This window comes from Tamandua tetradactyla, chromosome 24 (genome assembly GCF_023851605.1).
Source record: "Tamandua tetradactyla isolate mTamTet1 chromosome 24, mTamTet1.pri, whole genome shotgun sequence".
Classification (NCBI taxonomy): Eukaryota; Metazoa; Chordata; class Mammalia; order Pilosa; family Myrmecophagidae; genus Tamandua; species Tamandua tetradactyla.
Genome location: NC_135350.1, coordinates 824,373 through 968,551, shown reverse-complemented (window position 1 = coordinate 968,551; position 144,179 = coordinate 824,373). Strand labels below are relative to the sequence as shown.

The following is a 144,179-nucleotide window of genomic DNA, read 5'->3' as shown; positions in this document are numbered from 1 at the left end:
AAAACGGTTCACTTTGGCCTGTTCTTGGGGCTTTCCGACAAGGGGACGGGTGCAGCGCTGAACCCCAGGGGCTTGCCCGCAGCTGGGAACGCTGGAGCAGACAGACCAAGCTCAGGTCCCACCGCCCCTTGGTCACCTAACAGGGGCCGCCCAGCTCCTCTCCAGCAGCCGGCGGGGGGGCAGGCGGGACAGGCTGTGGGTTTCCTAGGGGAGGCGGAACCTGTGCTCCGTTCCCTTCTGGGTGGCAGGAGGCCTGGGTGCTGATCGAGACTCAGTCCCGAAGCCACCACAGTGTGGGGAACTCGGCTGCCACCCCGAGTTCAGGACTCACCCACTGGCCGAGCACTAAGACAGGGAGCAGAGCAGGCCGGAGCAGGGAGGATGGCCGGACGCTTTCCAGGGGCTTCCCACCAGGGCCACCACCACAACGACTGGGCAGTGACCCCTCTGCTGGCCTGGGGATGTGCCAGGACACTGATTCTGAGGATGCCCGGTGGCCTTGGGAATTTGCACTCAGAGCAGCATCTGCCAGGGGTGGGAAAGCTGTTGCCGGCCTCACCACAGCCTGGACCCCGATGACAGCCAGGGTGCGAGGGGCAGTGGGGACCTACCCGGCCTCAGCCCACTGCATCCCACAGTGCCTGCGCTTGTGGTCTCTGCTTCTGTTATGGTCTTTGCCTGCAGCTATTGCTCGAGGCTGGTGGGACGGGCAGATCTGCCAGGAAGCGGGGTTCCCGGGGCCCGGAGGGCTGGTTTCACGCCCCCATCCCATGCAGGTGGTCTGGGGTAGAAGTCGCATCCCTAGCAAGTGCCCCGTGTTTCCCAGCCCACTGCAAGGAATCTACAAGGACACTAAAGCAGCAGCTTGATTGGACGTTCGGCTGGGGTAGCCCAGGAAGTCCGTACAGCCTGGGGGTTGAGCTGTTTGCCTGTGGTCCCCAGACCCCTTTCTCAGCTGCAGCTGGTTGGGGTGTTGTGGGTTCACCCCGATTTCCACCTACATCAGCATTGGCCCTACAGCAGGGCACCAGGGCGGGTGAGGGACACTCGTGGGAGGGGGCAGCAGTCAGCGCTCTCTGCGGGGGCAGTTGGGGTCAGTGTCCAGAGGGAAGGGTGAGGGCGTGTCTCTCCCCAGCGAGTGGGTGACCAGCTGTCCCCACCCGCAGGATGTCCCAGCTGGACGTTGATGGCCACCTTGCTCAGTGCTTGGCTGAAAGCGCCGAGGACGTGGCATGGTGAAGTGGAGCCCGTGGACACTGCCTGCCTGGCCCTCATCTCTCCCCTCGTCTGTCCCTGTGCCCACGTGGCCTGGTTCTCTGTGCACCATGGCTGTTGCGTGGAGACGTGTCCATTAAAGGTGCCTGTCGGACACAGAGGTCGTCTGTCTTACATTGGGTCCTTTCTCACGTCTGCTCGAGGGCACAGGAGCCCCCGGCTGCGAGCAGACGCACTGGTCAGTGACTTGCTGGGCAGTGAGTTGCTGGGCAGGTCGGGGTGGCCCCCGCGTCGTGGCCGCATATCCCCCATGTGCCCTGAGGCTGGCCTGCGGCTCAGGTGTTTGGCACGGAGGCACTTTCCTGTCCTCGACTGGCAGTTCTACGGCAGCGTGTCCTGGAACAGGGACTTACCCAAGGAAAGCCCTTGGGGGCTGGGGGGCAGCCATTGGCTGGCTGGGGTGATGCGGGCAGTCTTCAGACCTGGTAGGGGCGGGGAGACCAGGCATAATGTGGAAAGCCAAGGTTAACGCGTCCTTCCAAAACAGCTTCCAAACCTTTGCCTTACGGAGAGGCCTCCCGTTGTGCCCGTGGCGGCAGCACAGGCGTTGCAGGGAGCTTTAGTAGAGGCGCCCCTCGTCCCCTCACCCACTGACCTCGGCGCCCTCCCCACGGAGGGGACCCCTCGCCCCAGCCTTCGAGGACTGCAGAGACAGACTGGTCAGCAGCTAGTTGCCAGTGTGAGGATTTCTTATTTTCAAACCATGTATAATTACATCGTTCAGTTACTTTGATTTATAAAACAAATGTCTTCATGTAAAAATCCCCCCACGGTGAAGAGAGCGTGAGTCCCACGTGTGTACACGAGCAGCTTGTAGGTAAGCGCCTTCTGTTTGCACGTGTTCCCCGAGCAGACGCCCCGGGCTCTGCGCCCTTTTCCGGCCACCAGCCCAAGGGACTGCACTCTGGGGCCTCGGGTCCCCCAGACGCCCCCAGGCTGGGCTTTGACACCCTCGTGAGAGCCAGTCACCTCTCAGTGCCAATGTGGGGTCCTTTGGGCGTGGTGACAAGCATGCTGGTTAAGATGAGGAGGGCTGGTAAACACGCCTGGCTTGGGGGGGTCTCTCGGCTGGCACCTGGGCACTACGACCTGGCATGGGTGGCCCCGTCTGTGGCACGGTGGTGCGGTGCCCACGTCCTCACCGCATCTCCCGCCTCCACTGGCTGCCAGTGGGGCCAGGCCCAGAAGCTGAGCATGGGCGGTGTGTGGGGCGGCCCCTCCCAGGTGAGCCCCTCCCACCTGCACTGAAGGGACCTCCATCTGGAACCCCACGGGCTGGCCACGCCAAGCCGTCCCTGACCTAAGTGGCCTGCGGCCCCACGCGGGTGCCAGAGGCAGGGAGTGAGCTCCCTCAGGACACGCAGCCGCGATGGGGAGTCACCTCTGCATGGAGGCCAGGCCTGTCACGGCCCCTCCCGAGCCCAGATTCTGGTGCTGCACCACTCGCGACAACATCCGACAGGTTCTGGTATGTAACATAAGATATCATGTAGGCACTGCTTAATGTTTTCAGAAATATATTTTGTGCAGCTTTAGCATAAGTTTTCTCTTTATGGTCTCCGGTGCTTTGGTGAAGCAACGCGTCAACGTCCCCGCGCCAACTCCTGGTGCAGCCCCAGCCGGCGGCGAGGGAGGCGCTTGGCGAGGAGCCACCACGGGGTCTTACCGGGCCTGGGAAGCACCCCGCATCTGCAAGACTCCTTCGCTGCACGTGTCCCCTCAGGCACTTAGGCTCCTGTCCCCCAGCCTACATCCCGACTGCTCGTTCATCGGACCCAGCCAGTGCGGGCTCGTCAGCAGGGACACTTGTGGAAAAAAGGCATCGAAAGGAAGCTTCGACATAGGTACACTTTATTCCTTAGGACATTACACGGTAGCCCTGGTGTGCGCCGGCACCGCGAATCCTGCCTCCGGGCCGCGGGCGTCCTCTCCCCGACGCAGGGCGGCTTCCTGGGCGTGCAGCCCGCCCGGGCCCGGTGGGGCCTCCTCCCCGTGGCAGCGAGCGTCCGGCCGGCCCGCCTGCCTAGTGCCTGGCCTGGCATGCACACACCACGGTGAAGGGTAAAGCTGCAGAGCTGCCCGTGTGTCTGTCCCGCCGGACCTCACGCGGACTCCTCCGTGGACAGCAGCAGCAGGTTGATGTAGTCGAAACCCTCGAACTCAGACTGGTTTATCCGCTTGATGATGTTCCTAAGGGGGGAGGGGGAGGCACCGTGGGCTCTCAGCTCACTGGCACGCTGCACACTATACCCACGCGAGGGACCCGGCGGGTGGCGCGGGCCAGGAGGGGCTGCGGCCGTGTGGCCGGACTCACTCGTCGTCCGGGGTCAGCTGCACAGGCTCGCTGGTGAACTGCGTGTCGAAGTTGTCCAAGCCATAGTCGTTCGTTATCTGCGGCTGGAAGGGGGGGAGGGCCTGCTTCTTCTCCAACTGGGAATGGACACGAGAGAGAGCAGGTCAGAACTGCGGCTGCAAGTCACGTGAGACACAGCAAGCCGGTGTTCAACCGTGCGTGGTGCTGGAATTCCTACGTGTCTCCCAAAAGACCAGTAAAAGCCGGGAAGAAGGTATTCAGGGTCTGAAAATTCTATCAGAGCTAAAAATGTCCAGAAGTCCCGCACGCGGTCATGCTGGCGACAGGCTGCCCAAACTTCTTCCAGGAGGACTGGACGGAGCAGGGGCTGCTGCCCGCAGGGGCTGCCTGGGATCCGCCGCCTTCCTGGGGTGGTGCTGGCTGCTGTCCCCGCCCAGCCCGAGGCCATGCGGGGACACTTGGGAGGCCTGCCCGCAGCGTGAGGACGTGCTGCTAATAACAAGGTCCCACCAGGGCACCGGGAGCAACTGTAGCACCAGCGCAGCGGGCCTGGGGCACTGAAGGAGACCCTTGCGCAGCTTTGAGGCCAGGGGAAGCGGCGCATTTTTCCACGGGAAGTGAGGTGGAGGAAGCTGGGGTGTCGCAGAGATGGATATGTCCATCTACATGACACCAGGGGCAGCTGATCACCAGGGGCATCTGTTCCAGGTCATGGGCAGAGACGTTTGTCTCCTGTGGTTGAGCCAGTGTCCAGAGGGGAGTGAGGGTGAGGGATGAAGGATCCCTGCTGTCACGTGTGGGTGGGGGGCAATCAGGACTGCCCTTGTTGGGGGTGTGGGCAGCTGAGAGCAAGGTAACAGAGGGGTGAGAAAAGCCACACCTCGACCAGCCTTGATGGCAGTGAAGAGAGGGGCTCCGGCTTCCAAGCCCTGTGGGGCCCACGTGGCGCTTAGACAGCGTTCCTTTTCCTTGGCCAGGTTGGTTTCGGACACAAAGGCTGTGGTGCTTATTTATTTTCCACACTGAGGCTCCTCTGGAGGCACTAGGGCCATTCCAGTGACCTTTGGGGTGGGGGTGGGGCACGCCTCAAAGCTGGTTCCAGTTTGTCTTCCAAACTTGAAGACAAGACCATGGAAACTATTCAGTGTGAGGAGCATCATGACAAGAAACAAACCAAGACTGAGGGGCCCGTGGGTCACCGTCGGGCATGGCCATGTACACTTCCTAGGAGTTGCGGGGGCAGAGAGAGAGAAAGGGGCAGAGAAGGGGTTTGGAGACATGATGGCCCACAGTCCAATCTGATGAAAGACATGACCACCACAAGGAGGAAGCTCAGTGACCTCCAAGCAGGACAGACGCTCAGGTCCTCACCAGACACGGTAATAGTGAAACACAAAAATCCAGAGACAAGGGGAGGAGGCTGGAAGTAGCCAGAGATAATGACATACAAGGGATCCCCAAAAGATTAAGAGTAGAATTTTCATCAGAATCCATGCAGGCCAGAAAACAGTAGGATGGTATATTTCACCTCCTTAAAGAAAAAACCATCAACCAGGAATTCTGTATCTGGCAAGATTACCTTTCAAAAATAAAGGAGAAATTAAGACATTTACAGATGAACAGAAGCTGAAAGTTCATTAGCAGAAGACCTGCTCTACAAGAAATGCTAAGGGAGTCCTTCAGGCTGAAACAAAGGACACAGCAACTCAAAGCCACCTGAAGAAATAAAAAATGTTGGTGTCATGGTCAGGTTCATGTGTCACCTTGGCCAGGTGGTAGTGCCTGTTTGTCTGGTTGGGCAAGTGCTGGCCTGTCTGTTGCGATGAGGACATTTCATAGACTAAATCATGATCACGTCAACTGCATCCACAGCTGATTCCATTTGTAATCGGCCAAGGGGCGTGTCTTCTTCAATGAGTGATGCTTAATCTAATCACTGAAGCCTTTTAAGGAGGATTTAGAGAAGACAGGCTCTTCCTGCTTCAGCCAGCGAGCCTCTCCTGTGGAGTTCATCCAGACCCTCCATCAGAATCGTCGGCTTCAGTCTGCCCTGTGGATTTTGGACTCTGTGTTCCCGTGGTCATGTGAGACACTTTTATAAATTTTATATTTGCGAGCATTCCCTGTTGATTCTGTTTCTCTAGAGAACCCTAATTAATAGGGTTTAAAAGTAATTTCATAGGCAAATACAAAATCCTGTTATCATTGTACTTTTGGAATTGTAATTGTCTTTTTCCTCCTTATAGAAAATGTATAAAATAACACTTAGAACCTATGTTAATTGGCAGACTACAAAGATATGGTCTTAGACAATACAGATGTAAAGGGGGAGGGAGGGCAGTAAGTAGGAGTGGAGAGCTGGTGTAGTCTGAAACCAGGCTGGCACTAGTGGAAGGAGGGTGTTACTAGTTCAAGATGCTCACTGTAATTACTGAGTAACCACTAAGAAAATGAATAAAAATAGAAAAGGAGAGAAAACGGAAATCAAATTGGGGCACCAGAAAAGAGCAAATAAATACAAAAAAAAAAAGCAGTAATTCAGTCTAAAAAGATTAGAGAAGACAAAGGATATTAAATATTGAGAAAAGAGTCAGTCCAGCAAGAAGATATCACAATTATTAACAAACACACACTTCACAAGAGAGCCCCAAAAACACATGAAGCAAATCGGACAGAACTGAAGGGAGAAGTAGACAGTTCTGCAATAGCAGAGACTTCAACACCTACTTCCGATAGTTGATGGAACATATAAGCAGGAGATGAAGAAGGAATAGAGAGCTTGAATAACACTATTACCCAGTTGGATCTAATGGTCATAGACAGAACATGTCATCGTACAACAGAATACATTTCTCAAGTACCTTGGAACATCCAGGATAAACCACACATTAGGCCACAAATCAAGTCTTAGTAAATTTAAAAATACCGAAATCATGCAAAATATATTTTTGGACCATGTGTTGGTTTGAAATTGTTTTGCATCCCCAGAAAAGCCATGTTCTTTTAATCCAATCTTGTGGGGGCAGATTTGGGTGGGACCTTTTGATTGGGTTGTTTCTGTGGAGATGTGGCCCCACCCATTCGAGGTGGGTGTTAATCTGTTTACTAGAGTCCTTTCAGAGGAGGACATTTTGGAGAAAGCACGGAAGCTTGAAGACAGAAGTGATGTCCCAGGAAATGCTAAACTAAGAGATGAAATCCAGAGTTTGCCCCAGTAGACGTTAGGGGAGGACCCTGGAATCAGAAGCTGAAAGCAACAAACCGGGATCAAGGACCAGCAGACGCCAGCCATGTGCCTTCCCAACTGACAGGGGGTTCTAGATGCTAGCAGCCTTTCTTCAGAGGTTGGGCATCATCTTGTTGATGCCTTAATTTCGACATTTTCATGGCCTTAGGACTATAAATATGTAACCAAATAAATTCCCTTTGTAAAAGCCAGTTCACTTCTGATCTGCACTCTGGCAGCACTAGGACCACAGTGGAGTGAAGCTAGAAATCAATAACAGAAGGAAAATTGGAAAATTTAGAAGTATGTCAGAATTAAACAATATGCTGTTTAACAACCAGTGGGTCAAAGAAGAATTCAAAAGGGAAATTAGGAAACATCTTGAAATTAGTGAAAAGAAAAACACTACATATTAAAACAAGTTATGCAGCAAAGGCAGTACTCAAGGGAAATTTATAGCTCTAAATGTCTATATTTAAAAAAAAATAAAAAGAAAGATCACAAATCAATGGCCTAATTTCACATCTAAAGGTACTAGCACAAGAAGAGCAAACTAAACCCAAAGTTAGTAGGAGAAATAAATAGTAAATAAAATGATATACAGAACCAAGAAACAGTATATAGAATCAACAAAACCAAAAGTTGGTTTTTGAAAATATCAACAAAATTGACATCCTTTTAGCCAGAATGACAAAGAAAGAGGATATAAATAACAAATCAGGAATGAGAGTGGGGACATTACTATCGACCTTACGGAATTAAAAAGGATTATAAGAGGGTACTGTGAACAATTATATGCCAGCGAGTTAGAAAAGCTAGATGAAAATGGGCAATTCCCAGAAACATGCAAATTGTCTAAGCTGGTGCAAGAGTAAATAAAAAATCTCAACAGACCTGTAACAACAAGTACAGAGATTGAATCAGTAACCAGAAGCCTCCCAACAAAGAAAAGTCCAGGACTAGATGGTTTGACTGCTGAATTCTACTGAACATTTAAAGCAGATTTAGGGGTGTGTGTGGCCAGTATGGCGGCTTAGCAATGTGCGCGTTTTAGTTCGTCCTCCAGAACAACTACTAAATATCCAGAAACAGTACAGAACAGCTCCCGGAGCCACATCAGTGACCAGACACACAGCATACCCCAGTCTGGACCAGCTGAACCGGCTGTGAGCTCCCCCAGTACCATGAGTTCCCCAAGCTGCCGCGGCCGGCGCCCTTCCCCCACAGGCTGCTTCCCAGAGGGGAAAGGAAAGGAAATTTACCAGCAGCAGGGACTGAGCACAATTAAACGCCAATTGTAGAATTAATTAACAAATTCTGACTACTAAAAATAGGCCCCCAGCTCAGGTGAACCTAGTCAAGGTGGAGGTCGCTCATTGGGCAGGCTGCAACTGCCCCAGGTATAGGCAGAAACGGGCTGCTTTCAGGGCTTGTCTCCAGCCTGCGCCTTCCCCAGGGGAGGGGTGAAGCCCAACTCAGGTGGAATCCCTCTCTCAAGGAATTCAGACACCAGGGCTTCGCAATTTGAAGCCATTGAAACCAGCCTACAACCTCTCCTCTGTCTCCACCACGCCCCCAGCCAAAGCTAAAGGTGCTGCAACATCTTTTGCTGGTGGGACCTGCAGTCAGACAAGCACCACATACTGGGCAGGATAAGAAAAACAGAGCCCAGAGACTTCACAGGAAAGTCTTTCAACCTGCTGGGTCTCACCCTCAGGGAAGACTGATGCAGGTGACTCCTTCCTCCTGATAGGAGGCCAGTTTAGTCTGGGAAAACCCAGTTGGAGTCTATAATACCTACGTAGACCCTCCTAAGGGTGGGGAGGGAAAAGGCACCATACAAGCAGGACGAGAAACAAGAAAACAAGAACTGAAAAATTAGCCTCTGTTAAACAAAACCTAAGCTAGAGGTCCAGAAAAAGCTGAACTGAAGGTCAAAGAACAGATAGACAACAAATTCGTTTAGCAAGAAAACCCTAGGTAAGAGAAGTGAAAGCAATCTCCAGAATAAACTGATAAAGGTAATTAAATATCTAGACACCAGCAAAAAATAACAAATCACACCAGGAAAACTGAAGATATGGCCCAGTCAAAGGAACAAACCAATAGTTCAAATGAGATACAGGAGCTGAAACAATTAATTCAGAATATACGAACAGACATGGAAAACCTCATCAAAAACCAAATCAATGAATTGAGGGAGGATATGAAGAAGGCAAGGAATGACCAAAAAGAAGAAATGGAAAGTCTGAAAAAAATTGCAGAACTTATGGGAATGAAAGGTACAGTAGAAGAGATGAAAAAAAAATGGAAATCTACAATGGTAGATTTCAAGAGACAGAGGTTAGGATTAGTGAACTGGAGGATGGAACATCTGAAATCCGACAAGAAACAGAAACTATAGGGAAAAAAATGGAAAAATATGAGCAGGGACTCGGAATTGAATGATAATATGAAGCACACAAATATATGGGTTGTGGGTGTCCCGGAAGGAGAAGAGAAGGGAAAAGAAGGAGAAAAACTAATGGAAGAAATTATCACTGAAAAGTTCCCAACTCTTATGAAAGACCTAAAATTACAGATCCAAGAAGTGCAGCGCACCCCAAAGAGAATAGACCCAAATAGGCGTTCTCCAAGACACTTACTAGTTAGAGTGTCAGAGGTCAAAGAGAAAGAGAGGATCTTGAAAGCAGCAAGAGAAAAGCAATCCACCAGATTCATGGAAAGCCCAATAAGCAGAAACTATGGAGGTGAGAAGACAGTGGTATGATTTATCTAAGATTGTAAAAGAGAAAAACTTCAAAGCAAGAATTCTATATCCAGCAAAATTGTCCTGCAACAATGAGGGGGAAATTTTAAAATTTTCTGACAAAATCACTGAGGAAATTCATGATCAAGACTGGCTCTGCAAGAAATACTAAAGGGAGCACTAGAGACAGATAGGAAAAGACAGGAGAGAGAGGTGTGGTGAAGAGTGTGGAAATGAAGACTATCAGTAAAGGTAAAAAGAGAAAAAATTTAGATATGACATATAAAATCCTAAAGGCAAAATGATGGAAGTACTGCCTTTACAGTAATAAGGACAGCAGTCATATTGGATTGGGGCCCACCCTAATCCAGTTCGGCCTCATATTAAGTACAGTGATCATATTTTCAAAGACCCTATTTCCAAATAAAGTCACATTCATGGGGTCAGGGGACACAATTCACCACCACCCCCAAACCTCTTTTTTTTTTGCATGAATGGGCACCGGGAATCGAACCCAAATCTTCTGGCATGGCAGGCAAGCATTCTTGCCTGCTGAGCCACCGTGGCCCGCCCCACCCCCAACCTCTTAATGAATTAAATTGGCAATGTGAGACCAATGACCCCTTAATGATTTAAAGCACACCTCCAGGCTCCAATGAACACCCTTCAACACCTCAGTGATCTTAAACTGGACTCCACTGACACACCCTACAATGACACTGCCCTCCGAAATTCCTTTCTTGACCCTGGTGAGGAGCAGGTTCGTCCACCTATCTGGGTTCCATCCTTGGCAGCCTCCCGGAGCGGGTCCACTCTCTCCAGCCTCCCCTTAGTGACCCTGGGGCCAGGAAACAGCATCTCTTCTGGCCTGGTTCTGGATGCTCCCTGAAGATAAGGTGTACGGGTGGGAGGAGGGGTGTTGTGGAGCAGAAGAAAAGAGAATTTCCTTAAACTCTTTCAATTCCAATGCCTCGATTCTTAGTTTCCCAGGAGGTTTACTTAGGTTCAGATCCTCAAATAGGACTGGACTCTGGTGCCCAGAGCCCTTCCCAACCAGTACCAGGGCTTTTCCAGGAACACACAGGAAATAACAGATGAAGAAGCACTGCTTTAATTGTTCTTTTCTACAGTATGGGTAATCAGGTGTCTTTTCTTCCCGGCCGAGGTTGCCGCGCCGCCCTCGAAAGTTATATGTAGTGGGCCCGGTGTCCAGGGTGCCTCCTCTGGAGCGCAAATAGCTAGACCCCCATTTCTCCCGCGGGTTACAGGGCCGAATCCCCTGTCTGTCTCCACACCCTGCCGCGCCATGAGGTTCGCCGAAGCGCATCTGTGCCCACCTGGGCGGAGGCGCTACAGCGCGGGACTCCCACGCCAAGCCCCGGGAGACCATCCAACTCAGGAGATTAGCCCTATTCAGCCGCGAGCCCGGGGGCATGGAGCCTAGAGCGGAGCCCGGACCTCGCGGAGAAAGCGGCCGTGGGGCTGTGCGGATTTGTCCCGGGAAAGGGGAAGCAGCAGCGGTGGACTCATCCCCTAGTTCCAGACTGCGGGGCCCCGGGGCTCCAGCCGCGCCGTCCCGCGGGGAGCTGTGGGCGGGTCTGTGGGCAGGCTCCGAATGTCATTGGCTGAGGGGCGCGCCCTGCGGGTCTCTGTGCGCTTCCATTGGCTGGATAGAAAGGGGGCGAGGAGGCCCGCACCAGGCCCGGCCTCCTGCGTTCTCCGTACTCTGCAATCGCCAGCACCTGGCCAGACTTGGACGTTACTGGCTCGCAGCACCATGAGCCGCAGCCTGGACGTTGCGCGGAGCTTCCTGCAGCAGCCGGAGGCGCGAGGCGGCCGGGAGGCAGCGGTCCTCGCCGGCGAGTTCAGCGGGAGTGGTTGACGAGGTCTGCCGCGCGGCGCGCTCGGGCTTTGTACCTGGACGTTCCGGACACCTGTCCCTTCGGCGCGCTCAATTCGGTCTTCTTTCTCTTGGTGACTGGGGGTTGTCTCTCCGACTCTGGGTCTCTGAGTTTTTCTACCCAGCATCTTTCTGTCTCTATCTTCATTCCTTGCTCGCAAGACCCCAAGGGGCGAAGTCCCCTCGTCCGGCCGCGCGCACCCCGCACGCCCTCGGGATTTCCGCGCTCTCCAGACCCTCCCAGAGCAATCCATCTGGACTGATGGGGTGCGCGGGGCTGGGTGGGAAGGGCTGATGGGTGCACACCTGGCTGCCCCTTCCCCCGCGTTCCTTGGCCGTTCAGGTGACTCGGCGGTCACCTCTGTGGTAATGAAGAGGAAGGAGGTGTGAGCAGGAGAAAGAGGAACCAGCACGAGGTAGGGCCATGGGGACGGTGTAAACAGCCACCAGGCTGGAATCTGCGTGGGTTTCTCCTTTGGCGACAAGGGATCTTAATGACCAAACTGCTTTGAGGATTAAATGACTGCTATTAGTAAAATCACTTAGTACAGTTTGAGCGCTCACTTTGAAGAAGTCTTTGTCACTAGTTATAAAAGATTCTAAACATTGCAAACCGGTTCAAGCCATGCGAACTGATGCTATTGCGGTGCCCTAGGCATGACGTACTATATATGTAATGAACTGAGTAAAATATAATTTACTTAACAAATGTAGAAACATAATATACAAAAATGTAAACACAACATGATTTAGATATCAAGTTTAGATATATGTCAATATAATAGCTGCAAAAATGCATGTAAAATAGATATATGTGCAAGATATTAGCTACAAATAATGCATATAAAATATATAATAAACTTGTAATCAAATAGAAGTATGGATATAATTTATATAAACGCGTGTAGCAACTTTATAAAATAAAAATATTTAAAAATTGACAAATACAAATACATGTATAAAATAATACTTTATATAGTAAACAACTATATCATCAAGTACAGTAAAAATAGGTAGCAACCAAATTTAGAAAATAATTTTATTAATGAATATGAAAAATATAGTGAATACATAAAGATAAATATGCTATAATAATTTATATAATGCATTATATAACTTCATAAACAAAACAAAAATTATAATAAAAAGGAGGAAAATTATTAATCAATTCATAAGTAAATATGAAACAGATAAAGGTATAAAATAAATCCGTAATTTATACAAATAAAAAATAGAGGGAATACATAATAAATCAAATAAACTATAATATATGAGAAACATAATAACTTTTGCAATATGAAAATGTACACAATATATGTGAACATATACTCGTGGTATATGATGTCATGCCCGTATGTGAGGAAGCAGAGCCTTACGCTCTTAGTCGCTTTTTTTTTGTATGCTGTATGGCGGGGTCACATTTCATTATTTCTCCATGTGAGTATCCTGTTATTGCAGCACCATTTGTTGAATTGTTTTATTTATTTATTTTTTGCTTGTTTGTTTTTTGAGAAGTGCATGGACCAGGAATCCAACCCAGGTCTCCTGTATGGCAGGTGAGAATTACTCCACTGAACTATCCTTGCACCCCCTGGGTCCTTTTTACATAGCATCATTATTATTAGCCAGGCCCTCTGCTGACCTGGGGCCTGCACTTACCTGCCCAGGCCACTTGCCTTCTTTTCCCTGTGACTGCCTCCGTGTCCCCAGGATTCTGACCTGGATCGTCTCTTTCTCCTTCCTTCTCCCTGTTTGGCTCACTGTGCCTCCTGCCAGGATATCTGGGCCCTCTAAGCCGCCTGGAAGACTGAGGGTATCTTCTCCACCGAAGCTGGCAGCCAGCCAGGGAACGTGAGGAAGAACCGCTACAAAGATGTGCTACCCTATAAGTCGCGGATGGTGGTGGGGTGCTACCAGAGGGGGTGGGTGCCCTAGAGAGCTCGGCCCCGGGCAGCAGTTCAGGAGTCAGCGTGCCCCCCCTGCTGCTGTGCTCCCTGGCACCCTCTCCCAGTGCCAGACTTGAAGTGCCTGCGCTTCTCCTAAGCGCCTACGAAGGCACCTCCACAGGATAGCTGGCCTTTGCCATGCCCCTGCTGGGTGCTCCATCCCCCGACTGTGCTTTGCCCAGGGTGTTGCAGGGCCTTAATGCCCTTGTGACCCCCAGACTCCATGTTTCTCACCTGTCCTGCTGACAGATGACCACACAAGGGTGATCCTCTCCCTACTCCAGGAGGAGGGACACGGCGACCTCATCAATGGCAACTCCATTCGGGTCAGGCTGGGGGCCAGGGACGGGGCCAGGGAGGCTGGTGGGCAGTGGAATCCCGGTAGTGAACCACCAGGTCTTTGCCAGGGCGTGGACGGAAGCCTGTCCTACATTGCCACACAAGGACCACTGCCTCACACCCTGCTAGACTTCTGGCGCCTGGTCTGGGAGTTCCGGGTCAAGGTCAGCTCTGGGGGACGGGAGGGTGCGACCAAAGCTGGGAGTGCTCCCTGTTTCCCACGCTGCGAGTGCACCCCTCAGGGCAGATAAAAGCCCTTCTTCGGGTCCTTTCTTGGTTCCATTCCTGACTGGGAGTCTTCCCTCATCAGTGATCTTGTCAGAACCCCCTTGTTCCTGTTACTACAAACCCCTAATCCAAATCACCTCCCTTTCCTCTTATCTCTCTGTTCTAGTTTGCTAGCTGCTGGAACGCAATATACCAGAAATGGAATGGCTTTTTAAAAAGGGGAATTTAATGAGTTGCTAGTTTACAGTTCTAAGGCTGAGAAAATGTCCCAATTACAACAAGTCTATAGAAATGTCCAATCAAAGGCATCCAGGGAAAGATACCTTTGTTCAAGAAGGCCGATAAAGTTCAGGGCTTCTCTCTCGGCTGGAAGGGCACATGGCGAATACAGCGTCATCTGCTAGCGCCTTCTCCTGGCTTCCTGTTTCATGAAGTTCCCCAGGAGGCATTTTCCTTCATCTCCAAAGGTTGCTGGCTCGTGGACTCTCTTCATCTCATGGCTACATTGTTCTGCTCTCTGAATCTCTTTGAATCCTTTATTCTCCAAAATGTTTCCTCTTTTATAGGACTTCAGAAACTAATCAAGACCCACCAAATGAGTGGAGACATGTCATCCCCTAATCCAGTTTAACAACCATTCTTAACTAAATCACATCAACCAGGCAGATGATCTCATTACAGTTTCAAATACACAGTATTGAATAGGGATGATTCTGCCTTTATGAAATGGGACTTGTATTAAAACATGGCTTTTCTTAGGGGACATGCTTCCTTTCAAACCGGCACATTCCACCCTCTGGCCCCTAAAAAAGACATATTTTTCCTATATACAAAATAATTTAATAATATCAGAAACCTTAAACCTTTCAGTAGCAATACAAATGAAGTACAAAATTAAAGAGTATAAAATCTCATCAAGTCAGTTACAGACATTGTCTGTCCTAAGGCAAAATTCTCTCCATTTGCTCTGGACCTTTGAAAACTGATAACAAAGTTATTTGCTGCCAACATACAAAGGAGGAACATTCATAGGATACATATGCACATTTCCAGAGGGAGGAAGGAACACAGGGGTCACTGGACCCATACAGTTTCGAAAACCTGCAGGGCGAAGTCTATTAGATTTCAAAGTCTGAGAGTCATTTATCCTCAGGGCTTTAGAAAGTGTCAGTCCCACCCTTTCCAAATGCCTGCGCCTGCTTCTCTCTGAATGCAACCTTGGGGGATATTGGGGAGACCACCTTTTTCTTGGCTCCACCCTCTCCAAGCATTGGGACCGCACCCGGACTCTGCCATCTCCGGGGCACACACTCAACCCCTCCATTTGGTGGCAGCCAGGCTCTCCCCAAACTCCAAGGAATGTGCTTCACCTTCTCCAAGGCCTGAGGCGGCATGACTCTTCCACTGCAATGAGGTGGAAGGCCCATTCTCTGCCTTTGGGGCAAACTCACCCTCTCCACGGGTTTGGATGGGTCCGCTCTCCTGGCCTGAGGCTTCCTGACTTCAGACCTCAGCCTCCATGGCTTTGCCTCTGAAGTTATTTTTCTTCCAATGTGTCCCTTCTCTAAATCTCCCAGTCCAGACTGGCAGCGGCTCTGTTTATACAGGTCCCACAGCACTCTCGTTGGCTTTCTATGCAGTAGCCTCGGATCATGCCCATCAGACATAAGGAATTTCCACAAATCCTTCCTGGATAACTCCATGTCCAATCCTGACTTTCTCTGAAATGGCTGACTGGTTCCACATTTGGTTAAATCCACCCTATACTCTGTGGTCTCCCTTTCTGTAGGCCCAGAATTTTCCAGGACCTCAATTTCTGGTTTCTTTTTACTCACGAGTTCAGTTTTCAGCTTATCTCTTTCCTTTCGCATTTCAGTATAAGCTGTGAGGAGAAACCAGGCTGCACTTTCAACACTTAATTTGGAGATCTCTTCTGCTAAATATCCAAGTTCATGGCTTTTAAAATCTACCTTCCAGCCAAAGCCACTAGTCAATTTTGCCAGATTATCTGCCATTTTAAAACAAGGCTCGCTTTCCTTCCAGTTTTCAATAGCACATGCCTCATTTCTGTCTAAGGCCTCATCAGAGGTATCTTTAGAGTCCACTTTCTACCAACAGTCTCTCCAAAGCATTCTAGGCCTTCTCTATCAAGCTTTCCACAACTCTTCCAGAATCTTCCCCTTATCCGTTTAAAAAGCCTTTCCAACATCTTTGTATTTGCAAACTGCAGCAGCAGCACCCCACTCCTGGTACCAAAATCTGTTCTAGTTTGCTAGCTGCTGGAATGCAATATACCAGAAAAGGAATGGCTTTTTAAAAAGGGGAATTTAATGAGTTGCTAGTTTACAGTTCTAAGGCTGAGAAAATGTCCCAATTACAACAAGTCTATAGAAATGTCCAATCAAAGGCATCCAGGGAAAGATACCTTTGTTCAAGAAGGCTGATAAAGTTCAGGGCTTCTCTCTCGGCTGGAAGGGCACATGGCGAATACAGCATCATCTGCTAGCATCTTCTGGCTTCCTGTTTCATGAAGCTCCCCGGGAGGCATTTTCCTTCTTCATCTCCAAAGGTTGCTGGCTTGTGGACTCTCTTCATCTCATGGCTACATCGTTCTGCTCTCTGAATCTCTCTGAATCCCTCATTCTCCAAAATGTTTCCTCTTTTATAGGACTTCAGAAACTAATCAAGACCCACTCAAATGGGTGGAGACATGTCATCCCCTAATCCAGTTTAACAACCATTCTTAACTAAATCACATCAACCAGGGAGATGATTTCATTACAGTTTCAAATACACAGTATTGAATAGGGATGATTCTGCCTTTATGAAATGGGACTTGTATTAAAACATGGCTTTTCTTAGGGGACATGCTTCCTTTCAAACCAGCACACTCTCTTATCTAGGTGATCGTGATGGCATGTCGAGAAGTGGAGCTTGGCCGGGTAGGTGTCCTCAGTGCCCCAGAATACCTGTGTATCCTTGTGCAGGGAGGAAGGAGGAGGAATCTTACTCACTCCTCTTGGATCCCAGGACCTCACAGTGGCTCTGTGGAAGGCCCACTATTACTTTTTAAAATTTTTGTTGATTTTCTTCCCTTTTATTTCTGTTCCTTGGACTCATCCTCCAATGTTGGCAGCTCTCCTCCTGCTGGACTTTCCACTAGCACCTGGTAGACCAGAGGCCCCATACCATCTGGTGCTACTTCCAGCTCTGATTTCTTTCCCATCACAGTTCCCTATGGACTCGACTCTACCCATGCTGGCCTCTGCTGTTCCTCACACAGTGGCTCTGCCTGGAACACCAGATGTCCCCAGGGTTGCCTTGTTTACCTCATTCAGGACTCTGCTCAAATGTTAAAACCTCAACAAAACCTTCCCAGAGCCTCACGCAAGTTAAAATTCCCAGCACTCCCAGTCTCTTTCCCCTGTCCTTTTCTGTTTTTCCACAGTTCTTACCAACTTCTAACATGTTAGATAATCCACAAATGTACTATGCTCATTGTCCTCTCTTTCCCCATTAGAAGGTAAGCTCCACCAAGACAAGGATCTTGTTTTGCCAGTTGGCTTAAAGTAGTTGCTAAAAAAAAAAAACAAAAAAAAACATGCATGTCAACATTGAAGGCATCCATCTTGATACTACAAAGACATTAAGTTTGTGGTTTCTGCCTCCTCACCTGTTCCATGGTGGGATGGGAGATTAGAATTCCCCTGGGTAAATGGCTGATGGCAAAGTCTGTACTGTCTGTAGTAATGTCCCCTCTTTCAGTCCTGATTTTGGTAATCTCTCTCCCCCTCTCTCTCTCACTTAATTGCTCTCTCTCTCTTGTCTTCTCCCCTCACCCCACTCCCATCAGTCTGGCTACAGGAAAGATAGATAAACTTCAACCCATGGGCCAAATCCATCCTGCTGCTGGAATGCAATATACCGGAACTGGAACAGCTTAAATCCCCTTTCAATAAAAGGGGAGTTTAATAAGTTACGAGTTTACAGTTCTAAGCCCATGAAAATGTCCAAATTAAGGCATCCAGGGAAAGATACCTTGGTTCAAGAAGGCCAATGATGTTTGGGATTTCTCTCTCAGCTGGAAAGGTACGTGGCAACATCTGCTAGCTTTCTTTCCAGATTCTTCAGTGGCTTCCCCAGGGTTCTGTTGGTTCTGGTGGCTCTAAAGCTTTTTCCAAAATGGTTCCCTCTTAAAGTGCCCCAGTAAGCAACCCCATCTTGAATAGGTCAAGATACATCTCCATGGAAACCATCTAATCAAAAGTTACCATCCACAATTGGGTGGGTCATATCTCCATGGAAACAGTAAAAATGATTCTAACCAGCAGTACTGAATAAGGATTAAAGGACATGGCTTTTCTGGGGTATATAACAGCTTCAAACTGGCACTCTGTGTGTGTGTGTGTGTGTGTGTGTGTGTGTGTGTGTGTGTGTTTTAGGGTTTTTCTATCCACAAGAGCATGTCATCTGCAAATAGAGATGATTTTACTTCTTTCCTTGCAATCTGGTTGCTTTTCCTCCCTTTCTTGTTCCCTCCTGCCCTTCCCTCCTCCCTTCGTTCTTCCCTCCCTCCTATCTCCTGACTCCCTCCTTCCTTCTTTCCCTCATTCTTTCTTTTTATGACCCTTTTTATATCTTCCTTCCTCTTGCTCTCCTTCCCTCCATTACCTGTTCTCCCTCCGCCCTTTTTCTTTCTCTTTCTTTCTCCGTCCCTTCCTTCCTACCTTCCTTCCTTCCTCCCTCCCTCTTTCTCCAATTGCCTAGAACCTCCAGTACAATGTTGAATAAAAGTGGCAAGTGTGAACTTATTCATCATTAAGTATGGTATTAGCTTTGGGTTTTTCATAGAAGTTCTTTATCATGTTGAGGAAGTTCCTTTCCAGTCCCAGTTCCTTTAGTGTTTTTATCAGGAAAGCGTGTTGGATTTTTGTCAGATGAATTTTTTGCATCTATTCAAATGATCATGTGTTTTTTGTTTTGTATTCTATTAGCATGGTGTATTACATTGATTGAGTTTCATATGCCAAACCAACCTTGAATTCCTGGCATAAATTCCACTTAGTCATGGTGTATCATTCTTTTTATATGCTTCTGGGTTTTGTTAGTTAGTATTTTGTAGAGGAGTTTTGTGTCTGTATTCACAAGAGACACTGGTCTGTGGTTCTCTTGTGATGTCTTTGTCTGGTTTCAGAATTAGCATGATACATGCCTCATAGAATGTTTTTGGGGTCCCTTTTGAAAAGTTTATAAATAATTCTTCTTTAATATTTTGTACAATTCATTGCATTGTATTTTAATGATGTTAAAAATTAGAAAAGAATCTTTTTTTTTAGCCTCATATTCCCCTTTCCCTTTAATCTTTATTCCTTTGTGCACAATCGTACTTACATCTGGTATCATGTTCCTTTTGTGTAAAGAAGTTCTTTATTATTTTTCATAGTGAAGGTTTGCTTATGATGAATTCTCTCAGCTTTTGTTTGTTTGAGAAACTTGTTTTAATTCAGCATTTTAAAGATGTCATAACATTGTCTTTTTGTTTAATTGTATAATTTCTGACAAAAAGTTTGTTGTAGTTCTTATTTTTGTTCCTCAGTATGTAATGTGTCTTTTTCATGTGCGTGATACTTTTTAAATGCTCTCCTTGTCACCATTTTTCATCAGTTGGATCATGATATGCCTTGGTGTGGTTTATTTTATGTGGTTTATTGACCTTCTTGGTTCTGTGTGTTCATAGTTTCATCACATTTGGAAAATTTTTCAATTATTGTTTCTTCAAATGTATTTGTTTTCATCCTCCTCTCTTCTTCTCTTGTAGATTCGTTACACATATACTGCCCATTTAATATTGTTCCACAGGTCACTGATGAGCTTTTCCTTTTTTCTGTGTTTCATTCTGAATAGTTTTTATTGCTTTATCTTCATGCTCACTGACCTTTATATTTCTTGGTGCATAATCTATTTTATATATTTTACTTTTCCTCTCTAGAGGCTCCATTTGGTCTTTTTTGCATCTTCCATTTTGTTTTTCATTTTCACAATTTCCTATTTATTTCTGAGTATGTTTATAATATCATATTATATATATATATATATTTATTTAATTATATATATGTATAATTTTTTTTTCTTACATGGGCAGGCACCAGGAATCGAAGCTGGGTCTTCAGCATGACAGACAAGACCTCTGCCTGCTGATCCACTGTGGCCTGCCCCATATTATATATTATAACATGTGCTTCTTTCTTCATCTCTGTTATTTCTGAGTCTTTCTCTGTTGGCTGATATTTTTCTTGAATATAAGTCACATTTTCCTGCTTCTTTTTATGTCTAGTAAATTTTTAATGGATGCTTGATATTTTGAATTTTGTATAGGTAAATGTTGAATTTGGTTGTCTTCCTTTAAAGATGTGGGACTCTTTATGGGAAATGGTTATGTTACTTTTGGATGCTTAATTATTTTGATGTTTATTTTCAGGCTGTTTTAGGGTAGATTTTATTCTGGAGCTCATTTTGCTAATGTGTGGCCCTTTTGGGCTCCCTACGGATCATGTTTTCCCTTGTACAGTGAGTGCAGTCCTACAAAGCTGGTTATTCAATGTCTGAAAATATATTTTGTCTGGTTTCTTAGTTGCTTATAGTGGGAGGGTAACCCTTCCGCATGGTCACAAGCTCAGGTCTCCACTGAGTCTGCGTGTGTTGAGTCTGACCAGGCTCTGGCAGCTACCTTCTGTTACAGCTGCAGCTTCCTATGTTTCCACCAGCAATGCCTGGGGGTGTCTTATGGGGTATGGACATCTTGGACTGGGGCTGTGAATCACACTGCTCCCTCCTTGCCCTTTCTCTCTGGACTTTTGTAGAAAAAGTGTGAGTGTTACTGGGCCCAAGAACAGGAGCTACTGACAATCGGATACTTCTATATCACCTTGGTGAGCTGAAAGAATGGAAATGGGGTTCTCAAGGTGCTGGATGTTGAGGGAGATTTCAAGGAAGACCCAGAGGGTGGGTGGCAAGCCTTTTAGGGGCTGGGCCTGAAGGAATGGAGAGTTTCCCACAGTTCCCTCTGAGAGTACTGCAGGCAACTCTGTGCTGTTAGTGTACACAGAGAGAGTACTCAACGTATGCACTGCTTTTTTTCTTTTTTAACTTTTATTTGAGTATCTCTATAATATAAATGTGCCTTGTTGGATTCTTAAAATTCACTTATTCCTCTTATCATTTCAAAAGAACCTAAGGGAATTTTTCAGTTCAAGTCATGTATAAAGTTGAAGCTTAATAAACACAATAAAACTGTTTTGTTTTGGAACAAAAGAGTCTTTTTTTGCCCCCACTGTAAATGGGCTTGTTTGGTCCTTTATAATAGTTCATCTTTCTCTCCTCTATCTGTTTTCTTCATGAAAGCTGTAGGATGTTTAGGCTAAATTTATTTTTTTAATGTTTATTTTTCTAATTTAAGTTTTAATCAGGAATACTTTGCTTTTTATAAACATGTGTTCTTTGGCCCCTTGGTCCTCCTCCCTCTCCCCACTTGTCCCTGTACAGACAAGGGAGATATGGCTGAATCCTGATACTGTGCTCAGAACCCTCCAGGTCACATTCCGGAAGGTACTGAAAGGGGAGGAAAGGGGCATCCACACAGGAAAGCTCTTTCCTGCCTTTGTTTCCTCATTTGTATACTGAGCATTTACAAAAGTACCTACCCCTCAGTTATTTGAAAGGTTTAAATGGAAGGTGCTTAGAACTGAGCCTAGCATGTAATAGGTGCTCAATAAAAGCTTTTCTGCTTTCTTCTTTTCCTGCGTTCCAGGAATCTCGTTGTGTACACCAGCTACAGTATGTCTCCTGGCCAGACCGGGGGGTCCCCAGCAACCCTGACCATGTGCTTGCTTTGGTGGAGGAAGCCTGGCACCTTCAGGGATCTGGCTCTGGGCCCCTCTGTATCCACTGCAGGTTTAGAGAATGGGCATTATGGGGCTATGATGAGGCAGAGGGGGGTGCACAAGGAGGACAGGTTGGGAGAGGCACGCAGGGTTTGGAGGCAGGGCTGCAGTTTGAGTGCCTGTTTCAAGAAACCTGAGCCTATCCTTGTTCAACCTCTATGGATTGAAATTATTAGCATTCATTGAGCACTGCCTGCCTGCTGATGAATAAAAATACAGTTGATGCTCAATAAATGTAGGCAATTAGAATGTTTTCCTTTAAATTATACCCTGGGTATTCTAGGAATCAAGAAACCCTTCAGAAGATCCCCCATTAGGGTCCTCACCCCCAATCCCAAATGCTGAATATAAAAGGGATTGCATGCAGGCCCTGACCAAACTCCTTCTGATTCTGGCTTGCTAGTGCGGGCTGCAGGCGGACAGGCGTCCTGTGCATTGTGGATTACGTGAGGCAGTTGCTCCTGACCCAGGTATGATGAGGTCACGCACATGTGTCCTGGTACGCAGGCCGTATCCCATGTCCCCGCTCATGCATGCCCCATCTCTCTGCCCCAGACCATTCCGCCTAACTTCAGCCTCTTCAATGTGGTCCTTGAGATGCAGAAGCAGCGACCTGCAGCTGTGCAGACTGAGGTGCGAGCCAGGGTCTCCTCATTCCCCAGGACACGGGCTGGGCTTAGGCCCTCTCCGCTCTGTCTTTCTTCTTGGTGACCGTTCGCCCTCATGCCCACCAGGAGCAGTACAGATTCGTATACCACACGGTGGCTCAGATGTTCTGCTCGGCACTCTAGAAGGCCAGGCCCCACTTCGAGAACCTCAAGGAGGTAGAGGCTCCCTCCTGGCTGTCTTCCTGTCCCACTTCAATACCCTCAGAGACCAGCACCTGGGCCAGCACTGTTATAGCACCCAAACCCTCAACCCATTGTGGAAGCAGGGACAGAGCCATTGCCACGTCCTCTTGCCCTCTGCCTATTTCCTCATCAAACTGTCCCCTCTTATGCTTACAACCTAAGTGGCCACAGTGACTCCATCCGTGGGTTCCCAATTTCCTGGGAAGTCTCAGTCTCTTCCCCTCCTGTCTTTTCCCAGAGTCATGCCTCACTCTACGATGATGCCCCCTCCTTCAGGACTTCCCTGGCCCTACCTGCCACAACTCACCCACTTGGTGGGGTCCTCAGGTACACAGTTTATTCCCCCGTTCTTCCTCCTTTTCCAGTTTCTCTAGAGTTAGTCTTCTGCCCACTTGAGAGATACAAGCCCCTTCTTGCTGTTCAGTTTTAAAAAATTTGCTGATCCTTTCTTTGAATTGAGCTCTGGGGATCCCTCCTCTTCACCCAGATGACCTCTCTTATCCTAGAGATTATACTGCCTCTGCCCCTAAAGCTAGCCAACACTCTGAGGTTAGCCCTTACCTGGCCCTCGCTCCCAGCGCCCCTCTCCCACTCTCAGCCTCCCCATGTTTCTTGACGCTGCCCACTTCTCAGCTGGGTACTGCATATATGGAGTTGCTACTCCTTCACACCGGAAATTTCAGCAACTCACCCTTGTGTCTACCCCTTCCTCCACTTTAGAAGCCATTTCTTCATTTTTCAGTCCAACAACCATTTACATAGAAATGTCCAAACCCAATACCAATATCCTGCCCCATTTACCTTCAAGGGCGTCCCGTTCCCTCCAAGGCTAGCCCCTTTTTACTATCCCTTCATCCACCTAGCTTTGTGGGGCGCTAAGGACAGAGCACCGAGGGAGCCCCTAGCCCCAATCCCCTCCCTCTCTCCTGCGAGAGCCCCATCTCGACTTTCAGGCCCGGGGTGGGAAGGAAGCCTGTGGTTTGCGCGCTGATCACGCTCCCACTCCGCCCCGCGGTTTCACTTCCTCCCGCCGGGGCCTCTGCGCCCTCCCGCCCGCAGGAGCATCTCGGTCCCCGGGGCCCCCGGGCGCCGGACCCGGGCCGAGCACGCTCAGCACGGAGGAGGCACCGCTCTACAGCCAAGTGACACCGCGCGCCCTGCGACCCGGAGTTCAGTCGGAGGATGCGGGGACCCGACCAGAGGACGCACGGGGAACGCCGCCGGACCGTGGTGCGTCGGGGTGGAAGGGAAGGGGCCGCGGGGCTACCGAAACCCTGAGCTCCGGGGTCCGCCAGCCCCTGCACAAATTGGACCCCAGCCGGAGGTTGGGCCGGGTCACGCCTTCCGGAGGCGTGCCCGTGGTTTGGCCACGCCTCTGAGCCGTCCCGGAGCCGAGGCCGTGCTGGGAGACCGTCCCGGTTTCTCCCGCGAAGTGGCCCTGGCTTGGCCAGGTCGTGGAGGCGGACGTCCCCATTTTGACCACGCCTCCAACGCACCCTCCTCCTCACAGGGCCTTGTTCTCATTCTCTTCCCCGTCCCTGCGGTTCCCAAACCGCGTTTTCTCTCAAGTCTCCTCTGGGCCTCTGGAGGGTGCGCCACCGTCTAGTGGGGCGCGGAGGTGGGGGGGCGGCCTGAGCTGACCGATGCGGGGGATCTTCTGCCCACAGTTCCTGCCGATCAACGCCCTGAAGGGCCGGATGCCTACGAGGACGTGGCGGATGGAGTTCAAGCCGGTGGACTAGGTAAGCCAGACAGAGCTTGGGGGTGTGGAACCTTAGGGACTCACGCTCTGAGTCTCGCGGATGTGCTGGAGCCCATCAAGAGGGCTTGGAAATGCGGGGTGACCCTCCTCAAGTTGCTTATGTGTCTGTGTCTTAGCTTCCCCATGAGTTCTAGGGCGTCACTAACCTACCACGCCCTTCTTCTTCCAGGCTTCAACCTGCGCATCGGAAGGCCCAAAGGCCGAGGGACCCTCCTGCTGAGTGGGCTCGGGTGTGATTGGAGTGGCAGCGCCTGCCTGCTGCTTTGCATCGCAGACTGGACAGCGATGGCTATTGTTCTGTGGTGGGAGGTGTTGGGAATTTAGATGCTGGGCTTGGATCAAAATAAAAGTTTCTCAGAATGGAAAATGTGGGGACTTTGCTTCATTGATTATGGAGGCTTGGGAGGTATGGAAGTAATGGGAGAGAGAATGGCTGACGGCGCTGCACTGAGCAGCCTGAAGAACAAACATCAGGAATGGGCCCAAAGCCAAGCAGCTGGGCAAGTGGGCCTCCCATTTGGGGAGGGTGTATGAACAGATTGGGCTCCCAGTGGCTGCCCCCACCACTGCATAATGGACTGCACCACACCAAGCCTCAACTATGAGCCTCCTCTCTCAGACACGCAGCTGACCACAGAGAGATAGATGGACGCTGAGAAAGACAGATGGACCTTCAGCTATCCAGATGGATCCAAGCCAGGCATACCAGAGACAGGTAAACAGATCACTGGCTGAGAGACAGACCACCTAAATGGACAGAGACATATAGACTTGGGCCTGGATTGACAAACAGATCCCCAGACAGCCAGACTTTTAGAGGGATAGTACCTAGCTTGATGGATAGACCCTTCCCTGGAGAGATAGACTAACAAACAGCCTAATAGGCCAACTAACAGCTAACCATTCAGATCAACCCCAGCCAGAGAGACCACCGGACCTACAGAATTCCCAAGAGGCACCCCTCTCCAGTTAGACAGCGAGACAGCACCATTGAGATGGATCCCTATTGGACAGACTTCCATACAGATAAAAATAGATCTAAAGCTGGACAGACCCACAGACATCCTCTCAGCTAGATAGACCTCCAACCACATAGTCCCCTAGCCTCAGGTGGGCAGGCAGACAGACCTCCTAGTCAGACTCCCCATTAACTAAACAGATGGACTCACAGACAGACATCACCACACAGACAGACTCCAGATTATACAGGTACCCTAGACAGCCAGATAGATTCCCAACGAGCTAGACAGATGGACTCCTAAACAGGCGGACAGAGCCTACACTTTGGCAGACAAATCAATGCACCTCCTGCTGGGTGAACAGCCAGATGGGCCCTCAGGCAGCCAACTTACGAGCCAGACAGATAGAGCCTCAGATAGACAAAAATGCTGAGCCAGACACATCCCCCACTATCCAGACCATCTCCCAGCTAAGCATAAAGATCCTTCAGATGGACAGACTCCCTGCTACAAGACAGAAGACCCCCAGTCCCTTAGATTGTTGAGTTTCCCCTTGGATGGATACCTTGCTGGACAGATGTACACCCAACCAGACAGTGAGACATGGCTCACAATCAGAGAGATGGATGAACTCCAAGCTGACAGGCTGACCAGATCCCAAGCTGGACAGTCAGATCCCCAGATGGACAGATTCTAGCTGTACAAACTACTAGCCAGATGGGTGGGTGACCTCCTTCCAGACTTAGATCAACCTCCAACTAGTCAAATAGATGGACAGGTCCCTGAATGGACAGATAGGCCCCCAAATGGATAGATACATACATCTCCAGCTATAGAGACAGATGTATCTCCAACTAGTTAAACTTTATCTTGATCATCAGACAGACCCCACACAGACAACCTCCTGCCCCCAGCCAGCCAGAAAGACCCCCAATTATACCAGTCCCCAGCTGCTCACTCAGATCTCTAGCCAGACAGATCCTCTAGCCCTTAAGATTAAGAGCTTTTGGAATTGGCTCACATGACTATGGGGACTGGCAAGTCTGAATTCCACAGGGCAGCTGCAAGTTGGGAACTCGGATGAAGGCTTCAGTTAATTCCCAAGAAGAAACTGGTTGGCTGAAGGAGAGTTAGAAATTCTTCTTTTTTTTTTTTTTTAATATTTTTATTGCCAAATCTTTAACACATAGAGTCCATACATGGTATTGCAATCAGTGACTTACAATATCATCACATAGTTCATCTATGAAATGATTCATCACCAAGATCATTTTTTAGAATTACTGCATTACTCCAGAAAAAGAAATAAAAAGAAAAAACTCATATATTGACCACTGTCATTGACCACTAGTATTTCCATCTACCCAGTTTATTTCCCCTTGTGATAGTTAGGTTCTGGTGTCAACTTGGCCAAATGATGATGCCCAGTTGTCTGGTCAGGCAAGCCCTGGCCTGACCATTGCTGCAAGGATATTTCATGGCTGGTGTATTAAATCATCAGTTAGTTGCATCTGTGGCTGATTACATCTGCTATAAACTAAGGGTATCTCCAACAATAAGATAATCCGATTAGTTGAAGGCTCTTAAGGAAGATGAGACGCTTTCACTGCTTCTTCAGCCAGTGAGGCTCTCCTGCAGAGTTCATCCAGACCTTTCATTGGAGTTCTGTTCCCAGGAAGTTCTTCAAAGCCTGCCCTATGGATTTTGGACTCTTCCATTCCCACAGCTATGTGAGACACCTTTATAAATCACATATTTACAGATCTCTCCTGTTGGTTCTGTTTCTTTAAAGAATCCTAACACACCCATTATCTGCCCTATTATTTATTTATTTTTAATCTATTTTTTTTTTACTCATCTGTCCATACAGATAAACTCATCTGTCCTAGATAAAAGGGGCATCAGACGCTAGGTTTTCATAATCTCACAGTCACACTGTAGAAGTTATATCTTCATACAATCGTCTTCAAGAATCAAGGCTATTGGAACACAGCTCAACTGTTTCAGATGCATCCTTCTAGCCACTCCAATACACCATAAACTAAAAAGGGGGTATCTATATAATGGTAAGAATAATCTCCAGGATAACCTCTTGGCTCTGTTTGAAATCTCAGCCACTGACACTTTATTTTGTCTCATTTCTCTTTCCCCACTTTTGGTCAAGAAGGTTTTCTCTATCCCTTGATGCCAGGTCCCATCTTATCCTGGGATTTCTGTCCCACATTGCCAGGGAGGTTTACACTCCTGAGGGTCATGTCCCACATAAAGGGGGAGGGCAGTGAGTTCACTTGCCATGTTGGTTGAGAGTGAGAGGCCACATCTGAACAACAAAGAAGTTCTCTGGGTCTAATTTTAAGTAGGCTTAGCCTATCTTTTGCAGGAGTAAGTTTCATAGGTGCAACCCCCAAGATCGAGAGCTCATCTTAGGTCTAATCTTAAGTTGGCTTAGCCTATCATTTTCAGGAATATGTTTCTGATCAAGGGCTCAGTCTATTGATTTGATTGTTCCCAGTGCTTGCGAGACTATCAGAAATTCTCCAAATGGGGAGGTTGGATATTTCCTCCTTTATCCCCAGTCCCCCTAAGCGGACTTTGCAAATTACTTTATTCACTGCCCAAATTACTCTGGGTTATGTCAGGGCATCACACTAACCTGGACAAACTAACAAAATTTCATACCCTATTCAAGATTCCATGTACTTATGGTGTTGAACTAAACTGACCATACAAGTTAAATTAGATAATTTGTTACTTAAAATATAAATTTTGCACCAAATAAACATCTCTCCCCTTGGTCTCACACAGAAGTTGAAGTTTTAAAATACGGAAAGTATCATACTTTATCCTGTATTCTGATCTATCTTAGTCTGATGCAGCTCAGCTTCCTTCATATCTCTGGTCAAAGTCTGATGCCTTTTTCAACTTTAAAAAAATTCTTCTTTTTGACTGCTGACATCATCTGTTCTCTCTTTCAGGAGATCTGATCGGATGAGCCTTCTCTCATTATTGAAGGCAATCTCCTTTGTTGATTATAGATGCAGTAAGCCATAGATGCAATCAACTCACTAATTATTTAAATCCATGAATTACCTTCACAGTAACAATCAGGCCAGTGCTTGCTGCAGCAAATAACTGGACCCCATAATCTAGCTAAATTGACACACGAACTTTACCATCACACCCCTTGCAATGTTGTTTTTTTCCCAAACAGGTCAGTATCTATCTGACAATGTTAGGTACTTCCAAGACTTCCAAGCTATGCCTTTCCCATACAATGCCCTCCTCAGGTTGTGGAAAATTCTTCTATATCCACGATGTGAATAGGTCATACCAAACCTCTCCAGGCACCTACCAGCTAGGCCCTCATACCTCATCCAGTTGCTGTAAGAATTCAGTGAAATAGTGCATGGAATGGACACTATGTTCAGTGAACTTTAGACGATGGTCAGCTTGGGGTCCTGGGTTCAACATAGGTCCTCAGACAAATCATCTGCTTTTTTGGTTTTGTTAAATGAGCATGAAACATGCCTTCATTGATCTCAGCGATGTTTGCTGGCAATGATGTAGTTAAGTGCTATAAGGTCTTTGAATGAGAAGCAACACAGCCAATAGAAAACAGGAATTGCAAAGAAGCCTAGGGATTCTCCAGCTTAACAAGGAAGCTGGAGAACAAGGAAGGTCAAGTTCCAGCCTCACCAGAAACCCAAACCCTCAGCTAAAGTTGAAGCTGACCTTGTTGGAGAGAGACTGGAAAGTGGACCTTTAAGAAGTTATAGAACAGATTTTAAAGTTTGGTATGGGTTACAGTCCCACGATTTTTCATTTTTTCTTCAGATGCTACAAGATATTGGAGACCAAAAGAAATATCAATATAATTATTCAGCTGTCATACACATTTATTAAGTTTTATCTTCTCTGTATACTCCTCTTTTTCCTTTTCTGTGAAAAAAATAATATACATACAAAAAAGCAATAAATTTCAAAATACATCACAACAATTAGTTGTAGAACAGATTTCAGAGTTTGGTATGGGTTATAATTCCACAATTTTAGGTTTTTACTTCAAGCTGCTTTAAGGTACTGGAGACTAAAAGAAATATCAATATAATAATTCAGCAGTCATACTCATTTGTTAAATCCTACTTTTCTGTATAACTCCACCATCACCTTTAATCTTTTTCTTACTCTTTAGGGATATTTGGGCTATGCTCATTCTAACTTTTTCATGTTAGAAGGAGCTGTCGATAATATTGGATAGGGGGATGGAACTAGTTGACGTTCTGGGAAGGCTGGGCCCTCTGCATTTCAGGACTTATCTGGTCCAGGGACCCATCTGAAGGTTGTAAGTTTCTGGAAAGTCGCCCATTGTTTCATTTTAAATCAGTGAACAAAAAATGGCTTCTTCAATATAGATTATTGAGATAATTATGTAGTCATTTGGGAAAAAAATTTGTGCTTTACATACAAGTTTATGTATATTGGGAAAATACCCAATGCATCAAACATTTAAATGTAAAATATGAAGCCATACAAGTTTGAAAAGAAGTCATGGAAAAATTTCTTTATAATCTTGGAGTTCAGAAATCTTCTCTGCTATCTAGGAATAAAAAATAGAAGACTAAAAGAAATATCAAAACTTTTAAATACATAACACTCCAAAATTTCAGCCTCACAAAAATCACCAAAGTCAAAGTCAGAAAATTAATGACAAATTTGGAAAAAATACTTATATCTGAGATCAAATGGAAGGTTAATTTTCTAAGATATTGTTTCAATTTACTAAAGCTGCCAGAATGCAATATACCAGAAATGGCTTGGCTTTTTCAACAGGGATTTATTAGGTTACAAAGTTACAGTTCTAAGCCATGAAAATATCCCATAAGGCATCCAAAGGAAGAAACCTTCTCTGAGGGAAGACTACAGGCATCCAGAGTTCCTCTATCACATGGGAAGGCACATGGCAATGCCTGCTGGTCCTTCTCTTCTGGTTCTGGTTTCAAAATTGGCTCTCTCAACTCCTGTGGGTCCTTCTTCCTTCTCCTGGTGCATTTTTCTCTTAGCTTCTCTCTCTCTCTCCAAGAGTCCTCTCTTAAGAGACTTCGACAAAGGATTAAGACCTACCTTGAATTGTGTGGGTCACATCACCACTGAAATAGCCTACTCCCGCGGTTCCATCCAACAACAGGTCTGTCCCCACAGGGATGGGTTTTGAGAACGAGTACATAACAGCTTCAAACCAGCACAGGTATCAAGAGTTCCTACGAAACAACAGACACAAGTTAAAACCCAACAACAAAAACGTGCAACGGTGCTTTATCTCACACATAATAAGAAGAGTGAAAATTAGAATTATATTGAGATAACAATTTATCATATTATTAAAGATAATAAAGTTTAATAATGCAGTGTGTTGGCTCAGATGTGAAAAAAACAGATGTTCTCATATATGGTCAATGGGTGTATAAATTCATACAACCTCTGTGGAGAATATTTTAATGATATCTATTAAAATTAAAAATGCCTATAGCCTTTGACCAGAAATTTCATTTGTTTTGGTTTGCTAAAGCTAACGAAATGCAATATACAAAAAATGGGTTGGCTTTTCAATGGGATTTAATAGTTTACAAATTTACAGATAAGACTCTGACAATGTCCCAGTTAAGACATCAACAGGACCATACTGTCTCTGAAGAAAGGCTGCTAGCATCTGGGACACCTCTGTCACATGGGAAGGCACATGGTGGTGTCTGCTGATCCTTCACTCCTGGGTTTCATTGCTTTCACCTTCTGGCTTCGGTGGCTTCCTCTCTCAACTTCTCCTGGACTTTGACTGGTGTCTTCGCTCTGTCTGTTATCTTCTTATAAGAGGTCAAGAGCCATCCTGAATGAGGTGGGCCACATCTCAACTTAAGTTAAGATCCTAAACACCAGAAGATCCTGCTTACAATAAATAGGTCCACCCCCATTACAATGTATTATCTTTTAGAACATGATCTTTTCTGGGGGTACATATGGCTTCAAACCATCACAGCTACAATCACATCACTTGTGGGGAATAAGGTGTGAGAAGCTGATGCAACATGCTTCTTGGGCTGCTATGTTTACTGTGAGTAATAAACTGCCCATTTCTCTAATTCTGAGCATTGGTGTTTTTTGTCAGTATATGTGATTATGTATGGAACTGTGGCAGGCTAGCCTTTTTGCTGACAAGTGAAAAGCTTAATGATTTCTGACAACATCCATTGGCCTCCTTTCTGTTCTCATCACCATGAACCCACTCTGTCTTGGGAATTTGCTCATTGGTTATTTATATATTTTTGGTCTGGGATGCTTTCCTTTCAAATTCTATACCTGATATATTAGAAAATTTATTTCTTAATGTTCTTTTCTGTCTGTCTCTTCCAACCAGAATATAAGCTCCATGAAGTCTCTATTGAACAGTGCCTGGCACTTAGCTGATGTGCAAGTTAATTTATCTCACACTATTTATTCACAGGCTCCCTAATTTCTAGTAAAATATGTTACCTTGCCCCAAGCATGACCTTTAACCTTTCCATGCCCATGTGTTTGATCATGTTCATCATCACATTGGGCTAACGTAACAGAATTTTCTTCTTGTTAAGAAGCAACTCAAAGGTGGGACAGAGTCTTCCATGTGAGTCTCTCATGCTCCTATGTGTCTTGCTGAGCATGCCAAGAATGTAAAACCTTCCCACTCCTTACTCGGGTTTTTTCTTGGAGCTGTTTTGCAGTAAGAAGCTTTTAGGCAGCTGATGTCTACCTTCACAGTATTTCCCAGGCAGTGCACTGCAGGAGGCATCTCACCTGCCTTGGTGTAACTTGGGGGTGCAGGATCCAGTGCATGATGCTTGTGATCATTTGTCTCTGATTTAGAAGTCTCGTGTCTTCTGCGTCCATGAAACAGTAGCAGGCTGACTTATCTATCTGTGAATAGAGTAGTTTCTTAGCCTGCTCCAAACTGATATGATGAAATGGTTCAGCATAAACAATGGAAATTTATTAGCTTATGGTTTGAGACTGAAAAAAGTCCAAGTCAAGACATCATCGAGGCAACGCTTTCTTCCAAAAGACTAGCTGCTTGTGATCCTGGAAAGGCACATGGTGGTGTCTGCTGGTCTCTCCTGTCTCTGGATTTTGTTGATCTCAGCTTCTGGTCTCTCCCTCTCTCTCTCTCTCTCTCTCTCTCTTTCTCTTCCCCCCACCATATTCATTCCATTTATACTCCAGTAAGAGGAGTAAGACCTTACCTGAATGAGGTGGACCACACCTTAACTGAAGTAACCTCATCAAAAGATCCTATTGACAATGGATTCGCCCCCACAGGAATGAATTAGATTTAAGAACGTGTTGTTCTGGGGTCCATTCAACTCCAAACCATCACAAGTAGTATCGAGGACACCTCCTCAATGCAGCCCAGATTTCCACAGGTAGGAGTTTTCAGCACCCTCTCACTTTGCTTCTCTTCTATATATGGTGGTTGTCTTATTCCTCCTTCTAGACTGTGAAGCTCCTGAGAGCAAATGAGGAGGATCTGTAATGTCACACAATACCAGGCCTTCCTGTGGAAGGATCCATGAGGCAGAGGCACAGAGGTGCTTTACAAAGCTGATGAATACTATTTCAGTTTCCTAATTCTTGGGTGGGGAACAAAGAGAGACTGCAAATGAGTACTGGATTTTTAAAAAAATTTTTTATTGAGAAAGCTTCACACATATACTATCCATATATAGTATCCAATCAGTGACTTAAAATATCACCATAATACTTAAAAAAAATTTTTTTATTGCATAGTATAACATATATACAAAGAAATAAAAAAGCAATAGTTTTCAAAGTACTGTTCAACAAGTACTTACAGGACAGATCACCACAATCATTTTAAAAACATGATTTTTCACTCCAGAAAAATAAACAAAAAGAAAAAACTCATGCATCCCATCCCATACCCTTTGCCTCTTCCTCTCATTGACCACTAGTAATTCAGCCTAACCAATTTTTTACCCTTTTCCTCCCTGTTACGTATTCATTTTTATCCCAACATTTAGTTTCGATATATTGCCTTTCTTACACTTAATAAAAGAATATTACAATGTTACTGTAAATTATAGATCTTAGTTTGCTTTAATTTTATTTTTCCATATACCATCCCATTTTTTCACTTTTTAAATTGTATAATGTAACATACATACAAAGCAAAGAAAGAAAAAAGAAATAGCTTTCAAAACACTCTTCAACACATAGTTACAGGATAGATCCCTGAGTTTGTCATGGGCTACTATACCATTATCTCAGATTTTTCCTTCTAGCTGCTCCAGAACATAAGAGGCTGGAAGAAATAGATATTTTTTATCATCACAATAGACTTTTTTTTCTTTTTTTGTGAAAAATAACATATATACAAAAAAGTAATAAATTTCAAAGCACAGCACAACAATTACTTGTAGAACAGATTTCAGAGTTTAGTATGGGTTACAATTCCACAATTTTAGATTTTTACTTCTAGCTGTTCTGAGATACCAGAGACTAAAGGAAATATCAATTTAATGATTCAGCAATCATATTCATTTGTTAAACTCTACCTTCTCTGTATAACTTCACTATCACCTTTGATCTTTCTAGCCCACTTTTTAGGGATATTTGAGCTATGACCATTCTAACTTTTTCATGTTGGAAGGGGCTGTCAATAATAAGGATAGGGGGGTGGAACTAGCTGATGTTCTGGAAAGGCTGGGCCCTCTAGGCTTCAGGACTTATCTGGTCCAGGGGATCATCTGGAGGTTGTAGGTTTCTGGAAAGTCATCCTAATGCATGGAACTTTTGTAGAATCTTATATATTGCCCTAGGTGTTCTTTAGGATTGGTTGGAGTGGTTCTGGTTAGCGTTTGGCAAGTTATGATAGGTAGCAATGTCTAACTGAAGCTTGCATAAGAGTGACCTCCAGAGTAGCCTCTATTTGTACTCTCCCAGCTACTGATACTTGATTATTTACACTTCTTTTCCCCTTTTTGGTCAGGATGGAATGGTTGATCCCGTGCTGCTGGGGCCAGACTCATCCCTGGGAGTCATCTCCCATGCTGCCAAGGAGACCTTCATCTCTGTATACCATGTCCCATGTAGGGGAGAGGGCAATGATTTCACTTACAGAGTCGGACTTAGAGAGAGAGAGGCCACAGCTTAGCAACAAGAGGTTCTCCAGTAGTAACTCTCAGGCATGCCTATAGGTAGGCTAAGCTTCTCCACTATATACATAAGATTCACAAGCGTGAACCTCAAAATAAAGAGCTTGATCTATTGATTTGTGTGTTCCTAGTGTCTGACACAGTATCACGTGTTTCCCTGGTGGTAAAGTTTAATAGTTCATTATTTTTTGTTAACTTTTATTTTTTATTTACTTATTTTTTTGCATGGGCAGGCACCGGGAATTGAACCTGGGTCTCTGGCATAGCAGGGGAGAACTAACTGTTCATTACTTTTATTCCCATCCCTCAAGGGACTTTGCCAATACTTTTTTATTGTTGTTTTATTTTTTTCATTTTTAAAATGAATTAATTAGTTAATTAATTAATTTTATTTTTTGCTGATACTTTTTGATTATCTGCTTAATATATTCTAGGATGTATCTAGGCATTACATTAAGCTATACAGAATTAAAGGCCCCTGTTGTTATTCTGGGCTCCCTGTGTTTCAGTTGTTCAAATGAGCTATCCAACAGGTTGAGTTAGATTACGTGCTACAGAAAATTTAGGTTCCATACAAAATAAACCTTTGACTCTTTGGTCTAAAGGAGTAGGTGCAGTAATAAAATACAGACAATGTCTTCCTTATCCCTGTGTTCTTAATTACTTTGATCCCAACCTGATTGGCTTCATTCTTATCTCTAAATGCCAGGTTATAGGTATATAAACAGCCTCTCAAAATCCAAGAATAATATATACCACTCCAGACTAAAAGTGTCTGCTGTAAGAGCTTACAATCTAAGCTGCTATTTTCTTATAAGCATTTTTTAAAGGAGATCATACAACAATTGTTCTCTCATTTTTTTGCTCATCAAGTGTCACATGTTCATTCACATCGTTGCATGCCTCACAACTTCATTCCTTATTGTAGCAGCACAATATTTGATCATATGTATCTACCATGGTTCACCAATCTATTTCTCAGTCAGGGCATCCTTCAGCCACCCGCACTCATTAGGCATTATGTATAATGCCCAAAGTCCACAGTCCATCAACACTCTTAGTTTTAGATAACTTCATTGTTCCCAAGAGAAAGATAACCAACAAACACAACCTTACCAAATAGGAAATCTAAACCTCCCCTTAACTGATGTCCCTTCCCCCATTATTTACCTCTGCTGTTGCTGTGGGACAGCTGATGTTTTCCTGTTAAACATAGCTCATAGCATGCAATAGAAGTTTTTTCCCCTGTACCGTGGACTTAAACACTCTTTGTACAAGAATCATACCTTTGAAGTAGTTCTTGCAAGAACTGATTCTCTAGTGTTGATCAGTGGGACACATAAGTCTATACAACCCCTTTCAATCTTGTTCACCTTCAATATAGTAACATTACTTATAGACCCACTAGAGAACTGTCTTCACTTCTATCTATTCCCTTACATTTGAGTTCAACCTTATTAGCTAACCGTTCACAAATCTTCAGCTTCTATGTATCAGTAAGTCCTCTGTATTCTATATTATAAGACTGATTTTTATCTTTACTATGGTCATAAAAGTGGAGTCACACAGTATCTATCCTTTTGTATCTGGCTTATTTCACTCAGCATTATGTCCTTAAGGCTCATCCATTTTGTCGTGTGCTTCGGGACATCATTTTGACTTACTGCTGCATAGTATTCCATTGTAAGTATATACCACATTTTATTAATTCACACGTCCTATGATGGGCATTTGGCTTGTTTCCATCTTTTGGTGATTGTGAATAATGCTGCTATGAACATCAGTGTGCAAATGTCTGTTTGTGTCACTGCTTTTCAAGTAGTGCTATTGCTGGGTCATAGGGCAACTGGATATTTAGTTTCCTAAGAAACCACCAAACTGTAATCCATAGCAGTTGTACCATTATACATTCCTACCAGCAATAAGTATCTCAATTTCTCCACATCCTCTCCAGCATTTATAGTTTCCTGTTTGTTTAATAGCAGCCATTTTTATATTTTTTAAATTTCTTTTTAGTTAGACCCTGAAGTAATAAAATAAAATTTAAAAATCACAAGAAGTTACTATGAACAACTATATATCAGCAAAATAGACAACTTCCTGGAAACTCATAAACAAGCTACACTGACTCAACATGAAACAGAAGATCACAACAAACCAATCACAAGTAAAGAGTCTGAATCAGTCATCACATCTTCCTACAAAGAAGACCCTATGACCATTCGACTTCACAGGGGAACTTTATCAAACATTACAAAAAGAACAAACATATCTTCATGTGCTTTTGAACCATCTGTATTTGCTCTTCAGAAAAATCCCTATTCATATCTTTTAGTCCATTTTATAATAGGGTTGTTTGTTTTTTGTTGTTGTTGTTGAGTTGTATGATTTCTTTATATTTACAGGATATTAAACCTTTGTCCGATGTGTGATTTCCAAATATTTTCTCCCATTGAGTTGGCTGCCTCCTCACTTTTTTGACAGTCTTTTGAGGTGCAGAAGCATTTGATTTTGAGGAGTACCAATTTATTTTTTTCTTTTGTTAACTTGTGCTTTGGATTTAAAGTTTAGGAAGATATCTCCTATTACTAGGTCTTGAAGATGTTTTCCTACATTTTCTTCCAGAAGCTTTATGGTGCTAGTTCTTATATTTAGGTGTTTGATCCACTTAATTTTTGTATAGTGTGAAAGGTAAGGGTCTTCTTTCATTCTTTTGGCTATTGATATGCAGTTCTCCCATGCCCAGTTATTGAAAAGACTATTTTGTCCCAGTTCTGAGGATTTGGGGGCCTTGTCAAAAATCAGTTGACAAAAAAAATCAGTTGGCCATAGATTTTGTGGTCTATTTCTGCACTCTCAATTCGATCCCATTGGCCAATGCTTCCATCTTTGTGCCAGTACCAGGCTGTTTTGAACACTGTGGCTTTATAATAGGTTTCAAAGTCAGACAGTGTTAATCCTCCCACTTCGTTCTCCTTTTTTAGGGTGCTTTTAGCTATTCGGGGTGTCTTTATCTTCCAGATGAATTTGGGAATTAGCTTTTCCAAGTCTTCAAAGTTGGTTGTTGGAATTTTGATTTGTATGGCATTGAACCTGCTGATCAATTTGGGCAGAATTGACATCTTGACTATAAATAACGTTCCTATCCATGAGCGCCATGGGAGCCTACTCCCATCTGTGGGGTGGGACCCTGGTGTGGACAAGCGCAGAGCTCAGGGACGGAGGGCTGGGGTAGTGCGCCACTGGGCTGGGGGCAGAACGGCTGGGATGTGCAGATCTGCGCTTGCCCAGAGCTGGGGAGCACGGCTTGGGTACCGCACGCGCATTTAAGTACGCTAATGTACACATGCGCAGGGCTGGGGTGGGGGCGGGGCGGGGCGGGGTTGTTGGACTGTATGGGTTGGCGGCAGGTTCTCAGGTGTGAAGGTGAGTACCCAGGGTCTGGATATGTAGGCAACAGCCTTCAGGGAGGGGGGTGCCCGTGGGTCTGGGTGCAGTGTCTCGTGAGGGGTGGAGAGGAACTGTGCACTTGTGAGGGAGAGGTGAATAGGGCTAGGCAGGCATGCGGCCTCGCCGGGCTGGTGTGTGGCATCAGGAAGTGGGATGCACAATTGGGAGGGGGTCAGGGCAGGGGCATTTTGGAGTGCGGTGGGGGGGCACGTGATGGGGTTCAAGGGCCTGGAATGTGGGGGAGTCGTGGGTTGCGGGACGCAGCGACTGGGTGCACCTGCGTGCACCTGAGCTTAGTGCGTGACTCGGCCTACTTCCTTATCCCCTTGTCCCTGTCTGTGCACTCCTGAGGGCTTCAGGCCTCTGTTTGGAAACGGACACGCTAGACTGCTTGAATTAGTTGGTCAGTCTTTGGTTCTCTGCGTCTCAATTCTTCAGCTTTTGCAACCAGGTCTCCCCTATGTGGTGTAGAAGATCCTTCCAGGTCACCTATACCCTGGAATCGCTGTCCCTGACACCATCCTGTCCCTCCTCTAGCTGTTCTTTGGAGCAGGGTGAACTGGACCTACCGAGGGTATTTGTTTTTAAGTAACATAACTTCACTTAAGCAGAGTATTATTTAGGGTTGACAAAGAACAGCTAAAAGCTGTTTGGTCTTTTCTGGCATGGGCTCAGCTGGCAAGGATTTGACCATAGTATGCTCAGTGGGACTGTATTTTATGGTCTGTGTTTAGCCTGTGTGGGCTCAGCTGTCATGAATTTGATGCATCGACTTGGCTGCTGTGCTCTTGGCCAGCATGGAATTGGCCTGTGTTGTGGTTTGCTAGCTGCCGGAATGCAACACACCAGAGATGGATTGGCTTTTAATAAAAGGGGATTTATTTCATTAGTTCTTCAGAGGAAAGGCAGCTAACTTTCATCTGAGATTCTTTCTTACGTGGGAAGGCTCAGGGTAATCTCTGCTGGCTTTCTCTCCAGGCCTCTGGGTTCCAACAACTTTCCCCAGGGTTATTCCTTTCTGCATCTCCAAAGGCCTGGGCTGAGCTGCAAGTGCTGAGATGAGGTATGCCAAGCTGCTTGGGCTGTGCTACATTGCGTTCTCTCATTTAAGCACCAGCCTATTAAGTCAAACATCATTCATTGCAGCAGGCATGCCTCCTAGCCGACTGCAGATGTAATCAGCAACAGATGAGGTTCATAAACCATTGGCTCATGTCCACAGCAACAGAACTAGGTACCTTCACCTGGCCAAGTTGACAACTGAATCTAACTACTACATGTCCACCCCTTGTCAACTTGGCAACTACACACATCACCTTAAACAATATTAAGGTGCAAAAAATTCTCTTCTGGCTGCAGACCTGTGAATCTCAAAACAAATTGGTGCCAATATGCAAAGGAGGACATTCACAGGATACAGTTTTTCATTTCCATAGGGAGAAATTGGTAGAATACAGATGTAAAACCTGAAGGGCAAACACCATTGGATTTCAAAGTGTGAAAGTCATTCATCCTTCGGCTTTAGTAAGTGTCAGCCCCACCCTTTCCAAGGCCTATGCAGTGGCCCGCCTCTTTCCAAATCAACCTCGGGGAACATTGAGGAGACCACCTCTAGACTCCACTCTCTCCAGGCATCAGGGCCACCCCTGGGCTCTCTGTCATTTCCAGGGCACATGCTCAACCCCTCCATGTGGTGGCAGCCAGGCTTTCCCCAGTCCCCCAAGGAGCATGCTGTACCTTCTCCAAGGCCTGAGGCTGCACGACTCTTCCATTGCAATGAGTTGGGAAACTCATCCTCGCCCTTCAGGGTAAACTCACCCTCTCCATATATATGGGTGGGTCCACTCTCCTGGCTGAGGTTTCTTGGCTTCAGACCCGAGCTTCCATGGTTCTCATTCTGCAAACTCTGATTTTTTCTCTTTTGTGTCCACCTGTGTCCAAGTTGGCAGTGGTTCTGTTTATACCAACAGTCTCTTCAAGCACTCCAGGAATTCTCCATCATTCTCTTAGCAGTTCCTCCAAAATCTTCCCCTTAGCCATCCAAAAAACTGTTCCAACATATCTGGTATTTGCAAACTGCAGCAGCACCCCACTCTCTGGTACCAAAATCTGTTGTAGTTTGCTGGCTGCCAGAATGCGATATATCAGAAATGGAATGGCTTTTAAAAAGGGGAATTTAATAAGTTGCTAGTTTACAGTTCTAAGGCCAGAAAATGTCCCAATTAAAGCAAGTCTATAGAAATGTCCAATTTAAGGCATCCAGGGAAAGATACCTTGGTTCAAGAAGGCTGATGAAGTTCAGGGTTTCTTTCTCATCTGGAAGGGCACATGGTGAACACGGCATCATCTGCTGGCTTCTTCTCCTGGTTTCCTATTTCATGAAGCTTCCCGGGAGGCATTTTCCTTTTTTATCTCCAAAGGTCTGGCTGATGGACTCTCTGCTTCATGGTGCTGCAGCATTCTCTGGTCTCTCTGAATCGCTCTCATTCTCCAAAATGTTTCCTCTTATATAGGACTTCAGAGACTAATCAAGACCCACCAGAATGGGTGGAGACATGTCATCACTTAATCCAGTTTAACTACCACTCTTGATAAATCACATCTCCAGGGAGATTGTTCTAGTTTGCTAGCTGCTGGAATGCAATATACCAGAAGTGGAATGGCTTTTAAAAAGGAGAATTTAATAAGTTGCTAGTTTACAGTTCTAAGGCTGAGAAAATGTCCCAATTAAAACAAGTCTATAGAAATGTCCAATCTAAGGCATCCAGGGAAAGATACCTTGGTTCAAGAAGGCCAATGAAGTTCAGGGTTTCTCTCTCAAGTGAGAAGGCACATGGCGAACACAGTCAGGGCTTCTCTCTTGGCTGGAAGGACATATGGTGAATATGGTGTCATCTACTAGCTTTCTCTCCTGGCTTCCGGTTTCATGAAGCTCCCCGGGAGGCATTTTCTTTCTTCATCTCCAGAGGTGGCTGGCTGGTGGACCCTCTGCTTCATAGTGTTGCTCTCTCTGAATCTCTCTGAATCTCTCATTCTCCAAAATGTTTCCTCTTTTATAGGACTTCAGAAACTAATCAAGACCCACTCAAATGGATGGAGACATGTCATCCCCTAATCCAGTTTAACAACCATTCTTAACTAAATCACATCAACCAGGGAGATGATCTCATTACAGTTTCAAACACACAGCATTGAATAGCAATTATTCTACCTTTATGAAATGGGATTTATATTAAAACATGGCTTTTCTTAGGGGGCATACTTCCTTTCAAACCACCACAGAGATGATCTAATTACAGGTTCAAACATACAGTATTGAACAGGGATTATTCTGCCTTTACAAAATGAGACTTTGATTAAAACCTGGTTTTTCTAGGGGACATACATCCTTTCAAACCAGCACAGCCTGCGTGGGCTTCTTCAGCAGTGCTTGTGTGGGCCAGTGCAGAGAGGGGTCCAGCAGAGAAGGTGGCCCAGTTTCTTTTCTGGCAGATGGACAGGGGCTTCAGAGGAAGCCATGAAGCCCCCTTTTTGTTTGCTTTGCAAAATAACATCCCTGAAAGGGAGATCCAGGAGCTATGGCTGCATTCTTATTTTTAGGAAAAGGGAGGCTTTGAGGACCATTTTTCATGTTGTTTGCAATATTGAGAAAGGAAAAGTGATAATGTGAAAATTATACCTGAGTTCACACCCCCTCCTGAAAGGTAGCTCCTTCTTGCTGGGCAGAGCTTAGACTAGAACAGTATTGTTCTAGATACTTGTTGAATAAATGATAGGCACAAACAAATAATATATAATGATTGACAAGGCTCATGCATAGATACCAGACTCTTGATGTTTCCCACTATGACATTTCTGAACAGCGTTCTCTGGAATGTATCCAGAAAAGCCTACTCTACCTGGTGAAGTCTAGAGCTACGTCTCTGAAGGTCACTGATTCCTAAAACATGATGGACATCAGAATGTCCATGATGGACACTCAGGCAGGCCCATCCTTACTAATGTCTCTAGAGTAGGATGGTTGAGATGCCAACACTACAGAATGGAGCTGCTGCTTGTATAGAAAAACCATGCTATTTGTGATTCTAGTCATATCATTCTCAGTGCTGACTTGGCATCCATCTTTCAGATACACTTACAGAGACACACACACTTTGAATATATGAAACTTCATTTTAAAGAAACATCACATGGGGTATGGTGTGATGTAGTCTTAGAATTTCCCAACAAGCTGGTAATTATGATTTTCATATGGTGATTATAAAATTTGTGCTCTGTAACTTATAACCAAATCTGTATTTTCCAATTTCAAGTAAATCTACAGATACTCCACAAGAGATGCAATAATCATGATCTGCCACTTTTTAAACATGACTGTGTCCCCTCAATGACTTCGTCTATGAAAAGGTTTAACAAACTGTTACGAATTTTGAAAGATCCAATGAGTTTAAGGAATAAAGTTCTATTTTAGTTTACTAATGCTGCTAGAATGCAATACAGCGGAGATAGAGTGGCTTATAAAGGGGATTTTTTTTAGTTACAAATTTACTCATTTGCAAAGGCACACAGGATGTCTGCTGGGTTTCTCTCCTGGCTTCTGGGTTCAAGTGGCTTTCTCTGGGGTGGCTCATTTCTGCATCTCCAAATGTCTGGGTCTGAGACAGCTCTGAGCTGTGTGTGCTGGGCTCTCTTTTGACCTTGTTCTTTTTTTATTTAATGTTTTTTATTGTTAAATATAACATATATACAAAGAAAAGAAAGACAAAGCAATGATTTTAGAAGTACACATCAACAAGTAGATACAGAACAGATTTCAGAGTTTGTTATGAGTTACTTTGACACTGGTGAAGGATAAAATTAGCTGCTTTATTGGTTTTGGTGTCTCCCGTACTTCAATAATTGCCATATGCCCTAAAATTTTACTCAATAACTATATTCTTTCTCCAGTAAGCACAGCCTAAATAAAGGAAACAATACTCCCTATCCTTTGCTTCCACTTATCAAAATTGTACCAAAGTGATTTACAAAGAGAGATAGTGGGATATTTGGGACAAGGTGATAGTGTTAAACATCTTTTCAAAATATGCAAATGTATTTTAATAAAAGATAATATTAATTATTTCTCATTGCCTCATTCTACTCCCTGACCACCTAGCATCTGTACCAACGGATTAATTGAACTCATCTGTTGAAACATCTACATTTATATGGGATTGTAGAGTTGTTCTTTTTTTTTTTTTAAAGGAAACTTGAGTTGTTTTATTTAGCTTCCAATTTCTGGGAGGCTCAAGATTTATATAATTATTCTGGGCAAAAAAAAAGTAAGACAGTGTTTACAGATCTTTTTCTGCCATATTCTTTCTTTAGGTTTGCTATTTTATTATTTTATCTCTTACATGGGATGTACACATCAGGTGTTAAAAGGTACAGTACATTCTACAACTAAATACCACTTTCTGTAACTGAACAGGCAAAGAAATTACACTGAATGTCAGCATCTGGCAGTATTCTTCAGAAAAAAAAAGGTGACTAAAATGGGTTTATATTAACAGCATTAAAATCATGTCTTATATTTGATACTACATGATTCAATTCAGCTATACAGTACAATTCTACAAAATGTGTTAACATCAAAGAATACAACCAAAATTAATATAGCAAACAAAACCTATAACATTTTTTTACAGGAAAATACTTTTGATGTATGCATGTAGCTGCTCATTCTTTTAAAGAAAATCTACTGCAAGCAAAGTTATCAACCTCCAGAAAAATCACACATACCATTACTAAACATATCCCCCAAAAACGTATAATATGCAGACTTGAAAACACAAAAATAAAAAATTGTAAGCTTCATATTTATAAAAATGTGAAAAGAAGTCCCATTTTTAGCACTGTTGTATTAAGAACTGACTTGTTTTTTGATGTGAAGTTCATGAATTGTCCTCCTGCTGGGACCACAATTTACAAAAACACCAAGTTTTTGAAACAAATTACAGAGCCAGATAGAGCATATCAGCAACGTCATCTTATCAAAGTTTTTTTTTATTTTTATGACCTTATCAAAACATGTCCCTTAGGAGTATAGGAGTCACTTAAAAAATTCTCTCCTAGAAACAATATACAAAGGAGAGGCATATTTATTCTCAACCACACTCCTAGAAGATGCTTCTTGAGGGCCCGAAGAGCCTTCTCTCTTCTTTTCACTGGTTGTTCTTGGCCTTAGTATATGTTAAAATGTGAAATTTCATATTAGTTGACTGAGCAAACTTCTTCTTACAAACATCAAAGGGGCACACACAGGACCTGCATCTAATATGGATTTGCACACGTGTGTGCAAATGGAAGTCCAGTGAAAAGTGTTTCCTGAGGTCTCCAAGCTATTTTTTCTTGGAACATGATCTTCTTTAATTTTTCTTGGCTTCATTCTAGCAACTTCTGCCAGTTGTTTGACATCTGAGAGGTCAATGCCAGGTATCCTTTTTCTAGTAGAAAGTTTCTTTCTGGTCATGTACTCTCAATAATCAAGAGGCAAGTTCTTTTCAATTCTCTGTTCTTCAACCACTGTCTCAGGGTCAGTATCTTATTTTTTTTCCATCTGAGGACCACATGGTGACAGAGAACTCGCCCTCCAGGGTCTTGATCTGCCCCTACTTTTGCTCCAACTTTTTGGTTAGGTGGGCGCCGCTGCCGCTCGCCTCCCGGGCCCCGCCGCTCAGGTTTCCGCAGTTCTGGCCCGTGACTAGCATCTGCCCGATGGAGTCGCCGGCGCGGGCTCGGGGGTGAGCATCTGGTCCTGGAAGCCGTCCTCGGCGCGCACCACCTCCTTGCGCCTCTGCACTCGGGTCATCACCTGGTGGTCGGGTGGTAGGTGATGAGCGGCTGCAGTGCGATCTGCGATCGTCGGCGGCAGTGGTGGCGGGCATGGTGGTGGAGGCGGCCACCGTCCTCGTCATCCTCCTCCTCCTCGCCCACCACCGTGGTCTCCACGGTCTCCACCTCGATCTCGGGTAGCTCCACAATCTCAGCCCGCATGGCCGAGCGTTCAGCGGCGGTGGAGAGGGTGGGGCCCGAGGCCTCTGCTCCTCGGCTGCGGGCCAGCTAGAGCTGTGTTCTTACTCATCCCCATTGCCTGTGTTCACAATCCTAAGCACATTACAACAACTAACTTGGTAAATGAGGGAAGGATTTCCCCATATTCTGCCCACATTCTGACAATAGAGATGTAATTTTAATAGAAATAACAATACCCTAATCACTAGCAGGTGCATTGTCAATAGTTTGGCCATCAATCTTGTCTTCCTCTGGTTTTTCACTCAGACAGTCCAAGAACTGAGCAAGCAATGCTGAGGACATATAAGAAAGCCATGAAAACCCACAACTTACACACCTACCTGTCATGAATACTCAAAACTTAGCCTGGGAGTAACTCCCATGCCACCTAACAGAAACATTCAGTGGGGTCTGAAAGAAATAGGGGAAGGACTCTCATCTCCTAGAGTTAAACGAATGCTATGGCTATTGCTAATTAAAAAATGAGAATACAAATATCTTGTAGATATGATCATGAAAACCATTAAGTTCCTATATTAATTATCCCATGGTGTTTAGAATTTCTGAATTCCCTCACCGATTCCCAAAATACATACCCCGATTCATTTCACATGTGGAGTTTGGTCTCCACTTGCAGGCAAACATTATGAGTTTCTCAGACTTAAAGATTTTGGTATACGCACTAGCATTCTTTCTCAAAAACTCCATCCCAGCCCTCTGGACTCTCACCCCCTTCCTGCTGTACCCTGCCCTTGTCTTCTATACACATAGCCTTAAATTATCTTGGTCTACTCAATGAGATTTCTAGAAAAATTGCACCTTCAAACCTAACTTTTAGTTCTTTGCTCGTGGATTTGAATATTGATCATGCAACTTAAGAATTATTTCATTCATGATGGAGCTGTCAATTCAAAGAATAATTCCACTTAAAGGGATCAGTGATACCCGTCCTCCAAATCAAGACCTCAAAATTCCCTGCATTAGAAAACAGAAGTATCTGGATTATAAGGTTTCTGTCATGTCTCACAATCCTCATAAGACAGGGAAGCTCAGAAAAATTTAGAATGAAAGGATTTCAGTAGTTTTCTATTTGCTCCATATGATATTTTAGTAAAATGCTGCTGAAATCCTGTCATGTATTAATCATCATTAGAAGCAACATCCCTGAATTTTTCCTTCTGTGTCAAATGTATATGAAAGCATTATTATTTATTAATTGTAAATTATCCCCTAAACCACCATTAATAGCTAAATATATTTCATTGACAAATGATAATGACTTTCCATAAACAGAAGTAGGGTTAACCCACTCATTTATACCTGAGCTCTATAAAAAAAAATTGTATTAAATGTAACTGTACTTGGAGATTTATATATATGCCTTGCTTTTGAAATCTCCACAATAATCCTGCTACCTATTTACTATTTTAACAAATGATGTGATAGAGGTTCAGACAACGTTAGTTATATAACAAAACTAAATGGCTAGAAAAGTACACAGAAAATTTTAATTTTGCTCTGCCTGTCTGCCACATGCAAATTTCTTGAGAGTTACAGACCACTACTAGGTTTTAGTTGGAATTTCCCCTTAACACCAATCATCAGAGGGCCCTACCCTCTGTGATCATAACTTCATCTCCTAGTTTTTCATACAAATTTTCTCCACGCCCTTATTCCCACACTACATGGGGACCTCCAATGCATTGATCACTCTTAACACCAGCCTCTATTGCTCCACATTTTTACTTCCCAGTTTCATTCAGCTAGTCATTTCATTAGATACTTACCAAGAACAACTTTTTTTTTATGTCTCTTTGATTACCATATCTAATGATCAAACCCCTTATACTCGTTGACTTCAAATATCTGCATTTTCTATGACTGCCTCTGACACAGCAGATAGCTACGATTTTGATCCTGATTTAAATAGTCAGAATTCATAGCGGTTTTCAAATATATCTGTGATCCTTACTATGCCTTGCTAATTATATAATTATTTCATAGTTTCATAAATTCTTCAAATCTTCTCCATACCATTTGACTCTCACACATTCTCACATTTCCTTTCACTTTTAACACACGGAACTACCTTCTACTAAGCAGGTGGATTAGGTAATTTGACAAATTACACCATAATACCTTCGCATCTTCAAATATTTCTGCAATTATTCACAAGATGACTCTTTCTCTCCAATTAAATTGAAAAGTCATGTTACCTTTGGAAAAGTCCATTGTCTCCAATTGAGTTCTGTCTTTCTCTCCTGATCTGTTGAGGGATTATATTAGTGATAATAAATTAAATCTCCTTTACTAGAAATATCTCCCTTTCTTCATAATCCATCTCCCTCTTATTTAAGCTCATTTTTGTCCTTTTCATCTTGAAATTGTAACTTCCTCTGAGTCTATTTTCTCTCAAGTTCCTGATCTATTCTTTCCTTCACCTTCAGATGAATGTGCAGTTACTATTTCCTCACACCTACCAAATCCTTTGACTTACATAGGTCAATAAAGATGTCCTCAGAAATAAATCTTATGAATATCACCTATGATTTCCACATAAATAAATCCTTTTTGGAACCAAGGAAAAACTAAACCATGATTTCATTTTGACAACTTTCTTTTTCCTTGTTTTTTTCCCTGTAATCTTGGTCTTCTATCTTCATACTACACTAGTCACCTCTTCCCTTTATCCTCTGCAAATAGCTTCTCAAACAACACTATTGGAACATCTTAAAACTAAGTATCAGTCTCTCTCTTACCTTCTTTTAGACACTGTTCTAGTATGCTCACACATTTATTTAACTTCTTTAATTCATTCCATTGCTATCTCTAAATTGCAAGTGAACAAACACTGAATTCCATTTCTGAGCTATCATCGCTACTTGCTTAAAGTACATGCATCTAAAATAGAATATATTTCTGGACATTATGTCTGCCCCCCAAATATAAAACTTACTCCTCTAGTATCCAATTTTAGTTAACGGCCATACATGTCACCAGTGATTGATCTTTCACATGCTGCTCAAAACCACAGAACATTGATATTTTCTGTACACTGAACTCTACTTTCATTTACATCTCAATTCCATAGCACACACTCTCAGCCCATAATCATTTTCTTTCAGTCTCAGTTTAAATATCAACTTCTCAGATACTTTTGTTTAACTCCAACCAAAGTTTATCTTTCTGTTCCTTTCCCCCTCACTTAATTTCAGTTTTATTACTCATTCAGACAACTCATCTAAATACACAAAAATCAACCTCAGAATGCAAAGATCAGGTAAGTTTCTCTTTTACCATTATTATGCATTTTAAGTTCAGAGAAATAACATGTTCACAGCTTTCTATCCTAACCTCAGAAGGCCTAACCCCAGATTCCTACATTTAAGTTAGTCAATTATCTTCCAGACAAAAATTAATTTATAAAATAAAGGAAATCTGTCCCTCCTGTTAAAAATTCCAGTTCTCACTCAAATAGTTTGGAAAAAGCAAGGAAGCCAGGTTTTTGGTGAAGATACTACACTAAAGAATTCAGAGCTTCTTTCATTCTCTAACAAAAGAACTGTTTTGAAAGTGAACTCTCTTTTTATGCAGTTGATAACTTCATGAATCACATAATCCAAAAGCATGCCATGATTACTTTGAACACCATTAAAGATAAGTCTACTCAAGTTATGACTCCTTTATGAAATATTTACCCTCTAGCTAAGTAATCATGTAGATGCAATAAAGGAAAACATAATTTCATTTATTTTTGTCATTCTTCTGAAAGTCCCAAAAACAAACTTCATGCTTTTTCCCAGAAGTTACCCTATTTTTCTGGGAAGTAATGTAGTGAATCAGCAGCAAGAGAATCCTTACAGCTCTTTATTCCTTAAAGGACTTTGTAACTGCAAATTTTATAGAAATACACCATAAAATCCATCAAAAAATACAATCAATTTCTCACAGTATCATCACCTAGTTGTGCAATCATTACATTAAATTTTAGACCATTTTCATTGCCCCCAAATGAAAAATAACGGTAGACATAAAAAGTAAAAACCCACCTGTTACTGTTGATGAAATAAAAGTAAGACATTACTGCTCTCTATATCCCATAGCTTGCAATAGGTACTTTTCTCCATATACCACTCTATTAATTCTTTGTACATGTTTCAAACATTTAGTTCATGAAATAGCAATTATATTTGTAGTGTTAAACAACATCCACCTCAATGTTGACTGTTATACAATCCCATATATTAACCTCCAGCTTTCCTTTTGGTGACATACATGACTCAAAATAACCCATTTCAACCAAATTGACTTACAATTCAGGACTCTTATAATCTCAGTAATGAGCTACCCTCACCTCTATCCATTTCCAAACATTTAAGTTCAACCTCATTAAAGACTGTAAATATTAGGCAACCATTACCAATTCTCTAGCTTCTACCTCCAGGTAACCCATATTCTACATTTTACGACTAGAAGTTGACATACTCTAGTTAGTTCATATTAGTGAAATCATATAATATGCCTTTTTGTTCCTGACTTATTTTACTCAGCAGTAAGTCCTCAAGGTTCATCCGTGTTGTCACGTGCTTCAGAACCTCAGTATTTCTTACTGTTGGATGTTATTCCATCATATATATATATATATACCACATTTTGCCTATCCATTTATCTGTTGATGAACATTTGGGTTGTTTCCATCTTTCGACAATTCTGAACAATGCCTGTATGGGCATAGGTGTGTAAATGTCTGTGTCCCTGCTTTCAGAACTTCTGGCTATATACTGAGTAGCAGACTTAATGGTTCACTGGGCAACTCAGTATTTAGTTTTCTGAGGAACCGCCAAACTATCTTCCGCAGTAGCTGTACATGTCACATTCCCACAGCAGTGAATAAGTGTTCCTAATTCTACACATTCTCTCCAACACTTGTAGTTTCCTGTTTGGTCACTAGTGAACATTATGATAGTTGTGAGATATCACATTGTGGTTTCAGTTTGCATTTCTGTAATAGCTGAGGAAGATGAACATCTTTCATGTGCTTTTTAGCCATTGTATTTTGTATTTGGAGAAATGTCTATTCATGTCTTTTGTTCATTTTTTAATTGGGCTGTTTTTCTTTTATTGTTGTGTTATATGATTTCTTTATGTATACTGGATATCAAGTCCTTATCAGATGTGTGGTTACCAAATATTCTTTCCCATTGATTTGGCTTTCAACATTTTGACAAAGTCCTTTGAAGGACAGTAGTTTTCAATCTTTAGGAGTTTTCATTTATCTATTTTTTTCTTTCATTGCTTGTGCTCTGGGTGTAAGGTCTAAGAAGCTACCTCCTATCACTAGGTCTTGAAGATGTCTTTATTTTCTTCTAGAAGTTTTATGTTATGGTACTGACTTTTAAAAAAATTTTTTTTAACATGGGCAGGCACGGGGAATCAAACCCAGGTCTCTGGCATGGCAGGCAAGAACTCTACCACTGAGCCATCACGGCCTGCCCAGTACTGACTTTTATATTTATGTCTTTAATCCACTTTGAGTTAAATTTTTAAAAACTTTTTTATTGTATAGTATAACATATATAGAAAGCAAAGAAATAAAAAGGCAATAGTTTTCAAAACACTCTTCAATAAGTAGTTATAGGATAGATCCCAGAGTTTGTCCTGGGCCACCATATGTTCCTCTCATATTTTTCCTTCTAGCTGCTCCAGATTATAGGAGAGTAGAAGGCTTATATATATATTTTATCATCACATCGGCTTTTTTTCTTCTTTTATTTTGTGAAAAATGACATATATACAAAAAACCAATAAATTTCAAAGCACAGTGCCACAATTAGTTATAGAACATATTTCAGAGTTTGACATGGGTTACAATTCCATAATTTTAGGTTTTTACTTCTAGCTGCTCTTAGATACTAGAGACTAAAAGAGATATCAATTTAATGATTCAACATTCATATTCATTTGGTAAATCCTATCTTCACTGTGTAACTCCACCATCATCTTTGATCTTTCTTTCCCTCTCTTTAGGTGTGTTTGGGCTATGGCTACTCTAAATTTCTCATCTTGGAAGCATCTGTCACTAATATGGGATAGGGAGCTGGAACTATCTGGTGTTCTGGAGAGGCTGGGCAAGGTTTCAGGACTTATCTGGACTAGGGACCCATCTGGAGGTTGTAGGTTTCTGGAAAGTTACTCTAGTGCATGGAATCTTTTTGGAATCGTATATATTGCCCTAGCTGTTCTTTAGGATTGGCTGGAATGGTCCAGTTGGGGTTGGCAGGTTATGATAGGTAGCAAGGTCTAACTGAAGCTTGCATAAAAGCAACCTCGAGAGTAGCCTCTTGACTCTATTTGAACTCTCTCTGCCACTGTACTTTATTAGTTACACTTCTTTACCCCTTTTTTTTTTTTTTTTGAAAGAAAGACAGAGAAGGAAGGAAGGATGGGAAACATTTTCTTATTTTTTTTATTATATTTTGTTTGTTTGTCCGTTTTTTGTTACATGGGCTGGGGCCGGGAATCGAACCGGGGTCCTCCGGCATGGCAGGCAAGCACTCTTGCCCGCTAAGCCACCGCGGCCCGCCCCTTCTTTACCCCTTTTGATCAGGATGGAATTGTTGCTCTCATGGTGCCTGGGCTGGATTCATCTCTGGGAGTTATCTCTCATGTCGCCAGGGAGACTTTGACCCCTGGATGTCATGTCCCATGTGGGGAGTGGGGGCAGGGCAATGATTTCCTTGCAGAGTTGGGCTTAGAGAAAGTGAGGCCACATCTAAGCAACAAAAGAGGTCCTCCAGAAGTAACTCTTAGGCATGCCTATAGGTAGTCTAAACTTTCTTCCTTTGATCTCAAAGAGTATGTGTGGTTTTAAAATATAGACTTTGTCTTCCTTACCCCTGTGTTCTTTACTACTTTAACCCCAGCCTGATCAGCTTCATTTTTATCTCTAAATATCAGGTTATATAAAACAGCTTCTCAGAATCCAGAAACAGTAATCACCACTCTGGACTTAATGTGTCCACTATAAAAGCTTACAGTCTAGGCCTCCATCTTCTCACACGCATTTCCTAAAGGTGACTATACCATTCTTGTTCCTTTGTTTCTGGCTTATTTTGCCTCATTAAATGTCTCACATGTTCATGCACATCGTTGCATGCCTCACGGCTTTGTTTCTTTTTTTAGCAGCACAACCTTCTTTCACAAGTATACACCATCATTCACGAATCTACTTTTCAGTCAGTGCATCCTTCAGCCACCTACATTCATCAGGCATCATGTATAGTACACAAAGTCCAAAGTCCATCAACGTTTTCAATTTTAGATAATTTCATTGTTCCCAAGAGAAAGAAAACCAGTAAACATACCCTTACAAAATAGGAAATCTAAATCTCCTCTTAACTCTTGTCCCATCCCCCATTATTTACCTCTGCTATTGATGCAGTAGTGCTGATGCTTTCCTTTTGCACAAAGCCCATAGACTGCAATAGCAGTTTCCCCCTGGACCCTGGATGTAAACACTCTTTGTACACGAATCATATCTTTGAAATAATTCTTACAAGAACTAATTCATGTTGCTAGTGTGACTGAGTGGGACACATAGGTCTATACAATCCCTTTCAATCTTGTTCATCTTCAATGTGGTAATATTACTTATAGACCCATTAGAGAATCACCTTCACATCTATCCCCTTACATTGGATTTGAGCCTCATTAGCTAACGGTTCACCCATCTCTAGCTTCTAGGTATCTCCAAGTCCCCTATATTCTGTATTATAAGCATCTGATTATATCTTTATTCTGGTCATAAAAATGGAATCATACATTATCTATCCTTTTGTGTCTGGCTTATTTCACTCAGCATTATGTTCTCAAGGCTCATCCATCTTGTCATGTGCTTCAGGATGTCATTTTGTCTTACTGCTCCATAATATCCCATTGTAGATATATACCACATTTTGTTGATCCGCTCATCTTTTGATGGACATTTGGCTTGCGTCCAGCTTTTGGCAATTGTGAATACTGCTATGAACATCAGTGTGCAAATGTCTGTTTGTGTTATTGCTTTCAGCTTTTCTGGGTATATCCCAAGTAGTGCTACTGCTGAGTCATAGGGCAACTCGATATTTAGTTTCCTAAGGAACCGCCAAACAGTCTTCCATAGTGCCTGCACAATTATATACTTTTGCAGCAGTGCAAAAGTGTCCCAGTTTCTCTGCATCCTCTCCAACATTTATGGTTTCCTGTTTGTTTAATAGCAGCCATTCTTATAGTTATGAGGTGGTATCTCATTGTAGTCTTGATCTGCATTTCCCTTATAGCCAGTGAAACTGAACATCTCTTCATGTGCTTTTGAGCCATCTGTATTTGCTCTTCAGACAATTCATATCTTTAGCCCATTTTATAATTGGTGTTGTTTGTTCTTTTGTTGTTGAGTTGTATGATTTTTTTTGTATATACTGGAAATCAAACCTTTGTCAAATATGTGATTTCCAAACATTTTCTCCCATTGAGTTGGCTGCCTCTTCACCTTTTTGACAACATATTTTGAGGTGCAGAAACATTTGATTTAAGGAGTTTGCATTTATCTTTTGTTGCTTGTGCTTTGAGTTTAAAGTTTAGGAAGCTACCTCCTATTACTAAATCTTGAAGATGTTTACCTTCATTTTCTTCTAGAAGTGTTATGGTGCTAGTTCTTATATTTAGGTATTTGATCCACTTTGAGTTCATTTTTGCGTAGGGTATAATGCGAGGGTCCTCTTTTATTTTTGTGGCTATTGATATCCTTGATATCCACTTCTTCCATGCCAATTATTGAAAAGACTATTTTGTTCCAGTTCTGAGGATTTGGGGGCCTTGTCAAAAATCAGTTGACCATAGATTGGGTGGTCTATTTCTGTGCTCTTGATTCAATTCCATTAGTGAATGCTTCTATCTTTGTGCGAGTGACCACAGTGGCTTTATAATAGGTTTTAAAGACAGGGAGTGTTAATCCTCCCACTTTGTTCTTCTTTTTTAGTACATTTTTAGCTATTCAGGGTTTCTTTCCCTTCCAGATGAATTTGGTAATTTGCTTTTCCAAGTCTTCAAAGTAGGTTGTTGGAATTTTGATTGGTCCTGTGTTGAACCTGTAGATCAATTTGGAGAGAATTGACACCTTAACTATATTTAGCCTTCCTATCCATGACCAGAGAATGTTTTTCCACCTGTTTAGATCTCCTTTAACAATGTTATGTAGTTTTCTGTGTACAGTACTTTATGTCCCTAGTTAGTTCATTCGTAAGTGCTTGATTCTTTTAGTTTCTATTTTGAATGAAATTTTTTCCTTGACTGATTCCTGAGCTAGGTCATTGCTTGTGTATAGAAACATTACTGATTTTTGCATGTTGATTTTATATCCTACCACATTGCTGAATTTGTTTATTAGCTCAAATAACTTTGCTGTATCTTTCTCAGGATCTTTTAAGTATAGTATCATATCATCTGCAAATAATGAGAGTTCTATTTCTTCTTTTCCAATTTGGATGCCTTTTAGTTCTTTGTCCTGCCTGATTGCTCTAGCTAGAACTTTTAGCACAATGTTGAATAATAGTGGTGACAGTGGGCACCCTTGTCTCATTCCTGTTCTTAGGGGGAAAGCTTTCAGTCTCTCTCCATTGAGTATGATGCTGGCTATCGGTTTTTCATATATTCCCTTTATCATATTGATGTAGCTACCTTTGATTCTATCTTTTGAAGTGTTTTTTTAATCAGAAAACGGTGTTGAATTTTGTTGAATGTTTTTTCAGCATCAGTTGAGATGATCATGCAATTTTTCCCTTTTGATTTGTTAATGTGCTGTATTACATTAATTGTGTTGGACCATACTTGCATTCCTGATATAAGCCCCATGGTTGTGGTATATAATTCTTTTAATTTGCTGTTGGATTCAATTTGCTAATATTTTGTTGAGCATTTTTCCATCTATGTTCAATAGGGGGATTGGCCTGTAGTTTTCCTTTCTTATAGCATCTTTACCTGGTTTTGGTATTAAAATAATATTAGCTTCATAAAATAAGTTAGGTAGAGTTCCTTTTTCCTCAAGGTTTTGGAAAAGTTTGAGTAGGATTCTGTTAGTTCTTTTTGTAATGTTTGATAAAATTCCCCTGTGAAACCATCTGGCCATGGGCTTTTCTTTGTAGGAATATTTTTGATGACTGATTGAATCTCTTTACTTGTGATTGGTTTGTTGAGATCTTCTATTTCTTCTGGATTCAGTGTAGCTTGTTTGTGTGTTTCCAGGAATTTATCCATTTCATCTAAGTTGTCTAGTTTGTTGGTATATAGTTGTTCATAGTATCCTCTTATGGTTTGTTTTATTTCCTCAGGGTCTGTGGTGATGCACCCGTTCTCATTTCTGATTTTGTTTATTTGCATCCTCTCTCTTTTTTACTGTGTCACTTTTGCTAGAGGCCTATCAATTTTATTGATTTTCTCAAAGAACCAACTTTTATTTTTATTTATTCTTTCTGTTATTCTTTTGTTCTCCCATTCATTTATCTTCACTTTAATCTTTGCTGATTCTTTTCTTCTATTTGTTTTGGGGTTAGTTTGCTGTTCTTTCTCAAGTTCCTCCAAGTGTGCTAAGTCCTTGATTTTTGCTCTTTTTTTGTTTGTTTTTTAATAAAGGGATTTAGGGCAATAAATTTCCCTCTTAGCACATCCTTTCCTGCATCCCATGACTTCTGATAAGTTGTATTGTCATTTTCATTCATCTCCAGATTTCTCTAGCAATTTCTTGTTTGACTCACTGGTTGTTTAAGAGTGTGTTATTTAATCTCTATATATTTGTGGATGCTCCCATTCTTTGGTGCTTATTGAGATCCAGCTTCATCTCATTGTGATTAGAGAATGTGCTTTGAATAATTTCAATGCTTTAAAATGTATAAAGACCTGTTTTGTGTCCCAGCATATGACCTATTCTAGAGGATATTCCATGGGTGCTAGAGAAGAATGTATGTCTTTATGTTTTGGGGTGCAATGACCTATATATGTCTGTTAGGTCTAATTCATTTATCAATTTATTTAACTTCACTATTTCCTTATTGATCTTCTGTCTGGCTGTTTTATCTATAGAGGAGAGTGGTGTATTGAAGTCTCCTACTATTATTGTTGAAACATCTGTTGCTCCCTTTAGTTTTGCCAATACCTGTCTCAAGTACTTTGTAGCTCCTTGATTGGGAGCATAAACATTTATGATTGTTATATCTTCTTGTGAATTGATCCTTTAATGAGCATATATTGTCTTTCTTTGTCTCTTTTGATGTCTTTATATTTAAAGTCTATTTTGTTCAGTATTAGTACAGCTATTCATTTTTTCTTTTAGTTACAATTTGTGTGGAGAATCTTTTTCCATCCTTTCACTTTCAATCTATTTGTATCCTTGTGTCTAAGATAAATCTCTTATAAGCAGCATATAGCTGGATTATGTTTCTTAATCAATTCTTAATCTATATCTTTTAATTGGTAAGTTTAATCCATTAACATTCAAAGTTACTACTGAAAAGGTGTTTTTTTGAATCCACCATCTTGTCTTTTGGATTTTGTCAGATCTATATATTATTTTCCCTCTCTCTATTTTTAACCTTTAAATTACCCTTACTGGTACTCTTCAATTCTGTGCCCTCCTCCAGATCTCCCTCCCCTCTCTCTTTTTTTTTTTTCCAGCTGGCACAACTCCTTGTAGTATTTCTTGTATGACTCGTCTCTTACTGACAAATTCTTTCAGGACTTGTTTGTCTGTGAAAATTTTAGTCTCTCCCTTGGTTTTAAAGTACATTTTGCCTGGGTACAGAATTCTTGGCTGGAAGGCTTTCTCTTTCAGGATCATTAATATATCATACCACTGCCTTCTTGCCTCCATGGTGTTAGCTTAGTAGTCTGAACTCAGTCTTATATGGTTTCCTTTGTATGTAGTAGATTGTTCTCCTGTTGTCACTTTTAGAATTTTCTGCTTCTCTTCAGCATTTGACAGACTGATTAGAATGTGTCTTGGGGAAGGCCTATTTGGATTTATTCTGTTTGAAGTTTGTTGGGCTTCTTTGACTTGTATATTTTATGTTCTTTATAAGGGTGTGATGTTTTCCTTCATTATGTCCTCAACTACTCTTCCTAGTCCTTTACTCCTCTCTTCTCCTTGAGGGACACCAGTGATTCTTATATTTGTGTGCTTTTATTTTGCCTATCATTTCCCTTTGACCCAATTCAAATTTCTTCATCTTTTTTGCCATTTGCAATTTTGAGTCTTCGATGTCAGTTATCCTGTCCTCTATATGACTTATTCTTTCTTCTCACTCTTCAAATCTGGTGTTGTGTGCCTCTAGTCTGCTTTTTATTTGGTCACAGAATCTTTAATCTCTGTGATATCCACTATTTTTCTATTCTTTCAAATTCTTCTTTATGCTCTTCTACTATCTTCTTGATCTCCTTTATATCATTTTCCATCTCATTTATTTTAAATATGGTTATTTGAACATCTTTGATTAGTTTCAATGTCTGTGTCTCCTCTGGTGTTTTAATTTGGTCCTTAGGCAGAGCATATCTGTCTGCATTGTGATATGCTTAATGATCTTCTGCTGTCTTCATGGCATGTAAATATCTTGATTGATTTACTTTGGGAGTTGATTTCTTTCAGTAGTCTAAGGCCTGTGTTTGCAGGATGTCCAACAGGGAACAGGGTATGGGGCAGGGCATAACAGCACAGTGACTTGTTTCAGGGCAGGTATATAGCATAGGTTGTGGATGTTATGCTGATGCTTGTGAATGTGGGCACCCAGCAGCCAGGGAGGATGTAGCTGTGTGGGTGCAGCAGTCTGAGGGGCTTAACACTGGTGTGTGCTGGTCTAGGGCATGGGGCTCTTTGTGTGCATGCATAGAGCTGTAGCAGCAGGTCAGTGTCATGCCTTTCTTTGTTGGGAGCATATGTGACCCAGCTGTGCAGGTCAGCACTTTCTTAGTAGGTAAATGTGACTGAATGCTGTGTGCATGTGCAGTTCTAGAACTGCTGCAAACTGAAGTTCCCAGAGCTGAATGGGAACATGATTGTTCCATGAACATGATTGGGGGCCTGTGCGCACGCATGGATCTAGGAGTGCTATAAAGGGAAGTTCCCAGAGCTGAATGATGGGATTGGGGGCCCATGCACATGTACAGGACTGGAGTGCCATAAACTGATGTGCAGAGCTCAGAGTGGTGGGGGCAGGGTGAAACTGTACAACACTATGAGTAGGGGCAGGGGTAGCTTGGGTATGGAGGTTAGGGGCCTTAGACTTTATGCACTGTCAACAGCCTGCAGGGAACAGGGATGGGGAGGTAATGCTTGGGAGGGGTGCAGGAGAGGTGGTTGGGCTGCATGTGAGGTGGGGATGTGGGGCAGGTACACATGCTGGTGGGGGGGGGTGCTTGGAGCACAGAGAATGATGTAGGTGATGGGGCTTGGGTGTGAGGGGTGTGGGGTGAGTTGCCAGTCACAGGGCTGCACTGGTCAAGGGATGTGGTCTGGCTTACTTCCTAGTCCCTGGCTCCCTCCCATGGGCTCTGCACCTCTGCACCAGGCTCCAGCTTTTTGCTTCTCAATTCCTCAGCCTCTGTAACCAGGGCTGCCATATGTGGTGCAGAAGGTTCTCCCAGGTCAGTTGCATTCTTGAATCACCATCTCAGTTACTCTCCCATCCCTTTTCTAGTTTTTCCTTGGAGCAGGGCTGAACACAAGCTACTCTATTCGGCCCATCTTCCTGGAAGGGGTCTTTGATTTAATTTTTGTAAAGAGTGTGAGGTAGGGATCCTCTTTCTTCCTTTGGTTATGGATATCTAATTCTCCCAGCACCAATTATAGAGGAGACTGTTCTGTCCCAGTTCAGTGGATTTGGGAGGTTTGTCAAAATTAATTTGACCATAGATATGAGGGTCTATTTCTGAACTCTCAATTCAGTTCCATTGATTAGCATACCTATCTTTATATCAGTGCCCTGATGTTTTGGTCACTGTGGCTTTATAATAAGCTTTAAAGTCTGGAATTGTAAGGCCTCTGGCCGCATTCTTCTTTTTCAGGATGTTTTGACTATCTGAGGTCACTTCCCTTTCCAAATAAATTTGATAACTAACTTTTCCAATTCTGCAAAGAAAGTTGTTGGAATTTTGATTGGTATTGCATTTAATCTATAGATCAATTGGGTATAATTGACATTATATGATATTTAGCCTTCCCATCTGTGAAAAAGAAAAGGAATGTCTTTCTACCTACTTAGATATTTTATTTCTTTTAGCAATTTATTTGTAGTTTTTTTTGTGTGTGTGTACAGGTCCTTTAGATCCTTGGTTAGGTTTGTTTTTAGATATTTGATAATTTTAGTTGCTATTATAAATGTAATTTTATATTCACTTCCTTCTCAGATAGCTCATTACCAGTGTACAGAAACACTACTGATTTTTCCATGCTCATCTTTTATACCACCACTTCACTGAATTCATTTTTTAGCTCAGGTGGTTGTCATATTCTTCTTAGGATTTTCCAAATATAGGATCATGTCATTTGCAAATGAAGGTTTTACTTCTTCCCTTCCAATTTGGATGCCTTTCATTTCTTTTTCTTACCTAATCACTCTAGTTAGAACTTCAAGCAAAATGTTGAATAGTAGTGGTGACAGTGGGCATCTTTGTCTCATTCCACATCTTAAAGGGAAGGCTTTTAGTCTCTCACCATTATACAATGTTACCTGTGGGTTTTTCATATATGTCACTTACCATATTGAGGAATTTTCCTTCTTTCTTCCTTTTTGAAGTATTTTTTATCAAAACAGATGCTGAATTTTGTCAAATGCCTTTTCTGCATCAATTAAGATGATTATGTGATTTTTCCCTTTTGGTTTATTTATGTGTTGTATTGCATTAATTGATTTTCTCATGTTGAACCATCCTTGTACACCTGGAATCAACCCCACTTAGTCATGGTGTGTAATTCTGTTAATGTGCCATTGGGTTCAACTCTCAATTAGTTTGTTTAGAATTTTTTGCATCTATATTTGTAATGGAGATTTGCCTGTACTTTTTCTTTCTTGTAGTATCTTTATGAGGTATGGTAAATTTATTAAGTTGCATGTTTACAGTTCTAAGGCCATGAAATTGTCCAAATTAAAGCAAGTCCATAGAAATGTCCAAAATTAAGGCATCAACAAGAGGTTACCTTTACTCAAGAAAGGCCAATGAAGTTCAGGGTTTCTCTCTCAACTGGAAAGGCATGCGGCAAACATGATGAGGCCTGCTAGCTTTCTCTCCAAGCCTCTTGCTTCATGAAGCTCCCCTGGGGACATTTCCCTTCTTTATCTCCAGAGGCCTTTGGTGGTGTGGGCATTCTGTTTTGTGGCGCTCTCCTCTTGCCATTCTTCTCACTCTGAAACTTCCTCTAAAATACTTTCTGTTTTAAAGGATCCCAGTAAACCAATCAAAACCCATGTGGAATGGGTGGAGCAACAATTTTGTGGAGATAATCTAATCAAGTTTCCACACAGTGTTGGAAAGGATTTAAAAGAAAAGGCTGCCTCCACAAAAGGATCAGGATTAAAACATGGCTTTTCTAGGGCTCATTAATCCCTTCAAACTGGCAATGGTAGTCTTCCATTTTCTTCTTTTTTTTGGAATAGTTTTTTTGGAATAGTAAAAATGCTGTTAATTCTTCTTGGAATGTTTGGTAAAATTCCCCTGTGACAATATCTGGTCCTGGGTTTTTCTCTGTAGGTAGGTTTTTATTTAAATGCATTTTTATTTAGTTATATATTCACATACCATATAATCAAAATTGTACAATCAGTGGTGCACAGTATCATCGTATACCTGTGCATTCATCATCACAATTGATTTTTGAACATTTTTGCTTTTTACTATTCAAAAAAAGAATAAAAGTAAAAATAAAAGCGAAAAGGAACACCCAAAACATCCCATACCCCCTCACCCATTATTTATTTTTGTCTTTTTTTTCTTACTCATCTGTCCATAAACTGGATAAAGGAAGTGTTAGTCACAAGGTTTTCACAGTTACATGGTTACACTTTAAAAGCTCTACATTTACTCAATCTTCAAGAATTATGGCTATTGGATTATAGTGCAACAGTTTCAGGATTTCCCTCCAACTACTCTGTGATGGTTTGAAGCTATTACCTCAGAAAAGCCATGTCCTTTAATCCTCATTCAGTATTGCTGGGTGGGATGTTTGTTTCTATGGAGCTGTGACCCACCCAATTGTGTGTGGTAACTTTTGATTAGATGGTTTCCATGGAGATGTGTCTCCACCCATTCAAGGTAGGGTTGCTTACTGAAGACTTTTAAAAGGAAACCATTTTTAGAAAAAGTTTTAGAGCAACCAGAACCAACAGAGGCCACACAGCCAGACATATGGACATGAAGAAGGAATATGTCCCCAAGGGAGTTTCGTGAAACCAGAAGCCTGGAGAGAAGGCTAGCAGACCTCACCATGTTCACTCCTATGTCTAGATGTTCTATCCATTGATAAGAACAGGGAATTACATCTCCAACTATTGTGGTTGAAGTGGCTGATTCTTCCTTCAATGTTGCCAGTTTTTGCCAAATGTAGTTTGGAACATTCTGGCTCAGTACCTAAACAATTATGATTTTTATGTCTTCTTGTTCAATTGTAACTTTTATTAGTACATACTGTCTATATCTCTTTTAATTATTTTACATTTGAAGTCTAATTTGTCAGACCTAAGTATAGCTGGGTCTGACCAAAAAAACAAAAAAAAGAGTTGCCCTGCTCTTTTCTAATTGTTGTTTGCATGAAATATCTTTTCCCAACTTTTCACTTTAAGTGAGTCTCCTCTTGACAGCATATAGATGGGTCCTGTTTTTTATACATTATGCCAGTCTAAGTCTTTTTATTGGGCAGATTAGTCTATTAACATTTAATGTTATTATTATAAAGGCAGTACTTTCTTCTACCATCTTGTTTTCAGTTTTATAAGTCACATCTAATTTTTTTCTTTTTAGCTTTTCTGATAGTCTCCATTTCTACACTCTTCTACACACCTCTCTCCTGTTTTTTTGTATCTGCCAGTAGTACTACCTTTAGTATTTCTTGCAGTGCCTGTCTCTTAGTCACAAATACTCTCAATGACTGTCTGAAAATAGTTTAATTTCTCCCTTTTTGAAGGAGTTTTGCTGGATATAGAATTCTTGGTTGGCAGTTTTTCTTTCAGAATCTTAAATGTATCTTACCACTGTCTTCTTATCTCCATGGTTTCTGCTGAGAAATCCAGTCTTATCAAGCTTCCCTTTTATGCGATGGACTGATTTTCTATTGCTGCTTTAGAAATTCTGTCTTTGATATTTGACAATCTCATTAGTGTCTTGGAGTATATCTATTTGGATCTATTCTGTGTGGCATATGCTGCACTTCTTGAATCTGTAATTTTGTGCCTTTCATAAGAAATGGGAAATTTTTAGTGATTATAACCTCCATTAGTTTTTCTCCTCCTTTTCCATTTCTTTCTCCTTCTGGGATGCCTACAACATCCCATGTGCTTCAGTTTGTCATTTAATTCCCTGTGCTTCCATCTCATGTGCTTCAATTTGTCATTTAATTCCCTGAGATCCTGCTTATGTTTTTCCATTCTTTTCTCTGTATTTTCTTTAGAGTATCAGATTTCAGATATCCAGTCCTCAAGTTCACTAATCCTTTCTTCTACCAGTTCATATCTGTTGTAGGTTTCCTTTGTTTTTCATCTCTTCTATTGTGCCTTTCATTCCCATAGGTTCTCTGATTTTTTTTCAAATATTCAAGTTCTTTATGTTCACCCAATATCTTCTTTATATCTTCTCAACACATTGATTTGATTTTTAATGAGATTTTGCATAAAAAATCAAATCAATGTGTTGAGAGGATATAAAGAGATTTTGCATATCTGTTTGAACATCCTGAATTATTTGTTTCAATTTCTGTATCTCATCTGAAGTGTTGATTTGTTCCTTTGACTGGGTCATATCTTCAATTTCCCTAGTATAACTTGTTTTTTTTTCTGGCATCTAGGCATTTGAGTTCCTTAATTAGTATATTCTGGAGTTTGTTTTCACTCTTTCACCTAGGGGCTTTCTTGCAGGATGGCTTTGTTCTTTATCTGTTCTTTGACGTTCAGTTCAACTTATTCTAGGCTTCTAGCATAGGTTCTGTCCAACTGATCAGAATTTTTCAGCTCTTACTTTCCTGTTTCTTGCCCTGCCTCTATAGTCTATATGGGTTTTTGAGAAGGGTCTCCTCAGATATAATCACCCCCTGTCAGATTTTCCCAGACTAGGCAGGCCTACATCTCAGGAGAGATTAGGCAGCATCAGTTTACCGTGAGCATGAGACCCAGCAGGTTATCAGACTTTCCTATGCAGCCTCTAGATTGTGCTTTTCCTATACTGCTCAGCATGTGGCACTTGTCTGCCCATGGCTTCACACCAGGGAACTAGCCTGCCATGCCCCTGGGTGAGGGGCACTGGCCTCTGCAGATCTAAAGGCTTACAGTTCCACCCTTTCTAGACTGGTTTAGCATAACGTCCCTCCAGAATTTGTTCAGTACAGTTCCAGGCTATTTACTCGCTGCTGTTGAGGATGAACTATGCTGCTATCTTGCCCAGCTCTCTGGGCTTTTTCTGCCCAGGTCAGTTAAGTGGAGATGCTTGAAAGAACAACATGTATATATTTACTTTTATTTTTACTTTTCTTGTTATTTGTAAGAGCCTCAGGAAAACCTCAAACCTCAAATGAGAGCCTTTTTCAATGCTGCCGTTGTAGGCTCAAGCCCCAAACCAGAAGACTATGTCATTTACAAGGAGGCTCCCAAAGGTAATGCATGGTGGCATAGGAATGGGCATGAAGTCTAGGCAAATACTGTGATTCTGCCAGGGCAGCCCCACAGTAACTCTCTCTCCCATAATGTATGTATGGACTTCAGAGGCCTGAGTGGTGGAAAGGGCCTGAACAGGTATTTGGGGTGGGGAAGGAAGCCTGGTGGGCTTATAATGTTCACACGTAGATCATGGCTGACAGGGCAAGAAGGGAAGGACTCTGTGGAGTATGCCTTTTGCTTTTCCAGCCACAACCCTAATTCTTATCTTACATAATTTCTCCCTCAGAGACTTCTAACTTTATTTAAGATTAAGAGAATTCATGCCAATGGCCCACCTTCTGTAATTGCTTCAAGCTGTGAATGGGTTATAGGTCCTACTTGTGGGCATGTAGAAGTCTCTGGCTATGATATTGATGGTGGCTGATTAAGCATGGGGAACAGCAGTGTAACCTCTGGTGGGGAGATATTTGTTATGAAAGATTTCTTATCTGAAAGAAACAAACTTGGTGAGAAGTTTAAAAATGCAAGGGCTGAGACCAATAGCAAGAAGAAGACAGAAGTGAGAAAGCCTAGGAGAGGCCTTAGCTAAGTGAGACTGGGGCAGAGGGAAGAAAATGGCCATCCTTCAGGTCCAAGAGTGAATTCTAGCTGTGTGACTTGTTCCTGCTTAAGGGAATAAGAGGGTGGATGTGGTAAACTAAGGGGTAAGGGAATGAGGCTTAGAAGGGGCTTGATTGATCAGGCTATGGCTTTGACTACTGTGTCAGTCCAGTTATTTTCTTGAGAGATGTTAGAAATTTTTGATGGCCAGGGCAATGAATAATAGCTGTTTTTGTTGTCAAGAGCACAGCATTTTAGAGATTAATTCTTGGTGGGAGAAAGCCTCACTCTTTCTACACTGCTGTGTTAACATGCAGGACTAGGAAGGCATAACTCTTTTCCTCTTTCCTAGAGCTCAGGTGAGGGGAATTTATTTTCTTTTCTGAGCTAAAGTCCCTCAGGGCAGGGCTTTGGTCACTCAGCACCTTACTTTTACAAGGCAAGAATAAATTCTTTGCAATAGCGTTCCTTTAAGAGTGAGAAGACTTGTGTTCTGAAATAAAGGATGATAAGGTCAACAAACATTAATAAGGATATTGTTCTGATATGACAAAAATTTTTTATCCTCTATACAGAGCACACAGATGGTTAAGAAAAACTTTTTTAAAAGTAATTTTCATTAAGAGTAGTGTGACAGAGAGCAGCATTGACTATGACAGAATTCATTTTTATAAATTCTCTGTAACTTCTTGTAGTTGACAATGACTGAGAATTTACTTTTTCAAACTGTCCACATTCATCTAGTGCCTGTAGTCATCAATGGACTACAAAATTTACTTTTTGAAACCTACAAGATTTTTATATCCATCTGTAGCTTGTCATCTGTTAGAAAGAAAGCCATACCTAAAAGAGAGTAAGTGCTCAACTGGATTGTGGAGAAGAAAAGCATTTATTCATGATCTTGCAAGAATGGGTGCCTAGCAGAAAAATGTTGGCTGGTGTGCCAAGCAACTGAAAGCAGTAGTATATATTCCCTAAGCCTAATGCACAGGTCCCTCCCATTTCGGCACTGATTGGATACTCCAAAGTTACAGCCTATCCAGATAGTCTAACTAATTCAAATTTCCCACTAAAGATTCCTGCTTTTGGTTATGTGACCCTGGTCATTATTTAAACTTGTTTCTTACCTATTTTGTGCCAATTCTAGGCTTGCATCAGAGGCTCTATTCTCTCCTTACCTGCAAGACTGGTTTGAGCTGTCCTGCAGCCTTTTCCTGTGCCATCTTCCTCTTTCTTTTTGAACCCTTAGTTTTCACATTTTATTCTTTCTTCAAATTTGATAAGAGCATTTTCACACTCTTCATCACAGGGATCTTCCTCTTTAAGGGGGTAAAGATTGTTTTGCCTGTACTGAATAGGCATTTGCTTGGTTAAGGCAGCCTCAATGAGTCTCTGAACCCTCAGGCACATGAGATAATGCAGTACTCAAATGCTGTGAGTACCCCAGCTATGATGATTGATAGTGCCACCCCTTTACATTTCCCACATCAGTTTTCTAACCATCTCATGAGGGGGTTATCAATCCCTGGATTTTTCACCAATTCTTCAGATAAGGCCATTAGGCCCTGAAAGCTTTGGTGACAGTTCCATCTGGGGCTGTATTATTGGGGGTAAATGTACAACCACCCCCAATGTCTCTCTTTACAGCTAGCATCATGTCTAGGGCCAGCCTATTCTCCCATGTTATTTAGCTAGTAATATCCAACTGTTCTGCTGTTCCCCTAACTGCATCCTTGGTGTAATTGATAAATCTTTGCTGATTAATCTAACCCACATTTTTGTTGATGGTGACCCATCAGAAAAAGGATGACTCAAATCCTGTAGATATTCAATTCCTAGCTTTAAACTCACCCAGGATTCCCCTTGGCACCCCTATATGTGTAAAGAAAATCATTGAAGGAACCAGGTAAGCTTCCTTTCTTTCTGTTTCCTTGGGTTAGAAATTCCTCCTCTTTTCAAATGCCAGGTTGAATGGGATGGCCAGTTGGACCAGAGCACAGATCCCCTCCCACTCCTTAGGTAATACTGTTTGGAGGATGCTCTTTCCACAATACCACCATACCTTGCTGTATGGCTAAACTGGAAAATTTGCCAGTATTATTTTGTCACATTCCATACTTGGGTACATGAAGCCATGATTCCAAAGTCCTAGAGCCCTTTTCCCCACCTAGAAAGACAGGAAGAGTGGTTTCTGGACCGAGACAGGAAGATGGTATGGCCTTGACTTTTCTGCCCCTAACTGGAAGGAAAAGAGAGGTCAGCATACTACAATTTTCACCAGGGGTAGTATTCTGAAAAAGGAGTACCATGCATTTGAACTCCTTTCTGTGTTTCTCCATACCCATAGGAAAGTGCACGACAAGAGCACAAGCATAACAGTTGCTTTTGTCTCGACTCTGGAGGGTAGATTTAATCCATTCCACCCAGGCATTTGTATCTCTATACCTTGTCTCTATTTCTATGGTTTGCTTCAAATTTTCTGCCCTGACCACCCTGACAATTTTGGGATCATTCTGTACTGGGGAACTAATCTCCAGCTGGGTCTCCATAGATGCTATTGAAGAGTTAACTGGAGAGGGCATTGTTGGTGCCAAGGAGAGGACTTGTATCCTGAACCTTCCCAGAAGGTCCCTCCCAGTAATGTCTACCCCAATCCCATATATTCTATCAACTACTACTGCATCTCTGCTGCCACCCCTGCTGGATGTTTGCCTACATTTTTGATGGTTAACACCACTGCCTCTAGGTCTGTGAAGTTAATCCCATGTTCACAGTCCACCCTTGAAAGTGAGTAGTCCATCATTTATCATCTCAGAAGGGGTAAGGAGATGCTCTGCTGTAGTACCTCCTACTGGTTCTGGACACAAGTACTTGTTTTTGGTACTCAACTGCCATTGATTCATGAAGTCTCTGCAGTCTATTACTTGGCAAGCATCAAGCTGTACAGTTTGGAAGTCTAAGCCTTCAGTTACATACAGGGCTTATTGTGTCCCGAATTTGGAACATGATAGTATAATTATCTTCATTTTCAGATTGAGCTTTAAATCCCTCATCTATCTTCCTTGGTAAGATTCTCTGACCAGAGTCACTATTAACTATGTTAGATTAAAATACAGAATCTAACCCCCAAATCCAAAAACCCATTCTACCCTCCCAAATACTGTTTCCTTAACATAATTTTTAAAGGGTCTGAAGTTGGAGTTATTTCCTAGGAATCTGACTGCATTGTTGGATACTTATCATCTGGCTCAGGTACTGGTCCTTTCACTTGGGTGTAGTGAGTCCTGCTTTTCTGTGCCATCCATCTCAGTTGTCAACACAGCTTGATAGGACCCTTCCCAGGCCTGCTGGAGTTTGGACCCTTTTCATGATTTAATGAGAACCTAGTTGCTGGGTTGGTGTGGATGGACAACAAATTTAAGAGGTGGGGTCGGGGCCAGCAAGTGACAGTGCCTGATGAATGACAGAGTAGAGGATAAAACCAGTATATAATTCTTAAGGAAGAGGCCCTTTGCAAAATCAGCTACTGGATTGATCTGTCCTAAGGCAAAATCCTCCTCTGGGTCTGACCTATAAAACTCAGAACAAGTTGTTTGCAGCCAACATACAAACGAGGGACAGTCACAGGATACATATTCCCATTTCCATAGGGAGAAATTGGTAGGAGCACAGGGGCCACTAGACCCAAGCAGTCTCAAAAACCTACAGGGTAAAATCCATTAGATTTCAAAGTCTGAGAGTCATTTATCTTCAGGGCTTTAGAAAGTAGCAGTTCCATTCTTTCCAAGGGCCTATGCAGTGGCCCACCTCTCTTTGACTGCAACCTTGGGGGACACTGGGGACACCAACCCCCTCTCAGCTCCACCCTCTCCAAGCACTCAGCCCCACACCCAGACTCTCCACCACCCCCAGGGCATATGCCCAACCGTTCCCAATGGTAGCAGCCAGGCCACCCCAATCCCCCAAGGAAGGCACTCCACCCCCTCCAAGCTCTGAGGTGGCACAACTCCTCTGCCACAAGGAAGTGGAAGACCCACCCCGCACCCCTAGGACAAACCCACCCCATCCAAGTACCCAGGTGGGTCTGCTCCCCTGGCCTGAGGCCCCCTGACTCCAGATCCCAGCCTCCATAGTTCTGCCCCACAAACCATACTTCTCCAATGTGTTTCCCTCTCCATCCCCCTCAGTCCCGACTGGCAGTAGCTGTCTTTATTCAGATCCTGCAACACTCACTGGCTCTCCATGCAGTAGTCTCAGATCATGCCCATCAGCCAGTCTCATGGGTACTATTTGCTCACTTCCCAACAAGTTACTCTCAGCTTCTGAAATGTACAGCAGGGGGAATTATAACTTGGTTATCTTCCCAACAGATATTAGTAGGTCTGAAAATGTGGACTTTAAATACTTCACCTTTTACCCCCCAAACTGTGAGAGAGCTACTGGAGAATTTGATCCCCTTTGGGATGTGGTTCACAGAAGCTCGAGCTGCCCCAGTGTCTACCAAAAATGTAATTTCTTCCTGATATGAGCCCACCTTCAGATTTACCAAAGGCTCCCAGTGGGCTCTTGAGCTGAGGAGCCTCTCACCCTCTTAATCCTCAAAATTAATCAGGGGTATCACCCAATCTTCTTTCTTTAAACTCAGGAACTCCCTTTTGAAATGAGGTTTCCCTCAGTGATAATACCCTGCTGAGTCCTGTGCCCTCCTCACTCCTTTATCCCCTTTGGCCCAGACTGTTTCTCTATCTTGCCTCTGCCTGTCTCCTACCTGCTTTATCTCTAATCTCTCCTTGAGATTGTGATTGACTGTGCTCAATATGACTTTAGCCTGTTGCTTCTGCTTTTCCTTTTGCCTTCCCACAAACACTGTCTGAAACTCTCTCAATAACTCTCCTAGTGGTTTATCCATCTTTCCATCTATTTTCTGGATTTTTTTCTGAATGTCAGGCCAAGATCCCTTTATATCCTTAGGCCACAAGACTATCAGGGGCCATCCCTGAGTATTTCTTCACCTGATCCCTCAACCTTTGCAGGTAGGCAGAGGGAGTCTTGTCTAAGTTCATTCCTCAAAAACATAATACCCAACAAGATTTTGCTGGAAAAGATGCACAAAATATGTGGCTCAATGTCCAAGAGATTATTTAGGGTTCTTTGTTCCCAAGTGAAGTCTTCAGTTTAACCAAGAATCCATTGTGTCTCTTTTAATCATCCAGCCTATCCTTGCCTCAGCTATTTGCCCAAATAGAACAGAAAGCAGGCATCCTTCCTGCCACCTCAAATAATGCCAACATTATTGCCCAGAACTAGTTGGCAAGTCCTGTCAGAAGATAGTGTAATCCTCCTAGAGTCCAATTCCTGCACTCACACTTTCAAGACTGAACTCCTACAGGAAAATGCTCCCACATCAAGATAGTTTTATTCACTCATTTGCTTCATTCTTACCAGAGGTAAGTCTGCAACTTCTGCATTTGACAAATGGATTTATTATAGAGAAACCCCAACTCTGCATCAAGTGGTCACATACCACTTTGAAATAGTTCCATTAGACCAAAGAGACAAAACTAGAAAATATTAGAATATCAGTAATTCTGGGTAGCTTCTTCAAATCCCTTTTAAGGACTAAAAATTACTGGCTAATTTAAGCTTTTTCTTGAGCCACCTCAAAGACTTATTTAAGTTCTGAGATTTTGGTGCAGCCAATTTTGTCCCTTATATAATCAGGTCACTAAGATCCCTCATTTGTGCCCTATCTTCCTGATTATTATTCCAATTGGGATCTACACCAGAGAATTTCTCCTCTGCTGCCATCACCCCGTCTTGGCAGGTGCTGCCTCTCCCATTCTTTCATAGCTGCCCTCTTCAACATTCCCCTTTCCTCCCCCACAAACAGGACACTCAGGAGAGACATAAGTTTGGACCAGGTATATAACCAATTTCCCCTGGTCCAGTAGGCACCTCCTCAGAGAGAGCCAGCAGATCTATGCTCTTTCACCCCTTTTTCCCCTTCGGGAGCCCCCAGAAATGTAAAATTCCTTACACTGTTTCAGCTAGTTCCTCAATTGTTGGTGGGTTGTAACAGGTGAAGCAGTTGGCCCTGACTGCCTCTCCAGCTCCCTGGTGGTAATAAAGGTTAATTCCATTGGGCCTTCAGGAACCAACAGTCTCTATCCTGGGGGAGAAGGCTCAATAAATGGCCCCAGACTTTAGTTTCTAAAGATTTAGCCTCTGGTTCTGGGATTCTGACCTTTACAGGATAAAGAGGGGTCAGTCCCCCTTCCCTTTAGTCAACTCATGGCATAATCAGGCTCCTCTTTGGAGAAGGGCTTCTTTTCATTAATATAAAGTGTGAGGTCAGCACAAAGCTAATCCTCATCTTCCCTGTATTTTGGCCAGAATACATCAAGTGGCACAATGCTTCCTTTGCTCCAAATATAACAACAATATTACACCATTTCCTTTTTGTCCTTTCCCTTTGGTCTGATCTTTATCAGTCCAATGTTTCAACATTCTCCCTATGGACTATCCAGGGGAATGTTCCCAGGGGACTCTATAGGTACCCCTTTCCCTTTTTCCCTGCCCCCCCCCGACTTCTTGTATTACTCTTTCTGAGTCTTGCCTGGGTTTCTTTCTTTCAGCACCATTTCAGCACCATTTCTGACTCTGGCCCTCTCCCTCACAGGAGAAGGGAGCCATGGACTGGGACTCCGCTCTTGCTTAACCAACTCCAGGCTCATCAGAATTCTTCCTGGCCACTGAGGCAATCAATACTTAATAGTCTTTTTCTTACCTTGGTCCGTGCACAGAGTTGCCTGGTCACTGTGAGGCAGATTTTCCCTTCCCCTTTTCTCCTTCAGTCAGCGTATCCAAGCATCTGGTCTTATGTCCATCTGGCTGTCAGAAGTGGGTCCCTAATGGTGGGTGGAGTCTGGGACAGCTCAATCAGTGGAGCACACCTTCCCTTCACCCTCCCTAGGGGTCCTCCTCCAAAGCCTCAGATCCTAGATGAGCCCCCAAAGTTGTTAGAAAGAAAGCCATACCTAAAAGAGAATAAATGCTCACACAGTTGTGAAGAAAAGAATTTATTCATGATCTTGAAAGAATGCGTACCCAGCAGAAAAATGGTGGCTGGCATGCTGTGCAACCAAAAACAGTAGTATGTATTCCCTAAGCCTAACATGCACGTCCCTCTCCTGTTTCTGCAATAATCGGATACTTCAGAGGTTACAGCCTATTTGGATGGTCTAATTCAAATTTCCCAATGAATGTTTATGCTTTTGATTATGCTTTACATTTTAGTGACCCTGGCTGTTACTTATTTAAACTTGTTTCTACTTACTTGGCACTAATTCTAGGCTTACATCACAGGCTCCCTTCTTTCCCTACCTGCAAGACCAGTTTGAACTGTCCTGCAGCCCTTTCCTGCACCATCTTGTGTGAAAGCTAAACTTAACTTTATTTCTACATGGCCAGTAATGACTACAAAATTTGCTTTCTTAATCTTTCTGCAATTTTGTGTATCTGTTCAGTCAGCAGTGGCTACAACAAACAAAATTCACTTTTATATTAGATTATGTTAGTTTAAAAAGTTAACATATTGCAACACTGTACTCTGAGACAGCTGGAGGACAGTAAGATCTACTGCTAAGGCATTTTTAAAGATATGAGGATTATTTTGAAACCCTTGGGGAAGCACTGTACAAGTTAAGTATGGTAGGAATCTTATTTTTAAGAGCCTCCTATTTAAGAACAATTAGGTACTGAGTTAGGATGAAGAGGGACTGAAAACTTGCATAGAGTCAGGGATTACTCATGGGTGAGCCCTAGGATTACATGTTAAAGATTTCCTTTGGGATGTAAGAGGCCTCAATTTAGTAGGGACATCAGAGGAAATAATGGGTAAACATTAGTTAGGTTTACTAATCTTAAAGTGGCCTCAGGGATTGAATAGAATCCTTCCTTAGAAAGGGGATGGGGCATTTGGGGACAATGAGAAATTGAAGGGATACCAGAATTTCCCTAAGCTTACAAAGGAGAGGGTTTAGTGAAGGTTTTAGCTTGGCTTTACCATCAACTCTGATAACTAGGCAAGTCTGAGTGGAGGCAGGCCTAGAGTGATAGTTCAGAACAGAGGAAGTGGCTCTATTATTTAATTAAGAAATAACTTTACCTACTATGTTGAGTGTCACCTGAGGCTCGTCTAGGTTGATGGTCAGATGTGAAGCTAGTAGAGCCATAGCAGCTTCAGGCACCATCAGTTTTCTTCACTTACCATGAGCAGGGCTTTGCTAGGCACTGGGTTCTTAAAGGATTCCATAAGAGACAATGAGCTAAAGCTTAATGGGTTATTGAGAGAGAGAGAAACAGATGGAGAGCAAAGGGAGAGGAGGCAGATGGGAGCCAGCAAAATCTGCTAGAAAAAAGGAAAGGAAAAATGGCTCCAACTTTCTTTCTGACAGCTTGTGGTTTAAATGAAAAAACATGCCAAGAGGGGTGGGGATGATGTGTGGCTACAGGCATCACCAGGAAATATCAGCCTGGTGCAGATCATGACTTCATGCTCATGGTTATCTGGTCTGGCCTCTGGCAGGTGGGGTATCAGCATGTTCATGCTCATCTATCTTGCCAGCACATCAGGTCCTGTCCGAGGAGCTGCTGAGAGAAAGAAACCGAAGGGGCCCCCATGCCATAGAATCCATTTTGTATGTTGTTTTATTTTCTGAGACCTGACATTCCTGTCTTTTTATTTTAATAAAATTGACTGGAGTCGTGTTAGGTTTGGGGGGATGCCTTAGTTCAACTTGAAGCTATTTCTGGAGGGAGCAGGGACATTGTGTCCTCTTTTTGGTTACTTCCTGCTGTTAAAGGGGTGGAGTTGGGGAAGGAAAAATTGCTTTGAGTCAGGTGGAGGCATCATTAATTGGGCTTCTACAGGAGCAGGTTTTAAATTTTTGTTGTAGCAGGAGTATGTTTTCAGAATTTTGCTGGTTGGTCACGGCTGCTATTAACCTGTGAACAAGCTTAGATAGACATTGTGAGAGTCGGGGATTTAGGAGGAAAATTAATAGGAGGATAATTAAGGAGGAGTGAGTTATTAATAAGATCTAAGGGGCAAAGGGATGAGTTGATGAAATAAGTTGTTATTTTGAGAGAGTTCAGCACTTTCAGGTTTCAGAGCTCCTTTGGTACTGGAACAATTTGGAAGTTTTAAGTTTCTGAAAAACAAACAATAAGTAAAATTTTATAGAGCATTAGATTTTTTTAGGGTTTTTAGGAACATTGGTTGGGATTTGCCGTATTGTGGCAGTTGTTATATCTGGCTGAAGTTTGCATAAGAGTAACCTTAGAATAACCTCTTGACTCAATTTGAAATCTCTTACCCATTGAAACTCTATTTCTTTTCCCCCTTTTGGTCAATTCATCCATATTAGGGCCAGGCTTAATTTTGGAGCTTCTGTTTCACAGTGCCAGAGCCAGCCATATTCTGCAATGCCAGTGTCAGTCATATTTCATACTGCCAGTGCCAGGTTTATATTCCTGGAAATTATGTCCCACATCGGGAGAAATATGTTATTTAACAGATAAAATGTACGTATTTAACTTTTCTTTTAAAGTTGAGCACATATATTTTTAGAGGAGTATTAGAGTAAAGCATTGAAATGACCAGTTTGGCTGTTTTTATAGTCTGTAGCCTTTTTGAAATAATTAAAACCATACCATTGCTTAACATCTCATAGGTATTAGGATATAACACTGATAGTGAGAATATTGTTAAATTTTTAGGAATTTATACAATGTTCAAATATATGAATATTTTACTTATTTAAATTTAATTAGTAGCAAAATAAGAAATTCTTTTTAACCATTGTAATATGCCTTAAATAGTTCTTATGCAATAGGTTATTTTAGTCCTTAGCACCTTATTTATACAAGATGAAAGAACAAATTATTCGTAACAGTTTTTCCTAACAATGAGAAGGCTTGTTTTCTGAAATAAAGGACAATGCCAGCATAAACATTAATAAGGATATTATTTTGATGTAAAATATTTTAGACATGATATTTGGATGATTAAGAAAAATTTTTTTTCAAAATACTTTATATTAAGAGTATACCAACAATTCATGTCAATAGAACACAGAGAAAACATAACCCTAGTTTTGTATGAATATTCAGCATAACACAAAGGCTTTCCTTTTTTTTTTTTGAAATATATGATAAACAGACCTATTAAATTTTGGTTAGTACTGAATATGACAGACAGAATTCACTTTTATAACTCTTTTATAACTCATTACAATTATTCTATGATAGAATTCATTTTTATAAACTTCTTCTTTAAAACTTTTTACAATCATTCAGAACTTATAATTTAAAATGGCTATAACAAATAAAATTTATGTCCTCCAACTTTTCATTACTTTTTTTTTTTTATCCATTCAGGTCTTGTAGTTTACAATGCCTATAACAAACAAAATCCATTTAAAAAAACTTTCTATTACCTTTTGTATTTATTTCACTTGTAGTTTTTATTTAAACAGCATACAATTAGAAATAACATTTATAAAGCTTTTGAACCTGTATACTTCCTTTCAATAACAGTATTTCTGCAGGGAAGAAGAGCCAGAGATCTATAAAATAATGCAGGAAGGGAAGAAATTTATGTTTGGGTTTAGAACGTGGCCAGGAATTTATATACTTTATACTTAGAACACATAAATGATTATTTTATAGTAGATAAGTTATTTTTTGTTTAATTTAGCAAAAAACTTAAATTTTTTCTTAACAGTATTTTTACTTGCTAAACAATGCCAGGAATGTGTTAATTTACAGAAATAAGTTATGGTTTTTAAAAACTAGTTTAGAGTTCTATTTGTTTAAATGCTACTTTTTTATCCAAAGGTTTTTACATGTCATCTTTATGAGGACTTTTTAGGTTATTTTTTATTTCTCTGCTTTTTAAATTTTTTCAGCATTTTTATTCTTTTGTTACCACTGTTCTTTATAAAACCTTAATAGGTGTATATTTTAACTAGAATATAAACCCTTAGAAGCTAAGATTTATGTCTTTTTATTCATGACAGACTGGTATTAATAAAGTTGTTATAACTCTAAAGTTTTATACATATTGAGGTAACAAATAGCTAAGAAAAGTTAAATTTCTTTAGAATTCAGGTAATTAAGGTTATAAAAAATCCATTTATATTTCTATTAAACTTAAGTGATTTTTTAAGGAGACCATACCTAGGCAGGATAAAATTACATTTGTTTAATTTAAAAATTCATCATTCAGTTCCTTTTGTTGTTTTTATAAAATTTCAAAATTATGAAGAACTTTAAAAGTATATTGATTACTAAGTTCCAGGAAATATACTGGGGCTTCTTGAATTTGTCCGCAGTTTAAATGCAGGAAAACTTTTTAATTGGTTGTACAGACAGAAAGATATTAGGCTTAGAGCTTCATTAAGAATTTTCTTATTAATTTGCTGTTACTATCCAGAAGTATGAGACTATGCATTGAAAATGCATACAGACATAAATAGGAAACTTATTATTTGAAAAGAAAAAAAACAGAAATATTTGAGAGGGATAAATAAAGGATTGAATGTCATTTCATTCCATCTTCATTTTTTTTCATAAAAATGGGATGAAATAACACATTTAATTTTTTACTTATAGTATTTTCATTTTAAATTATAGTGAGGTTAGATTATGTTATAGAAATAAAACTTTTATAGACTCATAGCTAAAATGCTTTTCAATTTTAATACAACCTAAAAGTTCCCCTTTAAAAATAATTTTTGTAATTATTAGCCAGTTATAGAGATCTGACTTATATAAATGTGGGAATATACCAATTAATAATTAGACTGAACACATTAGCTTACAAACAGCCATTAAATATTTAACATACCAAATATATTAGTTAACAATTAAGCAGACATGAAACACTTGTGTGACAGAATAGCACAAGGAATAAAGTTAAGATTGGGGGGAGGAAATTTCAGACCATTTGTTAATCGAGAGTGCCAAGTTGTGGGGCATCACTTTGCTGTTTTAAAGGTATTGTGGCCAAGCCGAATTGCAAAGAAAAATATGTTTTTTTCTGGTTTTATTTTCTTTTTCTTAGTTGGAGTTTACTGAGAGTGGTTTTAGGAATTGATAGGGCATTGCCCACGATTGCTAGAGTAGACGCCATGTAAAAGTGGGTCAGGGCACTGTGTTTAAGCAGGCCAAAGTAAACGCTGCGTTAAAGCAGGTACACACCACACCAGGTTGGGGTACCACCTGGAAACTGCTTTAATGCAAAGCAGACACTGCATTAAAGCAGTTTGGGGTACCTTAGAGGCACCGAAGTAAATGTCGGGTTGGGGTGCCTCTGGGATATCGAGATGGGGCACTCTAAGTGTGGCTGACCACTCAGATAGATCCATGTCCTTCATAACAATAAAATAGGCACCCCCAGGTTGTCACTGGAGACCAGGAGTGTGTATGCAGTAATTCACTTAAGGTATCCCCCAAGCTGTTTTGACTGCTGCACCGGGAAAAATGCTCCCTGAGTGTTACACTCCCTGAGGGTCATGCTCCCTGAACATGGAAGTTTTGACTGAGTACTCAGATTTTGTAAGCACTACGGTTGCACCACTTTAACATGATCCTAAATGCTGCACTGAGGCAGGTTGGGGTGTCCCTGGGACACCAAACTAAACTCTTCAGGGAGGATGTGGCAGAATTAGTGGCTGTGAGCTGGTGTCATGTTAAGATGATCTGAGCCAGAGACTCAAGCCATCAATCACTTGGAAACCATAATGACCATGCCGGTTCCTGGATGGAGTGACTGGAAGGTAGCTCCCATAGCCCGGAGGGGCCAGGAAGCTAAGCCTTTAGTCAAACCTCTGTTCTGGGTTTTCAGTGCCGTTTATGTTAGGCACAAGGTCATTAAAGGATTCAACATGAGACAGTGAATTAAAGCTTAACGGGTTTATTGAGAGAGAAAAAGATTGAATGCAAAGGGAGAGCAGGCAGGTGGGAGCCAGTGAAACATGCTAGCAAAAAGGGAAGGAAAAATGGCTCCAATTTTCTTTCTGACAGCTTGTGGTTTTAAATGAAAAAACATGCCAAGAGGGGTGGGGGTGACATGTGGCTGCAGTCACAACCAGGAGATATCAGGCTAGTGCAGATCATGACTTCATGCTAGCAGCTCTCTGGTCTGGCATCTGGCAGGTGAGGTGTCAGTATATTCATGCTCATCCATTTTGCCAGCACATCAGGTCCTGTCAGAGGAGCTGCTGAGGGAGAGAAACTGATGGGTCCCCCCCATGCCACAGAATCCATTTTGTAGGTTAAGTTTTATTTTCTGAGACCTGACAGGCTTGAGGGTTGATTTTTGAACTCTCAAATAAATTCCATTGATCAACATGTCTATATTTATGCCAATACCATGCTATTTTGACCACTTTGGATTTATGGTATGCTTTAAAGTCCAGAAGCATGAGTCTGCCATTTCGTTCTTCTTTTTCAAGATGTTTTTGGCTATTCAAGGCCTCTTACCCTTCCAAATAAATTTGATAATTAGCTCTTCCATTTCAGCAAATAGACTGTTAGAATTCTGATTGATATTTCATTGAATCTGTAAATAATTTTTTTTTTTTTTTTACATGGGCAGGCACCGGAAATCGAACCCGGGTCCTTGGGCATGGCAGGCAAGCACTCTTACCTGCTGAGCCACCGTGGCCCCAATTGATTCTTAACAATGTTTAGCCTTCCAATCCATGAACATAGGAATGTCCTTCCATTTATTCAGGTCTTTGATTTCTTTTTCATAGTTTTCATTGTACAAGTCCTTTACATCTCTGGATAAGTTTATGCCTAGATATTTGATAATTTTAGTTGCTATTGTAAATGGAATTTTTTTCTTGATTACTTCCTCAGATAGCTCATCAATAATATATAAAAACATTTTTGGTTTTTGAGTATTGATATAGTATCCCACCACTTTGCTGAACTCATTTATTATTTATTAGCTTTGCCATGATTATTTTGGGACTTTCTAAATATAGTGTCATGTAATTTGCAAATACTGAAAAGTTTACTTCTTTCTTTCTGGTTTGGATGCCCTTTATTTATTTTTCTTCCTAACTGCTCTACCTAGAACATCTAACACAATGTTGAATAGCAGTAGTGAGCATCATTTTTCCCCCTATCTTAGAGAAAACTTCCATCTCTCACCATTGAGTATGATGTTAGCTGAGGGTTTAATATATGCCCTTCATTAGTTGAGGAAGTTTCCTTTGATTCTTGCCTTTCCAAGTGTTTTTATCAAGAAAAGTTGCTGGATTTTATCAAATGCCTTTTCTGTATCAATTGAGATGATCATGTGTTTTTTCTTTTTCAGTTTGTTAATGTGTTATATCACATTAACTGATTTTCTTGTGTCAAACAACCCTTGTATATCTGGGATAAAACCCACTTGGTCATGGTGTCTAATTCTTTCAGTGTGATGCTGGGTTTAATTTGCAAGTATATTGTGAGGACTTTTGCATCTTTATTCATTAGAAAAATTGCTCTATAGTGTTTTCATTTCTTGTAGTATCTTTGTCTGGTTTGTGTACTAAGTTCATGTTGGCTTCACAGAATGCTAGTTAGTGTTCCCTCTTTAATTTTTTTGGAAGAGTTTATGATTTGTATTAATTCTTCTTGGAGTGTATGATAAATTTTAACTGTGTAGCCATCTGGTCCTGGGATTTTCTTTGTTGGTAGGTTTTGATGACTGAGCAATCACTTTACTGGTGATTGGTTTGATGGAGTCTTATATTTCTTCTTGAAACAGTGTAGGTTGTTCATTTGTTTCTAGGACACTGTCCATTTCATCTAAGTTTATTAATTTGTTGACATACAATTGTTCACTGAATCACTTATGATCTTTTTTTATTTCTTGGGTTCTATGGTAATGACCCCTCCTCACTTCTGATTTGATTTATTTGCATCTTTTCTCTTTTTGTCTTTGATAGTCTAGCTAAAGGTTTGTCAATTTTATTGATCTTCTTAAAGAACCAACTTTTGGGTTTACTGATTTTTCCATATTTTTTCCCTATTTTATTAATTTCTTCTCTACTCTTTATTTCTTTCCTTCTGCTTACTTTGGGATCAGTTCCCTTTTCTTTCTCTCATGTCTTTGATTTTAGTTCTGTCTTCCTCCATAATGCAGCCTTTGCTGCATCCCATAAGTTTTTATATGTTGTGTTCTTATTTTCATTCATCTCAAGATATTACTGAAAACTGCATTGAAAGATGCAGACACACAACAAATTTCTAAGGAAGGAGGGCCATGAAATCCTAAAGGTGAACCAAAATGTGCAGGAAATCATGTTTCAGGGAATAAAGCCCTAGAATTCACTACACTGCCATTAAGCTACATATGTTCTAGGGTGGAGAAACCTCCTCCTAGCTGGAGAGCTGTGGTCACAGTGAATTCTTCTGATAATGCAGAACATACAATACTTGTGAACTACTGGACAGCCTAAAATATTTGTTGAAAAAGAAATCTCCCTAGTCAGATTAGTTATGATGTCCTTTTTTTATTTCTCCATAACCTTTCTGTGCCCTTTTAGTGGGAAACTGGGAAAGTGATCTCTTCTTGCAAGGGGCTCATTCATATGCTGCTTCTGTGAACCAGTCTAACTGTTCCATTTGTGGCAAGTTGCCTATCTCTAGTGTCTCTAAATTGCCATAGTGGATATCCCCCTAACAGGGGACAAACTAGATAGCCTTCAGATCATTAACAATGGAGATTCAAGAGAAATATAGTGTGTTAAGCCCCAATAACATACCAAAGACAATCTTGTTACTGGCTAGTAAACTTAACCCAGCTAGAATATAATTTTGTTTTTTCTGCCAAAATCACCAGGGAAATGGTGTTATGTTAATTCTACCAGTTAGATAGAAAAGAAAATAATTTTCTGTAAGAATAAAATTAGACATGTTCAACTCTAGGTTAAAAATAGTTTAGCTTATCCCAGGATATAGGAGACTGAGCCATAATGCTCCACATTTGGGGGGAACAGAAAAAGTCATTCCCTGTTACACATCCCTTCCTTAATATACAAAACCATCACTTCTTTAGTGCATGAGTGGCATAGAACTGTTTGGAATCTGAGACCTGAAATACACTGTCATCCCTAATGGAACCCAATAAATCTGATTATCATGAAGCTTCAATATTTGTCCTACTATAAGAGTTAAAAATGTAATTATCACAGTAAATGCATTAAATAGCAGCTATTATGATATAATCTAGTAAATGCAAAAATGGCCTTAATACTCAAAACAGTATTACAAAATACAATGACCCTATATATCCTCACTGCCTCACAAGGTGGAACATATGCCATGACAAAATAGAATGTTGCACCTATATTACTGATGAATCTGGTAACATGTTTTCTCTCCCAGATCAACTAAAATGATCAAGTTCAGGCTGTGACTATCCCCATTAATAATTTGAATTTCTCTTCAGCTGGCTACCTTCAGGAATAAGGTCATGGTATTACCAGAAAGGTGGTAGATTCTTTTGCCTGATGTGCCCAAATGACCAATTCCTGATATGCTGGGGTTTCAAAGAGAGAAAAAGTTTATTACTCAATGTGTAACAGGAGATGAGATGGCATATCAGCCCTAAATCTGTCTCCCTGAACTGCAATAATTGATAGTTTTATAGAATTAAAAGATGGGCAGGATAGTGAGCACAGTGGTACCATATGATGTAATTAGAGGTAATCGAATTATTAAGCAGGAACAGATTGACTACATGCTTAATCACAGAATGTATGTAAGAAAATGGCGGCCTTAACATGATGATAGGTGTGATTCTTGTTATTATAATGAGGTATAGGTGATTGTAGGTTAAAGTTTAAGCTGCAGTGCTTGTCAGGCCCATTTTGGTTAAATCTGGTCTCAATTATCAAGATAACTTTCGATTGGGGGTGTTTAGTTCTGGGCTGACCCAAGACCCCTCATTAATAAATATTAGGGGCTATTTTTAGTGATTACAGGCTCTAAATTTGAAAAAATGAGTAAATGGGCACAAAAGAAGGTTAGAAGATTTATTTTTATATTCACAGGGGCATAAGATAAAGGCTATACAATCATTATCAGAGATCAAGGATAATCTCTGGATTATAATTATAATCAGATGGATTATAATTTAGAGATTTTAGTTATTTTCCTTTCTATACTCCAATATTCCAGGAAGCAAAAAGGAACATCTATATAATGATTCAGTAATCAAAGCCATCCCTTATATCCTAATTCCTCAGTTATAATGGCCATAGACCCTTCTTCAAACAGTGCTTATAATCTTCCTGGGTATTGTACCTACTCTTGTTCTAGTCAAATGCCTTTTGCCCCTATGTATTCAAATTTTAATTTAAACATGTATGAAACCATTTTCATCTTCCAGAATTCATGTCAAGAACTATCAATTATCCCTTGAAGGAAATCTACAATATTTGTAAGTTATGAGTCAGAAATTTCACCAATGACCCCCTAACTACATCCCAATCCAGACTGAAGCAGCCAGAACGGATAATGACTATTAGAAAGAATGACATACTTGGAAGAGAATAAATGCTCACCCGATTGTGGAGAAGAAAAGAATTTATTCATGATCTTGCAATGGGCAGCTACCTGAAAAATGGTGTCCCATATGCTGAGCAACTGAAAGCAGTGATATTTATCTAACCCCTGAGTCCCTCCCCTATTTCTCTGCTGATTGGATACTCCAAAGGTTACAGACTATCCTGAAAATCAAAATAATTTGAACTTGCTCCCAAAGGTTCCCCTTTTGATTATGTTTTACAATTTTAATGACCCTGGCCATTAAGGATTTGTTGCCAGTTCTAAGCTTGTGTCAGAGGCCCTCCACTTCCCTGCTTGCATCATCTTGTGAAAGCTAAACTTAGCTTGATTCTTACAAATGTCTTCTCTTTTATTTTTCAGACCTTTAGTTTTTACATTTTAGTCTTTCTTCAAACTTGATAAGAGCCTTTTTACACTTTTATTATAGGGATCAAGGAGATTCTTTATCTCTGAACTAACTCTTAGGCACATGGGATAATGCAGCACCTAAGTGCTGAGAGTACCACATCTATGATGGTTAGAGAAGTTAGCATGGACAGTGCCACTCTTTTCAATTCCCCAAACCAGTTTTCTAACCATTTCACATGAGGGGGTCATCAATGCCTGAATTTTTCACCAATTCTGCAGATAAGGCCCTCAGACCTCATAAAACTTTACTGACTGTTCCATTTGGGGCTGTATTATTGGGAATAAACATAAAACAACTACCCCCAACTGTAATACAAATGCTCCCTTTTCGGCTAACATCATGTCTAGGGTTATCCTATTCTCCCAGGTCATTTGGCTAGTAGCATCCAACTGTTCTGCTATTTCCTCAATTGTATCCTTGGTGTACTCAAATCCTGCAGTTTTGTTTTTTGGTTTTTAGCCTTAAACTCATCTGGCATTTCCCTTGGCACCCCTATACTGTTTAAATCCCTTGATGCTGAGTTCTAGCTCATTCACACCCCTGGGAGTCATGTCCCACATGGGGAATTTGCTTGTTGTTTTGGCTGAGAGAGACCACATCTGAGCAACAGAAGAGGTTCTCTTGGGGGTGACTCTTAGGCCTAATTTAAAGTAGGCTTAGCCTATCCTTTGTGGGGTTAAGTTTCATATGAACAAACCCCAAGATTGGTGGCTCACTCTATTGCTTTGGTTGTCCACACTGCTTGTGAGAATATCAAGAATTCTTCACTTGGGGAAGTTGAATTTTCCCCCTTTTTCACCATTCCCCCGAGGGGACTTTGCAAATACTTTTTTATTTACTGTTCAAATCACTCTGTGATTTATAAGGGCATCACTCTGGACAAACCTACAAAATCTCATGCCCTACTCAAGGTTCCAAGTACTATGGCGTTTGATTAAGTTGTCCACATAAGTTATACTAGGAAATGCATTAGTCAAAATAAAAATTTTGTACCAAATAAACATTTTTTGTTTTAGCCTCACACATAAGTTAAAGTTTTAAAATATTAATTACCATCTATTTTCAACACCCTGCAGTAATGACATTCCTTTGTTCTTCCTCATGCAAAAACATTTTTAAATTTGTATATTTAAGTCATTATCATTATACACTTTAGGCATTCCTAGATTATACCATCTCAGTCTTTATCGTCTATCTTTCCTTCTGATTTCACTTGTGAGTGGCTTTTTTTTTAAACAGATGCTACAACACTCTCACTGCCCTTTTATGTAGTAGTTTTGGGTCATACCCATTAGCCACTCCCATGGGTAACAAGTCCTTTCCTAACAAACTACTCCCAGCTTCTGGAATGTATAGCAGGGGTCTTATAATTTGGTTATCTTCCCAATAAATATCACTAGATTTGAAAATGGGGACTTTCAATCCTTCCCCTTTTACTCCTGAAACTATAAGGGAGTTACCGAGAATTCAATTCCCTTTGTGATATGGGTCTGCCCTAGTGTCCACGAAAGATGTAATTTCTCCCTGATATGGGCCCATCTTTAGATTTATCAAAGGCTCCTGATGGGCTCTTGAGATGAGAAGGCTTTAATCTCCCTAATTTTTAAAATTAGGTGTACCCCCCTAACCTTCTTTCTTTACATTCAGGCATTCCCTTTTGAAATGACCAGGTTTTGCACAGTGATAACACCCTGCTGAGTCTCCTGCCCCCCTCCTTTATCCCCTCTGTCCCACACTTTCTCTATTTTGCCTCTGCTTGTCTCCTCCTTGTTTTATCTCTAATCCTTTCTTGACCATGTGATCGATCATGGTCAACATGATTTTAACTTGTTGTTTTGCTTTCCTTTTCCCATCTCACAACTCACTATCGCCAATGGCATGGCAGGGGAAGCTTTTCAGCTAACTGAATTAGTTTCTGCCCTTGGTGGGCAGCCTGGGGAACACCCAGCCAGTGTTTGCACACTGTGTTTGTCCTTGGGCCGCAGGACTATCAGAGTCTGTCCTTGAATATTTCCTTACTTGGTCCCTCAATGTTTGCAGGTAAGCAGAGGGAATCTTGTTTAAGTTCATTCTTCAAAAAAATTGTAATACCCAACAAGAAAAAAATGCATCTTTAGTTTAACTAAGAATCCCTTGTATTTTTTTAATCATCCAACCTCTCATTGGCTCAGCTACTTACCTAAATAAATTAGAAAGCAGGCATCTTTTCTGCCACCTCTAATAATGCCGACATTATTTCTCAGAAGTAGTTGGCAGGTCCTGTTAGGAGACACCATAACCCTCCTAAGAGTCCAATTCCTGCATGGACACTTTCAAGACTGAACTCCAATATGGAAATGGTCCTACATCAAGAGACTTTTATTCACCCATTTGCTTCATTCTTATTAGTAGTAAGTCCGCAATTCCTGGATTTGGCAAATGGGTTTATTATACAGAAACCCCAACTCTGCATCAAGTAGTCACATACCACTTTCAAATAGTTCTATTGAACCAAAGAGACAAAACTAGAAATTACCAGAATGCAGGCCACTTTAGGTAGCTTCTTCAATCCCTTTTAAGAACTAAAAATTGCGGGATAGTTTAGGCTGTTTTTAACTTGAGACCCCTTAAGGTTTTATTTAAGTTCTGAGATTTGGGTATAGCCAATTTTATCACCTGTATAGTGAGGCCTTAAAGACCTTACACAAAGCCGTTCTTTATCTGCCCCATATTTTGGCCAGAATACATTGGGCAGCACAATGCTTTCTTTTGTCCAAATGTACATTTTTCTTTCTTTTGGTTTGCCAGTGTTGCAACATTCTCTCTGCGGACTGTTCAGGGGAAGGCTCCCCGGGGTGGGATTTTATAGGTATCCCCCTCCCTTTTTCCCCAGCTGGCTTGCCGCCTCTACCCATCCTGACTCTTGTCTAGATTCCTTTCCCTCAGCACCATTTTACTTTTTTCTCTCTCCAGGCCCCTTTCCCTTACGGAGGTGGTTTGGGATTCAGCACTTGCTTTGCACATCTTGGACACATACACTTCACCTCAGACTCATCAGGATCCTTCCGGACCACCCAGGTAATACTTCCTAGCCTTTTTCTTACCTTGGTCTGTGCATAGAGCTGCCTGGTCATTGTGAGGTAGATATCCCTCTTTTCTTCTTCACAGTTGGTGGATATAAGTGTCCGATCTTAGGTCCTTCTGGCTGCCAGAGGTGGGCTCACGTGGCGGAGTCTGAGACCGCTTAATCAGCGCGCGGCTTCTTTTTGTCCTCCCGGGGAGTCCGCCTTTGAAGCCTCAGACCCGGATCAGCTCCCAAATTGTCGAAAAGAATGCTATACTTGAAAGAGAATAAAAGCTCACCCGATTGTGGGGAACAAAAATATTTATTCACGATCTTGGAAAGAACGGCTGCCTACTCGAAAAACGGTGGCCGGCACAAAAGCGGCGATATTTATCTAACCGGTGTGTCCCTCCCTGCATCTCCACTGATTGGATGCTCCAGAGGTTGCAGCCTATCCCAATAATCCAACTAAATTGAACTTCCTCGGAGTCTCCCTCTTTGCTTATGTTTTGTATGTTTAATGACCCTGGTCTTGAAGGATTTGGTGCCAGTTCTAAGCTTGCGTCATCAGCCCTCCCCTTCGCTGCTTGTCATCTTTTATGAAAGCTGAATTTAGCTTGATTCTTGAAATAACCAAATTCCCAAGATTGGAAATAGAGATTGTTTTTAAGGGAAAATTGCATCAGTAATTTTAAAATGTAATCTTAAAACTGTAAGCAAGCTAAAAATTGTAAAATTTCCTTAAAAATAGCCTTTAAATGTGACATTAAAGCGGAAGCAGGCTGTTAATTGGAGCTCTTGGTCTCACAAAGGAGCGATATGTAAATGTAAAGTCTGCAGGAATACGTAAATGTAAATTCTGCATCCAGACCTGAATAAGTCTTTCTTCTATCTCCCTAGAGTGGGAGGCACCTTTCCCAGGTGTCACAGAATGTAAATCCTGAAGGTAGTAGGATAAACTACTGAAATTCTCCACAACTCTGCTACCTGGTAAGTAAAACGAATATCGCTGTCTCTAATGGGTAAAATGCTGATTGAAAAATCACTTTGAGGAGACAGATTTGGGAAAAACTCCTCTGTTCTTCTGCTGACTTAAATAAATCCATTTTCCTCCACCTCAAATAAAAGATATTTACTAATTTCTCTTGCAATTTCTTCCTTGACTTCCTTATTGTTTAAGAAGAATGTGTTGTTTAACCTTCATATATTTGTGAATTTTCCAGTTCTCTGTCTTTTAATGATTTCCAGTTCCATTCATTATGATTAGAGAAAGTACCTTGTATAATTTCAATCTTTTAAAATTTAATAATACTTGTTTTGTGCTCCAGCACAGGGTTATCCAAGAGAATTTCCCACTGGCACTTGAGAAGGATGTAAATCCTGATGGGTTTGGGTGCATCACTTGGTGTATGTCTGTTAGGTCTCTTTAATTTATCAAATTATTCAAGTTCTCTGTCTCCTTATTGATCTTCTGTCCGAATACTCTATTTATTGATGTGAGCGGAGTATTGATGCCTTCAACTATTATTGTAGATTCATCGATTTCTTCCTTCATTGCCTCATGCACGTTTTGGGGCAATATTGACAGGTGTATAAATATTTATGATTCTTATTTCTTCTTGTTTATTGACCCTCTTATTAATGCATAATATCCTTCTTTCTCTTTTATAATGGCTTGGCATTTAAAGTCTTTTTCATCTGCTGTTGGTATGGCTCCCCCACCTCTTTTGGGACTACTGTTTATGTGGAATATCTTTCTCCAGCCTTTCACTTTCAGCTGATTTTTATCCTTAGGACTAAGTTGAATCTCTTGTAGACAGCATATAAATGGCTCATTAAAAAAAAATCAATTCTGCCAGTCTGTATCTTTTGATTGGGGAGTTTAATCCATTAACATTCAATATTATTACTGTAAAGGCAGTAGCTACATCACCTATTTTATATTTTGGCTTTTATATCTTATTTTTGTCTTTCTTTTTACCTTTTTAGATAATCTTCATTTCTACATTCTTCTCTAAGCCTCTCTCTCCAGTCTTTTCCTCTCAGCCTGCAGGATACCTTTTAGTATTTCTTTTATTTTTATCTCAAAAATTCAGGGTTGATTTAATATACAAAATCTATTAATATAGTATATTACATTAATAAAATAAAGGACAAAACCAAATGACCATTTCAATAGATAAAGAAAAAAGCATTTACAATTTTTTTTTTTTTTTTAGTATTTCTTATAGGCATTTCTCTTGTTAACAAACTTGTTCAGGTTCTGTTTTCCTGTAAATATCTTAAACTGTCCCTCCTTTTTGAAGGACAGTTTTCGTAGGTAGAGAATTTATAGCTGGCAGTTTTTCTCCTTTAGTGTCTTAAATATATCATACCACTTCCCTTTCATCTCCATGGTTTCTGATGAGAAAACATGAACATTGAGCATGACTTGCATGTGATTAATTGCTTTTCTCTTGCTCCTTTTAGAATTCTCTCTTTTTATCTTTGGTATTTGACATTATGATGAGTATGTGCTATGTATATTTGGATTTATTTGGATTAGTACATTGGACTTCTTAGACATGGATATCTGTATCTTTCATAAGAGTTGGGAAATATTTTACCATTATTCTCTCAAATATCCATTCTGCCCCCTTTCCCTTTTTTTCTCATTCTTGCTTAAGCAATTTATATTGTCAGTTAGTTCCCCGAGACCCTTCTAAAATTTTCTATTCTTTTCTCTGCTTATTTAAAAGAGGGATAAAATTTTTTAATAGCTGAAACACATTGGTAAATCAAGAAATTTACATTGTAGTGCTAAGTAGAGACACATGGTTCATAACAAACAAAGAATTAACCATCCATCACAAGTTCTTAATAACCATATAAAATTAACATGATGAAATGTTATGATTATACAAAGGTAAGATGGGAAATTCAATGACAAGGAAGCATCTGTAGTTAGGTAAACCTTTGAGTAAAAAACTAAGAATTTAATCAAAATGTGCATATGACATGCAAATATAAGTAATTAAAAAATAAACTAATAACTTTTTTTTGACATTTAAATAAAGCAAAAAACCAAATAGAGAAAGAGGAAAGTGGGTCACAGTAAGAACTAATTTAACAATTTTACAGCTAAATATTAAAAAGAAGTAGAAATAGTGAAAGATAACAGACAAATATATTAGTTTATATAAGTAATTAATTGAAAGAGCTTTATTATTTTAAGTTGTAGAATAGAATAAGGATTTTATTATACAAAAAGTATCCAAAAAGTATCAGCAGAAAGGCATGATTTTCGTGAACTCTGTTGAATGGCCAGGGTGAAAACACTGCTAAAGCCTATCAGACTAGACTGGGCAAACATAGCCTCCAAGTTTGTTCACTTGTTTTTCATGTGTCAGGCCATGGGAAGTTCCATAAATGAATGTGCTGTCTAACCAATTCCTTTTTATTACCCCAATATTCAACACGTGCCTGTAGTCTTAACTACATACTGAAGTTTGCTTGTTTTTTGGAGGGCAGAGTTATGACTGTTTAGAATTTCCTTGGAAATGTCTGTGCACATTATAATGTCCCACAGCCAAATTTTTTCTAAATCTTGATCAGCAAAGTCTAGGTTATTGGGCCAAAATATTATTTTCCTCTAATTTTTCATGCAGTCTTTGCTCATCATATTGACATCTTCAGAGCTAGGGTCAAGATATTCCCCTCCTTAGTTATTCCTCTTCATATCTTCTGTTATTGACTCTTCTGTTGCATCTTCATCTGCTCCTGCAAGGCCTCAGCCTGCACCCTGGCTGGTGGCAGTGGAGTTCCCACAGACCTTTGTACTGCCCAGCCTGGGAAGCCACAGATCTGGGGTATGGAAATGGAAACATATTTGTCTATTCTTTCATCTGTTCAAATCTAGATGCTCTATCTTCTAGCTTGCTGATCCTTTCTTCTTCCTCTTCAAACCTGCTACTGTATCCTTCTAGGGTATTTTAAATTTCATCTATTGTGACTTTCATTCCCATAAGATCTGTTATTTTCCTTGTATGCTTTCAAATTCTTCTCTATGCTCACCTAGTGTCTTCTTAGTATTCTTTATTTCTTTAGCCAGCTTCTTAATTAGTTTTTCCAAATTGTGTAACATCTTTGATTAATTTTTCCAAATTCTGTATCTCCTATGATTTTGTAATTTGTTCCTTTGACTCAAACATAACTTCCTGTTTATTAACATGACTTGTAATTTTTTGGGATGTTTGGGCATCAGATTATCTTGATAAGTTTACTCTGAAAGTCAGATTCTTTCTCTTGCTGATTGGCTTTGTATTAATGCTCTATTTTGACACTCAGTTCATCAGTAGTACCCCAACCAAAGCAAAGCCAGGGACCCATGAAGGGGGCATACACCAGTTCCAAAGAGACCTGAGGAGGGGGTCATGTACAGATGCCAAAAGGCCTTTAATTCTGCTCTCTAAAGGTGGATTTCTTGGTCTTCCCAGCACACGGTGCTCTTTGGGAGCGTGTTTCCCTCAGCCCTCAGAAGGTAGGCCAATCGTAGCTGTCTGCTACAGGAATGAAAACAATGGCACAATAGTGCCTGGCTGGACAGTTTGAATCTACAGGACCCAGCTGCCTAAATTCACCAGCTTAAAGGTATAGCAGGGCTGGAATGCATCCTGCCCTGTTCTTGGAAAAGTGGATTTTCAGGTTCCTGTAAGTCTGCTGGACCTGTCAGATGTGGACCACAGAACCTGGTGCTGTTTTCCTTGAGCATAGTAAGTGGTATTAGGAGCCAGGGCTGAGGGACTGACTCACAATCTTTCACTGCAGTTTCTCTATCTCTTCATCCTGTGCTTCCTTGGGTTCTTCGCAGTACTCTCCCTTGTCTCCAGAGCACTAGAACTGTTGTTCTGGACTGTTTCTGCCTGTCTCCTAGCTAATGTTCTGGGAGAAGAGTAAGCCCTGAAACTTCCTAATCAGATATCTTCCCATAAGTTGAGTATATTATCTGTGCTATTTGTTTTCATTACAGTTTTTCCTCCCTTGTAGCTGCCATCAGCTCCTTTCCACTCTCACACTAGTCTACATTTTCACACCAGCTTTCAGCAGACTTGCCCTATGCTTAAGCTCAGCTCCCCAATTCTGTGCTGCCTTTCTACCCTGGGGGGTTTGTGGTTAGGGGATTCAAATCCATGCCTTCTGTCATCCTTCCACAGAGCCAGTTGGAGTGATGTACAAAGGCACCCCATATTTTCATTTAGGTGTACCAGAAGTCAGGTCCCAGGACCAGCTCTGTGTGTAGCTCTCAAAACAGCCTTGAGTTGTACAAACTGCCTTGTAGATATAAGTGTGTGGGAGGAGCCTATATCTGTAAAATTTACCTATTCCTCTCCTAACGTTTTTAGATTTTTTTTCTGAATAATTGTTTGTTGGGTTGCTTTATAGTCTTAATCATCTTCTAAAGTTTTAGAAGATCATCTTCTAAGGGGTTATTTTACCTGTTTTTTTTTTTTCTGCTTTTTCTGTGGGGGTACATTTACCTGCATCTTACATCACCATCTTGATGCCACTCTACACTTTGATTTACATTGAATATCATTCTAGGTGGATCGATATCTTCAGGTTCATTATTATTTTCTGTTTATTGTACTTGTTCTTTGTTTCAAATTTTTCTTCCCATTTTTCTGCCTTCTCTTCTTTAACTTGAACATTTTATGTAATTCCATTTTCTCTCTTCTCATAGCATATTTATTATAACACATTTAATATACAGTGGTTGTCCTGAGTTGGCAATAACATTTATGATTTATATAAGTCCACTTTCAAATAACTATATCTCTTCAAGAGAATTGCAGTTAACTTATAAAAGGGTATTTCCAAGTCCTCTCATTCATTTAACTTAACAATTCATTAAATTCATCCTAAACTTTGTTTTGTCATTACTTTCAATGAACAGTTATCTATTAAACTAAGAATAAGAAAAATACCTTTTCTGATATTCTTGTCATATTTCTGACAATTCCTCTCCATTTCATTTATTTCACATCAGATAAGCCATCTTTATTTCATCTTTCTCCTTAAAGGTCACCTATTCTCTCCCACCTCACTTTTCCTCTCCTCTTTTTACCTGTTTTCCATTCTACCTTCTCTCCCACCATCCACTAAATATTTTCTCATTCAATTCCTATCCTTTGATCAATTTCCTTCTCATTCCCTCAGTTTATCTCATTTTTTTAATCACTTCAGTTCACTTCTCTCCTCAAGCACCCTGTCCCCTTCTTCCCTTCATCTCTGTGGTTGTGTGAGTTTGTAAGCTGCTTGAATGCAATATGCCAGAAATGGAGCAGCTTTTAAAAAGGGGTATTTGATAAGGTACAAATTTGCAGTTCTAAGCCTATGAAAATGTCCAAACTAAGGCATAGAGGGGAAGATCTTTTAGTCCAAGAAAGGCTAATGCATCTGGAACACCTTTGTCAGCTGTGAAGGCACACTGATCCCTTGCTCTTGGGCTCTGCTGCTTTCAACCTCTCTTCCTATGGGGACTCCTCAGTTTACCTCTCCAGAGCTGGCTTTCGTCTCAGATTCCCTTGCTCTCTCCAGGTTCTGGCTGGCTTAACATTTCCTCGTGATGTCTGCTGGGCTCCAGCATTTCCAAACACCCATATCTCTCTTATCCAAGTGCTAGTATCGGTGTCGGCTCTGCTCTGAAGTTTCGGCTGGCTCTGTCAGTTTTGGTGTTTCTCCAAAATGTTTCCCCTTTTAAAGACTTTAGTAATCTAATCAAGACCCACTTAGAGAGGGTGAGTCACCTCTCCATCTAATCAAAAGATTATACCCACAGTTGGACCTGTCACATCTCCTTGGAGATAATCTAATAAAATTTTCCACCCTGTAATAATAAATCAGTATTAAGAGAAACAGCTGTCTCCACAAGGTTGAATCAGGATTAAAACATGGCTTTTCTGGGGTACATCATTTCATACATAATATTTTCATATTTTGTACATTGGTTTGTTTACTCTCTTTTCTTCCTCATCATATTATTCCCTTCCCTTCTTCAATTTCCTTTTCTTACCCACTGCCATCCTCTTCTTTCTCCTGAATCAGAAAGCCTCTTCTCACCTCACCTCTTCTTTATCAGGTTATTTGAATTTCTTACTGTTCTTGCTTTGCTACATCTTAGTGCATCCCATTTCACTCCTTCTCTTTTGACTCCACCCCTCCTTAATCTATCCCCTACCCGGTGTCTTTGTCCCTGTGGCCTGTCCCACACTTCTTCCAGTCCTATAATAGCCGTTCTTCCTAGACACTGTCCCCCTCGGAATATGAGCAGATATTCTCCCAACTCCCTGTCCCCCGTTCCTCTGACAGAACTAAGTTCCCTTCTCACACTCCCCTCATTACATCTTCTCAAAACCACTAATATTTTTTAATAGTGACTCAAACTTGTAGATTTATTGTGGGTTTTTTTATTAGAGCATTTCCACTCTTCCATCAGCTCACAGAAACCTTGAAACATCTGTGTTTGGGAGAAGGGTGCTTTCATGGACGTATCTAGTTGCTTTGTTGCAGCACATCATGTGGCAACTAAAAGTCATAGACCCTCACCATTCCAGGCAGCCACTGATGTATAAATGGCTTGGTTCTAATTGAGTAAGCTGGTTATGTGAAATGCATTTCCTCATGGAAACAAGGTTAAGGGGCACTTGGATTTCCAGGTTAGCTAATAAAGCTTATTTCACCCAGAGTATAACTAAAATTCTGCACGTTGTAGTGAACAAGAGCAGAATACTATTGTAAAACTTTAAACTCTTAAGGAGCCAGAAAAGCAATGCAATTGAATAAGAAAGAAATTTTAAAATACAGACAGTGAATGGTGATTGTCAAGGAGAGACAAAGTTAACTTGATGAGGAGGTGGAGGAATACTCTTATGACAGTTTCAACAGTGACAATGGAAGGACAGATGACCCTGGTTTTCATTATTGTATCTGTTTCTTTTGAAACTAAATAGCTTGCCATATGTACAAAATTGTGTTCAATAAACATTCTTTTATAATTAAGAAGAAGATACAAAGTGATCATTTTAAAATAATGCTTTAAGAAGTGAAAGAGTGCTCGCTTCGGCAGCACATGTACTAAAATTGGAACGACACAGAAGATTAGCATGGCCCCTGTGCAAGGATGACATGCAAATTTGTGATGCGTTCCATATTTAAAAAGATTTTTTTTTTAAAAAAAAAGAAGTGAAAGAAAAATAATAATTTTCTTCTTTCTTGAGATAGTTGTATCAAAGACGCTTTTTTCTTTTTTTTGTTAATTTTTTTATTAATTAAAGAAAAAAAGAAATTAGCACAACACTTAGAAATCGTTCCATTCTACATATGCAATCAGTAATTCTTAACATCATCACATAGATGCATGATCATTTCTTAGTACATTTGCATCGATTTAGGAAAAGAACTAGCAAAACAACAGAAAAAGATATAGAATGTTAATATAGAGAAAAAAATAAAAAATAATAATAATAGTAAAAAAAAAAAAAAGAAAAGGAAAAAGAAAAAAAAGACAAACAGAGAGACAAAAAAAACAAAAAAAACCTATAGCTCAGATGCAGCTTCATTCAGTGTTTTAACATGATTACTTTACAATTAGGTATTATTGTGCTGTCCATTTTTGAGTTTTTGTATCTAGTCCTGTTGCACAGTCTGTATCCCTTCAGCTCCAATTACCCATTATCTTACCCTGTTTCTAACTCCTGCTGGACTGTGTTACCAATGACATATTCCAAGTTTATTCTCGAATGTCCATTCATATCAGTGGGACCATACAGTATTTGTCCTTTAGTTTTTGGCTAGACTCACTCAGCATAATGTTCTCTAGGTCCATCCATGTTATTACATGCTTCATAAGTTTATTCTGTCTTAAAGCTGCATAATATTCCATCGTATGTATATACCACAGCTTGTTTAGCCACTCGTCTGTTGATGGACATTTTGGCTGTTTCTATCTCTTTGCAATTGTAAATATCGCTGCTATAAACATTGGTGTGCAAATGTTCGTTTGTGTCTTTGCCCTTAAGTCCTTTGAGTTGATACCTAGCAATGGTATTGCTGGGTCGTATGGCAATTCTATATTCAGCTTTTTGAGGAACTGCCAAACTGCCTTCCACAGTGGTTGCACCATTTGACATTCCCACCAACAGTGGATAAGTGTGCCTCTTTCTCCGCATCCTCTCCAGCACTTGTCATTTTCTGTTTTGTTGATAATGGCCATTCTGGTGGGTGTGAGATGATATCTCATTGTGGTTTTGATTTGCATTTCTCTAATGGCCAGGGACATTGAGCATCTCTTCATGTGCCTTTTGGCCATTTGTATTTCCTCTTCTGAGAGGTGTCTGTTCAAGTCTTTTTCCCGTTTTGTAATTGGGTTGGCTGTCTTTTTGTTGGTGAGTTGGACAATCTCTTTATAAATTCTGGATACTAGACCTTTATCTGATATGTCATTTCCAAATATTGTCTCCCATTATGTAGGCTGTCTTTCTACTTTCTTGATGAAGTTCTTTGATGCACAAAAGTGTTTAATTTTGAGGAGCTCCCATTTATTTATTTCCTTCTTCAGTGCTCTTGCTTTAGGTTTAAGGTCCATAAAACCGCCTCCAATTGTAAGTTTCATAAGATATCTCCCAACATTTTCCTCTAACTGTTTTATGGTCTTAGACCTAATGTTTAGATCTTTGATCCATTTTGAGTTAACTTTTGTATAGGGTGTGAGAGATGGGTCTTCTTTCATTCTTTTGCATATGGATATCCAGTTCTCTAGGCACCATTTATTGAAGAGACTGTTCTGTCCCAGGTGAGTTGGCTTGACTGCCTTATCAAAGATCAAATGTCCATAGATGAGAGGGTCTATATCTGAGCACTCTATTCGATTCCATTGGTCGATATATCTATCTTTATGCCAATACCATGCTGTTTTGACCACTGTGGCTTCATAATATGCCTTAAAGTCAGGTAGCGCGAGACCTCCAGCTTCGTTTTTTTTTCCTCAAGATGTTTTTAGCAATTCGGGGCACCCTGCCTTTCCAGATAAATTTGCTTATTGGTTTTTCTATTTCTGAAAAATAAGTTGTTGGGATTTTGATTGGTATTGCATTGAATCTATAAATCAATTTAGGTAGGATTGACATCTTAACTATATTTAGTCTTCCAATCCATGAACACGGTATGCCCTTCCATCTATTTAGGTCTTCTGTGATTTCTTTTAACAGTTTTTGTAGTTTTCTTTGTATAGGTCTTTTGTCTCTTTAATTAAATTTATTCCTAAGTACTTTATTCTTTTAGTTGCAATTGTAAATGGAATTCATTTCTTGATTTCCCCCTCAGCTTGTTCATTGCTAGTGTATAGAAACGCTACGGATTTTTGAATGTTGATCTTGTAACCTGCTACTTTGCTATACACATTTATTAGCTCTAGTAGTTTTGTTATGGATTTTTCCGGGTTTTCGACGTATAGTATCATATCGTCTGCAAACAGTGATAGTTTTACTTCTTCCTTTCCAATTTTGATGCCTTGTATTTCTTTTTCTTGTCTAATTGCTCTGGCTAGAACCTCCAACACGATGTTGAATAATAGTGGTGATAGTGGACATCCTTGTCTTGTTCCTGATCTTAGGGGGAAAGTTTTCAATTTTTCCCCATTGAGGATGATATTAGCTGTGGGTTTTTCATATATTCCCTCTATCATTTTAAGGAAGTTCCCTTGTATTCCTATCTTTTGAAGTGTTTTCAACAGGAAAGGATGTTGAATCTTGTCAAATGCCTTCTCTGCATCAATTGAGATGATCATGTGATTTTTCTGCTTTGATTTGTTGATATGGTGTATTACATTAATTGATTTTCTTATGTTGAACCATCCTTGCATACCTGGGATGAATCCTACTTGGTCATGGTGTATAATTCTTTTAATGTGTTGTTGGATTCGATTTGCTAGAATTTTGTTGAGGATTTTTGCATCTATATTCATTAGAGAGATTGGTCTGTAGTTTTCTTTTTTTGTAATATCTTTGTCTGCTTTTGGTATGAGGGTGATGTTGGCTTCATAGAATGAATTAGATAGCTTTCCCTCCACTTCGATTCTTTTGAAGAGTTTGAGGAGAGTTGGTACTAATTCTTTCTGGAATGTTTGATAAAATTCACATATGAAGCCATCTGGTTCTGGACTTTTCTTTTTAGGAAGCTTTTGAATGACTGATTCAATTTCTTTACTTGTGATTACTTTGTTGAGGTCATCTATTTCTTCTTGAGTCAAAGTTGGTTGTTCATGTCTTTCCAGGAACCCATCCATTTCATCTAAATTGTTGTATTTATTAGCATAAAGTTGTTCATAGTATCCTGTTATTACCTCCTTTATTTCTGTGAGGTCAGTAGTTATGTCTCCTCTTCCATTTCTGATCTTATTTATTTGCATCCTCTCCCTTCTTCTTTTTGTCAGTCTTGCTAAGGGCCCATCAATTATTGATTTTCTCATAGAACCAACCTCTGGCCTTATTGATTTTCTCTATTGTTTTCATGTTTTCAATTTCATTTATTTCTGCTTTAATCTTTGTTATTTCTTTCCTTTTGTTTGCTTTGGGGTTAGTTTGCTGTTCTTTCTCTAGTTCTTCCAAGTGGACAGTTAATTCCTGAGTTTTTGCCTTTTCTTCTTTTCTGACATAGGCATTTAGGGCAATAAATTTCCCTCTTAGCACTGCCTTTGCTGCGTCCCATAAGTTTTGATATGTTGTGTTTTCATTTTCATTTGCCTCGAGGTATTTACTAATTTCTCTTGCAATTTCTTCTTTGACCCACTTGTTGTTTAAGAATATGTTGTTGAGCCTCCACGTATTTGTGAATTTTCTGGCACTCCGCCTATTATTGATTTCCAACTTCATTCCTTTATGATCCGAGAAAGTGTTGTGTATGATTTCAATCTTTTTAAATTTGTTAAGACTTGCTTTGTGACCCAGCATATGGTCTATCTTTGAGAATGATCCATGAGCACTTGAGTAAAAGGTGTATCCTGCTATTGTGGAATGTAATGTCCTATAAATGTCTGTTAAGTCAAAGACGCTTTTTAATGTATCCCCCAGTAGTCGTGACTTTAGTCTCTTTCAGTCTTTTCATTAATTGAACAGCTGAGTATCAAGTGCTGACTAAGTGGCAGCATTGCAGTAGGCTGTAGGGATTCAACAGCAAACAAAGTTGAGCTTATAGAGAGACGGATAAAAGTCTGTGGGAGAGACTTGCCTATGGAAATGAGCAAGGAAGAAAAAGGTGAAGGAGGAAGGGAGAAAGAGATTTTTTGAGGTAGAATGAACTGAGCTGGGAGGGGAGAGGAAGAGTGAGAAATGGTGTTTTCATTTCCTCAGCTGTTCAAACAAATTCCATTCAGTGGGGTCCGCTCAAACGATGGGAATTTATTAGCTCATTGTCTCCAAGTCAAGGCCTCCTCAAGGCAATACATTCTCCCGGAAGGCTGGTGTGCTGGGGCTGGCTAGCAGAGGTCCTTGGTCCTGGGCTCCCTGTCACATGGCACTGCACACCGGGGCCTCTCCTGGGCTCTCCCTTCTCTTCCGGGTTCTGCTGAATTTCAGCTTCTTGCTTCCTGTGGCTTTCTCACTCTTCTAAGTTTCATTCTGCTTACAAAAGACTGGAGTAACAGGATTCAGACCCATCCCGATTGAGGCGTGTCTCATCTTAACTGAAGTAACCTCACCAAAGGGTCCTACTAACAGTGGGTTAATAAATTATTAAGTTTAAGAACTTGTTTTTCTGGGGCACTTACAACTCTAAACCACCATAGAAGTTAACTTCAGAATGCTGGGAGAAGGAAAAGAAGTTGGGAGGGAAAGAACTTGGATTAGGCAGCGTTTTGGTCAAAGGGGTGACTTTGCCACCCCCAGACAACTTGGTTGTTACCCAAGGTGACAGGAAAGAGAAAGGGCAGTGAGGCAATGTCAGTACAAGCAGTAGGAAGGGGCCATTTTGCAAGACAGTGTTAGAAATTTTGGGAAGTAAAGCAATGAAATATTATTTTGTTTCTGTTATAAAGGATTATGTGTGATTAGAAACTATCTAGAATATCTGGGGAGGACAGTGTTGGGGAGGGCTAAGTAATTGGGATTCCAGGAGACAGTGAGTGACTAAGGAAGGGGCAACCCCTGCAGGATAGGTAGGAGCTGAGCTCATAACCTAGTAACTTGCTCACTCCTTTCACAGCTTCCTTGAATTGCACATATACCCTTGGTTCATTTTAAGGAGTCCTTGACATTTGCTTTTAACATATTTAAAGGGCTATTGGTCCACCCAGTTAGATGCATATGCAGTTTCTACACCTCTAGAAAGATGACCCCACCGCACATAATAGGTTCACAGGGGATAAGAACCAGAACATTTGGAAAACCACTAATTCTATCAATCCATACTCTTAAAGTGACATTACCAGGATGTTCAACCCCACTTCTAAGGTTTCTCAGAGGTGCAGACCCCTGTTCTAACATGGACATGAGGGCAGTGTTCAGTAGCTCCTCACCCCTTGCCATTGGCCCTGTGCTACCACCTGGAGCCAGACAGGCTTTTCAAAGCTGGCAATCATTTAAAGCTACTTCAGTGTAAAAGTCTGTGAGATCAGCCATGATAGTAAATGAGTTCATCCCAATGAAATATCCCATATTTTCTCCCAAACAACCCTTATTTTTTCTTTATTAGAGAAGTTGTGGATTTATAGAATAATTATGCATAAAATAAAGAATACTCATATACTTCCCTATTATTAATATTTTGCATTGGTATGGAACATTATTTATAATTGATGAAAACATTTTTATAATTATACTATTAACTATAGTCCATAGTTTAAATTAAGGTTCATGTTTGTGTAGTGCAGTTCATGGATTTCTTCTTAAATTTTTATTCTGTCACCACATATAAAACTTAACATTTCTCATTTTAACTACGTTCATATATATATTACAGGGATGTTAATTGCATTCACGATGTTGTGCTACCATCACCACCACCCATTACTAAAACATTTCCAATAATTCCAAATAGGAACACTATAGTTTAAGTTTAAACCCCCCATTCCTATCCCCACCTTATCTTCTGATAATCCATGTTCTAGATTCAGACTGCATGAGTTTGCTTAATCTAATTATGTCAAATCAGTGAGCTCATTCAATATTGGTCCTTTTGTGTCTGGCTTATTTCACTCAACATGATGTCTTCAGGGTTCATCCATCTTGTCACAGGCAATAGGACTTCATTCCTTTTTATAGCTGAATAATATTCTATTGCATGTGTATACCAAATTTTGTCTATCCATCCATTGGTTTTGGACACTATGGTGTTTCCACCACTTGGCAATCGGGAATCATTCTGCTATGAACATGAACATTGTGGTATGAAAATATTTTTCGAGTCCCTGCTTTCAACTCTTAGAGGTATATACCAATTAGTGGGATTGCCAATTCATATGGTATTTCTATACTTAACTTTCTGAAGAACCATGACATTGTCTTCCACTGTAGCTTCATAATTATACTTTGCCAACAACAATTAGTGGGCATCCCTACTTGTATGCAACCTCAACACTTGCAATTTTCCATTAAAAAAATAGCAGCCATTGTAATGGCTGTGAAATGGAGTTTCATTTTCGTTTTGATTTGCATTTACCTGGCTAATGATACAGAGCTTCAAGTTCACCGACTAATTCTTCTACCAGCTCAAATCTGTCCTTGAAACTCTCTTGGGAATTTTTCATTTCAGTTATTCTGGTCTTCAACTTCAGTAGGTCTCTTTGGTTCCTTTTAAAAACTTCTATCTCTGGTAAGATTCTCATATTGCTCATTTATTGTTTCCTGATACACTTTAGCTCTTTCTCTATATTTCACTTCCTCTCCTTGAGCATTTTTTAATTAATATTTTCTTATTAAAGAGGTTGTGGGTTTACAGAATAATCATGCATAAAATACAGGATTCGCATACATCACACCGTCAACACTTGCTTTGGTGTGGAAAGTTTCTTGCAACTGATGATAACACTTTTTTAGTAATTCTATTTTTGAACAGTAGTTACATTTATTGCAATTGATGAGAGATTATTAAAGTAGTACTCTAACTCTTGTCCAACTTTACATAGGGATATTCTTTTCTCCATATTCTTGACCCATTATTTTCTTCATGCATGTCTTTATTTTAATACTCACTGACCCATTGCTGGATATAAGGAATGTCGGTCACAAGATTCTGAGCCATATGCTGGATACAAGGAGTGTCAGTCACAAGATTTTTGCTATCATATGATTGCATGATAAAAACTACATAGTTATGCAATCATTATCAAAGATCAAGGCTACTGGAATACAGTTCAACAATTTCAGGTATTTCCTTGTGGCTATTCTGATACCTTAGAAACTAAAATATGTGTATAGTGAGTCAGTAATCATAGTCAGTTGCTAAGTCTTAATTTCTCAGGTACATCTCCTTCTCAGTTGATCATTCTCTCAATCTCCAGGGATACCTGAGAAATGTGCCATTTCTCATGCTGGGAAAGGGTTTCAACCTTAAGACATAGAGGAATGAGACTGGTGGATATTCTTGGGAAGGCAGTTACTTCTGTGTTTCAGGGCTTATCTGGCATAGAAACAATCTGGATGCCTTAGTTTCTGAAAAAAATTACAAACCAAAATATTTAGAGTCTTATAATAAGAGTCAAAGGTTTCTTTAAGGTTTTCAGGAATACTCTTGGTTGGAGCATAGCATACTGTGACAATTTAAAACATCTGGCTGAAGCTTTCATAAAAGTATTATCCAGATTGACCTCTCAACTGTATCTGAAATCTCTTAGTCACTAACATTATATTTTTTTCACTTCTTTCCCCCCTTTTGGCCAGGAAAGCTCCCCAGATTCCATCATGCCAGGGTCAGGATCATGCCTAGGTGTTATATCCCACATTACACCCTGGAAGTCATGTCCCATGTAAGGGGGAGGGTAGTGAGTTTGTTTGTAGAGTTGACTTAGGTTATATATAAGCAAGAAAAGACATTCTCCAGGAGTAACTCTTAAAAACAATTATAAGTAGGTTTAGTTTCACCAATGCAGAAATAAGTTTCATAAGTAGAAGCCTCAAGATTGGTTTTTTAAATTGGGAGTCCTAATGTTTGAGAAAATATCAGGAATTTCCCAGGTGGGGAAGTTTAATAGTTGCACATTTTTCCTCAGTTACTCAAGTGGCCTTTGCAAATGTTTTTTTTTTTAATTTCCTGCCCCAAATACTCTGGAATGTATTAGGGTATTACATTAACCTGTACAGAATAACAAATCTCCTATTCTAGATTTCATGTAATTAGGTTGTTTAAATAAACTGATGAAACAAGTAAATTGAAATAGTGTGCTACAGAAAATTTAAATTTTGGACAATAAATATCTCTTCCTTTGGTCTTTCGTGGAAGTTGAAGTTATAAAATACAGACTATCATCTTTACCCTGAATTCTGATTTATTTAATCCTAACCAAATCTGCTTCATTCATATCTCTATTTGAAATCTGATCTCTTTTTCAGCTTCTATAACAGTTGCTGAATGGAGGAGTGCTGACTCTCAGAGCTGCAGAACTCTAATTCTGAATCTTAGGTTTCACACAGATATCTAAAGTTCCAGGGACTACCAGGTTGAACACAAAGAGTACAGTATCCTGGAATTTAAAATAATAGTTAAAACTCAGGAATAAAAGTAACTGCTGTAAGAGCTTACAACTAGGAACATTTACAATGAGCCTAATTGGATATTCTGTAATTCTTAATCATTGATTGCCCAGTCATGATTTGCTTTCTATCCCCTGATAAACTTTACTCTCAAATTCAATTCTCAGAGTTTGTGTTTGAGCATTTTTAAAGGCATTTTTATAAGACCTTTGTGAGTCCACAATCAGGTCTTTTTTGGTGTTTTCTGCATTTTTATTCTCTTCCTTTAGATGGGCCATCATTTCCTCTCTCTTTGTCTTGTCCTCTTTTTTTGCACACTAACATTTCATATTTTAAAATGTTAACTCTAGGATTTATTCCCTGAGATGTCTGTTCCTTGATCTGTAACCAGCTGGTTACAAAAGATTTTCTTGAGCTTCAGCCTTCCTATCAGGAATATATGTCCAAGGCCAATGCAATGTGCCAGTCTTTCCTGTGTTTTTTGGGCCCATGTCTTGTCCTCAGCTTTTGCTTGAGTTCTCCTGTTTTCAGGAGTTTGAATGCTCCTTTATTTCCTAGGAGACAAACTTCTCCCCTTCACTGTTTATATCAGGCAAGTCTTTGGCTCAGACTGTACTTGCTATAATTTCTTACACTTTCATTTTTCTTCAAGCTGCTCTTGCCTGGTTGGGGCATGCCAGAGAGGATTTTTGCAGGACAAAACAGGGCCAAGGATTAATGCAAGGGGCACAGATTGCAGCCACCTCTCAGCGAGAGAAATTAATGGGTCTTCACCATAATTTGCCAGCATTTTCCTTCTGCTTTTCCCTGGATACCGTACAGTGTTCTCCTGTCCTTTAGAGTTTCAAAATAGCTGTTTTAGAAATTTCCTGCCTGTTTGAGTTGTTCTGGTGGAAGGACTGAATATTTGCACTCCCTAATCTGTCACCATCCCACCCTTTGACCAGTATTAAGTATAAATTAGTTATATAAATGAACATCCTTGTTCTTAGGAGATGTATAGGGAAGTATCATGTGCTCAGGAGTGTGATGTATTCAATATACTGTTTAGGAAAACAGATGGAAGGAAGACATAATGGTAGATATGATAGAGACATAGAGCAAATGTGGCAGTTTGCCAAAATGTTAACATTGGTGGATTTGAGTATCTGGAGAGGTGTATGTTGGAATTCTTCTATGGATTTTGTATTGCTTTTGCAACTGTCCTGCAAGTTTGAAATTATTTCAAACCAAAAGTTTAAGTTAAAAACCTTGATATTCATGCATTTGCTCTCTTTATTGGGTATTTGTTGCTATACGCACTTAACTTTACCTCTGAGCAAACTCTAATTTTACATAAAATGAGGTTACTTGAGGTACATACCAGAATTTTGCTCCTTAATCCTCTCCAGGCCTCATCTAAGGTGACTGATTTACTGAATTTACTGTCCCTCTTTTCCCCTCCACAACCCTGCTTCCCCAATTTTTTGGCTCTTGGGGCCCTGCTTTACCTCACTTATACAGGTGCTCTCTATTTGTGGCTCCAATTTTAACTTCCTTATCTCTGTTGGGCTCATCAGGTTCATGTCCTTGTCTTTAGTTATTTTTTGCTGTGTTTTTCCCCACAAATGGTGGACTGCTATATCTCTCACTCGGCCCTTTCCTTCTGTTATCTAGTCCCCTGTAATTTCTTCATAACACTCAACATTTGACTCAGTTATCCAACAGGAATTTATGGACCATTGACCCCAGATTCTCTGTGTCCTCCTCCTCGTCCTCACCCAGGTTCATTATGGCCCTTCTCCCCTTCTCTATTTCTCTTATGAAACCCCTTTCCTCGGATCTAGCTTTAAGCTCCCTTCAGGGCACTCCGTAACCTATTTATTTTGTTTCTCACCGTGCATTAACCTTCCTTCCTGGACTTTCTATGAGAAACTTGGGGAGGTCTTTATTCATCAGTTCTTACCCTAGAGCCTTGTTCTTCTCCACTCCTGTAACCTCCAGTGTTTCAGATTTGCAACGCCTCGATCCTCCTTAAAGTTCCCCATTATCTCACAGGACTTACTTGCTCCCATTTGTTGCCATGCCTTCCTGTTCTTCTTTTTTACTGCCATCGCATCCACAGGACATTCTCTACTTCAGTCTACTCTGGGCCTCTCACCCATTTCCACTTGTGTTCACATTTGCTTCTACCTGTTTATTCCCTCTCCCAACCTGGCTTGGTCCCCCAGCCTCCCTTCCCCATCTTCTTCCACTGTGGGTGAGATGGAGAATGATTGTGGCAGCCTAGATAGGAAAACTTGGACAAACTAAATCTGGTAAAAATAGGATAGCTAAATTAACTTTATCCTTTACTCACAAAAATGTGTTCATTTTCCCCATGTTAGTATTTGTTTTTGCCTTACTCATACATATTTTAACATTAATATAATAATAGGGACATATAATTTTCTTCATTTTTCAGTGAATTTTCAGTTATTGTTTGATTGGTTTAAGCCTCTGTAAACATATTCAGAGGTCCATAATAAAACTAGAAACTGACCAAGATATTATACATTTTTCCTTTTTGTCAATTTTGTTTGAGTTGACTTTGTGTTTTCTAACAAACTCTATTACAGATGAATTTAACTTTTCTTTTTTCACATGGGCAGGCTCTGAGAATCGAACCTGGGTCTCCAGCAGACGAATTTAAAGCACTAATTTATTGAAAGTATTTACTCTCATTGGTTAGTACTTATTACTATCTGCATTTAACCTCCTATATCACATGGCAATCATACATTTTATCCCATATTTTAAAATAATAGGCCATTTGGAAAAATTCTGAATTATCTAATGAACTGTGTGTTAAAAGTCCCTGGTAGAATTCTTTTTTTTTTTTTTTTTAATATAATAGACTTTATTTATAGAGAAGTTTTTAGTTTTCCAGATTATCAAGAAGATAGTAAAGAGTTTTCGTGTAGCCTCTTTATCCCTCCTCCCTCCCAGTTAACCCTAGTACTAACATTTTGTATTAGTGTTGCACAGTCCCATGAGCTTTGACAAATGTATAGTGTTGTGTATCCACCATTATAAAGTCATGCGGGGTATTTTCATTGCCCTATAATCCCCTCTACCCAATTTACTCATCTTCACCACCACAAATACATGGAAACTCATTAACATTTTATTGTCTATCATCTTTTGGAATCATAAATAGATCTTTCTGGCTGGGTTCTTTCACTAAGCAATATGCAATTTAAGTTTCCTTCATGTCTTTTTATGGCTTGTTTCTTTTTTTTAAATCACTTAGTATTCACTATGTGGATGTGAGGATATCTTGGATGACTACAATATAACAACAAACTACTATAAAATTTTGTATGCAAGTTTTTAGGTGAACATAAGTTTTAAACTTCTTTGGATGAATATTGAATCATATGGTAAGACTATGTTTAGCTTTGTGAAAAACTACGAAAATTTCTTCCAAAGCCATTGTATCATTTTTCATTTGTATAGCAATGAATGATGGTTAGCATTACTCCATATCCTTCCAATCACATAGTATTGTCAGTGCTGTTATTTTAGCCCTTCTAAAAGTTATGTAGAGGTATCTTATTATTGTTTTCATTTGCAATTCCCTAATGAGATATGATTTTTGGTATATTTTCATATGCTTATTTTTTCTTTGTATACCTTCTTTGGTGAGCTATACTGTTCAGATCTTTTGCTTATTTTTAAATTTGGTTCTTTTCCTACTATTGAGTTTTAAGAATTCTTTGCATATAGCCAATACAAATCTTTTTTTTTTCAGTTCTACTATTATATATATTTAAAATATTTTTGAAAAAATACAATTTTTTTACAGTATTTTCAACTTAAACACTATTCACACTGAACACATATGGCAGCTTAACCTGTCCAAATATGAAGTTTAAGAAGCCAAAACTGTTCTAGCTTTACTAAAAGAAAAGTTGTGCTGTAGACTATTGTCTTGATGGTTAACAAAGCAAGGAAAAGCACCTCTCGAATTATAGTGTTATAATTTCTTTGTTCACTTGGATTATGGATTCTTTAAATGTTAGATTTTACAGAGGCATAACTATGTGGCAGTGGGTCCCCTTAAAAAAAAATGCAATTTTTAAATCACAAACTTCCTCAGATATAACATTAGGAGCAGAATTAACCATTTCTAACATGATAACACACCATAAAAGTCAGAAATAGTTCTCATCTGTCACTATCTTGGAACCTCAGTAACCAAAAGCATACTTGTCTATAACGAATTACTTTAAATAACTAAAAGGCCTTATTCAGAAAAGGAAGATTCTTTTTGATGGGGACAAAAACAAATTGAAGTCTCAATTAGGAAATATGTTTAACAATTAGAACTTAAATTTACTCATTTAAACAAAATTTAGACATTAACAAGAGTTAGTTAACCCTAAAGAATCAGTTTAGCCTCAGGGAAGATTTAGTTAAAATTTAGAGGTCATTTAATTTGTTGCTTTGCCACAACTTGACTGGTGCGTCTTTCCTTGCTGTCTTCACATCAAGCCATGGAACCAATTCTATTTTCAGTAAATGTTTGACAGCTTGTTACTTAATAACAGTCTCAGCACTTTTATTAAGCATGCAAGACTACCAAAACTTTGGCAATGAGTAGTACAACACAGTGACAAGAGAGCTTTTACAATTAAGTCTTCTAACACTGCCTTCATAGTATGGAAATTGTGCTACATCCATCAAAAGAGGGCCCCTTCTACTCAAATATTTTAGTACTTCACCCCAGGAACAAACTCCTTTGCGTTTGGATTCAGATTGCTCTTGATCTTCCTGAGAAGAGCCATCACTGATAACAAGGTCATTAAATTGGTCCTGGATTTGGTCCATGGTTTGTGGGGGAGCTCAAGCTGGAATAAACCACTCATGTTCTTCCTTCTCTTCCAGCGTTTCTTAGAAACAGTGCTCAGTAAATTCTTCTTCCCATAACGCCTTTTCTGTTTGTTGAATTCTTCTTCATTTTCCATACGCATGTACTCTGCAAATGCATTGTCATCTTCATGAGAATGATCATTAGTAATCACATCGTCATTGATGATGCTTGGATTAGTACTGCTGCGACTTGGGTCGTTCATGGTTGGTTACTTGTCATTTTTAACACAGTGCACGACACGGCAGGGCAGCCAATGAATCCTGTTGGCCTCCGCGGCTCCCCACAGGCAGGACCGCTTCCCTGCTCGACGTGCCCTTCGCCCGCCACCTCCCTTCTCCCGTCCAAATAAACCACTAATACAAGTCTTTTATCAGGTACTTTTTTCAATATTTTTTTTCCCAGTCTTCCTTTCGCCTTTCTATTCTCTTTAAAGTGTCTTTCAGAGAGCAAAAGCTTTTAAAAATTTTATTGAATGAGAGCATCATGTGGTAGGTAGCCCATGATAAACTCTGGGACCTGTCCTGCAACTACTTGTTAAAGAGTGCTTTGAAGACAACTGCTTTTTATATCTTTGCTTTGTATGTATGTTATACTATATAGAAAAAAAGTTAAAAAAGAATTTTATTGAATTCACATTTTTTTCTTTCATGAATCATATTTTTGCTATTGTATCTAATAACCCATTGCAAAACCTGAGATCATGTAGATTTTTCTCTTTTGTCTTCTGGAATATGATCTTCTGGAAGTTTTATAGTTTTTTGTTTTACATTTAGAGCCACAATACATTTTGAATAAATTTCTGTAGCATATGTACTGTCAGTGTTTAGATTTTTTTGTGTGTGTGTGCATGCAGATGTTCAGTTTTTCCAGCACCATTTGTTGAAAAGACTATCCTTTTTGTTTAGAATTGCCCTTGCATCTTTGTTAAAGAGCAATTGTACAGAGATATGTCTGTTTCTGGGTTCTATATTCTCTTCCACTGATCAGTATACAGTAGGAGAAGAAAATGAGATAGCTTTTTTCTAATCTAAGATTTCTAATGGGAACTCTAGCCACTATTGTTCACACTTTAAGATTAGTATCGCCTACATGTGATAATGTTAATGCTCATTAAGGAATAAATGATCCCTGAGCTCTTTCCTTCATTTGTTACACTGAATACTTTCATGCATTATGAATGCTTATATTTTCTTTAAGTATTCTATTATGAGCAAAGGGTTTCTCATGTTTATTTCCTTTAATGACTTTCCAACAATGAATTATCTTGTATTTCCCCAAGAGGCTTCCTTATTCTGGAAAGGAGTTTCTTAACTTATTTCCTGTTTTAGATATGATTCATAGTCCTTTCTTGTGAAAACAAAGGCTGGATTGAAGCTGAGTGTTAGTTTGCAGTGCTTATAGTTACAGTCCACTCCAATGGACTTCATTGATGCTGTTTAAAGGATAAATTGTAATTGAAGATATTACAATAATGATCAAAAACATAAAATTTCTCCCCTGTTTGAGTTCTCTGGTGTGCATAGAGATTAAAACTGTGGCTTAAGACCCTTCCACATTCATTAACTTTGTAATGTGAGGTCTTTAATGTTGTCTGACATCAGATAATTGGCTAAGGCTTCCTCATAAAAAATTCAAATGATTTTCTTTTGTGTGAATAAAGGTAAAATCTCTGGATGAAATATTGCTTGTGTTAATTACACTTGTGCAGTTTCCATCTGGCATAAATTTCTCATGTTGCCTAATACCAGAGTTTTGACCAAAGACTTTCTGACAGAGATTGTAGTCATATAGTTTCTTTCCAGTTGAATTTTCTCAGGATGCCTGTTACTGTTATTGAAGGATGAAAGATAACTAAAGGCTTTTCTGTATTCTCTCTCTCTATATGTATGTATAAATACTATATACATACACAGGCATGCCTAATTTTACTGTGCTTTGCTTTATTGCACTTCAAAGATGTTGCATTTTTTAGTAAATTGAAGGTTTGTGGCAACTCTGCCTCGAGTACATCTATTGGTGCCATATTTTCCAAAGTCATGTGCTTACTTGTGTCTGTGTCACATTTTGGTCTCACATAGTCAAGGTTTTTCATCATTTTTGTATGTGTTATGGTGATCTGTGGCCTTTAATGTTACTATTTTAATTTTTGGGTGGCACCATGAGCCATGCCCATATAAGATGGTGAATTTCAATAAATGTGGTGTGTTCTGAATCTCCAATGACCAAGTGTTTCCCCATCTCTCTTCCTTTTCTTTAGCCTGATATTCCATGAGATGCAACAATATTGAAATCAGGCTGATAAACCTACAGTAGTTTCTAAGTGTTCAAGTGAAGGTAAGAGTCACATTTCTCTCAATTTAAGTTGAAAACTAGAAATGATAAAGCTTAGTAAGAAAGGCATGTTAAAAACCAAGATAAGCCAAAATCTGGGCCTCTTACATAAAATAGTTAGCCACATTGTGTATGTAAAGGAAAAGTTCTTGAAGGAAATTAAAAGTGCTGTCCTGTGAGCACGTGAATGTTAAGAGTGTGAATCAGGCTTATTGCTGATATCGAGAAAGTTTTAGTGGTCTGCACAGAAGAGCAAACCAGACACAACATTCCCTTAAACCAAAGCCTAATTCAATGCAAGAACCTAACATTTTCAATTCTATAGAGGCTGAGAGAGGTAATGAAGTTGCATGCAGAAGAAAAATTTGAAGTTAGCAGAGGTTTGTTCATGAGGTTTAAGGAAAGAAGCCATCCCATAACACAAAAATGCAAGGGGAAGCATCAAGTGTAACATAAAAGCTGCAACATGCTATCCAGAAAATATTATTAAACCAAAAAAAGAATGAAGTTCTGACATATTCAACAACATGGGTGAACCCTGAAGACATCATATAGAATGAAATAAGCCAGATGTAAAAGAACAAATAGTGTATCATCTTACCGATACAAAATAATTCACTGAGAAAACTAATAAAGGTAGAATGTAGAATGTAGAAAATGGAGGGCAAGATGTGAATAGGGAGGGTCAGGTAAAGGCTTAGCAGGTACACCATTCTTATTTGTAATGTTGGGAGAGCTTGGTAATGGACGGTGGTGATAGTAGCACAACGTTGTGAATGCAATTAACAGCCCTGAAATATGTATCTGAATATGATTAAAAGGGGAAATGTGGGATTGTAAATATGGTAAAAGGATATTTTTATGAAAAAAATCATGGAATGACACTACACAGTGAAATTGCTGTTAAACCATGGACTTTAATTAACAGTACAGTTATAAAAATGTGCTCTCATGAGCTGTAACAAAATTTCTACATCAATACAAGATGTTGGTAGTGTGTGGTGTATGAGAACCCCGTGTTCTAGGTATGATTATTATATAAACCAAAAAAATCTCTAATAAAGAAAAATATGTAAAAAGTAAATTCAACTGCAATATAAAATCACATTTTAGGCAATTTGCTCTATTTGTTTTAACAGTAGTTTCTTTTTAAAAATATTTTTATTGAGATATATTCATCCACCATACAATCCATCCAAAGTGTAAAATAAATGGCTCACAATATCATACTTAGTTGTGCATTCATCACCATGATCATTTTGAGAATATTTGTATCAGTCCAGAAAAAGAAATAAAAAGGAAAAAGAAATCTCAGACATCCCACACTCCTTTCCCCTCCCTCTCATTGATCATTAGTATTGCAATCTACCCAATTTCTTTTTACCCTTTATCTCCCCTATTATCTATTTTTTTGTCCTTACTTTTTTACTTATCTGTTCATAATATGGTTAAAGGGAATGTCAGCCACAAGGTTTTCATAGTCACACAGTTACACGGTAAGAGGTATATAATTGTACAATCATCTTCAAGAATCAAGGCTACTGGAATACAGTTAAACAGTTTCAGATATCTCCTTCTAGCTATTCCAATACACTAAAAACTAAAACAGGATATTTATATAATACATAAGAATAACTCCAGAATGACCTCTAGAGTCTATTTGAAGTCTCTCAGCCACTGAAACTTTATTTAGCTTCATTTCTCTCTTCCCCCTTTTCATCAAAAGGCCTTTATCAATCCCATGATGCCAGGTCCCAGCCCATCCTGAGGAATCATGTCCCACATAGGGGACTCCCTCCTAGGGCAGGGAGCTCACCTGCCAAGTTGGCTTAGAGCGAAAGGCCACATATGAGCAACAAAAGAGGTTCTCTGGGGGTTATTCTTAGGCATAATTATAAGGAGGCATAGTTTCTGCTTTGCAGGAATAGGTTTCATAGGGGCAAGCCCCAGAATTGAGGCTTAGCATATTAAATTGCTTGTAAATGCTTACACGAATATCAGGTTTTCCCCAAGTGGGGATATATAATATTTCCTTCCTTTCTTCCCAGGTCCTCAAGGGGACTGACTATTCAAATACTTCTTTAGACTCTGCCCAGATTACTGTGGGATGCATTGGGGCATAACTAATCTGTTTAAACCAACAAAATCTCACTCCCTATTCAAGTGTCTATGTAATCATGGTGTTTGAATAAATTGACCATACAAGTTAAATTAGAGAGTGTGCTACCAAAAATATAAGTTTTGCACCAAATAAACATATTTTCCTTTGGTCTCCCAGAGAAGTTGAAGTTTTAAAATAGAGTCAGTATCATCCTTTACCATGTATTCTGTTCTATCTTGGTCTTATCCAGATTTGCTTCCTTCATATCTCTCTAGGTGAAGTCTGATCACTTCTTCAACTTTTTAAACAGCTGCTCCATGGGGTAGTGCTGACTTTCATAGCTTCAAGGTTCTAACTCTGAGAATCAGATGTCACACAATTACCTGAATTTCTGTGGAATGACCAGGTTATACACAAATAGCTCAGCATCTCAGAATTTAGAGATCTCAATTACAACTCCAAAATGAATAGATGTGGGACTTCTATAAGTGCTTACAGTCTGGGAACCATTATGATAGGCCTTAACCTGATAACCTGTGCCATTTCAGTTCTCCAAGTTTGTATATCATAGTTAGTCCCTAAGAGTGAGGCATGGTGATATGTCTTTTTATTTCTGAAAGTTCATTCAACATATTGTCCTCAAGTTTCATTTCCCTAGTTGCGTGCCTCACAACTTCATTCCTTTTTGTAGCTGCTCTGTAGTTCATTGTATGTATACACCACGGTTCTTCCTTCTGTTCCTCAGTCAAAATACACTGAGGCCACCTCCATCCATTGCAAATCATGAAAACTGCCACCATAAACACCAGTGTGCAAATTATCCCCACTCTCAGTCCCTCCAAGTATAGTAATGGGGTGGAAGGATCTTATGTCAGCCCCACCACTATCCTCCTGTGGAGCCACCACACTTGATCCCCAGAGGGGCTTAACCACTCTGCTTTCCTACCAGCAGTGAATAGGTACATCTCTCTCTCTCTCTCCATATTTTCTCCAACACTTGTATCTCTCTGTTTATCTTTAAACAGCTTTATTTACACACCATACAATTCAACCTAAGTAAAAAATAATGGTTTTCAGTATAATCACATAACCATGTCTATACCACCACAATGTATATAAGGACATTTTCTTTACTTCTGCAAATAATCCCATACCCCTCCCCCATGGCCCCCACTTATTGACATTTAGTTTACCATATTGCCTTTGTTATATTTAATGGGCACATATTACAATGTTACTGTTAACTGTAGACCCTAGGTTGCATTGGTTTCCTGTATGCCATCCCATATTCAGCACCTTGTAATGCTGATATCCCATTGTCCTACCTCATGCAAAAACATTCTTATATTTGTACATTTATTCACCATCATTGTCCAGTCAAGGCATCACTAATTTATGTCATCTCAATCTTTATCCTTTATCTTTCCTTCTGTTGTCATACATGCCCCTCGCCCTTCTCCCTCAACCGGACTCACAGTCAGCTTTGTTCAGTGTACTTATATTCTGCTAGCATCAGACAGTATTGTGTTATCCATTTCTGGATCTTTACAGTCCTGTTGAGCATTCTGTACTCTTGAGCACCAAATGCTCTACACTTTTTCTCCTGATAACCTGGGTTTGCAACTTTAACTCTCAAAATTTATTCATTAAGGTTTGTTCATATTAGTGAGACCATACAGTATTTGTCCTTTTGTTTCTGGCTAATCTCACTCAGCATAATGTCCTCAAGGTTCATCCATGTTGTTACATGGTTCATGACTTTATTCTGTCTTACAGCTGCATAGGATTCCATTGTATGTATATACCACAGCTTGCTTAGCCACTCATCTGTTGATGGACATTTTGGCTGTTTCCATCTTCTGGTTATCATGAATAATGCCACCATATACGTTGATGTGCACATGTCTCTTAGTGTCCTTGCCTTCAGTTCCTCTGAATATGTACCTACTAATGTAATTGCTGGATCATATGGGAATTTTATAGTTTCCTGAGGAACCACCAACTTACTTTCAGAGTGGTTGCATTTTTCTACATTTCCATCAACAGTGAATAAGTATACCTATTTCTCCACATCCTCTCCAGCACATCTTGTTTCCTGTGTTTTTGTTTTTTTTTGATAGTAGCCATTCTAGTGGGTGTGAGATCATATCTCATTGTGATTTTGAGTTGCATTCCCTAATAACAAGTGAAGTTGAGCATCTTTTCAATGCCTTTTAGCCATTTTTATGTCCTCTTCTAAAAAGTGTCTGTCCATGTCTTTGCCCATTTTTTTTGATTGAGTTGTCTTTTTGTTGTTGAGTTGTAGAACCTCTTTATATATTCTGGTTATTAAAGGGTTATTAAACCCTTATCTGATATGTGGTTTGCAAATATTGTCTCCCATAGGCTGCCTTTTTACTTTCCTGACAAAATTATTTGATGCATAAAAGTGATTAATTTTGAAAAGATTCCATTTATCTATTTCTTTTTTTATTGCTTGTGTTTTGGGTGTCAGGTCTAGGAAACTACCTTCTATCACAAGATTTATATTTCTGTACATTTTCTTCTAAAGGATTTATGGTCTTAACTCTAATGTTTAGGTCTTTAATCCATTTTGAATTAATTTTTGTATAGGGTATGAGATATGGGTCCTCCTTCATTCTTTTGTATATAGATATGCAGTTATCCAAGCACCATTTGTTGAAGAGACTACTTTGTCCCAGCTGGTTTGGTTTGACCAACTTCTAAAGAGCAATTGTCTGTAGATAAGAAGGTCTGTTTCTGAACACTCAGTTCAACTCCATTGGTCAATATATCTATCTTATTGCCTCTTTCATGCTTCTTTGACCACTAGAACTTTGTAATACACTTTAAGGTTAGGTAGTGTGAGACTTACCATCTCAGTTTTCTTTCTCAAGATATTTTTAGCTCTTTGGGGCACCCTGACCTTCCAAATAAATTTGATTATTGGTCTTTCTATTTCTGCAAAGTACGTTGTTGCTATTTTTTTTTTTTTTTGCATGGGCAGGCACCAGGAAGTTGTTGCTATTTTGATTGGTATTGAATTGAATTTATAAATCAATTTGGGTAGAATTGACATCTTAACTATATTTAGTCTTCCAAGCCATGAATGTGGTATACCCTTACATTTATTTAGGTCTTCCATGATTTGTTTTAGGACACAATTTCTTGTATTTTTCTGTGTGGATTTCTTTTGTGCACTTAGATAAATTTATTCCTAATATCATATAGTTCACTGATAGTGTATAGAAACACTCCTGAATTTTGTATGTTGATCTTGTACCTGACCACTTTTGTTGTGTTTAGCTCTAGTAGCTTTGCTGTACATTTTTCAGGATTTTCAACATAGAGCATCATGTAATCTGCAAATAGGGAGAGTTTTACTTCTTCCTTTCCAATTTGGATCCCTTTTATTTCTTTACCTTTCTAATTGCTCTGGCCAGAAATTTCAGTGCAATGTTGAATAACAATGGTCTTAGAGGGAAAGTCTTCCCCCATTGAATATGATGTTCACTGTGGATTTTTCCTATATTTCCTTTATCATGATGAGGAAGTCCCCTTCTAATTGATTCCTTTGAGGTGTTTTCATCAAGAAAGGATATTAAATTTTGTCAAATGCTTTTTCTGCATCAATCAAGATGATCGCATGTTTTTTCTGCTTTGATCTCTTTTTTTTGATGTGGGGTATTACATTAATTAATTTTCTTGTGTTGAACCAGCCTTGCATACTTGGAATAAATTCTTTTACTTTGTTGCTACATCTGCTTTGCAAGTATTTGAGGATTTTTGCATCCATATTCATGAAAGGGATTTATCTGTACTTTTGTTTACCTCTAGTATCTTTGTCTGGCTTTAGTATTAGGGTGATGTTGGCGTCATAGAATGAGTTAGGTAGCTTTCCTTCCTCTTCAATTTTTTTTGAGGAAATCAGCAGCACTGGTACTAATTCTTTCTTGGATATTTGGTAGAATTCATATCTGAAGCCATCTGTTTCTGGAATATTCTGTTTTGGGGAGCTTGTTAATGGCTGATTTGATCTCTTTTTTTGTGACTAGTTTTGTTGAGGTTGCCTGTTTCTTCTTGAGTCAATGCTGGGTTTTCATTCTTTTCTATGAAGTTGTACATTTCATCTACATTGTCTAGTTTATTTACATGTAGTTGCTCATAGTATTCTCTCATTATTTTCTTTCTTTCTGCAGGGTCAGTAGTCATATCCTCTCTCCCTTTTACTATTTTATTTGCATCCACTCTCTTTTGTCAGCCTAGCTAAGGGTTCCTTGGTTTTATTGATTTTCTCAAAGAACCAATTCCTGGTTTTGTTGATTTTCTCTATTGTTTTTGTTCTCAATTTATTTCTATTCTAATCTTTGTTATTTCTTTCCTTCTGTTTGCTTTGGGGTTAGTTTGCTGTTCTTTCTGTATTTCTCCCAGGTGAACAGTCAATTCTATGATTTTTGCTTTTTCTTCTTTTTAAATATAAGCATATAGAGCAATACATTTCCCTCTTAGCATTGCCTTTACTGCATTCTATATATTTTTTTTAACTTTTTTATTCTATAGTATAACATATATACAACACAAAGAAATAAAAAAAGCAATAATTTTCAAAGCACTCTTCACAAATTATTACAGGACAGATCCCAGAGTTTATCATGGGAAAAAGTTGATTGTAATGATAAAAAAAATTATTTAAGCCCTCTAGCCTCCTATATTCTGGAGTAGCTAGAAGGAAAAATATGAGAGGATCATATGGTAGCCTTGTTTTGATATGCTGTGTTTTCATTTTCATTTGCCTTGAGATATTTACTGATTTCTTTTATAATTTAGTCCTTGATCCACTGGTTGTTTAAGAGTGTGTTGTTTCCTCTACATACATTTGTGAATTTTCTGGCCCTCTGCCTGTTAATTGATTTTCAAATTCATTCTGTTATGATCTGGGAAAATATTTTTTCTAATTTCAATCTTTTTAAATTTACTGAGTCTTGCTTTGTGATCCAGCATATGGTCTATCCCTGAGAATGATCCACGAGCACATGAGAAAAATGTGTACTTTACTGTTGTGGAGTGTAATGTTCTATAAGTGTCTAAGTCTCGTTCATTTAACATATTATTCAAAATCTCTGTTTCCATACTGATCTTCTATCTAGATATTCTATCCATTGATGAGAGTGGGGAATCGAAGTCTCCAACTATTATGGTAGTTGTGTCTAGTTCTCCCTTCAGTGTTGTCAGTGATGCCTCATGTATTTTGGAGGACTCTGACTCAATGCAAAAATGTTTATTGTTATTATGTCTTCTTAATGAATTGTGCTTTTATTAATACACATGTCTTTATTTCTCTTTGAATTGTTTTGCATCTAAAGTCTAATTAGTCAGATATTTGTATCACTACCCCTACTTTCCTCTGGTTTTGTCTCTGTGAAATATCTTTTTCCAACCTTTAGCTTTCAATCTGTTTTAGTCCTTGTGTCTACAGTTAATCTCTTGTAGATGGCATATAGATGGGTACTGTTTTTAATCCATTCTACTAGTCTATGTCTTTTTACTGGAATGTTTAATCCAATAACATTTAATGTTATTACTATAAAAGCAGTACTTTCTTTTACCATTTTGTCTTTTGGATTTTATATGTCATGTTTTTTTTCCCCTCTTTTTACCTTTACTGATAGTCTTCATTGCTACAATCTTCTCCAGAACTCTCTCTCCCATCTTTTTCTATCAGCCTACAGTGCTACCTTTGGTATTTCTTGTAGAGCCTGTCCCACAAACTTTCTAAATGACTGAATGAAAATATTAAATTCACCTTCATTTTTTTTGAAGGACAGTTTGGCTAGGCATAGAATTCTTAGTTTGCAATTTTTCTTTTCCAGAATCTTAAATATATCATACAATTGCCTTCTAACCTCCATGGTTTCTGTTGATAAATCCCCACATAGTCTGACTGAGCTTCCCTTATATGCAATGGATTGCTTTTCTCTTGCTGCTTTCAGAATTCTCTCTTTGCCTTTGATATTTGACAATCTGATTAGTACATGCCTTGGAGTATGTCTATTTGGATTTATTCTGTTTGATGTTCAGTGTGCTTTTTGATATTTAATTTTATATCTTTCATAGAAGATGAGAAATTTTCAGTGATTATTTCCTTCCATAGTCTTTCTGCACTGTTTCCCTTCTCTTCTCATTTGGGGACACCAATAACAAGTGTATATGTGTTCTTCATGGTATCATTCAATTCCCTGAAAACTTGCTCAAATTTTTCCTTTTCCCCCCATCTGTTCTTTTGAGTGTATAATTTCAGATGTTCTGTCCTCTAATTAACTAATCCTTTCTTCTGCCTATTCAAACCTGCTGTTTTAGTTCTCCATTGTTTTCTTCATCTCTTTTATTTTGCCTTTCACTCCTATAAGTTCTGCAATGTGCTTTTTTCAAACTTTTGAGCTCTTCTTTATGTTCACCCAATGTCTTCTTTATATCCTTCATCTATTTTGCCATATATTCCCTCAATTCATTGATTTTTGATGTGATTTGCATGTCTGTTCAAACATACTTAATTAATTGTTTCAAATCCTATATCTCATTTGAATTGTTTGTTCCTTTGACTGGGATATATGTTTGATTTTCCTAGTGTTAGGCATTTGATATCCTTAATTAGTTTATTCTGGAGGTCATTTTTACTCTTTTATCTAGGGTTTTCTTGTTTGTTAGCTTTGTTCCCTATCTGTTCTTTGGCATTCAATTCAAATTATTCCAGATCTCTAGCATAGATTCTGTTTAACTGATCAGAATTTTTCAGCTTTTGCTTTTCTGGTTCTTGCCCTATCTATGTGGAACATTTTTTTGAGGAGGGTCTCCTCAAATGTGATCAACCCCAGTCAGATTTTCCCAGACCACACAGGCCCCCATCTCAGGAAGTGGGTGTAATCAGTATCAAGTCTCCTTAAAATGAGACCCGACTCTCATTTGTCTGACTTTCCTATGAAGCCTCTAGGCCCTGTTTTTCCCATTCTGCCAAGCAGGTGTCACTTGTCCACCTGTAGCTTCCTAAGCGTAAAGTGATGCAGTGCCTTTAATTCTCAGTGCTTCTCCCTGCTAAGGGAATGGTTGAGACAGAGGCTGAGGTAGAAGTTGGGCTTAGGTTGCTTCTGTTTTCCAGAGCCTAGGGCCCAAATTCCATGAAGGAAGTCTACCACTTGAGCTGGAGTCTGTCCTTTCTTTCTTGGGTAGGATACACCTTTTAGGGAATTATCACTTCCACTTGACTAATTAGTTTGTCTCCCAGACCCATCTGAACTCAACCCTTGCCTGGGTCCCACTGACAATTGAATAGCTCTAATGAGCTTCTTGGAATAGTTTAAAACAATTCCCTTTTCTGAATCAAGCCCCAGCCCCCAAGATTCCTGTACTCTGAGCTCAGCTGGCTCCAAACACCTCTCTCTTTCTTCTATTTTGTTCTATTTCACTTTTTTTTCCTGTTAGTCCCACCTCCTCTCTGTCAGGATTAAAACCTCGACAGAAGATTGGGTGAGCTATCTTCCATTTTTCCCAGTAGAAATAACTTAAAGATACATCTTTTAGGGTATTATCCCCATTTACCTGGTTAATTACTTTGTCTCACAGACATGCCTTAATTCTGCTTTTGCGTGGGGTAGTGCTGAAGGCTAAAAATGCTCACAGTTCTATCTAGTGAATTGTAAAGAAGTAAAAAATATAGAAAAGCGTCTTTTCAGAGCCAGTCCCCAGCCAGTCCCCAGTCATTCCCAGAACATCCCCAATAGGGATTGTTCTGCCATTTTACAAAATGGGATTTTGATTAAAACATGGCTTTTCTAGGATCCATGCATCCTTTCAAACCAGCATACTTCCACAAAAATAAATACTCAGACAGTTGCACTAGTAAACATAAAACATTCAAGAAAAAATCCAGTAAAGAATGTTCAGAAATTAGACAAAGGAGCCACCACTTTATGAGTCCACTATTATCCTGATCCTAAAATCCTACAGGGACCATACAGGAAAAGAAACTGACAAACTATTCTCATCATGAACATAGTCATGAAATTCCTCAGCAAATTATTACCAAATGCATCCAAACAAGAGCCAAAGTTGGTATATGGCCCTATATACCCTCTTTTCTTGGGGCCTGGCCCTTTTCCATTATCTGGTGCTCATCCAACTCAAATAGCCTGTGTTGTTTCCTTTTCCCATTAGCCCCATCACCTCTTTGCCAAGATGAAAACTCCTGGTTCCTTTAATGCTTGCTCTAGGTTTATCTGTACTCAGGGCTCATTTTCAGCAGTCTAAAAATTTTAAATTATTTCCACTGTTGTAGCTTGGTTAAGCTATCTTCCTTGATCCTACTAGAGGCTGCCTCTTTTTTCCTCAGGGAACCAAACTGCTGTGCCCATTGGGGAAGAGTGGCTGCTTCTATAGCTTGCGAGATTTGTAGTTCTGTGTGGTATCTCAGCTGTTTCACCCATTCTAGATTGGTGTATAATGTCTGTTTGGTCACTGAAGTCCCCCAAACAGTTTCATACAGTTCCTGGCTATTTACTAGCTGTCTTAGAGGATGAACTAAGTTGCACAACTCACTAAGTTGGCATCTTGCCCTGCCTCTGAACATATGTAACGGTTGTTTCTCAATTCTTATCCCAAAATTAAGATGCTGACATAGTCTAGTATGTGTTCAATTTATTCTTTTTTATATATTGTGTGTATTTGATTCAGTACTGTCTCACATTATATTAAAATATTTTTACAAAATGCAACTTAGAATATATAATGTAAAATTATTTGATAACAAAGAGTAATGGTCATTCTTTATGTATGTTAGCCCATCATAATATAATAAGGTCTTCCATCACTAATTTTTCTACCTCTTTTACTAGAGGATTGCTCATTTCAAAGTATTTTTACTTTGAAGTCACAAGTTCCTTATCGACATCGGCTTACAGTTTTTTTTTACTGTGGGTAATGACTTAAGTCTTTTGTTTTGTTTGGAAGTTCTAGGAAAGAAGGGTACAAACTCTCTCATACACACCGTGCAATGGGTCATAAGACTGGCTCTGGAAAGAAAAACATCTAAAGATATTATAAGAACCCTCCAGAATGACACATCTCTCCTCATCAGCACCAATTTCTCCCAGTCCTGAAATTTAAAACTCAATATCCCATATCCTCCTTTCTCTTTCCAATCCAGTTTGATCACTCTTCCAAATCTTCATAACCTGCTCTCTCATACTGCTCTCAATGAAATCTAAGACTTCCAGTGTATAGAATGAATAAATTAGAATTATAGTTTTTGGAAGATGGGGTGCTGACAACAGTCCTTTCCTTAAGAGATGAGAAACATGACTTGAGTAGCATGCTAGTTTTCCTCCTTCAGATCATTGGCATATACCTGAGAATAGGAATCAGTTCTCTTATCAGGAGGAGAACTGCATATGTACACTTATGTATGGTCTACTTTCTAGAAAGGACTACATGCTGTCCGCATCAGCTATGACTTTACGCCAGCCATATTACTTGACAGCATACCCAACTAATTGAGAATATTGGAAAGGGACATTCTCGATCACATTTTTCTAATTTAAATGACAGAATTCACATTGACAAATTTAAACCTGAATTGAGCCACCATTAAACAATAGAGTAACATCATAACTTTCGCTCATTAATCACTCCCCCATTCACTCCTACTTGTTGAATGTGCAAATATTTTCTCCCCACTTTGCTGTAAGAATGTCATGGAGAAAAATTGACATGCTTTCAATCTATATCATCATTTTCCCATCAAGATTTACTATAGTGCCTTCCTTACATTGGTGTATTAATTCAAGGAGCATTATTAATTCCCTCTTTTGTATATTCAACTATTTCCCCTTAGTTGCTGAGACATAGTATTCTCTTATTAAACTTCTGTTGGTTAAATAAATGAACCATTGAATACAAACTTAGAGACACAATATAAATTACATAAGACTTTAAAATAAAAGTGTTGTGCTCAGTGATTTAGAGGGTATGTTGATTTCATGACAGGATCTTGCCTGTAAATGTTTCTAGTCCTGTGGGGTTGTGAAAGAGGAAGGAGGGAGATAAATAATAATCAAAAATACTATATTTTGATGTATTTTGAATAGTAGGAATCAACTAAATGCTGCTGAAATGAACTTCATCTTACTGTGAAGTTCAGGGAAGGTATATTGAAAGAGTTGGAGTTTGAACTGGTTTATGGAAGAAAAAAATACCTAATTCAGTTTTTTATGTCTGAAAGAAATCCAGACAGAACATATATAATGTAAAACTGGATGGAATAAAGAATGAGTAATTCCTTTAAAGCAAAGAAGTAAAATATCTGGATGATGGATAACTTCCAAAGAGATTGTAGTTATGTAGATTGAATTCACACTGGGAATTCTAGACTTTAAAATGAAGGAAATCATTGAAATTTTTTTCATGCATGTGTTTATTTTATTACTCATCTACCCAAACATGAGATAAAGGGAGTGTCAGTCACAAGGCTTTTACAATCACATGGTCAAATGATAAAAGATATATAGTTATGCAATCATTATCAAAGATCAAGGCTACTGAATTACAGTTCAACAATTTCAGGTATTTCTTTCTGGCTATTCTGATACACTTAAAACTAAAAAGAAACATCTATATGAGTCAGTAGTCATAATCATTTGTTAAATCCTTATTTCTCAGTTACACCTCTTCCTTCTCATTTTTTTGATATAATTTTTTTATTCACTCAATCACAGAACATTAGATACATAAAGCTAAAATGGAGGTATCTAATTGAAGAAGTAGACAAATCAATAATCATATTGGAATATTTTAACACTGTTTTCTCAGGAATTTATACACATTTCAACAGAAACCAGTTCATGTCAAAGATATTGACAGATATATCAAACAACTTCATCTGATTGATATTTATAGGATGCTAATACCAGTCAATTCAGGATACAACTTCATTTCAACTGCTGAGCAACATTCACCAAGATTAACCATTTAGTAAATCATAAAACAAATATCCCAATATTTACAAGATTTGAACACATGTAGTGTATAATATATGACTGAAAAGGAATTAAGTTAGAAATCAAAAGTATTATGATATCTGAATATTCCTCTGTAGTTGGAAATTAGAAAACAAACATATAAACCACAAGGGAGAAATTAGAAAATATTTTGAACTAAATTATAATGAAAAATCCATATTTTAAAATTGGTGGGAAGCAGCTAAAGCAGTGCTAGGAGAAAATATCTTAGTTTAATGAGCTTATATTCAAAAAGATGTTTTGATAAAAGTGATTTATGTTTCTACTTTAATAAGCTAGAATAAATCACTATATATTAGAAGATAAATCAGTGAAAGTTTAAAAGACAATGAAATATTTTAGAAGTCAAGACTTAGTACTTCAAGAAGATTATTAAACTTGATAACTCCCAAGCAAGAATAATCAGGAGAAAATATAAAAATTAGCAATCACAGGAACAAAGAAGAAGATACCACAATAGAAAGTAAAATAGTAAGTGAATATATTATGAATAATTTCATGGGAAAAAATGTGACAATGTAGAAAAAATGAACAAATTAGTTTTAAAACAATGAAATAAAACTGACTCAAGAATATAAGTATGTATGCATGTGTGTTTGAAACTTTCTCTAAGATCTTCCCTGTTCTAGTTTGCTAGCTGCCAGAATGCAATATACCAGAAATGGAATGGCTTTTAAAAGGTGAATTTAATAAGTTGCTAGTTTACAGTTCTGAGACTGAGAAAATGTCCCAATTAAGTCTATAGAAATGTCCAATCTAAGGCATCCAGGGAAAGATACCTTGATTCAAGAAGACCAATGAAGTTCAGGGTTTCTCTCAAGTGAGAAGGCACATGGCGAACACAGTCAGGGCTTCTGTCTTGGCTGGAAGGACATATGGTGAATATGGCATCATCTGCTAGCTTTCTCTCCTGGCTTCTGGTTTCATGAAGTTCCCCTGCAGGCATTTTCCTTCTTCATTTCCAAAGGTTGCTGGCTTGTGGACTCTCTGCTTTGTGGTGCTGCAGCATTCTCTGCTCTCTCCAAATCTCTCATTTTCCAAAATGTTTCCTCTTTGATAATGTTCCGGTAAACCAATCAAGACCCATCCAAATGGGTGTAAACACATCTCCCCTAATCCAGATTAACAACCACTCTTGATTGGGAAACATCTCCAGGGAGATGATCTAATTACAGACTCAAACATATGGTATTGAATAGAGATTGTTCTGCCATTTTACAAAATGGGATTTTGATTAAAACATGGCTTTTCTAGGGTCCATGCATCCTTTCAAACCAGCACACTTCCACAAAAATAAATACTCAGACAGTTGCACTAGTAAATTTAAAACATTCAAGAAAAAATCCAGTAAAGAATGTTCAGAAATTAGACAAAGGAGCCACCACCTAAATCATTTTGTGAGTCCACTATTATCCTGATCCTAAAACCCTACAGGGACCATACAGGAAAAGAAATTTACAAACTATTCTCATCATGAACATAGTCATGAAATTCCTCAGCAAATTATTACCAAATGCATCCAACAATATACAGATATTGTTATATGGTAATATTATGAAGCTTTTATCACAATAACAAAACATTGAATCAACATTTAGAAACAATGTAATTAAAAAAACAATGAATTTTTGACACTACAAGAATAAAGGAGAAAATCATATCACTTTCCCAAAGTTGAAGAAAAAAATTGACAAAATTAAAACTTTCCCATGATCAATTTTCTCACTGAAGTAGGGACAAGAAGAAACCTATAAAATAGCTTATGAAAAATGCAGGTAAAATTATCCTATAAGGAAAATGTTTAAGGCTTTCCTTCTAAGTTATGGAACAAGGCAAGAAATCTGCTCTCATAAGTCTATTCAAGTAGTTATCACAATACAGTTTACAGATAGCCAAGATTCTCAGAGGCATTTTGAGGTAGATCCTAAGGTTAAACTAATTTTTGTAATAGTACTAAGGTGTTATTCAGTATATCCTCTCTAGTGATATTTGCATTAATGCTCTTCCTTCCCATTTGATCTTTCTCTCAATCTTCAAGAATATATGGGCAATGACCATTTTAACTTCTTCATGATGGAAAAGGGTGTTGACCTTATGCAGCAGAAGAATAAAATTGGTTGATGTCCTTGGAGAAACTGGTACCTCCAGGTTTCAGGGCTATCTGGCATAGGTCAATCTGGAGGCCTTAAGTTTCTAAAAAAATTAAAAGAACATACTAAGAACTTTTACAGTCTTGAAAGCATCCCCGGGCATTCTTCAGGGTTTCCAGGAATACTGCTGTGGCTTAGCATACTGTGGCAATTTACAGTATCTGGCTGAATCTTGCATAAAATTAATCTCCAGAATGACCTCTCGACTCTATTTAAGTATTTTAAGCCACTGAGACTTAATTTTGTTTCATTTCTTTTCCATCTTTTGGTCAAGAAGGCATTCTCAATCTCCTGGACTCATCCCTGGAAGATAGTTCCATGTTGCCAGGCATATTTACACCCCAAGGAGTCATTCACGGTGAGGTTATTTTCAGAGTTGGCTTGGAGAGAGATCACACCTAAACAGAACAAAAGAGGTTCTTTGGGGATGACTATGATGTGACTGCTGTAAGAGCTTACAATCTAGGAACCTTTACAATAAACTCATTTGAACAGTATATCCTCCTTAATCATTGATTGCCCAATCCCTGCCCACTTTCTACTCCTGATAATCTATGCACTTGAACTCAGTTCTCCAAGTTTGTTCAGTATGGTTCATAGTAGTGAGATCATACATTCTAGTTTGCTAGCTTCCAGAATGCAATATACCAAAAACAGAATTTGGCATGGGTGGGCACAGGGAATTGAACCTAGGTCTCGAGCATGACAGGGCAAAACTCTCTGCCACTGAACCAGCACTGCCTGCCCCAGAATGGCTTTTAAAAGGGAGAATTTGTTAACTGGCAAGTTTACAGTTCTAAGGCTGTAAAAATGTCCCAATTAAAGCAAGTCCATAAAATTGTCCAAATTAAGACACTAATAAGAGGTTATCTTTACTCAAGAAAGGCCAATGAAATTCAGGTTTCTCTTTCCACTGGAAAAGCACATGGTGAACATGGCAACATCTGCTAGCTTTATCTGCAGGTTTCTTGTTTCATGAGGCTCCCCCTGGGGCATATTCCTTCATCTCCAAAGGTCTATGGCTTCCTGGGCTCTGTGGTTCTTGTGGCTCTGTCATGGCTCTGTCCAAAATGATTCCTTTTAAAGAATTCCAGTAAAGCAGTCAATACCCACCTGGAATGATTGGGGTCATGTCTTCCTCTACTCAAAAGTTAATACCTTCCCAGTGCCTGCCCATGCAAAAAAGAAAAAAAGAAAGAAAGCTAATGCCCACAAATGGGTGAATCACATCTCTCTAGAGATTATCTAATCAAGTTTCCAACATATGGTGCTAAATAGGGATTCACAGAGGTGGTTGCTCCCACAAGATTGGATCAGGTTTAAAACACGGCTTTTCTAGGTTATGTAATCTGTTTAAACTGGCACACCATACAATATTTGTCCTTTCATGTCTGGCTTATTTCATTCAACATAATATCCCCAATAATGTTCATCCACCTAGTTGCTTGCCTCACAACCTCATTCCTTTCTGCAACTACATAATGTTCTATTATATGTTTACACCACATTTCACCCTTCCATTCATAAGTGAAGGTACACTTTGGTCACCTCCATCCATTGGCAATCATGAAGAATGCTGCCATAAACACCGATGTGCAAATGTCTGTTACTGTCCCTGCTTTCAGTTATTCCAAGTATATACCTTGGTTGCAGGATCATATGGCAAAGCTCTACATAGACTTCTGATGAACCATCACACAACATTCCAGAGGGGCTGCATCATTCTACTTCCCTGACCACAGTGAGTAGGTACAGCTCACTCTCCAAATCTTCTCCAGCATTTGTATCTTTCCTTTTATTATTATTATTTTTAATTTTTTAATGTTTTATTTAAATTGTCAAATATATATACAAAAAAAGCAATCATCAGCAGGCAGAGTTCTCGCTTGCCATGCCAGAGACCGGGGTTCCATTCCTGGTGCCTGCCCATGAAAAAAAAAAAAGAAAAATAAAAAGCAATCAATTTCCTAGTACATTTTAACAAGCAGTTAAAGAACAGATTTTAAAGTTTAATATGGGTTAAAATTCCATGTTTTTTTGTTTTTTCTTCTGCTCTAAGCCATTTGAAACCAACAGAAATATCAGTAAAATGATTTAGCAGTCATACTCATTAGTTAAATCCTACCTTCTCTGTTATACTCCTCCTTCTCTTTAAATAATATATACATAAAAGCAGTAACTTTCAAAGTACATCACAACAATTTGTTGTAGAACAGATTTCATAATTTGGTATTCCATAATTTTAGGTTTTTATTTATAGTTGCTCTAAGGTACTGGAGGCCTAAAGAAGTATCACTATAATGATTCAGCACTCATATTCATTTGTAAAACCTGACCTTATCTCTATAATTCCATCATTACCTTTGATCTTTCTCTCACGCTTTAGGGGTATTTAGAGGTTGTGGGATTTGGAGAGTTACCCTAGTGCATGGAACCATTGTGAAATCTTACATAATGCCCTAGGTATTCTTTAGGATTGGCAGGAATGGTTTTAGTTGGGGTTTGGCAAGTTGTGATAGGTAGTAATGTCTAACAGATGTATGCATAAGAGTGACCTCCAGTGTAGCCTTTTGACTCTATTTGAACTCTCTCATCCACAGATATCTTATTGTAACAAATAAGATTTCCCCTTTTGGTCAGGATGGCAGTATTGATTCCATGGTGCCAGGGCCAGGTTCATCCCTGGGGGACTTAATGCCAGGGAAACTTTTATCCTGGTTGTCATGTCCCACATATGGGGGGAGGGCAATGGTTTCACTTGCAGAGTTGGGCTTAGAGAGAGAAAGGCCACATCTGAGCAACAACAGAGGTCCTTTGGAGGTGACTCTTAGGCGCACCTATAGGTAGGCTAAGCTCAGCTACATACATAAGCTTCACATGAGCCAGCCTCAAGATCAAGCTCCTTTTTCTTTAAAAGATCTTTTAAAGATATTCCCCTACATTTTCTTCTAGAAGTTATATGATCTTATCTCTAATGTTTAGGTTTTTGTTCCATTTTGAGTTAAATTTTTTTTTTTTGCATGGGCAGGCACCGGGAATAGAACCCAGGTCTCCGGCATTGGCAGGTGAGAACTCTGCCTACTGAGCAACTGTGGCCCCCTCATTGAGTTAATTTTTAAAAATGTATTTATTGATAAAACTTAACATACAAACATGCAAGCAATCTTAACATACAGACATTCCATACATGGTGTACAGTCAGTGGCTCACAATATCATCACATAGTTGTGTATTCATCACCATGATCATTTTATTGAACATTTGCATCACTCTGGAAAAAGAAATTAAAAACTACAAAAGAAAAACTCATGCATTCCATACCTCTTACCCATCCCTCTCTTGACCACTAGCATTTACATCTACCTAATTTATTTTAACCTTTGTTCTCCCGTTATTTGTTTATTTTTATCCATATTTTTTACTCATCTTCCATAAACTAGATAAAAGGAGCATCTGACATAAATTTTTCACAATCACACAGTCATATTGTAAAAGCTATATCCTTATACCATCATCTTCAAGAAACAAGGCTACAGGAACACAACTCTACAGATTACTCCAATACACCATAAACTAAAAAGGGGATATATATATAATGCATCAGAATAACCTCCAGGATAAACTCTCAACTCTGTTTGAAGTCTCTCAGCCACTGACACTTTATTTTTTCTCATTTCTCTCTTCCCCGTTTTAGTCAAGAAAGTTTTCTCAATTCCTTGATGTCAAGTACTGTCTCATCCTGAGATTTCTGTCCCACATTTCCAGGGAGATTTATACACCTGGGAGTCATGGCCCACATAGTGGGGAGAGGGTAGTGAATCTGCTTGCTGTGTTGGCTTAGAGAGAGGCCACATTTGAGCAACAAAGAGGTTCTCTGGGAATGACTCTTAGGTCTAATTTTAAGTAGGCTTAGCCCATCCTTTGCAGGAATAAGTTTAATAGGGGCAAATCCCAAGATTGAGGGCTCAGGCTATTGATTTGTTTGTCCTCCCTCTTTGGAAGAACATCAGAAATTCTCCAGATGGGGAAGTTCAATATTTTCCCCTTTTCCCCCACTCCCCCTGGGGGACTTTGAAATATTTCTTTATTCACTGTCCAGATCACTTTGGGATTTATCAGAGCATTGCACTAACCTGGACAAACCAACATATTCTAATGCCCTGTTCAAGATTCCATTTACTTATGGTGTTCAGCTAAACTGATCATACAAGTTAAATTAGGAAATGCACTACTCAAAATATAAATTTTGTACCAGATAATTATGTCTCCCTTTAGTCTCAAACAGAAATTGAAGTTTAAAATATGGATGATATCATCTTTTACCCAGTCTTCTGATATTCCCTAGCCTTGTCCAGATCAGCCTCATTCATATCTCTACTTGATGTCTGATCATTTTTTCAACTTTTTAAAAAATATTTCCCGTATAGGGTACTGCTAACTTCATAGATTCAGAACTCTAACTCTGAGTCTTAGATGTCACATAAATACCCAATGTTTCTGCAAAAGACCATGCTATATACAAACAGCTCAGTATCTTTGAGTTTAGAATTAACAGTTAGAACTCCTAGATATATGTAACTGTTATAAGAACCTTATAATCTAGGACACTTTACAATAAGCCCCAACCTGATAACCCATGCTCTCAACTTTAGTTCACTGAATTTTGAAATTATAGTTAGTCCATATAATTGAGGCATAATAACATTTGTCTTTTCGTTCCTGACGTTTCATTCAACATACAGCTCTTAAGTTTCATTCATCTAGCTGCCTGCCTAACAACTTCACTCCTTCTTGAGGCCACTCAGTAGTCCATTGTATCTATGTACCATAGTTCCCCCTTCCATTCCTCATTTGTTTTACCCCTAGCTCCCCCTTCCATTCCTCACTTGTTTTACCTGTAGGCCACTCCATTCATTGCAGATTATGGATACTACCCCAGAAACACCAATATGCAAATGTCCATTCATGTCCCCACACTCACTTCTTCCAGGTATATACTGAGCAATGGGGTTTCAGGATCATATGGCAACCCCATCCCCAGCCTCCTGTGGAACCATCACACTGTTCTTCAAGGGGCTGCACCTCTCGTTTCCTTGCTGACAGTGGATAGTACACCTCTTTCTTGCATTTTCTCTAGCTCCTGTTTCTCTCTGTTCATTTTTAAATAGTTTTATTCACACATCATACAGTCCAGCTTAAGTGTATAGACATGCCTTAGCCTCTATACTCTATCTAAGGGCAATTCCTTTTCTTCCACAAATAATCCATACTCCTTTTCCAATACCCCCACTTGTTGATCTTTAGTTTTGGCTTACAGGCTTTGTTACATTCAGTGTAAGCATATTACATTGTTACTATTGACTATAGACCCTAGCTTACCTTGCTTGTACTTTTTACCATATACCATCTATTTTCAACACCCTGTAATACTGACATTCCTTTTTTTTCTCATGCAAAATCATTTTCTAATTTGTACATTTAATCACCATCATTGTCCACTCTAGGCATTCCTAAGTTATACGACCTCAGTCTTTATCTTCTATCTTTCCTTCTGGTTTCATATATGAGCCCAGCCCTTCTCCCTCTATCATACTCACATTCAGCTTCATTCAGTGTACTTACATTATTGTACTACAATCAAGTAGTATTGTGATATCCATTTCTGAATTTTTACAGTCAGTTCTGTTGTGCAATCTGTATTCCTTCAGCACCAGTTACCCAAACTCAACCCTATTTCTTTGACCTGATAACATGTGTTCATAACTAAAATTCTCCAAGTTCGCTCCTTAAGTTAGTTAATATCAATGAGACCATACAGTATTTGTCCTTTTGTTTCTGGCTAAATTCACTCAGCATAATGACCTCAAGGTTCGTCCGTGTTGTTATGTGCTTCATGACTTTATTCTGTCTTCCAGCTGTGTAATAGTCCATCATATGTATATACCACAGCTTGTTTAGCCACTCATCCACTGATGGACATTTGGTCTGTTTCCATCTCTTGGCAATTGTAAATAATGCTGCTATAAGCATTGGTATGCAAATGTCCATTCGTGTTCTTGCCCTCATGTCCTCTGAATGGATACCTAGCAATGGAATTTCTGGATCCTATGCCTATTTTATACTGAGCTTCCTGAGGAACTGCCAAATTGCCTTCCACAGTGGTTATACCATTTTACATTCCTAACACCAGTGGATAAGTGTACCTCTATCTCCATGCCCTCTCCAGCACTTGCCATTTTCTTTCTTTCTTTCTTTCTTTTTTTTGATAATGGCCATTCTAGTGGGTATTGGATGATATTTCGTTGTGGTTTTGATTTTCATCTCCCTAATAGTCAGTGAAGTTGAACATCTTTTAATGTGCATTTTAGCCATTTGTATTTCCTCTTCTGAAAAGTATCTGTTCATGTCTTTTACCCATTTTAAATTGATTGTCTTTTTGTTGTTGAGATGAAGAATATCTTTATATATTCTGGATACTGAACTCTTAATGTGATATATGGTTTCCAAATATTGTCTCCCCCTGCATAGTCTTAAAGTTCTTTGATGCACAAAAGTGTTTAATTTTGAGTTGTTCCCATTTATCTATTTCTTTCTTCAATGCTCGCACTTTGGGTGTAAGATCTAGGAAATTGCCTCCTATTGCAAGTTTTATAAGATATTTCCCTACATTTTCTTCTAAAAGTTCTATGATTTTAGCTCAAATGTTTAAGTCTTTGATCCATTTTGAGTTAATTTTTGTATAAGGTGTGAAAAATGGATCCTCTTTCATTCTTTTGCATATGGATATCCAGTTTTCCAAGCACCATTTATTGTTCTTCCCAGTTGAGTTGCCTTGACTGCCTTATCAAAGATCAATTGTCCATAGATGAGAGGGTCTATATCTGAACACTCTATTCCATTCCATTGATCAGTTTATCTATCTTTATGCCTGTAATATTTACAGTTATCTCCTGTTGATTCTGTTTCTCTAGAGAATCCTGACTAACAAAGATTGGTACCAGGAGTCAGATTCTTGAGAAACAGAATCAGCTTTTATAATGGTTCATACTCTGACTAGACTCAGAGGAACTAATGAGTGTTTCCAATAATCAAGACGGCACTGATAGTCCTTGAGGTGAGTTGGCAAAAGAGATAATTCAGATATCACTATTAGATTCTGCTAATTGTATGATTATATGAAGCAAGGCTCTGGGTGAGAGTGTTTTTGATATCTTAATGAAGTTATGTGGAATTAAGAGGTATAATAATGTTGGCTGGCTATTGTTAACTAGGTTGGATACAGTGTTGAGGGAAAGGGATGAGCTGAAGGCTTCAAATTTGCAACTTCAGTGCCATAAGAATGATGTAAACATTACCATATTTGCCCTGAAAGAAAATCTTATTTCCTGTGGCTACAGACTTGAGAGCTCTGAAAACCAGACACAGAGCCTCATTGTAGAGTGGCAAATCTACAATGTAAACTAAAATTTCAACCTTGCAGGGTATCTGCTGTTGGAGTTTGAGTTTTGATTGGAAAATGGTAGGATCCTGAAACATGGGATGACAATATATGACTTGGCAATGATGGTGATGGGGAGATGGAATCCCTGAATCTGCTGAGCTTTTGCTAGTTAGACCTGCAATGTACTTCCCTGAGAAAACAGCCTCCCAGCCTCCAGACTGCCAAGAGGAGTTTGCTATCTGACCTCCACATAATGAAGTTTAAACCTTCTGTACCTGCTAACCTCCCCTGGGGAAATAGCCTCACTCTTCTGTCTGGAGCAACTAATCCTGTTTCACCAGATGAAACTACAACAGAATGGGCAGAGGTAATTATCTTGAAAGACACTTCTTTTCATGACCCACCCCCACCACCCCTCATTTCTTCCAGACCTATAACTAGACTGAAGTCCCAACAGGCCCCAAAGTTGAGGTACAAAGTGTAACCCATGAGAAAGTACACTTTACTCCAAAAGAACTGTATGAATTTTCTAATCTATATAGACATAAATCAGGGAATGTGTGTGGGAATGGATATTAAGGGTGTGGGATAATGGTGGAAGGAATATAAAGTTGGATCAAGCTGAATTTAATGATATGAGTCCACTAAGTAGAAATTCTGCACTCAGTGTTGTAGCCCAAGGGGTTAGAAAGGGCAGTAGCAGTTTGTTTGGATGGTTGTCTGAAAGTTGGATCAAGAGGTGTCTGGCATTACCTGAGGTTGAAATGCCAGAATTGCCCTGGTATAATGTAGATGAGAGGCTCCAGAGGCTTAGAGAGTTTGGGATGTTAGAGTGGATTTATCATGGAAGACCTGTTCACACATCCCAGGAATGTCCAGAAGATATATCTTTCACCAGAACTTTGAGAAATAAATTCCTGAGTTTAGCTCCATCATCCCTGAAAAGCTCTGTGGTCCTTATCTGCTAGGTCAGATATTTTGGTGGGAACTGCTGTCATTGAGCTGGAATCTTAAACAGAATGGGGATAAGTGTATCCTAAGTTGGCAGACTACTCGTATCAGTTCGTGTGTTCTATTTGGAAATTAAGTGCATTTCAGGGTGATGTGTATAGCTGCCAAGTTGATAATGGGTGGACTGTGATGGTTAGATTCTGGTGTCAACTTGATGAAGTGAATATGCCCAGTTGTTTGGTTACAGAAGCACTTGCCTGGCTGCAAGGATATTTTGTGGCTGGTTGATAAACCAGAAGGCTGATGTATTAAATCATCAGTCAGTTGATTGCATCTGTGGCAGGTGACATCTGCAATTAACTAAGGCACCTGTCCCACAAAGAAATAATCCAATCAGCTGATGGCTTTTAAGGAAGAAGAGAGACTCTCACAGCTTCTTCAGCCAACAGCCTCTACTGTGGCATTTACCTATACCCTTCTTTGGAGCAGCTTTACAGCCTGCTCTACTGATGTTGTACTCTTTCATTCCCGTGGTTGCATGAGACACCTTTATGAATCTAATATTTACAGATATCTCCTGTTTGTTCTGCTTCTCTAGAGAGCAACAAAGTTGGTATTGTAAATGGAATTGTATATTTATTGATTTCTGCCTTAGATGGTTCATTACTTGTGTATAGAAACATTACTGATTTTTATACTTTTATCCTGTATCCTGCCACTTTGCTTTATTTGTTTATTAAGTCTAGCAGCTTTGCTGCAGTTTTTTCTTTTTTTTTTTTTTTTTGATTTTCCACATATAAGAACTTGTCTTCTTCAAACAGTGAAAATATAACTTCTTTATTTCCAATTTGGATGTCTTTTATTTGTTTTTCTTGCCTAATTGCTCTAGCTATTACTTCCAGCACATTGTTGTATAACAGTGGTGACAGTGGGCATCTTTTTCTTGCTCCTGATCTTAGAGAGAAAGCTTTCAGTTGTTCCCTGTTGAGTATGATGCTAGCTGCGGGCTTTTCATATGTTCTCTTTATCATGTTGAGTAAGTCTCCTTCTATTCTTATCCTTTGAAGTGTTTTCAAGAAATAAGGAGCTGAATTTTGTCAGATGTTTTTTCTGCATCAATCAAGATGAACATATTGTGTTTCCCCAGTGATTTATTGATGTGGTGTAGTACATTAATTGATGTTCTTGTATTGAATCAACCTTGCATACTTCAAATAACCCCCCTTGGTAATGGTGTATAATTTTTTAAAGTGCCACTGGATTTGGTTTACAAGTATTTTGTTGAGGATTCTCACATCTGTATTCATTAAAGAGATTGGTCTATGTATACCACAGTTTGCCATTTTACTTCTCAGTTAGTATATCCTTCAGCCACCTCCACCCACTGTGCATCATGTATAATGCACAATGTTCTCTCAATTTTAGACGATTTTTATTGCTCCCAGGGAAAGCTAACTGATAACACACCCTCACCAAATAGAAAATCCAAACCTACCATTACCTCTTGTCCCTCCCCCCATTATTTACTGCTGGTGTTATGTGGTACTGTTGATGTCTTCATGTTAAACATGGTCTATAGCATTCAATAGTAGTTTTTCCCCCATACCCCAATATTAAAAACACTGTGTACAAGATTCATACCTTTGAAGTAGTTCATGCAAAATATATTTGTATTTGTAGTGTTGATTGGTGGGATATATGGCCCTATACAACCTCTTTCAATCATGTTCACCTTCAGTATGCCAATATTACCTCTAGACACACTAATGATCTGCCTTCACTTCTATCCATTCCCTTACATTTGAGCTCAATCTCATTAGCTAACTCATCTCTAGCTTCTGTGTCTCTCTAGGTCCCCTGTATTCTGTATTATAAGCCTATGAGTTTACCTTTACCATGGCTATAAAAGCAAAATCATTCAGTATCTAGCCTTTTGTGTCAGGTGTATTTCACTAAGCATTATGTCCTCAAGGTTCATCCATCTTGTCATGTGCTTCAGGACATCATTTCATCTTATTGGTGCCTAATATTCCACCATATGTATATACCATATTTTGTTTATCTACTCATCTGTTGATGGGCACTTTGGATCGTTTCCATATTTTGGCTATTGTGAACAATGCTGCATTGGTGTACAAATGTATGTTTGTGTCACTACTTTCAGCCCTTCCGGTTATCTACTGAGCAGTGGTATTGCTGGGTCATAGGGCAGCTTGATAATTAGTTTTCAAAGGAATCACCAGACTGTCTTGCATAAGTGACTGTACCATTACACATTTCCACCAGCAGTGCATAAGTGTCCCAGTTTCCCCACATCTTCTCCAACATTTGTAGTTTCCTGTTTGTTTAGTAGCAGACATTTTTATAGGGGTAAGTTGGTATCTCATTGTACTCTTGATCTGCACTTCTCATAGCTAATGAAAATGAGCATCTGTTCATGTGTTTTTTAGCCATCTGTATTTGCTCTTTGGAAACATGCCTATTCACATTTTTAGTCCATTTTATAATTGCATTGTTTGTTCTTTTGTTGTTGAGTTTATGATTTCTTTATATATACACGATGTTAAATCCTTATTCCATATGTGATTTCCAAATATTTTTTCACATTGAGTTGGCTGACTCCTCTCCTTTTTCACAGTCTTTTGAGACACAAAGGCATTTGATTTTTTAAAAATATTTTTATTAAGAAATATCAACACACATATAGTCCAACCATATTATACAATCAGTGGTTCACAATAACAACACATAGTTGTGCATATCACCATGATCATTTTTAGAATATTTGTGCCACTCAGAAAAAGAAGCAAACAGAACTCATACATCCCGTACCCCTTACTCCTCCCTCTCATTGACCTACAGATTTCAATATACCAAAATTTTACCCTTTATCTCCCCCTATTATTTATTTATTTTCATTCTTATTATTTATTTTTTTACTCATCTGTCCATACCCTGGGTAAAAAAGAGCATCAGACACCAGGTTTTCACAATCACACAGTCACATCATAAAAGCTATATAGTTATAGAGTCTTTTCAAAGCATCAAGGACACTGGAACACAGCTCAACTGTTACAGGCACTTCCCTCCAGCCACTCCAATGCACTATAAACTAAAAAGGCATCTCTAGATAATGCATAAGAATAGCATCCAGGATAATCTCTTGACTCTGTTTGAAACCTATGAGCCACTGAATATTTTGTCTAATTTCTCTCTTCCCCCTTTTGGTGAAGAAGACTTTCTCATTCCTATGATGCCGGGTCCAGGTTTATACCCAGGAGTCAGGTTTCATGTTGCCAGGGAAATTTACACACCTGGGAGTCATGTCCTACATTGGGGTGGGGAGGGAGGAAGTGAGTTCACCTACTAAGTTGGCTTAGAGAGGCCACAACTGAGCAAAAAAAGGAGACTCTCTGGGGGTGACATTTAGGCATAATTATCAGTAGGCTTCATTTCACCTTTGCAGAAATAAGCTTCATAAGGGTGAGCCCCAAGTTGAGGGGCTCATTTCCAATTCAGCCTATAGAATTGGTTTCTCCACTGCTTGCAAAAATATCAGGTATTCCTCAAAGGGGTAAGTTGAATATTTCCTCCTTTCTCCTCAGTCCCCCAATGGGACTTTGGAAATATTTTTCTATTTTCTCTCCAAATCACCCTGGAATATATCAGGGCATCACACACCTGTACAAGTAAGCAAGATCTCATGCCCTATTCAAGATTCCATGTTATTATGGTGTTCAAAGAAACTGACCATACAAGTTAAATTAGATAATGTGCTATCCAAAATATAAATTTTGCACCCAATAAACATCTCTCCATTTGCTTTCAACAGAGGTTGAAGTTCCCACCAACAGTGGATATGCGCCCCTTTCTCCACATCCTCTTGAGGACTTGTCATTTTCTCTTTTTTTGAAAATGGCCATTCTAGTGGGTGTGAAATTATATCTCATTGTGATTTTGATTTGCATTTCCCTAATAGGCAGTGATGTTGAGTATCTCATTATATGCCTTTTAATCATTTGTATTTCCTCTTCTGAGAAGTGTTTGCTTATGTCTTTTGCCTATGTTTTAATTGGGTTGTTCATCTTTTTGTTGTTGAATTGAAGAATCTTTTTATATATTCTGGATATTAAACCCTTACTTGATATGTGGTTTCCAAATATTGTCTCCCATTGCATAGGCTGCATTTTGCTTTCCTGATAATGTTCTTTGATGCACAAAAGTGTTTACTTTTGAGGAAATCTGATTTATCCATTTCTTTCTTTTAATGCTTGTGCTTTGGGTGTAAGGTCTAGAAAATCAACAGGATTTGTGAGACATTTCTCTACATTTACTTCTAACAGTTTTATGCTCTGAACTCTAATGTTTAAGTTTTTGATCATTTTGAGTTAATTTTGCATAAGGTGTGAGATATGGATCCTCTTTCATTCTTTCGTATGTGGATATCCAGTTCTCAAACATCATTTATTGAAGAGGCTGCTTTGTCTCAGGTGGGTTGGCTTGGCTGCCATATCAAAGATCAGTTCTCCAAAGATAAGAGGGTCTATTTCTTAACACTCAATTCAAGTCAGTATATCTTTCCTTATGCCAGTACCATGCTGTTTTGACCACTGTAGCTTCATAATATGTTTAAAGTCAGGTACTGTAAGACCTCCCACTTCATTTGTTTATCAAACTATTTTTATCTATTTGGGGCACCCTGCCCTCCCAAATAAATTTGGTTATTGGTTTTTCTATTTCTGCAAAGAAAGTTGTTGAGATTTTAATTGGTATTGCGTTGAATCTATAAATCATTTTGGGTAAAATTGACATCTAAGCTATTTTAGTCTTCTAGTCCATGAACATGGTGTGCCCTACCATTTATTTAGGTCTCCCATGATTTCTTCTAGCAATTTCTTGTAATTTTCTGTGCATGTGTCTTTTGTATCTTCAGTTAAATTTATTTGTAACTATTTGATTCTTTGGTTGCTATTGTAAATGGAATTTTTTTTCTTGATTTTATCCTCAGATTGCTCTTCAATAGTGTGTAGAAACACTACTGATTTTTGGGTGTTAATCTTGTACACTGCCACTTTACTTTTTTTTTTTTTAGCTCTAGTAGCTTTGCTGTAGATTTTTCAGGATTTTTGACATATAATGTCATGTCATCTGCAAACAGTGAGAGTTTTATTTCTTCTTTTCCAATTTGGATGCCTTTTTATATCTTTTTCATGTCAAATTGCTCTGGATAGAAAATTCAGCACAATGTTGAATAACTGGTGGCAGTGGGCATTCTTGTCATTTTCCTGATTTTAGAGGGAAAGCCTTCAGTCTTTTCCCATTAAAGCTGATGTTAGCTGCCAGTTTTTCATATATCCCCTTTGTCATGTTGAAGAAGTTCCCTTCTAATCCTATATTTTGAAGTGTTTTCATCAAGAAAAGATTTTGATTTTGTCAGATACTTTTACTGCATCAATTGAGATGTTCATGTGGTTTTCTGTTTTGATTTTTTTATTGGTGTTTCCATTAATTGATTTTCTTATGTGGAACCAGCTTTGCATACCTGGAATAAATCCACTTGGTCATATGTACAGTTCTCTTAGTGTGCTGCTGGATTCAGTTTACATGTATTTTTTTGAGGACTTTTGCATTGATATTCATTATAGAGATTGGTCTGTAATTTTCTTTTCTTGTAGTATCTTTGTCTGGCTTTGGTATTAGAGTGATGTTACCTTTATAGAATGACTTAGGTAGCTTTCCCTCCACTTTAATTTTTTTGAAGAGTTTGAGCAGTATTATACTAATTCTTTCTTGAATGCTTGATAGAATTCAATGTAAAACCATCTGGTCCTGCCTTTTCTTTTTTAGGGAGCTTCTTGATGACTGATTCAATCTCTTTATTGTGATTGATTTGTTGAGGTCATCTATTTCTTCTCAAGTTAAAGTTGGTTGTTCATGACTTTCTAGGAAATTGTCCATTTCATCTAGATTGTCTAGTGTATTAACATATAGGTGCTTATAGAATCCTTTCATTACCTCCTTTATTTCTGTAGGGTCAGTGGTTATGTCTCCTCTTACATTTCTGGTTTGTTGCAAGCCTCTCTCTCTCTCTTTTTGTCAGCCCAGCTGGTCCATTGATTTTATTAATTTTCTCAAAGAATCAACTTTTGGTTTTGTTGATTTTTTTTTTTCATATTCTCAGTTTCATTTATTTCTGCTCCGACCTTTGCAATTCTTTCCTGTTGTTTGCTTTGGATATAGTTTGCTGTTCTTTCTCACTCTTCTAGGTGAACAATTAATTCCTCAATTTTTAATCTTTCTTCTTTTTTATATAGGTATTTAAGGCAATGCATTTTCCTCTTAGCACTGTCTTTGCTGTGTCCTATAAATTTTGATATAGTGCATTTTAATTTTCATTCGCCTCAGTGTACTTACTGATTCCTCTTGTAATTTCTTCCTTGACCCACTGGATATTAAAGAGTCTGTTGTTTAGCCCCCATATATTTGTGAATTTTCTGTTCCTCTCCCTACTATTGATTTCCAATTTCACTCCATTGTGATCCAAGAAGGTATTTTGTTCAATTTCAGTCTTTTCAAATTTATTGAGATTTGCTTTGTATACCAGCCATATGGTCCGCTCTTGAGAATTATCCATTAGTACTTGAGAAAAATGTGTATCTTGTTGTTGAGTGGTGTAATGTTCTGTAAATGTCTGTGTGCTGGTTTGAAAGGATGTATGTTCCATAGAAAAGCCATGCTTTAATCTTAATCTCATTTTGTAAAGGCAGCTGTTTCTTCTAATCCCTATTCAGCATTGTATGTTTAAAACTGTAATTAGATCCTCTCCCTGGAGATGTGATGTAATGGAGAGTGGTTGTTAAGCTGGATTAGGTGACGACAGGTCTCCACCCATTCGAGTGGGTCTTGATTAGTTTCTGAAGTCCTATAAAAGAGGAAACGTTTTGGAGAATGAGTGATTCAGAGAGAGCAGAGAAGAATGACCTAGCCACGAGAATCAGAGAGCCTATGAGCCAGAGACCTTTGGAGATGAAGAGGGAAAATGCCTCCCTGGGAGCTTCATGAAACAGGAAGCCAGGATAGAAAGCTAGCAGATGACGCCTTGCTTGCCATGTGCCCTTCCAGCCAAGAGAGAAACCCTGAAATTCATCAGCTTTCTTGAACCAAGATATCATTCCCTGGATGGATACATTTGATTGGACATTTCTATAGACTTGTTTTAATTGGGACATTTTCTTGGCCCTAGAGCAGTAAACTAGCAACTTATTAAATTCCCCCTTTTAAAAGCCATTCTGTTTCTGGTATATTGCATTCTGGCAGCTAGCAAACTAGAACAGTCTGTTAAGTCTAGTTCATTGAACATATTATTCAAAATCTGTTTCCTTATTGATCTTCTGTTTAGGTATTCTGTCCAGCGATGAAAGCAGGGAATAGAAATCTTCAACTGTGATGGTAGATGTGTCTGCTTCACCCTTGAGTGTTGTCAGTGTTTGCCTCAGGTATTTTGGAGCACTTTGGCTCAGTACATAAATATTTATGATTGGTATGTCTTCTTGTTGAATTGTTCCTTTTATTAACACATAGTGTCCTTCTTTTAAATTGTCTCTTTTAATTGTTTTACATTTGAAGTCTACTTTGTCAGATATTGGCATAGCTACCCTGGTCTTTTCTGGGTGTTCTTTGAATAAAACATCTTTCCCCAGCCTTTCACTTTCAACCTATTTTTTGTCCTTAGATCAAGGTGAATCTCCTGTAGAAAGCATATAGATGAGTCTTGCTTTATAATCCATTCTTCTAGTCTGTGTCTTTTGATTGGGAAGTTTAATCTATTCACATTTAATGTTATTGCTCTAAAGGCAGCACTTTCTCGTGCCATTTTGTCTTTTGGATTTTATATACCATTTCTGTTTATTTTCTCTTTTTACTTGTACTGATTGTCTTCATTTCAACCTCTTCAGACCTCTCTCCCCTGCTTTTTCCTATCAGCATGTAGTGCTCCCTTTAGTAATTTTTGTAGAGCTCACCTCTTAGTAGAAGATTCTATCAGTGATTGTCCAAAACTGTATTTAATTTTTTTTTTGGCATGGGCAGGCTCCAGGAATCATGCCAGGTCTTCAGCATGGCATGGGAGAATTCTGCCACTAAGCCATTGTTGCACTGCCCTGTATCTAATTTTTGAATGACAGTTTTGCTGGGTATAGAATTTTTGGTTGGCAGTTTTTCTCCTTCAGAATCTTAAATATCTCATTCCCCTCCCCTCTTGTCTCCCTGGTTTTTGCTGAGAAATCCACACATAGTCATATTGAGTTTTTCTTCAATGTGATGGAATGCTTTTCTCTTGCTTCCTTCAAAATTCATTCTTTGTCTTTGACATTTGACAGTCTGATTAGTGAGTGTCTTTTTTTTTTATTTTTTAACATGGGCAGGCACCAGGAATTGAACTCAGGTCTCCAGCATGGAAGGCGAGAACTCCGCCTGCTGAGCCACCGTGGCCCGCCCAGTAAGTGTCTTGAAGTATGTCTGTTTGAGATATGCAGCATTTCTTGGATCTGTAGTTTTGTATCTTTCATAACAGATGGGAAATTTTCAGAAATTAATTCCTCCATTAATCTTAATGTTCCTTTCCCTTCTTTTCTCCTTCTGGGACACCCACAATATGTATATTCATACACTTCATTTTTCATTAAATTCTATGAGACCCTGCTCATATTTTCCCATTCTTTCTCCTATATTTACTTCTCTGTGTCAGATTTCAGATTTCCAGTCATCTAGTTCACTGATCTTTTTGTCTACTTCTTCAAACCTATTGTTTTTTTTCTTTCATCTCTTCTACTGTGCTCTTCATTCCCATACATTCTGAGATTTGTTTTTCTAACTTTTGGATTCTTCTCTATGTTAACCAAATGTCTTCTTTATATCCTCTCTCAACTCCTTGATTTGATTTTTGATGAGACTTTGTATGTCTGTTTGAACATCCTGAATTATTTGTTTCAACTCCTGTGTCTCATTTGAAATGTTGGTTTGTTCCTTTGATTGGGCCTTACGTTGGATTTTCCTATTATGACTCATTGTTTTTTGTTGGCATCTAGGCCTTTGATTTCCTTAATTAGTTTATTCTACAGGCTGTTTTTACTGCTTTACATAGGGTTTTTTTGCTAGATGGCTTTGTTCTCTATCTGTTCTTTGACATTCAGTTCATCTTACTCTATACCTACAGCTTAGAGTCTGTGTAACTGATTAGAATTTTTTAGTTCTTGTTTTTCTGCTTCTTGGAGACTTTTTGAGGATGGTCTCCTCAGTACAGACCTCAGTCATATTTTCCCAGATCAGAAAGGCCCATGTTTCTGGAGGAGAGAGTAGCAACATCCATTTTCCCTGAGGGTGAAACCCAGCAGGTTGTCAGGCTTTCATAAGAAGCCCCTAGACTCTGTGCTTTTCTTATCCTGCCCATCATGTGACACTTGTCTCCCCATGGCTTCCCATGGCTTCCCACCAGCTTACAGTGATGTGGTGCCTTCAATTTCTGCCAACTTTCCATGCCAGGGGTGTGGTTGAGACAGAAGTGAGGCAGTAGGCAGGCTTTTAAAACTAATTAATTAATTATTTACATGGGCAGGTTCCAGGAATCAAACCCAGGTCTCTGACATGGCAGGTGAGTACTCTGCCACTGAGCCACCATTGCCCACCCAGTAGGCAGGCTTTGATTGTTTCTGTTTTCCAATGTCTAGGGCCTGAATTCCTTGAAGGAGGGATTCCACTTGAGCTGGGTCCCTGCCCCCATTTCTTGGTGAAGAGATGCCCTTTAGGGAATTAACCCCTTTCGTCTGACAATTTACCTTGTCCCTTAGATAAGCCTTAGTTCTACCACTCCCTGGGGCATTGCTGGAGTCTGAGAGTGCTTACAGTTTTATCTAATGAACTGTTAAAAAGTTGGAAAAAAAAAGCAGAAAAGCATTTTCAGAGTCAGATCCTATTCCTTGGGTTTGTCAATCAAGAGCTTGAGTTGGTATGTAGCTCTATGTCTGTCTAGGCTTTATGAGCCCCCTTTCCTTGAGGTCCAGCCCTTGCCAGTATTTTGTGCTTTCCAACTTATGAAGCATGTTTTGTTTTGTTTTGTTTCATTTTTTTTTATCAGCTCCACCCCCTATCTGCCAGGACAAAAAATCCTAGTTCCTTCAGCGCTTATTCCTGGTTTATCTGTGCTGTGGCCTGTTTTCAGTAGTCAGAATTTGTTAATTAATTCTGCAATTGGCACTTGGTTGATCTAAGCCCTTGCTACTAGTACAGTCTGTTTCCTTTGCCTTCTGGGAAACAGCCTGCAATACCCATCAGGGAGGAGCACCTGTAGCCACAGCTTGGGGGACTTACAGTTCTGTGTGGGATCTCAGCCATTCCACCTGATCCAGGCAGTTGTATGCTGTGTGTCTTGTCACTGATGTTCCCCTAGAAGTTGTTCTGTACTGTTCCTGGCTATTTATTAGCTGCTCTAGAGGGCAACCTAAATTCCATACCTCACTATGCCACCATCTTTCACAGATTGCATTTGATTCTGAGGAGTTCCAATTTACTTATTTTTTCATTCACTGCTTGTGCGTTGGGTGTAAAATACAGGAAATTACCTCCTATTACCAGGTACTGAAGATGTTTCCCAATATTTTCTTCTAGGAATTTTATGGTATGTGTGTTCCTAAATTTAGGTCTTTGACCCAGTTTGTGTTAATTTTTGTGTAGAGTATAACGAAACAATCTTCTTTCATTCTTTTTGCCTCTTGAC

The 144,179-nt window shown here is 39.8% G+C and overlaps 3 protein-coding genes, 1 long non-coding RNA gene, 1 other non-coding gene and 1 pseudogene across 6 annotated transcripts in view; 4 read left to right on the top strand and 2 right to left on the bottom strand.

The window, feature by feature from the left end:
- Positions 1-1,950, top strand: part of LOC143668556 (uncharacterized) — a gene marked incomplete at its 5' end in the record, with an annotated part of 3,828 nt that extends 1,878 nt beyond the window's left edge. Inside the window, 2 exons of the mRNA XM_077143249.1 lie at positions 777-1,036; positions 1,167-1,950. Of these exons, the coding sequence (XP_076999364.1) occupies positions 777-1,036; positions 1,167-1,744 (838 nt within the window). The remainder of the gene's footprint in view (positions 1-776; positions 1,037-1,166) is intronic.
- Positions 1,951-2,468: 518 nt separating this feature from the next.
- On the top strand, positions 2,469-3,340 carry LOC143668555 (uncharacterized). The gene is made up of 2 exons (XM_077143248.1): positions 2,469-2,743; positions 2,852-3,340. The coding sequence occupies exons 1-2, from the start codon at positions 2,645-2,647 to the stop codon at positions 3,338-3,340; spliced, it is 588 nt and encodes a 195-aa protein (XP_076999363.1). The 5' UTR covers positions 2,469-2,644.
- Positions 3,341-7,141: 3,801 nt separating this feature from the next.
- Positions 7,142-24,880, top strand: LOC143668554 (tyrosine-protein phosphatase non-receptor type 18-like). The gene is given in 15 exon segments (XM_077143247.1): positions 7,142-11,441; positions 13,260-13,349; positions 13,660-13,736; positions 13,818-13,913; positions 16,881-16,919; positions 20,838-20,906; positions 21,520-21,582; positions 21,785-21,927; positions 22,321-22,387; positions 22,473-22,550; positions 22,652-22,741; positions 23,722-23,998; positions 24,436-24,510; positions 24,700-24,726; positions 24,729-24,880. Coding segments are annotated over 15 exon segments (1,491 nt in total). The 5' UTR covers positions 7,142-11,179; the 3' UTR covers positions 24,767-24,880.
- A 5,758-nt stretch (positions 24,881-30,638) lies between these two features.
- LOC143667982 (uncharacterized) lies at positions 30,639-86,229 on the bottom strand. 2 transcript variants are annotated; one of them, XR_013168213.1, is made up of 3 exons: positions 85,797-86,229; positions 84,893-84,972; positions 30,639-30,747 (listed from the first exon to the last, which is right to left on the bottom strand). It is a non-coding gene; the product is annotated as an uncharacterized LOC143667982 (long non-coding RNA). The 2 variants fall into 2 exon arrangements; XR_013168214.1 differs by lacking the exon at positions 30,639-30,747 and adding an exon at positions 77,634-77,953.
- A 7,615-nt stretch (positions 86,230-93,844) lies between these two features.
- On the top strand, positions 93,845-93,949 carry LOC143668660 (U6 spliceosomal RNA). The gene has a single exon (XR_013168525.1). It is a non-coding gene; the product is annotated as a U6 spliceosomal RNA (small nuclear RNA).
- Positions 93,950-107,198: 13,249 nt separating this feature from the next.
- LOC143668416 (polyadenylate-binding protein-interacting protein 2 pseudogene) lies at positions 107,199-107,570 on the bottom strand (annotated as a pseudogene).
- Positions 107,571-144,179: the final 36,609 nt, after the last annotated feature.

Coding starts and splice junctions, on each gene's coding strand:
- LOC143668555 (XM_077143248.1), top strand. CDS start 2,645: ATGGGGAGTCACCTCTGCATGGAGGCCAGGCCTGTCACGGCCCCTCCC. Junction 2,744..2,851: donor ACAACATCCGACAGGTTCTG/GTATGTAACATA, acceptor GCTTTGGTGAAG/CAACGCGTCAACGTCCCCGC.